The 121,896-nt window shown below is 39.4% G+C and overlaps 4 protein-coding genes across 8 annotated transcripts; 2 read left to right on the top strand and 2 right to left on the bottom strand.

Annotated features, from left to right (window-relative positions):
- The first annotated feature begins 20,939 nt into the window (after positions 1–20,939).
- On the top strand, positions 20,940–40,819 carry LOC308668397 (ovocalyxin-32-like). Its single transcript, XM_081328274.1, has 6 exons — positions 20,940–21,244; positions 29,745–29,807; positions 32,532–32,670; positions 34,182–34,303; positions 38,624–38,683; positions 40,231–40,819. Exons 1-6 carry the CDS (start codon positions 21,011–21,013, stop codon positions 40,372–40,374), a joined length of 762 nt encoding a protein of 253 aa, XP_081184400.1. The 5' UTR covers positions 20,940–21,010; the 3' UTR covers positions 40,375–40,819.
- A 4,199-nt stretch (positions 40,820–45,018) lies between these two features.
- On the bottom strand, positions 45,019–96,373 carry GFM1 (G elongation factor mitochondrial 1). 2 transcript variants are annotated; one of them, XM_081329006.1, is made up of 18 exons: positions 96,260–96,373; positions 92,012–92,164; positions 89,849–89,981; positions 88,309–88,513; positions 87,230–87,346; positions 85,014–85,164; positions 78,466–78,620; positions 76,155–76,239; positions 75,857–75,994; positions 68,142–68,243; positions 65,340–65,396; positions 63,483–63,617; positions 62,948–63,030; positions 50,946–51,108; positions 50,276–50,420; positions 48,909–49,069; positions 47,223–47,276; positions 45,019–45,386 (listed from the first exon to the last, which is right to left on the bottom strand). In XM_081329006.1, exons 1-18 carry the CDS (start codon positions 96,305–96,307, stop codon positions 45,255–45,257), a joined length of 2,217 nt encoding a protein of 738 aa, XP_081185132.1. In that variant the 5' UTR covers positions 96,308–96,373; the 3' UTR covers positions 45,019–45,254. The 2 variants fall into 2 exon arrangements, with proteins under 2 accessions (XP_081185132.1, XP_081185133.1); XM_081329007.1 differs by lacking the exon at positions 45,019–45,386 and adding an exon at positions 46,303–46,478.
- On the top strand, positions 52,362–62,906 carry LOC308668811 (latexin-like). Its single transcript, XM_081329008.1, has 6 exons — positions 52,362–52,752; positions 54,439–54,501; positions 55,501–55,678; positions 57,760–57,896; positions 59,072–59,134; positions 62,689–62,906. Exons 1-6 carry the CDS (start codon positions 52,450–52,452, stop codon positions 62,770–62,772), a joined length of 828 nt encoding a protein of 275 aa, XP_081185134.1. The 5' UTR covers positions 52,362–52,449; the 3' UTR covers positions 62,773–62,906.
- A 2,596-nt stretch (positions 96,374–98,969) lies between the features above and the next one.
- Positions 98,970–120,661, bottom strand: MLF1 (myeloid leukemia factor 1). 4 transcript variants are annotated; one of them, XM_081329193.1, is made up of 10 exons: positions 120,514–120,661; positions 114,467–114,617; positions 108,432–108,476; positions 108,260–108,304; positions 107,541–107,585; positions 104,502–104,588; positions 103,263–103,391; positions 102,205–102,364; positions 101,832–101,964; positions 98,970–101,251 (listed from the first exon to the last, which is right to left on the bottom strand). In XM_081329193.1, exons 1-10 carry the CDS (start codon positions 120,555–120,557, stop codon positions 101,140–101,142), a joined length of 951 nt encoding a protein of 316 aa, XP_081185319.1. In that variant the 5' UTR covers positions 120,558–120,661; the 3' UTR covers positions 98,970–101,139. The 4 variants fall into 4 exon arrangements, with proteins under 4 accessions (XP_081185319.1, XP_081185320.1, XP_081185321.1 ...); XM_081329194.1 differs by lacking the exon at positions 108,260–108,304; XM_081329195.1 differs by lacking the exons at positions 114,467–114,617; positions 120,514–120,661 and adding an exon at positions 113,445–113,481.
- Between the last annotated feature and the right edge of the window lie 1,235 nt (positions 120,662–121,896).

A 121,896-nucleotide genomic window follows, 5' to 3' on the forward strand; every position in this document is an offset into this window, starting at 1 on the left:
CTCTCCCCCTGGGGGTCGCCAATCGGCATTCTTTGATCGGCGGCACCCTGAGGAGGCCCTCTCTGTGGGAGCGCACTGGACGGAGGGACGTTGACGCCGGTCGCAGGTGTTGCCGTAGGTAATCCGGACCCATGCCATGAAGGGCTTTGTACGTCATAACTAACACCTTGAACCTCACCCGGAGAGCAACCGGTAGCCAATGCAGCTCGCGGAGCAGAGGTGTAACATGGGAGTATCGGGAAACTCCCAAGACAACTCGCGCGGCTGCATTCTGCACCAGCTGGAGTCTCCGGGTGGACCTCAAGGGCAGCCCCATGTAGAGAGCATTACAGTAGTCTAGACGAGAGGTCACGAGCGCATGAGTGACTGTGCGCAAGGCATCCCGGTCTAGATAGGGCCGCAACTGGTGCACCAGGCGAACCTGGGCAAAGGCCCCCCTAGTCACAGCTCCAATATGCTCTTCCAAAGAGAGCTGTGAATCTAGAAGGACCCCCAAGTTGCGAGCCCTATCTACGGGGGGTAATAGCTCACCCCCCATGGCCAATGATGGGATAATCGGAATTTCCCGGGATGCCGGCACGAACAGCCACTCAGTCTTGTCAGGGTTGAGTCGAAGCCTGTTCCTCCCCATCCAGACCCGGACCGCCTCCAGGCAACGGGACATCACGTCGAGGGCATCGCTGGGGTGGTTTGGGGTGGAAATAAAAAGTTGGGTATCATCAGCATATTGGTGATACCCAACTCCAAAACCACGAATGATCTCACCCAGCGGCTTCATATAGATGTTGAACAGGAGAGGCGAGAGAACCGATCCCTGAGGAACTCCACAAATGAGAGGTCTCAGGGTCGATCTCTGCCCCCCTGCCAACACCGACTGCGAACGTCCCAGGAGGTAAGAGGAGAACCACTGGAGAACCGTGCCTCCCACTCCTAACCCCCTGAGACGTCGCAGCAGGATACCATGGTCGATGGTATCAAAAGCCGCTGAGAGGTCTAAAAGGACTAGGACAGAGGAACAACCCCTGTCCCGAGCCCGCCAGAGATCATTCACCAGCGCGACCAATGCCGTCTCCGTGCTGTACCCGGGCCTGAAACCCGATTGGAACGGGTCTAGGTAGTCAACTTCCTCCAAGAACAAAGGGAGCTGATGCGCCACCACGCTCTCAACAACCTTCGCCAAAAACCGAAGGTTGGAGACCGGACGATAGTTGTTTAAAATTGCTGGGTCCAAGGCCGGCTTCTTGAGGAGGGGTCTCACCACCGCCTCCTTCAAGGCGGCGGGAAAACTACCCTGACTCAAAGAAGCAGTAATCACTGCCTGGAGCCAGCCTCGTGTCCCATCCCGGGCTGCATAAGTCAGCCAGGAGGGGCACGGGTCCAACAAACACGTGGTGGAGCTCAGCTTCCCCATGATCTTGTCCACTTCTAAACAAAGAATTATTTTCACTTAAATGCATTTAACTTCAAGCTTTCATTGTGGTTACCCAATTTAAATTTCCCTGTGGAATCTCCCCATGTTCCCAGGTTCTTCCAGTTCCCCAACTTTTCTATTCCAATAATCAATAGGGTTCTCTCTTTTGACGTTGCATTTTTCTTTTTTTGCAATTTGCTAGAAAATCTATCATTGCTTTCCTTCTTTGAGTCTATAGTAGATCTAAACACTAATAGCTTTGATGTTTACTGGATACTCATCCATCCATCCTCATATCCATTCTAATAGATATGATCCTATTGTTTATTGAATTAGAACTCAGCATATATATGTATATATATATATATATATATATATATATATATATATATATATATATATATATATATGTATGTATGTATGTATGTATGTATGTATGTATATATGTATATATGTATATATGTATATATGTATATATGTATATGTATGTATATGTATATGTATATGTATATACATATTTTTCTTTTTTTGCAATTTGCTAGAAAATCTATCATTGCTTTCCTTCTTTGAGTCTATAGTAGATCTAAACACTAATAGCTTTGATGTTTACTGGATACTCATCCATCCATCCTCATATCCATTCTAATAGATATGATCCTATTGTTTATTGAATTAGAACTCAGCATATATATATATATATATATATATATATATATATATATATATATATATATATATATATATGTATGTATGTATGTATGTATGTATATATGTATATATGTATATATGTATATATGTATATATGTATATATGTATATGTATGTATATGTATATGTATATGTATATATGTATGTATGTATATGTTGTTGTTAGTTGCGAAGTCGTGTCCGACCCATTGCGACCCTATGGACAACGTTTCTCCAGGCCTTCCTGTCCTCTACCATCTTCTGGAATCCATTTAAGCTCACGCCTACTGCTTCAGCGACTCCATCCAGCCACCTCATTCTCTGTCGTCCCCTTCTTCTATTGCCCTCAATCTTTCCCAGCATTAGGCTCTTCTCCAGTGAGTCCTTCCTTCTCATTAGGTGGCCAAAGTATTTGAGTTTTAGCTTCAGGATCTGGCCTTCTAAAGAGCAGTCAGGGTTGATCTCCTCTAGGACTGATTAGTTTGATCACCTTGCAGTCCAAGGGACTCGCAGGAGTCTTCTCCAGCACCATAGTTCAAAGGTTTCAATTCTTTGGCACTCAGCCTTTCTTATGGTCCAGTATGTATGTATGTATATATATATATATATTGCTCAAAAAAATAAAGGGAACACTTAAACAACACAATGTACTGTATTTAATAGTAGGATGTCTTATCTTGTGTTCCCTTTATTATAAAGGGAACACAAGATAAGACATCCTACTATTAAATACAGTACATTGTGTTGTTTAAGTGTTCCCTTTATTTTTTTGAGCAGTATATAATGGATATGGATGAATGAATACATATATATATATGTATGTTATATTTGTATGTATATATTACGTATATAACGCTCCATTCCTTTATATGAACTCATTTAATGAATAGTATATCATTTGCTCTCTTAAACTAGAGGTTCATCTCAGAGCACCCAGTGATAGGGGAAGCAAGAAAGGGGCCAAAATGATGAAACACTGCTGTGGTAAATTGTGATATTTCCTTTGGTAGATATGTTGTAATACCATATGCACATACAAGTGATGGAGCTTGTGTCTTGACAGCACAATGCTGCTTTATTGTTTAAATTAAAGTAGGAAGTTCCTTAAGATGCCCTTGGGTATATCTATATTGTCTTATTAATATTTAAATTTTATTCATTTATGCTTTGACTAATTCATTTTTTCCTATATTCCTGCTTTTGACATTCCATGTAGAATGTTCCCATTGAGTGTGTGTCCCTATAAACTAAAGGACTTATTTTTCAATACTGGCAACATCACTCAACAAATAGATCCTATGGCTTTCACACTGTCAATTCCAGATTTATTTGTGAAAATTCTATATTCTTCCAGTTGATTAGAGGAATGTCTTCTGAGCTAAGATCATGCATACAAAATATTACAACTATATACATAAGGTTAAAAAAAATACAGAAATAGTTTGCTATTGCCCTTCTTCCAGGTTTGATTTTGTGGTTCCTTGTAGGTGAATTGACTTCCCAATGCTTCCAGAATCCTCAATGTCTCTTATTTTCTCCTTCTCCTTTCAACCTTACACCTACCTTGTCAATCTTGGATTTGTAGAAGCTACTGTGAAGATGGTATAGAACAGGGGTGTCAAACTCGCCATGTCACGTGATGTGTCATGACGTATCACGACTTTTTCCCCATTGCCGGAGCTGGGTTGGGTGCGGTTTCGGCATGATGCATCTGGCCCGCAGGCCGGCAGTTTGACACCCTTGGTATAGAAAGTCAATTAATCAAGTGGAAATGATTTGAAGAAAAACAAATTTGCCTAGCTATTTGAACAATGGGAATTCTTTGTTAGGAAAAGTTGGACAGTCATCTGTTGGGGGTTCTTATAGCAGTAGAGTTCTTATTTTGTTGAGATTGAACTACATGATCTAAAAAGTCCCTTTTATCTACTGTATATCGTGCCTGCCTTCACATGAACGTGTCTCACACATTTCCTTAGTACAGTAATATATGAACAGTTGTGAAAAGTAGGAGATGTCATAAGGAAAGAAAAAATAGTCACAAGATGCAATCATCAATCTCCAGTTTCTTCAGTTCTAGTATTGTCTGAAGAGTTGATTGCCTCAAGCTAACAACCTTGGTAATAAATTGAAGAATTTATTATACAGTATGATTATTATTTATGAAACTTTAACCAGATCAGGCTTGAAGTTGTTTAGATGATAGAATGTAACAATTTGTATATTTGTGCTTTATGCATCACAATAAACACCTTTTCAGATTCAACATTTATCATAGATCTGAAAAAATCTACAATATATTCCTCACTGGGCAGACAAAATGTACAAGTATGCTTTTAGCATATAAAATAATATTTTGGAATTCTAGGGCCAGTTGTGGCTAAGCAATGAAAATCCCAATTCCTGATCAAAAGCAATTGCTGAAAGTAGTGTATTCCAAGTAGATAGATAAATTTAAAGATGAAGAGCTTTCTGTAGCTCTGAGGTCCATTTCTTTTGTGTGCCTCCTAGAATATCTGAATGTAGAGCCTGTACACTGTCCCTGATTGACTGTCTACTACATCTTAACTAAAGACATAGCTAGCACACACTAGTAAAGTTATGCTTAAAATCCTACAAGCTAGACTCCAGCAGTATGTGGACCGAGAACTACCAGAAGTACAGGCAGGATTTCGAAGAGGCAGAAGAACTAGAGATCAAATTGCCAACATACGTTGGACCATGGAGAAAGCTAGGGAGTTCCAGAAAAACATCTACTTCTGCTTCATTGACTATGCTAAAGCCTTTGATTGTGTGGATCATAACAAACTGTGGCAAGTTCTTAAAGAGATGGGCGTACCAGACCATCTTATTTGTCTCTTGAGAAACCTATATGTGGGCCAAGAAGCAACAGTGAGAACGGGACAGGGAACCACTGATTGGTTCAAAACTGGGAAAGGAGTCCGGCAAGGCTATATACTATCACCCTGCCTATTTAACTTACATGTAGAGCACATCATGAGAAAGGCAGGGTTGTTGTTGTTGTTGTTAGCTGCGAAGTCGTGTCCGACCCATCGCGACCCTATGGACAACATTCCTCCAGGCCTTCCTGTCCTCTACCATCTTCTGGAGTCCATGTAAGCTCACGACTACTGCTTCAGTGACTCCATCCAGCCACCTCATTCTCTGTCGTCCCCTTCTTCTATTGCCCTCGATCTTTCCCAGCATTAGGCTCTTCTCCAGTGAATCCTTCCTTCTCATTAGGTGGCCAAAGTATTTGAGTTTTAGCTTCAGGATCTGGCCTTCTAAAGAGCAGTCAGGATTGATCTCCTCTAGGACTGACCGGTTTGATCGCCTTGCAGTCCAAGGGACTCACAGGAGTCTTCTCCAGCACCACAGTTCAAAGGCCTCAATTCTTTGGCGCTCAGCCTTTCTTATGGTCCAACTTTCACTGCCATACATTGCAACTGGGAAGACCATAGCCTTGACTATACGCACTTTTGTTGACAGGGTGATGTCTCTGCTTTTTAGTGTGCTGTCTAGATTTGCCATGGCTTTCCTCCCCAGGATCAAGCGTCTTTTCTTTTAATTTCTTGGCTACAGTCCCCATCTGCAGTGATCTTGGAGCCCAGGAAAATAAAATCTGTCACTACCTCCATTTCTTCCCCATCTATTTGCCAGGAATTGAGAGGGCCAGATGCCATGATCTTGGTTTTCTTAATGTTAAGTTTCAACCCAAGTTTTGCACTCTCCTTCTTCACCTGCAACAAGAGGCTCTTTAGTTCTTCTTCACTTTCTGCCATTAGAGTGGTATCATCTGCGTATCTTAGGTTGTTGATATTTCTTCCGGCAATCTTAATTCCAACTTTTGATTCATTTCTCATGATGTGCTCTGCATATAAGTTAAATAGGCAGGGCGACAGTATACAGCCTTGCCGGACTCCTTTTCCAATTTTGAACCAATCAGTGGTTCCGTGTCCAGTTCTCACTGTTGCTTCTTGACCCGCATATAGGTTTCTCAAGAGACAAATAAGATGGTCTGGTACTCCCATCTCTTTAAGAACTTGCCACAGTTTGTTATGATCCACACAATCAAAGGCTTTAGCATAGTCAATGAAGCAGAAGTAGATGTTTTTCTGGAACTCCCTAGCTTTCTCCATGATCCAGCGTATGTTGGCAATTTGATCTGTAGTTCCTCTGCCTCTTCGAAATCCTGCCTGTACTTCTGGTAGTTCTCGATCCACATACTGCTGAAGTCTAGCTTGTAGGATTTTAAGCATGACTTTACTAGCGTGAGAAATGAGTGCAATGGTGCGATAGTTTGAACATTCTTTGGCACTGCCTTTCTTTGGAATTGGAATGTAAACTGATCTTTTCCAATCCTGTGGCCACTGTTGAGTTTTCCAAATTTGCTGGCAAATTGAGTGTAGCACTTTTACTGCATCGTCTTTTAAGATTTTGAATAGCTCAGCTGGAATACTGTCACCTCCACTAGCTTTGTTGTTGCTCAGCTTTTCTAAGGCCCACTTCACTTCACATTCTAGGATGTCTGGCTCGAGCTCAGTGACCACCTCATTGTGATTATCAGGGACGTTAAGCTTTCTTGTATAGTTCTTCTGTGTAATTTTGCCACCTCTTCTTAATCTCTTCTGCTTCTGTTAGGTCCCTGCCATTTTGGTCCTTTATCATGCCCATTTTTGCATTAAACGTTCCCTTCATTTCTCCAATTTTCTTGAAAAGATCTCTGGTCCTCCCTATTCTATTGTTTTCTTCTATTTCTTTGCACTGTTCATTTAAGAAGGCATTCTTATCTCTTCTAGCTATTCTCTGGAATTCTGCATTCAATTGGGCATATCTTTCTTTTTCTCCCTTGCCTTTCGCTTCCCTCCTTTCCTCAGCTATTTGCAAAGCTTCCTCAGACAGCCATTTTGCTTTCTTGCATTTCTTTTTCTTTGGGATGGTTTTGGTTGCTACCTGTTGTACAATGTCGCAAACCTCTGTCCATAGTTCTTCAGGCACTCTGTCTATCAGATCTAATTCCTTAAATCTATTTGTCACCTCTACTGTATATTCAACAGGGATATGATTTAATTCATACCTGAGTGGCCTAGTGCTTTTCCCTACTTTCTTCAGTTTAAGCCTAAACTTTGCAAGGAGAAGCTCATGGTCTGAGCCACAGTCAGCTCCTGGTCTTGTTTTTACTGACTGTATAGAGCTTCTCCATCTTTGGCTGCAGAGCATATAATCAATCTGATTTCTGTGTTGACCGTCTGGTGATGTCCATGTGTAGAGCCGTCTCTTGGGTTATTGGAAAAGAGTGTTTGTTATGACCATCGTATTCTCTTGACAAAATTCTATCAGCCTGTGCCCTGCTTCATTTTGCACTCCAAGGCCAAACTTGCCTGTTATTCCAGTTATCTTTTGGCTTCCTACTTTAGCATTCCAATCCCCCATGATGATAAGAACATCATTTTTTGGTGTTAGTTCTATAAGGTGCTGTAGGGCTTCATAGAACCGGTCAATTTCATCCTCTTCAGCACTGGTGGTTGGGGCATAGACTTGGACTACTGTGATATTGAATGGTTTGCCTTGGATTCGAACTGAGATCATTCTGTCATTTTGAGGATTGTATCCCAGTATTGCTTTTCCTACTCTTTTATTGACTATGAAGGCTACTCCATTTCTTCTGAGGGATTCTTGTCCGCAGTAGTATACCTGATGGTCATCTGAATTAAATTCACCCATTCCTGTCCATTTTAGTTCGCTGATACCTAAGATGTCAATGTTCAGTCTTGTCATCTCTTGTTTGACCACGTCCAGCTTGCCTTGATTCATGGATCTTACATTCCAGGTTCCTATGGAGACAAAATCTTTACAGCATTGGAGTTTCCTTTCACCACCAGACACATCCACAGCTGAGCGTCCTTTCGGCTTTGGCCCAGTCGCTTCATTCTTTCTGGCGCTACTAGTACTAGCCCTCTGCTCTTCCCCAGTAGCATATTGGACGCCTTCCAACCTGAGGGGCTCATCTTCCAGCGTCATATCGTTTTGCCTTTTGGTACTGTCCATGGGGTTTTCATGGCAAAGATACTGGAGTGGGTTGCCATTTCCTTCTCCAGTGGATCACGTTTTGTCAGAACTCTCTGCTATGACCTGTCCGTCTTGGGTGGCCCTGCACGGCATAGCTCATAGCTTCATTGAATTACGCAAGCCTCTTCGCCACGACAAGGCAGTAATCCATGAAGGGGAAGGCAGGGTTAGAGGAATCAAAAGTTGGAATTAAGATTGCCGGAAGAAATATCAACAACCTAAGATATGCAGATGATACCACTCTAATGGCAGAAAGTGAAGAAGAACTAAAGAGCCTCTTGTTGCGGGTGAAGAAGGAGAGTGCAAAACTTGGGTTGAAACTTAACATTAAGAAAACCAAGATCATGGCATCTGGCCCTCTCAATTCCTGGCAAATAGATGGGGAAGAAATGGAGGTAGTGACAGATTTTATTTTCCTGGGCTCCAAGATCACTGCAGATGGGGACTGTAGCCAAGAAATTAAAAGATGCTTGCTCCTGGGGAGGAAAGCAATGGCAAATCTAGACAGCACACTAAAAAGCAGAGATATCACCCTGCCAACAAAAGTGTGTATAGTCAAAGCTATGGTCTTCCCAGTTGCAATGTATGGCAGTGAAAGTTGGACCATAAGAAAGGCTGAGCGCCAAAGAATTGAGGCCTTTGAACTCTGGTGCTGGAGAAGACTCCTGCGAGTCCCTTGGACTGCAAGGTGATCAAACCGGTCAGTCCTAGAGGAGATCAACCCTGACTGCTCTTTAGAAGGCCAGATCCTGAAGCTAAAACTCAAATACTTTGGCCACCTAATGAGAAGGAAGGATTCACTGGAGAAGAGCCTAATGCTGGGAAAGATTGAGGGCAATAGTAGAAGGGGACGACAGAGAATGAGGTGGCTGGATGGAGTCACTGAAGCAGTAGGCATGAGCTTAAATGGACTCCAGAAGATGGTAGAGGACAGGAAGGCTTGGAGGAACGTTGTCCATAGGGTCGCGATGGGTTGGACACGACTTCGCAGCTAACAACAACAACAAAGCACACTATAAACTAGAGTATTAATTGGTAACTCACAAACATCAATGCTGGTCCCTAGTGCCAGACTCCTCAGTGACGTCACAGGAATAGATGACAGCTTTAAAAGAAATGGCATACTAAAAAGGAAAAGTGGGGAAAAAAACCAGTTAAAACCATTAATCTTTGTAAATAAATATTTTTCACTCTTATTTTGCTCAATTCAGTAATTTCCTGACAGGGCTGGGAAGAGGCTGATGTGATGGGTGCTTTTTACCATTGACTAGTATAGTTGCCAAAAAGCTGTTCAGAAAAAAACAACTCAGAAAAACAAACAAAGTTCTGGCTGGACATGCCTTTGTCTCAATCTAAGAGGAAAGGTGGAGGTTTCCTTGGCAGGGAGCAAAGAATTCTCTTTACCCAATAAAGAATGTTGTTTCAGCTGCAAATAGTTCTTTGAAATGTAGCATGCCCCTCAGAGGCCACATGCAACCCTCTGCACCTCTAATATGAAGGCCTAGTGGCCATCTGCTCCCATGATGGAAAGGTGCAAAAGGCAATGCAGTGGAAACAGCCTTAGTTCTTCATTAGATCTTCAATGGGATAGGAAAGATCTTCCCCATCTGACCCAAAGGTGCTTTTCAAAAGGCAATTGGACTTTCTATGTTTTTCCTTCAAATCGTTTCTCTTCTCATCCGAAAAGTTACTTCAGTTCTGAAGAAGCTTCTTGAATAAGAGGTGAAATATCTTCAAGGAAAAACAAAGAAACTCCAGTTCCCTTTTGAAAAAGCACCTTTGGACCTGGATGACTGAGAATCTACATAGACATTTCCCATCTGACAAATGTTTGGATCTTGTAGAATTAAAAAAAAATTCATCTGAACATATACTGGGATTGCACCTCTATAAGAAAAGGCAGTAGCTCACGCAGCCCACTCCATCTATCTGGGATTAGAAATGCCATATTAGAGGACACCTTACTGAGACAGAGTTAAGCTCTTGTGGATGTTCACATAACAATCAGAGACATCATAAAAATATATATAGCGTTATAAAAAAATCCCTCTAACAGTAGAGATGCAATGCATCCTATAGGTCTGACATGTACATCTGTCATTACAAATGCTCATTCAACTTCTTTTATACATTTTCACATTTTAACCACTGTTAGGATGAATGGAGCATCTTCAATATCAAATGACAATGTTAAAACATTGTGGTCAACTTTCTATAATATACTAGAAATTAAAGCATTGCAGTGCACATTTAAAACAATCACTGCCACAATGCAAAACAAACAAATGAAAACAAAACATGGAAGTTTTTTTTAATTAATCAAGGTATTTTTTAAATCATTTCTGTACTTGAGATAGCTCAATTTTAACATCTTCAGGTTCTGAAAGTAAACTGGAGTTCTGAATTATTATTTTTCTTACGCTGTATGTAACTTTTGGATGTTGCAATTCTGTCTCTGCCTCTAAATGGTTGCTTTAATTTAATATTATTTCACAAGGCTTGCTTATTTCTTAAGAAAATTGTGTCCAAACTGAGTTGTCCTAAAGTAGTAGTGAGTAAAAAGGTTTCACAATGTCATTAGAATGGTTAGTCACTGTTTTCAGGAAACATCATTAGAAAACAAAATGGAAAATACAAATAAGCAGAAATTGTGCTCTAGTCATTCATAAGGAGCCTAAGCTGCTATTTCAATTTTACTGGAAATCTATTAATTTTTGGCTTTGCAGAAATGAACACATTTATTTTAGGGGGAAAAAAGCCAGTGCTATAATCCTTTCTTAGAATAGACTGTCCCAGTTTGTACTATTCTTCATGTACTGTATGTTTTGAGTATCCTGCAACACTGGAGAACACAGTTTGGGAAATTCTGTTGTAAAGAGTGAGAGGGGCAAGGGGGTGTGTGAATGGAAGATCTGTAACCATTTTCCAGCCTATTTTGTACTCCCGGATTGCACTGCCAACTGAACCCACCTCACCCAAACCTTCAAAACATAAGATGCAAAGGGAAAGAAATCTACCCTTATCCACTTTTGTCATATACCAATAAATCCTTGATTTACAAACTGACAGCTCATAGTAACAGGACTGTAAAAAGTGACTTATGACCAGTCTTCACATTACAACTATCTCAGCATCCCCCTAGTCATGTGATCAAAATTCAGATGCTTGGCAACCAGCTTGTATTAACTGAATGATGGTTGCAGCATCCTGGGTCATGTAATCATCACCATTTGCAACCTCCCTAGCTAACTTCTGACAAGCAAAGTCAACGGGGGACATTCAAATTCAACTGGAAGGACACCTTGTTTACTTGTTCGTCAATTTATATTAGTCATCTGAGTTTTGTTATTTCACTATTAGACTTTCTTAACTAGCACTCACTGGAAGAAGGGACAGTTTGCTTTTTAAACTAAACATGCATACATACTTGTGAGTGTTGTAAGAGCAAAATAATACATCAGTAGCTGCTGTCTCCTCTCTTGACACCCTCATGCTGAGCAAACTGCTTACTAATCCATGCATACTTATTCAAATATGCAATGAGCCAGGTTGGTGTAGTTGTTAAGGTGCTGGCCTAGAAAGCAGGAGACTGTTTAGACACGAAAACTGGCAAGGTGACTTGGAGCCAGTCAGTCTCTCTCAGCCCAATCCACCTCACAGGGTTGTTGTTCTGGGGAAACTAAGAGGAGGAAAGAATATTATGCATACAGTATATGTTCACCATCTTGTTACATATAAAATAATAAAGATGGGAGAAAAATCAAATCAATATAGAAATGATAAATAGCTTTGTATTGGTATATGTAATTTGACTGTGGGGGAGAGAGCAGAAATGTATTTGAAGACACCCTCTGAGGTAGATTGTGGTGTTTAATAAAATGCCTGACATCTAGAGCAGGGGTCCTCAACCTTGGCAACTTTAAGACTTGTGGACTTCAACTCCCAGAATTCTAATTCTGGGAGTTGAAGTCCACAAGTCTTAAAGTTGCCAAGGTTGAGGACCCCTGATCTAGAGAACCATAAATTAAAATGAAACATCTTCTCTGGCAATTCTCAACCTGTTGCTAAGAGAGAGGCCTTGTTTATGCCAAACCTCAAAGTCAATCGCAATGTTCCTAGCCTTCTTCTCTATTGCTGTCTCAATGGATACATCACCACAAAAACTGCTGACAGTTGCAACACTGTGCCTCACAAACTGTGTATGTGTTGTCACCAGGTTCTTCTTTCACTCTGCAGAACCTTTTCTGCATTTGGCCCTTCCAAAATTTCATTTGTCTTATCAACAGCACAACACAACCCGTTCATCAGACAAATGTTTTTCACAACTGACTACGATGGCTCATGACAGATTGTTGCTGCCATGTCTGTAAATAAATTGAAATGTCAGAGGCTCAGGTTTGCTACCAGCCAGTTTTTAAATAAAAAAGAACATGCCAAGAAGAGCCAAATTAATATTTAGGAGGGCAGAGATGCAAATTTGATGTTGGGAATTGGCAGATTTTTGCTTCCCAGGCAAATGTGAATGTGCATTGTGTTTTTGATTGGAAAATTTGCCAACCCATCTTTATTTGCAATGCGAGTCACTGAAATCCTCTTGGGGATGTTTAACAACATTTCATACTAATCCCCTTTCTGCTCCTTTTCAACATGTTTCTGTGTTGGTGGAAATGAACTTTAGTTGTGCATAGCTTTTTAAAGGTATTTAAAATAACAATTCTTATTTTTATTCAGCGTCTTCTCCATAACGGGAGGCTGAGAAGGAAACTTCTATTGTTCCACTATTGTGTCTCATCTGTCAAATGAGTTGTTATCAGGTTTCCTCCTGCACCAAACTGGACTTCAGCTTTAGTTGGGGGAGTTTAAAGTCTAACACATCTAAAGGACATCAAGTTGGAAAAAGCAGTCTTAGACTCATCTTTCCTCTAAGTAGCACATATCTAGCCACCTTAATTCTGTCAGATAGGTTAGACTGATTGTTTATGTCTGCCTCAAGATCATCCCAGTATTCTAGAAATATGAAGAAGAGATAGTGGACATAATTTGGTCCAGTAAGATTTCTAACTGAAATTGTCTGTCTGTCTGTCTCTCTATCATATATCGATATATCTATATCTACAGCTACATCTATTTATCTACATATATCATCTACATCTCTCTATCTTTATCTCTTTATCTACATATATCTATATACCTATATATATCATCTATCTACAATATGGTAAGATAAAGGAGAAAGTCAGCTAAATCTGGGTTGAGAAGAGACAAAGAAGTTCACAGCTCATCAATGTATAACTTTGCAATTGGGTAAAATAAGCAACTATTAGGAATGGAATTGTGATGGCTTATACCAAAGTAACCAAAATGAGTAACCAAAAACTATAATAAAAAGGAAAGAAAGGATGATAAATTACAGTAACACCTCGATAAAATAGATATTGGGGGGGAGAAGAAGAGGGAGAAAGAAGAGACATCTATTTAAACCAGGATGTCATTAAATCAGAAAGAATCTTTTGAACTTGCATAACAAATTTTCCATTTTACACTTCTGTAAAAAATATGCAGCCTAAAATGCCGCACTCTCTAAGGAGATCCTTTTCACTCTAGTCGTTTTGCTGGTTTGATGACTCCCCAATCTTCCCAGCCTTTTTCAGAAAAAAACCTGGTTAAATAAACCTTGTCTTTTATTTGCGGAGGATACCTGTGGCATCCAAAAACTGTTCAATAGAATTGTCCATTAAATCAATATTTTAGTGCAATAGACTGTAAAACCTATAATCCCCCCTCAGTTATGCTGGATCACAATTCCAAGAACCTTCATACAGCATATACAACAGATCTGAAATAAGGTAACAAAGACATTTTTTATTACAGCTGTGTTCCTCTATATATTCAAACTGCAACTGTGGGTTTTCTTTCTTTTTGGTTATATCATAACCCTGCGAGTTAAAGAGAGGCCTGGTATTACTTTAAAACCCACAGTTTTAGTTTTAGATATATGGTTAAGTTCGGATTTTGCACATGCAAACATAAATGTAACCCCTACTGTAAATAAACTGTAAATAAACTACTTCCCAAATACAAAATTAATGTACATAGAGTTAGTTATATCTGCATCTGTAAATCAGTTTTACATTAAAACTTCTTTACCCACTTTCTAGTCATGTGCACTTTAACAGACTTACTTAATGGCTGTTCATCTTTGTCTTAAACTGTCCTAACACCCCAACAGGGGAGATGGACAGCATAAAAATTCAATAAATAAATAAAACAAATTTTAAAAATCCAATACTGGATTGAACATGTTTCACTTCTCATCCAAGAAGCTTGTTTGGGAAAGAAGTGAAACTTTTTCTAGAAAAAAAACTAAGAAAGTCCAGTTGTGTCTTGAAAGGTCCCTTTTCAAAAGTGCCCTTGAATTACTCTTGTAAATGTCTTCAATAATTTCAGAGAGAAGGCATATAAGTCTTAAACATCATGTAGATCTGTGTTTCTCAAATTGGTCACTTAAAGATGTATGGATATCCACTCCCAAAATTTCCAGTCAGTGCTCACTAAACTACCCTGACCCTTCTCATCCAAGCAATTCTAAGATAATGTCTGTTAACTATGGAGTTAAAATATCATGTGCTGTCCTTGAGCCAGTACAAAATAATGCTGGCATAAAATTTGCTATTTCCATTGCAGATCTCTAACATGGCCCCTGTAGCATCTGTTGCAAGTCAGAAGGTGAATGGTGTTCTCCTGATTTGTGTACTATGTCAAATATAACAAGTAGATTATTGGCTTTCTCTTCTGCTGTTTCCTTTCATCCTGTCACTACCAGCAGGGAAAACATTCATCAATCAGGGCACTGCAGAACAAATGGAAAGGAGTCTGTTTCAGAATCTGAAATGGGTTTCTCTTACCTACGGCAACACCTGCGGCCGGCGTCAACTTCCCTCCGTCCAGTGCGCTCCCACAGAGAGGGCCTCCTCAGGGTGCCTCCGATCAAAGAATGTTGATTGGTGGCCCCCAGGGGGAGAGCGTTTTCTGTGGGCGCGCCAGACCTGTGGAACCGCTTGCCGGTTGAGCTCCGGACGGCCCCCGACCTTCGCTCCTTCTGGCGTGATCTCAAAACCTTCCTTTTTGAACAATCCGGCCTGGCCTGATGGGATGGGGTTGGGTTTTATAAATCGGTCTTAACTTTTAATGTGTATTAATTTATTTACGGGCATTGCTGTTTACTTTTTAATTTTTGTATCCTGTTTTTATTATGTATTGCCCTGTTCACCGCCCTGAGTCCTTCGGGAGAAGGGCGGTATACAAATTAAATTAATAATAATAATAATAATAATAATAATAATAATAATAATAATAATAATAATAATAAGCCATTTTGTTTGCCCTCCTCCCTCACCCCCTTTGATCACCTCCCAAGTTCAAATTCTGTGAAATAAGGTAGTTGGGGGGCGGGAGGGGGGAGACGCCAGGACAAAAATAGATGGAGAAAGAGAAGAGGCAGATCTGCCTTGATTGTGCAACCGGTGAAGTTGTACAAAGGAAGAACTGAAACTGGTTATTTCCTAAGCAATCAGCCACCTCCCTTACGTAAGAAACAAAACTTGACTGAAAATGGTGAATTACAAGGAAATTGGCAAATAAGCAGAAGCACATCTCTTTTCTTTCTCAAATAAAATAGCGGAACTCTGCTGTTTTCTCCTCTTCCTTGGTCTCTAAAAGAATAAAATAGGTGATGGGTACAAAACTCATGAAACAAACTGCTGATGGAGAGGGCAAAAGTTGACAGAGGAATGACTACATTGAAGCTGGTTAGTGAGGAGAGGGAAAGGCTACATCAAATACACCTCTGACCATCCAACTGGTCATCAGAGTCAAAATTAAATAGGAAATGCAATGTTTACTTAAACTATTAAAACTTATAAAGAAAATAAGCCAATCTCTTTCATGAGTTGAGAATCAGATGAAAGGCTCAGTTGGAGAAAATAAAAAATAAAAAAATAGTTCTGGGGCTAGCTAGATTGTCCCATGTCAAGCGGGTGTTCATAGAGATGGTGTTAGACTTCCGGAGAAAAAAGGAGGAACCTGCCCCACTTTACATCGGGGAGGACTGTGTGGAGAGAGTTTCCTCCTTTAAATTTCTGGGAGTCTACCTCTGTGAAGATCTGACCTGGAAAGTTAACACAACCCAGGTGGCTAGAAAGGCCCAACAGAGGCTTCACTTTCTTAGGGTCTTGCGGAAGAACAGGTAGAACAACAGCTAATGACCCTCTTTTACCGGTCTACTAAAGAGAGCGTCCTCTCGTATGGTATTGTGGTTTGGTATGCTGGTCTGACAGCCACGGATAGGAAAGTATTACAGAGGGTGGTGAGCACAGCACAAGACATTGTGGGCTGTTCCCTGACACAACTGGATGACATCGCCAGGGCTCGTTGCCTTGGAAGAGTGAGGAAGATTCTCAGGGATGACTCACACCCTGGATGGTATCTCTTTACTCTCCTACCATCTGGTAGGAGATATAGGAATATAGCCAGCCGTACCAACAGGCTGAAAAATAGCTTTTATCCATGGGCTGTTAGGCTTTTGAATGGGACATAATCTTATGCAGAATTGACTTGGGAGGCCGGTGTGTGGTGTAGTTGGTTCACATAGTGTGGTGGGATGGAGGGTTTGTTGTCACTGTGTGTTGGGGGGAGAGAGCACAGGGGGAGGCTCAGCTAATCTCAATGTACACATGTACTTTGACAATAAAGGTTTATTATTATTATATATGGTTAAAAGGAAAGTCTTCATACCAGCTTGAGAAAAACACAGGAGAAGCTCCTTTGTTACTGAATTCAGACAAGACAAACCTCAAGCGAAGGAGGGGGGGAAAGTGAGCGTTATTGTCTCTTGCAATAGTTCCATCTTCTCTATTGCTTACACAAGGGGAACAGAGACACCCAGTTTGGTGTTGGGCTTAAGGTATCAGCCTAGAAGATTGTGAGTTCTAGTCCCATTTTAGGCATGAACCCAGCTGGGTGATCTTGGGACAGTCTCTCTTAGCCCTAGGAAGGAAGCAATGGAAAACCACTTTCATAATCTTGTCAAGAAAACTGCAGGGACTTGTCCAGACAATTGCCAAGAGTTAAGAGTCAACAGTGACTTGGTAATCACCAAGTGCTCTGTGTGCTGGAAGGATAAGTTATCAGTTAATTATGCTGCACAGATGTGTATACACAACACAACTAATCTTTCCTGATTCTTCCGGTACTGAATTTGAAAGAATCTTGACACACCAGAATTTTTTTGACTTCTGAAAGTCTAGTTTATCTGATCACTGCAGTAAAGAGGATAATCTTTGTGACTTCCTGTCTCTCACTGATCTTTTATGTTAAAAGATCCTTTGGTCCTTCCCCTTTTCTTTAGTTTCCCCTTATCTTCTTTGTGACTGATACCTTTTTTTAGGGATTTCAAAATCTTAATGAGTCATCCTGAACGTGCTTTTCTTTTAACTTATGAAATTATATAATGACAACATTTTAAAATGTGGTAGGGCTATCAGATTTTCTTTAAATTCTTATGGCTCAACATTATACAATCCTGAATATGTATCTGCTCCAATTATGTACCAATGGATTGTGCCTAATTTTAGATAAATAGGTGTAGTTTGCAAAGTCTGCCCATACTCAGCTAGGTGAAAGCTCCCTATTTAAAAAATGTTTTCAAAATATTCTCTGACACACTATGGAAGCAAAATGTGAACTTCAAAAAAAAAAATAGGAAGAGCATTGGCACCTTTGAACTTTGGTTTGGGAGGACATTCCTAAGAATACTGTAGAAAACAAACCAATGGATCATTGAATAAATCAGTCCAGAGTTCTCATCTGAGGCACATTACTTAAAATAGTAAATGCTATTTTAAAGCTGATTCATCCAATTTAAAGAGATCTTCCTGGAACTCGTGGTAATATATATATATATATATATATATATATATATATATATATATATATATATATATATATATATATATATATATATATATATATATATATATATATATATATATATATATATATATATATTCTGATCAAAATCTTCCTTTTTAAATGTAACAATCCAAATATAGTTGGAATTTCCACAAACATATGTAACACCATTGCTCTGTTTATTTCCAGCATTTGCTATTCAAAAGTGTAGTCAAAATGAAAGGTCTCTTTAGTTACACCTTATTTTATATTTAAAATATGTCAGCTATCCTACAAAGATGGATTGAATAATGTCTGTTCTTCTTTAGCAAATTAGATTTTTTTTTATTGTGTTTGAAATCAGTAGAAAGAAAAGCAGGCATCTTGAAAAGAAGTTATGAATGACTTTAAAAGCAGTGAAGAAGACTTTGAAAAAACTTTATTCCACAAAATGTAGTTATGCAATGACAAAGAAGGTATAAAAATGTTGGATTTTGTCTGAATAATTTCTGCAGAATTAGAAAAACATATGTTAGCCATTATGAGGTAAGCTACTTGTCATAATATTGCTAAATATTTTTCTGAGAAGGAAAGAAAGGGAATGAAAAAACAGAATCAAAACTTTCAAGTCTGAGTTAAACTTAATTAAATCATGTAAACATAAGAGACCATGTGCAAAAATAATCATAAAATACCATAAAATAATTTCCAGAAGCCCAAGCTGCTGATCTTGCATAGGCATTTGTTGATCTATGGAATAGGAAACTATTAAGTGGTCCATTGACCTGATTCATCTTGTTGGTCACATGAAGCTTGAGATTTCTCCTTGGTTCTCTGGAGATCTCTGTTTTGGCAGGAAACAACCAGAGGGCAAATATGGAAGATCTTCGAGACACATCTGTATCTCTTGCATGGAGTCAATAAAGATTGTCAGTCATCCAGGTAAAGTTGTCATGTCAATTGGACTTCTTTTTTTGTTGGTTCAAAACATTTCACTGCTTATCAAGACTGAAGAAGCTACTTCAGAACCAACAAAAAAAGAAGTCCAGTTGTCATGACTAAACGTCCAGATTCTTGCATGAAGGTAATTGTATCTTCATCCAAGAGGACCCTGCGGACATGTCAAATTTGCAACGTCATGTGACATTGCGCAATGTATCAGAGCTTTTTCTCCATTGCCGGCAATGGGGTGGGTGCGGTTTCCTGATGATGCATCCGGCCTGCGGGCCGGCATTTTGACACCATTGTCAAGTGCCCCAGAAAAGTAATTGTTGAAGTGTTCAAAGACCAGCTGTGATGAGACTGTGAGGAAAAAATAGTTACGATGTTTGGCCAAACAGAAAACAGCTTTTGATACAACATATATAATATATACAATACACTATCTAGTCCAATTGTATAGAATCAGTTTCAGTTTAAGAGGCATAGAAATGATGCCATGTCACTTGCTGCTATCCGGATGGAGCTTATTCCGTGATATGGGAATAATGCACAAGTGTCTTGGTACAAAAGGCTCCTAACTTTGCTTCTACACTAATCACTCTGAGCTCCCAATAACTAATCAGGCAAAACATGTTCATGAAAAGGGATAATAGGGTGCAACTCAATTAGGATGTAGCCTCAGTGTAAAATGGCTGTCAATAAGGCAGATTTCATGCTCAAGGTACTTAGTAAAGCAATTGAAAATAAACTGCACAAACAGTAATCTTCTATAAATTTATAGTACATTAGATACACTAGAGAACTTCAGCTGGGTTTTATTTCAAACTGAATTTTAAATCATCATCATCGTCATCCTTGGGAAGGACTGAATAGGTGCATAAAAATGCCAAATCTAATCTAAATGGTTAGGGGACTAGAGGCTAAAACATATGAAGAACAGTTACAGGAACTGTGCATGACTAGTCTAGTGAAGAGAAGGACCGGGGGAGACATGATACCAGTGTTCCAATATTTGAGGGGCTGTTACAGAGGAGGGGATCAACCTAATTTCCAAAGCACCTGAAGGCCAGACAAGGAATAACAGATGGAAACTGATCAGGGAGAGATTCAACCTAGAAATAAGGAGAATTTTTCTGACAGTGAGAACAATCAACCAAGGGAACAGATTGCCTTCAGAAATTGTGGGAGCTTCATCACTGGAAGCTTTCAAGAAGAGACTGGACTGCCATCTGTCAGAAATGGTGTAGGGTCTCCTGCTTGGGGGGGTTGGACTAGATGACCTACAAGGTCCCTCCCAACTCTTCTATTCTATTCTATTCTATTCTATTCTATTCTATTCTATTCTATTCTATTCTATTCTATTCTATTCTATTCTATTCTAAATATTTTGTTGGCTGTGCAACACAAATCATAACAATAAACCTAGAGGGAAATAGAAAAGATGAGAGAAAAAAGGAAGGCATATTTGAAGTTCTAAAGTTTTCCTTGGGGGGGGAAATGAAAAGATCGGCACCAGAACCAGGCAGGTGAGCCTCTAACACCGAGCTAGTGGCCCTTTCAAGCAGGGGCGAGGGATAAATGGCGCCTGCTTTACCGGGCTACAAAGAAGAACCCTGGATGTACAAATCGCACACGTGTGGAGAGCAATCTGGCCGGGGAAAGTCTGCTGGACAGCCGGTCTTCTCCATTCCTGGTGGTGGGGGGGAGGGAAGAGATGGGGATGATCGCCCGTGGGTGGAGAGCCGCCCTCGGTTTGGCTCGGGGTAAGTAAGACAGCGGCGAAAGGACAGCGAAGGCCGAGAGAGGAAGGAGGGGGCGCTGCCCAGAAGGGCGCCTCCTCGGCGGGGCTGGAGGCTGGCCAGGGAGGGGGCCGGGCCTCTGGGGCGCTACTTTAATCTGGGTGGCGTCCGCGCCGGTCCAGCTCCGCGCCTGCCCTTCACCCGGTCTCGTCTCTAGGATGTCTCGGATGGCGACGGTCGTTCTCCTGCTGCTGCCCGTGTTCTGCTCGGCTCGAGCGAGCGCCGGCCGCGACCCGGGGCAGCAGCTGCTGCTTCTTCCCCAGGCGAAGTTCGAGGTCTCCCCGTCGCAGTTTATGCGGGTCGCCCAGACGGCCACCCACTATCTCAACTACCACCAGGGCTCGCCCAGCTATCTCCGGAGCGTCGTGTTCCTCGACAAGACCTCGGTCAGGGTAGGTAAGGGAGGAAAAAAAAAAGAGTCCAAGATCCCGCCTTGGAGCTAACGGCGGCGGGGAAGGAAATCCTCTCGGCACGTGTTTCCCACTGGCCCTCTCCAGTTTCCTTACGCACAGCCCTCCCCCTCCCCACCCCGCCAAAATTGCGAGAGGGGGCTGAGAAAAGGGGCCTTAGGCATCTCTTTGTTGTTGTTAGTTGCGAAGTCGTGTCCGACCCATCGCGACCCTATGGACAATGTTCCTCCAGGCCTTCCTCCAGGCATCTCTTAAAGACTGGCTTTTGTCCGGAATGGGATCAGTTCTGCTTGAGCAGGGGGTTGGACTAGAAGACCTCAAAAGGTCCCTTCCAGTTCTGTTGTTCTGTTTTCTGCTTCGAGGAATTTGCAAGGAAAAGAAAGTTACCAGCTTTCCTCAACAACCAACGTCCTGTATATTTCCTTAGGAAAATTGGTCTCTTTAAACCTCTCTCCCTCCTCACTCCCCCAAACGAACTTCGATTTCTCGATTTTGGTGGAATTTTGGTGGAATTCTGTGTAATGTTTGACTGCCTGAAAAAGACAAAACACATCTGACTAGCCTGGCATAAACTTCTCTTTGGGGAAGACAGATCTGACAATCTGATGCCCTGAGGAACTAAGGATTGGGAAGGGGAGATCACTTTGGGGAGTATGGCTGAGGTTGAACTAGTGACAGCAAGCCCCCCCCCCCCAACACCAACCCAATAGGAAGGAAGAATGACTTCATTCTTTGCTCCTTGTTAAAGAAGAAGGGTTTTCCAGTTATGTGATTGGTTATGTGTGGTCAAGTTGGTGTTGAATCCTACTTACCATGCAGATGAAGATTTTCTCCAGGATGATCTGTCCCTAACCTGGTTTTTCAACAGTGCGCTGTATTGTTGCTGGTTGTCTTTCTTTTCACTCTTCCAAGCATTTAATCCTTTCCTAGAGAACTAGATCTTCACATATTGTCTCTGAAGTGAGCCAGGTCACTGATGCCTCTAATGACAATTCTGGGCTGATAATCCATTTGTTTTATTAGCTGTCCAAGTATTCTCAAGAATCTTCTTCCAACACCAAAGTTCAAAAGGGCCAATACTCATCTTCAAAGTCCCAATTTTTGCTTCCACATGGACTTCCATTTGCATCTGTGAGCGTCACAGAAAATACCATCACTTGCATGATTCTGATCTTTGTAGGTAAAGTTTTGGTACATCATGGCATCTAGACATCTTTTCCAAGGCTTTATGGCTGGTTTACCAAGTGTTAGTCTGTGGCATATTTCTTGACAATATTTCTTGTTCTTTTTCTGTTGATGGTTGATCCTAAAAGACAGAAACTACCAACCACTTTGATATCTCCATTTCAATTCTAAGGCTGGTTGTGCTATCTGTTGCCATTGGCTCAGAATTTTTTTTTACTTTTTTACTGTGCTCCTTGACTTTTATTACTAGAGCTTGCAGATTCTCTGCATTTACAGCTATCCAGAAAGTCTCTTCAACATACCACAGGTTGTTTCTTCCTTCAGTTTTAAAATTAGGTTTATCTTCTTCCAATCCAATTTATTTTAATATGTAAGATAATCATGGGGTGACTGCCTTGCTGAATCCACTACTGAGAAAATGCAGAGTGCCCTTGATAAGAATTCTACCCACTGATCAGTTGTGGGGCTTAAATGTCCTTGTTTGACTTTTCATTTGCAAGTCTTAGGCAACATGGTAAGTGGAGAATAAGCATGGAGATCGGGGAGAGGGTAGCACATCTGCTTATTCAAATAACGGAGTTCTTACACGAAGAACATTGTGATGTCCTTTCATTAACCTCCCTTTTGCAAACAATATGCTTAGAAATGAATGTGGCTAAGGCAGAAAAGAGTACTTTGTGAGACTTAGAGACTTTGTCACCGGATGAAAATCATGCTTAAATCTGAGCCCCATGTTTGGCTTTTAAGTGGCTAATATTGTTAACAAAACATTAGAATAAACATGCTAGCAGCAGTGATTGCAATAATTTACTGCATAAATTACCATCAACATGTAGAGTGATATTAACAACTATATTATTTTGAAGTGTTTTCCCTAATTTTGCATCCCACCTACAACCCACTAGAGTTAGGTGACCAATACATTTAAATAAAATAATTACATTGATACTCTTATAAATAACATACACACCCCAATTTAACTGGAAAAGAGAAGTCTTTTTCTTGAAGGTATTTAATCTTAAAATCTTAGTCCTATCTGTCTTTCAGCAGATTAGAGGTAAGAAGGCAGGTGAGGTGATTATTTTTTGCTGACTCCACACCAAACAGTCTGGAGGCTCAGATAAAATCTTAGGACAATCAAAACCAGCCAGCATCCTTTACTGGCCCATAATGGGATGAGCCTTCATGAATAGAATAAAATAGAATAGAGCTGGAAGCAATAAACCCAATGTGATGGCATTTCCTTCATTCTGTGCTTCATCTCTGAGAACTCCACTCTTCCTAAGCACTGGTAATACTACTGACCTATAAAGGATCCTTTATTTTATTTTAATCCTGAATGGGTGGACATTACCATAGATTTTAGGTGAGTCACCACAATCTCTAGACAAGTCACCTTAGGACCAGTTCCCACAGCTTATTAAAAGCTGCTAGATCACCTAGTTCTTAAACCTGGGTTCATACCTGGTTGGTCACATTATTTGAACTTTTTCCACCCATTAGAACTCCAGAACTCCCAGCGACCCTGGCCAAAAGGAGTTGTAATCTAATTAACACAGTTGGCCTAACACATTCTAATAGAAATGCTGGCTAGGGAATTTTGAGAGTCCACACATCTTAAAATTGCTGAGGTTGAGAAACAGTGATCTAAAAGGAATTAGTTAAGGGAAGGCTGAATAGTGTGACTAGCCTTTCAGCCAGTAAGTCACTTTTTTTTTCTTCTTTGCTGATTAAACAATAGTTGGAACACAGGGAAAAATTAAACTTAGTTTGGGAATGTATTTAATGTAATTATGTCTCCATCCTGTGCAGAAAAAAAGGTTTTTCTAGAAGCAGAATAAACCAACACTCTACCTTCTTAGGATTCCAGAAACATATATCCCTACCAGTAAGAGACAGCAAATCAGTACCACATATGAAAGTGTCATCTAAGTTTATACTTTGTCTTTATTCAGCAAACTATAGTAAAGCGATATTGTGATGTCAGCATGAAGTAAACTGTCCCGTGTTTATTAAATCTTCCAAAAATGTTGTAATTTGAAAGTAGGAGGGTGGAAAGATGGGTTGTCACATAGTGCTAAGCTATGGTTTGTTTAATCATGGTTTAAACTGCTGTTGCTTGGATTCAAAAATATACCAACCCCAACCAAGTGGGTTAATGGGTTAATGCAATATGACCATAATCAGAAAAATAATTGTGAATTTTAGTCATATCTCCATCCTTCATATCTAGCTTCATAAAAATATCAGAGTCTAAGTGTCAACCTTATCCGAGTGGTTAAGAAATGCTGCACTTAAAATCACTTTCAGGTTGTAATCTCTGCCTGTGTATCTTTTTTATTTTGCAATAACCTACACAATATTATATAAACTCTCTTTAGAAACATTTTGAAGCAAGCAGCAAAGACTTTGAGATATTTTGTTTTTATCTCTTATGTTTACAGAAGAAGAAAAGATAAAAGTAAGCAATCTCTGAAATGTTTTACAAAACAAACCTACTGCCTGGCCAAAACTGAAAAAGAATATTTGTTAAAATTTCCTTCTCATCAGATGTTTGTTTTTGAAGGCAATGTGCACTGAAGTTATTCTTCTGAGGAAAATGCCATTCCTTGATTTAAAACAAAAAAGTAAATGCACCACAGTTTTATGCGTTCAAAATACTTGTTGTCTGGACCCACCCCAATCGACGTCTTAGGAAAACAAAAACTCTTGGAGTCAGTTCTAGTCCAAAAGGAATTTTTACTAGGACATAGTTGGTTGTGGAAATACAAGACAGGACTTAGTATTGTTTTACAAATTGAAACTTTATAAAGGGTTCCCGGTTCAACCCCCCTTCCCTCAACCCCATTTGGTCAGCCCCCATCATTTTACTTCATGTCATCCAGTAGAGAAAATAATTCAGACCCGGGTCGATAGAGATGCTCTGAACCAGCCAGGCAGCCTCGTCTCACCAAAAAACCTCCTGAGCAACTGCCCGCTGAACTTTTATTCCCCTCCTCTTTCTGAATACCAAATACAACATTACATAAACCCCATCAATCTCAAAAAATAGGATACATAGTGATAATAGGATACATAGTGAGAACTACTCAGGTGCCTATGAGATCATTACAAAAACAAGATACTAAAAGATATATGTGAAAGCTTTATCATAGCGTTTCCCAAACCTCCCACATGCCATCCTGTGCGAACCAGGAGAGTGTGCTCATCACTGTAATTCACGTAGAGGCCGATAAGAAACATTTGGGAAAGCTGAAGGTTGAGAGGCCAAAAAATGGCCGTTCCCACACATCTCTTTCATGGGAAAAAAGGAACTTCGAATCTTTATGGTTATTGCCTTCTTCCTCTATGGAATTAAATGAAGACACAGGCCAGACACCTTCTTTTCTAACCCTCCCTTTTGTTCCCCCAGTTCAAAAGATTTCCCTTGGTCTTTGAAATAACCTAAGGCAGGCTGAATCCACATGCGCTCCTCCTTCCTCGGGAGATGGCAGAATCCATGGGGGGGATAATGTTTTAAACATACATTTATGAATGTGATATAAATGGATTCTGACACTTGTTGAGTTTCAGCTGCTTTTTTGATGCATGTTCTGCAAAAATTGTTGGGAAATATAAAAATTCTGTATCTTTTATATTTGCTTGGCCTAGAAAAACTTGGTGGACATGAGCCTTGCTTTATTATTTTATGTTTCTTGGCTAACCACGAAAGAATTTTGATCTCTCCAAAATATTCTTCACAATACTATTCAGCTCATTTCATGTGTTTGAAAAAAGTTGTTTTTTGGTTACTATTAGGGTTTATTTTGGTGCATTTACTGAAATCAAACAAGGAGCAGAGTAGCTCATGTAGTTAGGAGATTGGATTGACATGCAGCAGGCCTTTGTTCAAGACCAGAGTGCTGTCATGGGATGGGGTGAGCACCCATCCTTCACACCAGCTCCTGCCAGGGACATGAAAGCATCCCCCAACTGGGCATCCCCCAGGCAACGGTGATGTCATCGCCTAATTCTTTCAACCCAGAAGCACCTCGATACAAACCCCACAAGACCGTAAACTTTTAGCATTATGTGATTGTTAGCGATATTTATATACATTAATTATATTACATATTTTATATGCGGCCCAAGACAATTCCTCTTCACTCATTGCAGCCCCAGCAAGCCAAACATAGGACAGCCATAGATATGCTCATGTTTGATTCAAGGCCTTGGACTGATTTTGCTGCAATAGATTAAATCTGCTGCTTGTATGACTGTTCTTGGGCTGAATCTGGGCAGGGTTTCCCTTTATTGTTTCCACTGTGAGGAAATCTGATTGCATAAGGCAAATCCACTGAACTGCCACTAACAGTTTCCTTCACTTTTCTCTGGAGTTAAGCAGGGACATATCTGAGTATACTTAGATAGGAAACCATATAGAAGTTCCAGGGCTTAGATGAGATTGACAAGTTGAAAAACAAAACAAAAGAAAGCTTGGAGTGATGCCATCGGGAAAACTTCATGGATGTGATCACCAGGAGATAAGCTTGACTTGAGAGTGTCTTCACATTTTTAATTTTCAAAAGCAGCTCTTGCAATTGTGGGTGCTGTTTTGGAATGCACATGACAGGACTGTCACATAAAAGCGGGGGGGGGGGAGCCTAAAATTGTGATTAGCTGTATGAAAAGGCAGGACTGAATATTTGACAAATACCATTTTCATTTCAATAAATGAAATATTGCAGTGATCAATCTTGAGCCCACTCCTCATTATTTTCAATTTTACGCTATGTTAACTGAAGTTTAATAACGAGAAGTAATAATTCTGCTTTGGTCATCATGATATGTGAAATACCATGCCCAGATTTAGTACTGCACTTTAGGAAGAATTCAGGGAAATTTGGATCAGATTAGGAAAAGAGTACTGAAGATGATTAGGGCACAAGAATATAAACCATCTGAACAGAGATTGAAGAAATGGTTTACCCTTGAGAAAAGACAGTTGAGGGAGGGCTGTTTATTTAAAATGTTTATATACTCTTTCACATAAAAAGAAACTCTTTAAATAAAAATTGCACTTGTGATTTAAAACAGTAGGTTAAAACAATTAATATTAAGATGTTACAAATCAAATGCACCATCCAAAATAAAAGCAGCGTTTTGAACAATAACATAAAAGAAAAGCAGCAATAAAATGTTTTAAGATCACAGTCAGATTAACATTATTAAAAGGCCTAGGAGAATAAACGCATCTTTGGCTGGCTCCAGAGAACATGTAAGGACAGTACCGGGAATACTTTGCTGGAGATAATACTCCAAAATTGCTCTGAAATAGACACTTGTTGTAATTCAGCATAAGGGAGGCAGGATTATACTCAGATATCTGACAGGCTGACCCATAGATGGCTGTTCTTCAGTTCCAGAGTACAGGGCATAGAAGAGTGGTTTTAAGTTACAGGAAAGCAGGGTCTGATGCAATCTTTGAAAAAAACTTTCTGACAGAGCAATTTGACAGTGGGATTGAGATAGTCATAGGCTTTCCTTCTACATGCTCAAGATTGCTAGACAGCCACACTCTGGCTTCCTGCACTGAGTAAAGGAGGTAGATTCAGTCACTTGACTACTTTCTTCCAGATGTATGTCTCCAAGAAAGCAATAGCAATAGCACCTAGACTTATATAGCACCCTATAGTGCTTTAGAGCAGGGGTCCTCAACCTTGGCCACTTTAAGACTTGTGGACAGAAGTCCACAAGTCTTAAAGTGGCCAAGGTTGAGGATCCCTGCTTTACAGCACTCTGTTTGGTTTTACAGTGTCAGCATATTGCCTCCATCAATCTGGAGTCCTAAAATGTCATGCCACACAAAGAGCCCCCAAGTACTCAAATGTACATGACTGTACTTGGATATTTGGCATCTAGTTCATCTTTACAACCCAATCCCACAGTCACGTGACTGGAATTGACGGCAATTTGCTGTGTTTTTTTCTTGTTTCTGGCAAAAAAAGGCCATTCAGAAGAACAGCTTTGCATTTATGACTGCCATCATTCACTTAAGAACTACCACAAAAAATGACATAAAATCAGATCTGGTCACATGGATGTTTGACTTATGACCATAATGACATATGGCCAGAAATTGGGTCCAGTTGTGGTGGTAAGTCAAGGACTATCTGTACTGTAATGCTGAAGCAACCCTAAGTATTACACAAGTCTGTAAAAATGAGATCACTTCCTTGAATACAAAGTTCCAGGAATTTTTCAGAAGGTAAAACTGGTAGGGAACAAATACATGATGGATCTTCATTACATAGATTTAGAGATCAAACCGGTCAGTCCTAGAGGAGATCAACCCTGACTGCTCTTTAGAAGGCCAGATCCTGAAGTTGAAACTCAAATACTTTGGCCACCTAATGAGAAGAAAGGACTCACTGGAGAAGAGCCTAATGCTGGGAAAGGTTGAGGGCAAGAGAAGAAGGGGTCAACAGAGAATAAGGTGGCTGGATGGATTCACTGAAGCAGTAGGCATGAGCCTAAATGGACTCCAGAAGATGGTAGAGGACAGGAAGGCCTGGAGGAACGTTGTCCATGGGGTTGCGATGGGTCGGACATGACTTTGCAACTAACAACAACAACAAAATGCTTACATTAGCTATTCATCATTCTAATTTTATTACAAAATTAATGCAGGACCTGTTTGAGAATACTGAAATATCTTTTTTTCTTAGAATGACAGGCACAGAACACAAAAGACTCATATTATTATTATTGTTGTTATTGTTGTTGTTGTTGTTGTTGTTGTTGTTATTATTATTATTATTATTATTATTATTATTATTATTATTATTATTATTATTATTATTATTATTATTAGGATTTATATACCGCCCCTCTCCCGAAAGACTCAGGGCGGTGTACAGGGCAATTAAAACACTATATACAACACATAATATACAAAAATTAAAATAAATTAAACCAAGTAGCCCTAAACAATAAAACATGTTCTAAAATGTAAAATTTAAAATCTAAAAACCCAGTCCCTCAGTCCAGGCTGGCAAGTTCAAATAGCCAAGTCTTCAGGTCGTGGCGGAAAGAGCGAAGGTCGGGAGCCATCCAGAGCTCAACAGGGAGCTGATTCCAGAGGGCAACAACATACAGTTTTGCTAAGATTCCTGAAATGATAGAAAAGCCATACCCAACAGGAGTATAGCATAGATCCTATATAGGTTTTTTTTTAATGATCTGCCACTTTAAAGGGTGTTTGTGCTGTGTGTGCCACACATATGTGAAGTGTAACTCTACTTTATATGTCTTGCAGAATATCCCAGGAGTTGGACATCAGTACTCTGTGCGCTTTTATACAAAACACATTCAAACTGGGGTAAGTGGATTGCTCTCCTTAGCTATTTCTGCAATAGAATTTTTTTTCTGGCATCAATGTACCAAAAACCAGCTATGATATCTGCTTTGTTCAGTATCATATCTTAGCAAATGCCATTGAGTGCTTGGATAGAGTGGCTCCTTATTGTATAGCTGAGCAATATCCATCCATCCATCTATCCATCCATCCGATTTACATAGCCACACATCTCATATAGCAACTCTGGGCAGCTTACAGTATATAAAAACAATGCAAAACATGGGCTTTAAAAAGCCCTTTAGGACATGGGTCCAGGCTATCTGAGAAATCGCCTCATCCCAGTGGGATTAGCCTGCCCCACTCATGTTGGCAGAAGGGACATGCTGCAGACCCCTTCATCCATGGAATTTCAGCTGGCAGGATCCAGAAGAAGAGCCTTTTCTGCTGTGGCTTTTGCCCTCTGCAACATCTTGCCTCCTGGGTGAGATTTGCTGACACCCTTTTGGCCTTCCGAAAGGGCCTGAAGACCTTGTTCTGCCAATTGGCCTGTGGCCCTAATAGGGATGTGGCATGTTGGAGGTGGCTAATGGAGTAGAGAACACCCCATCTCCTCTCTGTGCGCACTTTGTGCCCTCCCTCTCCATACTGCTTAGTTTGATTTTAATTCGATTTTTAAATTTAAGATCTTTATTTATTGTTTTATTTTGCATTTTATCCAACGTCTGTAAGCTGCCTAGAGTTGCCTCTGGTGAGATGGGTGACATACAAGCTTGATAAATAAAGCACAACAATACATGCAGCAGCTGAGAAACTAAATCTAAACAGTATAGTACAACCCAAGTTTCCCACCCCCACCCCCACTCCAATCCCATGTTTGGGAATATAACTATGTCTTAAGGGCCGTGTGAAAATCTGACAAGGTTGAGGAAATCTAATCTTGGGAGGAATGGCGTTCCACATGATAGAATCCCAAAGGTTGACGTTCTTCAGTGACAGGACCTGCAGAATGCTTTTTCTGTTGGATCTAATTGGGTAGGAAGAAACAAGTGGGGGAGATAACCTAACTCTGTACCACGAAAGGCTTTGTTTATGACAACCGGCACATATGGAACAAGAAAAAAGCAATGTAGCTCACAGAGCAGAGCTTTAACATGTTCACCCAGAGGCATTTTCATAGTTGTCAACATCAAAGCATCTGCACTAACTGCAGCAGCGCCATGTGGAGTGCATTGAAGTCATCCACTTGAGAGATGATTTTGAGCAGAAACTCTGAGGCTAGGAAAGAAAATATAAGATGAAGTTGTGCAAAAACCTTCCTGGCCATGGCTGCCAGCTAGTCCTTGAATGGGAGCTGCCAGTCCAGGAGGATACCCAGAATGTGCATCAGTTCTAGCTTAGGGCAGTAGAACCTCATCCAGAACAAGAGATGGCAAATCCTTGGCTGCTTGGGACTTTAATATCCACAGTCTTGCTAGGATTAAGCTGAACCTGTCATTTCCCATCCAGACTCCCATAGTCTGTAGACACTAAGGCAGGACCTCCGGTGAATCATTTGGTCAGCCAAGGGCACTCCGCTGGGCCCCGAGACACCCAGCAAAGCGGGAGCTGTGAGATAGATAAAGACCATGGAATCACTTCATATTGCCCCCTTCCACTCCCAATCCAAGGGGCAGAAGACATCCTTACCCACATTCTGTGCCACTGCTGATCAGAAGAGTGCAGTCCATGCCTGTCCAAGCGGCAGTGATTGATTCCTAGTTAGATGCCTCCATTAAATGACTGTGGGGATACTGTTGTAGCAATATTTGCTGCCCTGAAATATGGGATAGCGAGTGGAGAAGTTGTATGATTTAATTCCATGAAAGCTTACCTTCCTTTCCATGTATCTATCTCTGACAAAGCTACATTTTTCTTACTACATTATGCTTGAATTTCCCTCCATCTTTTGGCATCTTTTTGGAAGAAGTAGTGCAAATAGAACCCTGGTTACTCTGGCAGGAGCTTCTATACCTATAGCAGAGTGTCCTGGTCTCATCAGAGCCCGGTTCAGAAGAGGAAGGGGAGGAGGAGGAGGAGGAGGAGGAGGAGGAGGAGGAGGAGGAGGAGGAGGAGGAGGAGGAGGAAGAAGAATCAGGACCATCTGACAGAGATGGCACGACTCTCTTGCCATGTCTGGAGAGGCCAGGGGCTGAGGATGCTGCTGTCCCAGGACCCTCAGGCATTGGGGGAGGTGGTCAATCAGACGGAGAGCTGCCTGCCTTCACAGACACAGGGGAGGATTGGCTGCTGACAGGCAGAGGTGCTGATAGGCAGCAGATCCCTCTGAATCCCCAATGCCTTCCCCACTGGATCCAAGGACACAGAGAATGTAGTGTAGGCAAGCTAAGAAGGGTGCAAGACTACTCAGGAAAAGGTTGCCCCACTCTTCCTTACAAGGAACACCTGGAGTAGAGTGACTTAAAGAGAAGCCATGGGGAGTTAGTCTATGCCAGGAACAATTGTTTTGGCTTACACTCCCCCAGCTTTGATTTGTGCCTTTTGCCTTGCCTTGCCTTGCCTTGAGGGCTGCCTTCTGCCTTTTGCTTTGCCTAGCCTTGAGATCTGCCTTTTGCCTTGTACCTTGTCTTTGCCCTGAGGACTGCTTTTTGTCTTTTTCACAATCTGCTGCTGGATCTGGACAGAAGGAGAACATAGCAAGGAAGTTTGGAAGAAAATAACCCCACTTTTTTTTTGTTTGTTTTAAAGCAAAACCTAGGGAAATGCAGTGCAACTATACTCTACCGGAAGAAAACATCTAAGCCAGTGATTGAAATCAGTTGCACAGACAACAAAGATAGAGATCAAATCAAGGAGGAGGACTACAGCCTATATAAAAAACTTCAAGGTACATCCTGGGCAGGGAATTTTTCATAAGCACTCAGGACTGCATGCTTCTCCCCTAATTAATCAATTTCTAGATTCACACAATACATTAAGCAATGAATTGACCAAATGATCTGATTTTACAGAATGCGCTAAGCTGTAAAAATTTTTGTGAGATTAAAACTAACCAAAATTAGCATGTTATATCTTTAATTTACTAAAACCAGGCAACAGGTTCTCGATCTAAGATGCTCCCTTACTTTCAGTGTTGATCTGGCAGATGTAAATATCCAAAAGCTGACTACAGGTAGTCCTTCAGTTATGGAACTTGTCCATTATGGTTGAAAGTCAGGAAGGCCGTTAAGTGAAGTGTCTCACTTAACAACACCCCCCCCTTGAACCTGGGGTGACTCAGGTGGGGAAGACTCTGGGAAGCCTAATTCTGGCACAAGCCCACCTGCCTGTGGTTTCCCAAGCCCATTCCCTGCCCTTTGATGTACTCCCTGCTTCACTTCCCACCCCTTGGGGTCCTTACAACCATTTGGGCCTCCTCCCCGTCAGCTGTCACCAATCACTGTTACTTTTTGAAGGTCTCCAGAGCTCAGAAGATCGGGCCGTGTGGCACAATCCCACAAGCAATCATTTTTTTCTGAGTGAAAAATAGTGCTGGTGAAGCTCTTGGTTTCCTTCACTAAAGCTAGCCTTAGCTTTGCCAGCCTCACTCAGAAAAACACATCACTTGTGGGATTGTGCCATGTGGCTGAGCAATGGAGTGGCCTGTCTTCCTCTTAGCTTTGGAGATCTTCAAAAGCTGAGTGATCAGTGATAGGAGATGGGGACCAGTACCAACGGGGTGGCAAAACATGCGTAATGCTTTTAGGGACCCGGCTGGCCAGGATGGGGGAGTGAAATAAGCAAAGAGGCATGCTGCATCTCTGCAGTTGGTCATAAAGGTGAACAACCACACGATGCTGCAATAAACGTAACTTTGGGCCTGGGTCATAAGTACCTTTTGGGGAGGGTCTGTCGTAAGACAGAACAGTCAATAAGTGACTGGTTGTAAGTCAGGCATTCCCTGTACTGGATTATTAATTTGATTAGCATTCTAGCCTTTTAAAAACAACACACATATATACTGATGCAACCACATCCATGTGTATAGTACTTTGACTCTGTTCCCAAATAATGAACAGTTCTGACTTTGTTTTGTAAATCACACTTTTCCATTGGAGTTTTGCAAAGGTGACACTTATTGGAGATGATATAAATGCTAACCAAGATGTATCTCCAACTTCATCCAAGAGGTGAGTGGGTGTTTGCAACTCATTTGCAGCATCTCTGCCTCTTAATAAAATATAATAATATTTGCTGATAAAATTATCTTTTGACTCTGCGTGAGACAATCTTGAGCTTGCAAGATACAGGTGACAAGCCCCTCAAATGTAGCTCGCCTCCTAATAAGGTGGGCCTCCTTATAGTAATATTACTTCCTTTATTCCTTTCTCTCCGTTTTGTTCCTCTCATCTCCTGCAGCCACATCATCAGCAGATGAATTAAAATATTTCGCCAACATTGGCAGCAGTTACATTGCATGGAAGGAATCAACTGAAAATGTGGGTTATGTCATGAGGGAAATCAAAGATGCAAAGAAATGGGTAAGTGACAAGAAAAGCTATACATAAAACCACAGGCCTATGAAATTAATCAGTAGTTGCACTGAACAACAATCCATTTTAGATAAGAGATAATCTATATTGTCATTTTTTACTGTGGGCACAACGGCACACATCAAAAAGTGAAATTTAGTTGCCTGCTCTCAAAGTGAAACACATACATAACACACATTTAAACATACTATATACAACATGTGTATAGACCCACACCCCTACATATACATAACAATAAAATATTAAATACTGTCCAACTTGAATATATAACGGAAGGAGAAAGCTTGAGAGTTCACAAGGTTAATGCTGTATGGAATGAAACTATGGCTGAATCTGGATGTTCTGCTTTGGATACCACGAAGCCTCCTCCCAGAAGGTAACAAGGAAAACAGGTTGTGAAGAGGATGAGTAGTGTCCCAGATAATCTTACAGACCCTGCTCAAGCAACACTTCTGTGCTATGTCCTGGATGGAAGGGAGGGAGCTGCCAATGATCTTTTTGGCCATCCTCACCACTCTCTGCACCGCCTTCCTGTTTGAAGCAGTGATGCTTCCAAACCAGACTGTGATGCTGTATGACAGGATGCTCTCGATCGTCCCCCTGTAGAAAGCGGTCAGAACAGGGGAAGGAAGTTGAGCTTTTCTCATGCGACGCAGAAAGTGCAGGCGCTGCTGTGCCTGCTTCACCAGTTTCTCACTGTTGAGCGACCAAAGCAGCCTACTCGTTAGCTGCACACCCAAGAATTTGATGCTGGTAACCATCTCCACAGGTGAATCATTAATGCACAGAGAAGTGTGGCTGTGCCTGCCTTTTCTGAAATCGACAATGATCTTTTTGGTTTTTCCGGTATTTAAAACTAGGCTGTTTTCCTTTTACCAGTTCACCAGCCCCTCAACTTCCTTGAGGTAAGCTTTCACATTGTCATCATGAATAAGGCCCACTACTGTTGTATCATCTGCAAACTTCACAATATGGTTGGTGGCAAACCTAGCGCAACAGTCATGGGTCAACAGGGTGAACAGCAGCGGACTTAGGATGCAGCCCTGAGGAGAACTTGTGCTCAAGAAAATGGTATTAGAGGTATTTGTTCCAACTCGCACATATTGGGGCCTGTTGGTAAGAAAATCAAGAATCCAGTTGCACAAAGGGGTGTTTAAGCCTAAAAGGCCCAGTTTGTCTACTAGATGCTGGGGAATGATTGTGTTAAACGCTGAACTGAAGTCAACAAACACATGAGTATTTCTTTCCTCTAAGTGCTTCAAGCTCAGATGGAGAACGGAAGAGATAGCATCCTCCATAGAGCGATTTGGTCGGTAGGCAAACTGAAGCGGGTCAAATGCTGGCGGGAGGCTAGATACAATAAAGTCCTTTATCAGCTTCTCAAAGCATTTCATAATGGTGGATGTCAGTGCAACCGGACAATAATCATTGAGGCCTTGTAATTGTGGACTTTTTTAACACTGGCAAGATGATGGCTGTCTTAAAACATGATGGGACCACTGCCTGCCGCAATGAGAGATTGAAAATATCTGTGAGAACAAGCCAGTTCATCTGCACAATCTCTAAGGACACGTCCAGGGATGTTATCTGGGCCTGCTGCTTTCCGAATGTTAACTTCAGTGTTTTCCAGACAGAGGTGACTTCAAAGCTTAGCACTTGCTCATCAGGATGGGGCACAGGTTTCCTAGGAGTGCTATTTGATGTCTCAAATCTACCAAAAAATGCATTCAGTTTGTTTAGGAAGTCTGTGTCATCCTTGCATCTCGGTGGATTCACCTTGTAATCCGTAATGGTCTGGATTTCTTTCCACATATGCCTTGTGTTTGTAGGGTCTTGAAAAAAGTTCTGAATTTTCTGGCAATGGGCTTGCTTTGCACCTTTTATGGCACTTTTCAGATTTGCTCTGGCTGTTCTAAGTGTCCGCATGTCGCCAGATTTAAAAGCCACATCCTGTGCTTTCAGCATCTTGCGGACCTCATAAGTCATCCATGGTTTATCATTCGCCCTTACTACAATGCTTTTCAGGACACAGACATCATTGATGCAGACTCCTCAACATTTGTATGTTGGTTATCAGTAGCTGCTTCCTTAAACATGCCCCAATCTGTGCACTCAAAGCAGTCTTGTATTGCTTCTATAGCTCCTTCTGTCCAAACCCTCACCTCCTTTACTGTAGGTTTCACTCTGACTATATGCTGGAATAAGCAGCACTGAGAGATGGTCAGAGGAGTGCAGGTGAGGGCGGGGGATAGCTTTGAAAGCCTTCTTGATGTTGGAATAAGCAAGATCCAGTGTATTGTCCCCTCTGGTTGCAAAGTCCACATATTGATGGAAATGTGGCAGGGTAGCTTTCAAATCCACTTGGTTAAAAGTCTCCCACTGCAATAAATGTACCCTCTGGGTGAGTAGTTTGTAAGTCACTGATGGTATGACAGCGAGCTGTGATAATGGTAACAGAATTCTCTGGGCAGATAGAAGGGTCTCCATTTGATGGTCAGAAGCTCCACATCTGGGGAGCACAGACTTGAAACCACCTTGGCCTTATTACACCATCTGTCATTTATATAAAAACAGACACCCCCTCCCCAGGATTTGCCACTAAAACTCCTGTCCAGCCGAAATGTTGAAAATCCCATCAAGCTAACAGCACTATCTGGCACAGAGGGCTTTAACCAAGTTTCTGTTGCAATGATGACACAGCAATTTCTCACCTCCTGGTTTGTTGTTAAATCCAGCCTCAAGTAATCCATTTTTGGTTCTAAGGAGCAAGCATTTGCAAACAAAATAGATGGAAGAAACACTCTGTAAGGGCTAGCTTTTAGCCTAGATGTTAGGCCTCCATTCTTGCCATGCTTCCTTTTACGGTCACACCACTTCTTCTTACAAGGATGGTCAGCAACGGAGGGAAACTTCCCAGCTGAAATGGCTGCTCCTCCCCTCTGCCTCTGCAGCCTGAAATGCTGAGCTGCTCAAAACCCTGAGCAGGCTGCTTTTTCCACATCCAGCAATTTCCTTTCTTCCTCTCCGCTCCTCCAGACAACGCAGCTGATCTCTCACGTCTTACTCCTCCAAAGTAATCCGAGGCCATGCAGGCTCTCCTGAACAGTTTTCTCCACCGTTCCTTTCACGCTGAATTTCTTCAACTCCAGTGTGGTTTGACATTCATATGGAAGTTTAGCAGTCCAACTCTGCTTAGTTGTCCCTATTTCCCAAAAGTAATTTAGTCCAGATCGTTCTTTTCCCTCACTAACCCCCACACTTTTGAGAGCCGAAGCAGCCGCAGCCAAGCAAGGCGCCATCTTGGAAGGAAAAAAAAAAGCCTACCATGTTTAAGCTGAACCGTTATGTTTAGTTTTGGGTTCAGTGTGTTTCAGGGAGAGCCCCTGTTAAATAAATGCCTAAAGGAAAAATGTGTATAATACGTTGTATGAGACTAAGACCTAGTCAGATATTAGAAGTTCACTTTCTAAGACACTGGTGGCCTATTAAGTACAATGGCTCCATAATTTTAATCTCTGACTTGGTTCAGATTTAACACCAAGAGTTTCAAGAATAGATTGGACAACCATGTGACCAGGAGGGTATAAGGTCTCCTGCCTTGAGCAGGGAGTTGGAATAGAAGATTTCTGAGGTCCATTCTAGGCCGATGACTCTATGTTCTATGAAACACATATTTTATAGAGTAGAGAAAGCCAAGGACATTGACAGTGAGCAGGAGGTAAGGTAAGGAAAGGAAAAGAAGACACTGGGAAGTTTTGTGAGCTGGTGATGGGCCAGTTAGATAGCTACTGTTAACTTCCTTGGCTTCAAGCATAGCATGCCATACCCCTACATATTCCCCAAGCTCTCCAGGGCAACCTTTCTTAGCTGCCAATGTTTGTAGTTTGAAGCACAACATAGAGACAGAACTAAAAAGACATGAAGATAATGCTGATCAAGTTCACAGAGCCTGTGGAAAAAGAGGAAAGTTACCAGCCCTACTTGCCCCTTGACACTCTGGATTTTGTTCTGGCCCCAAACTGGAAAAACCAAAACATTCCAGGGTTCAAGTACTACCAAACCACAGCCCACTTTGGATGGTTTGGGAGAACTTTTGGAGTACAACTTAGTGGTATGGGATATTGTAAAGAAAGATGGTTTTACTAAAATGTCAGGAAACATCCAAAGAGCATAAGCCATTTCTGCACACTCAATACAATATTGATCTCAGCATGCACACAGTACCCGAATGCTAACAAGATGCTCTTTAAATATAATTATTTTCTCCAACCTTCTTTATTCCAACTTTTTTTTCCCCTTCCTGCCCAGGTACGTGACAACACACTTGAATTTGACTACACCATTTTGATTGATAGTGATGTCTCAAAGGTATGGAAGCTTCATTTTTATAAAATAAGTGAGCTTTTTATTTTAGCAGTATTGTTTCACTAGGTGAATTAAGTCCAGTGACCCTATAATAATCATTCCAATCCATTTTGTAAGAACATTATGAATGAATGAACCTTTATTGTCAGAGTACAACCATGTATACATTGAGATTGGCTGAGCCTCCCTTCGTGCCCCCACCCCCAACTTACAGTGACACAAACCCTCCATCTTATTTCACCATGTTAGCTAATTGCACAACACACCGGCCTCGCAAGTCAATCATGCATAAAGTTTATAAAATTATATGCTGTTCAAAAACCTAATAGCCCGTGGATAAAAGCTGTTCTTCAGCCTGTTGGTACGGCTGGCTATACTCCCACAGTATATCTCCTACCCAATGGTAGGAGAGTAAAGAGGTACCGTCCAGGGTGTGAGTCTTCCCTGAGAATTTTCCTCACTCTTCCAAGGCAGCGAGCCCTGGCGGTGTCATCCAGTGGTGTCAGGGGACAGCCCACAATGTCTTGTGCTGTGCTCACCACCCTCTGTAATGCTTTCCTATCCGTGGCTGTCAGACCAGCATACCAAACCACAATACCATACGAGAGGACGCTCTCTTTAGTAGACCGGTAAAAGAGGGTCATTAGCTGTTGTTCTACCTGTTCTTCCGCAAGACCCTGAGAAAGTGAAGTCTCTGTTGGGCCTTTCTGGCCACCTGGGTTTTATTAACTTTCCAGGTAAGATCTTCGCAGAGGTAGACTCCCAGAAATTTAAAGGAGGAAACTCTCTCCACACAGCCCCCCCCCAATGTAAAGTGGAGCAGGTTCCTCCTTTTTCCTCCATCTCTTTCGTCTTGCCGATGCTCAGGTGCAAGTTGTTGTTACAACACCATATGGATAGTTTTTGTACCCCCGCCCTGTATGCTGTCTCATCCCCACCTGTAATAAGACCTACCACGGTAGTATCATCTGCGAACTTAATTATCGCAGTAGATGGGTCAGATGATACACAGTCATATGTGTACAAAGAGTACAGGTAGGGGCTAAGCACACAGCCCTATGGCAAGCCGGTGCAAAGCTTCAGGGGGGTGGACAAAGCAGACCCGACCCTCACTGTTTGTAACTAGTCCCTGAGAAAGTCTTGAATCCAATCACAAATGGAGGGGGGAAATTTCAAGTCAGTCAGCTTCTCGATGAGTGCTCGGCAAAATGGTGTTGAAAGCCGAGCTATAATCAACAAAAAGCATGCTGACATAGCTTCCAGGTTTCTCAAGATGACTTGCTACAGAGTGTAAAGCAGTAGCTATGGCATCGTCTCTCGACCTGTTCCCACTGTAGGAAAATTGATGTTTATTGAAATCAGTGAAGAAATGTATAAAAATAGTTTATTTGATAATTTTATATATGCTTATTCTAAAACAAAATCCTGCTAAATGCAGTAAGGTTCATACTCAAGGAATTAGGTTTAGGACTATAGCCACTCTGAAATGCTACTGGAATCAGTGGATTTATTCCAAGCAGACTTACTCCTGTCATTTATTATTTTTACAGAATCTTTCTTGTCATGTGCATATTACCTGGAACCTGGAGCAGCCAATAAAAGTGAAATATGAGTGCATGTCAGAAGACACTTCTGCATCTGGCTCTGGGGAAGAATCAGGTTCTTCTGATTATTTCCTCAAAAGTAACTTTTAAGTAGGGAGGGAAAATCCTTCCATTTAATGCAGTTGTAAACATTTTTACAAAGGTATAGCACATCTTTTGTTAATATTCCAAATTCAGTATTGGGAATCTTCTATCTAAATCAATGCAATCTGTCTGGAAGCTTTGCACTAGTCACTTCTGATCTATCATAAATAACTCTTTGCTGGTTAATTTCATAGAAATATCCATTTTTACAGATATTTTTATTACCGTATGTGGAAAAACTGCTGATGTGTCACTAAGTTTTTGGTATTAGAAGTAACTCACTATAAGGCATTTTTAAAAATATGTATGAACAAAGATCTTTTGAAATTTTAAAAACTGCCATTTTAAATAAATATTTGATAAAATATTTTTACATTTTGGAAAATATTGGATGTTGAAATTTAACTTATCTTCAATAAACGGGCAAAATTACATTTCATCTGTGTCACTTCATGTTGTACCAGTTGAACTACAATATTTCAAAATTTCCTTTCAATGTTTTATATAAGGATGTTTAAACAGGGTAGAAAATGAAGATTGATTACTTCAACTTTTTCTGAGATATACAAGTCCAAAGTCTGCCAGCAGCCTTCTAATTATGTAATTTTAGGTAGAGTAAACTAAAATTTACCATAAATGCTCCATCTAATTATTTCAAAATGTACAGGAAAAAGAACTTACGGGTAAATTTAGCAGAGCTGACTAGAAGATAGAAACAAGGTTATATTGTTTTTTGAAAGACAAATTACATCTGAATTTTTGTGTAAGCAGTAAGGGGTTTTAACACAGTCCAGGCTCTAATCTGCTGCTTCTACGTGCATTATTTTTATTTTTTTATTTTTTTATTTTGATTTATATACCGCCCTATTCCCATAGGACTCAGGGCGGTTTACAGGGCAATTAAAACCATACAATACAAAAGTTAAAATAAATTTAAAACAATTAATTAAATTTAAAGCCCAAAAGTTAAAACTTTAAAACCCAATTAAAAACCCCTCAGTCTAGGCCAGACAGCTCAAAGAGCCAAGTTTTTAGGTCCCGGCGAAATGAACGGAGGTCGGAGGCAGTCCTAAGTTCCATAGGAAGTTGGTTCCAAAGGGCAGGCGCACCCACAGAGAAGGCCCTCCCTCTGGGAGTCACCCGCCGGCATTAGAATTAAGGTGTCTGATTGCAAGTGACACTTGCTTCAGAAGCAAACTGCAGTTGCAGTTTGCATGGAACAAAGATGTAGAGCCTTTTTAAACATACAATTCAAATCTTTAGGTCTAAGGCTGGTTAATTTTTAAAAACCACACATTTAAGTGTTAATTGCAGAAAGTGTACTTTTATATGGACTGAAAACAATCTAATTCCCCTTAATTGCAATGAGGATCTGTGTATAAATAGATCAGCTCTAATACCTGGTTTTAATACCTTAATTTCCATTGAGTGTACTTTTGTGAGCTATGATGACAAGGCCAACAAGGGAAAAAATTATCTGAAGGCAATGTCAAATATTATTCCAGGTTTTGCAACATTTCACATTTGCTTGTCCATAGAGTCAAGAATCATGACACTCAAATTGAAATGCACAAGGTAGTGTTTTAAATGCAAAATGTAGCATGGAATTAATGCAGGGAGTCTAATCTAATGTGTAGATTTATAGGTAGTCCTAGATGCATGACTGATCACTTAGTGACTGTTCAGTTATGACAGTCTCCGCCCCGCCCCAAAGATGCTTCCAACACAATTTCAAAATTACAATAGACCACTTCCATCCCACAGTCATGTGATTATATTTTAGATGCTTTGCAACAGGCTTACCATTACAGACGTTTGCTGTGTCCTGCGGTCACATGACCACAATTTTCAATGTTTTTTGCAAGTTTCCGGGGTTTACTTCTGGTTTCTTTTTAAAAAAAAACCCTTTGGGTAAAATGGATTCACTTGACCACCACGTCCTCTTAACAACTACCACGTTCACATAATGACCACCATGTTCATTTAACAATCGTCACAAAAGTGGCTGTAAACTTGAGTCCAGTCACATAGTGATTAACAACTGCAACAATCTATGACTGTAATTCTAGGCTCAATTACACTCATAAGTCAAGGATGATCTGTACTCATGTGAATTATACCAATGGCAGTATTTTTAACCTTCTTGCCCACTAGCTATTTGTGAACAAGGAGCCTCCGTGAGGGCCCTGTGTTGCTTCTCTGGTTCTCCCTCAATGGTTCCATATAGATACTAAATAAAATAGGGCAGGGGTGTCCAACTGCCAGTCCGCAAGCTGGATGCATCATGGCGAAACCGCATCCTCCCTATTGCTGGCAATGGAAAAAAAGTCACGATACGTCATGGCACGTCACGTGACGTTGCGAGTTTGACACCCCTGAAATTGGGGGAAACCACCAAGCCCTGTGCACATACCTCTTCCCCCCGGAACAATACCTGACCACTGCTTTCCCTTGATTACCAGTAGCTTCTACTCTCCGGTAGAAGCAGAACACTCCTCCTCTTTATAATGTGCTCAATGGCATCAAATACCATCAAAGCAATCAGTGCCATTTCCATCTCATTCATAGTATCAAGGGATACAGGGATATGTGCCTCTTAGAGATTCAGACAATACATTTTTTTCCTACAATTTGATATAGCTGGATACTTAGCATCAGTTTCAACAATATTACCCAGAAATAGACTGGGTAAATGGTCAAAAACAGTTGGCTTCAGAGAGGGCTTTTTAAGAAAGGGTAGACTGCCACTTTCTTCCCAGCAGGCAAGTGGTATAAATTCTTTTTTGACCATTTCATTGATCCAGACACACTCAGCTCACATAATTACCCAAAGGAGATAGAAGGATCCTGGATCTAACCCGCAGGTGGCCAGGTTCATATTGTAGACCAGCAGTCCCCAACCTTTCTGGCTTGGCTTGGGGGGGGGGGCGGGGAGAGGGGAAACAATCCACGCAAGTGGTGGACCAGTGTCTGCGCAGCTTGATTTGCATGACTGGTGGGATGATGCGCCCCGTGTGCGCTGGATGCCGCTCACACAAGTTGAGCTGCCTGTGTGTGCGTCAGCCTGCAGCCCAGTTGCAAATGGCCACAGCCCAATAGTGGACTGTGGGTTGGAGACCTGGGGGTTGGAGACCCCTATCTTAGACAATCCTATTCATTTTGAAAAAAAGTTTGCTCTACTTTAGCAATAGCATCTAGACTTATATACCGCTTCATAGTGCTTTATAGCCTTCTCTAAGTGGTTTATAGACTCATCCCAATGCCCCCAACAATCTGGGTCCTCATTTTAGCGACTTTGGAAGGGTGGAAGGCTGAATTAACCTTGAGCCACTGAGAATCGAACTCCTCGAGTGAGCAGTGAGTTAGCCTGCAGTACTGTATTCTAGCCCCTGTGCCACCATGCTCTGTTGAAAGAAGAGTTGAAAGAAGAATCAGGAAAATTGAAAAATTAAAATTAAAAAGGAAAAAAATAACTCATTCAGTACAACCAGCTCAAAATTTATTGCTATAGTGGCAAAAACAAAAATCCAGAACTGCACCTATGGTAGTTTTTGTAGCAGATGTGAGATGGGGTTCCCATCAATCGGCTAACTGCAGATCCATAAATGATGTGCATTTATTTATTTGTTTATAGCCCACCTTTATTATTTTCACAAATAAAGTTGCAAGCATATCCAACACACCTTCCTCCTCTTATTCTCCCTACTACAACAACCCTGTGAGGTACCATGTTCAAACTGAAATCAGATCCTAGAAAGTAGTGCTGGCAAATCACCTCTACTATTACCAGGAAAATGACATAGATATCTCCTTATGGATACCAGTTATGTCATATGAAAGCCAAAATTATTCATTCTCCTTGCCATCACATTAGGACAGTTATGAGAAAGCTTCTTGCTCTTAAGACTTTAAAGGAGACAAATAAAATGTCATTTGGCCCACTTAATTTATTTAGATAGCCCTACAGGCATGTAAAGTGCAACACTCCCAATAATACACAAGTAGATGTAGAAATTGCAATGCGGTCTTCACATGGAAGGTCTTGGGGAGGGACAAAATTCCATTCGTACAAGTAGGTTGCATTTTTGGGTGGGTGTTCCTCTGAAAGATCAGACATATTTCTTTGAAGGAAATAGACATTTTAATAATATCCAATGTCTGGCAACTGAAACAACATAACACTGCCTTGAGCTAATTTCAGTCAGTAACTGATGTGTCAGGCTCTCTAGAACCACTTCTCAATTTTTTTTTCAGGCATTAAAATATCATTTTTTTTTACTGGAAGTGAATTCCAAGGTATGGAAAAATTGTCAATAACATTAAAATATATTCTTTGCTTCTAGAAGAATGGAAAAGGGAAAAATCACTTTGACCCGCAATCTATCTTCAGGTATTATTAGAAAGTTAAACTTACTAGATAATCCTCAAATGTTCATTTTACATTACAGTCTGCCTTGTGTACTCAAGTTCAGAGTAAGGTTATTTAGTCTTCTTGTTCAGACTTGGTAGCGATTATCAAAAAACTCAGGCAGAGATCTGCTGATTCTCCTGCATTTGATTGTTTGATTAATTAAGGGAAGGCTTCAAACACCGAACAGAGGTATGCAGAGAGCATTATGGTGAGGTGTAAAGAAACAGAAAGATAACAAGAACATTGACAGCTTCATTTAATATCAAGCCCCTAAAACAAAACATTTTAATATAAATTAAGATGGTGATTCATTCATGGAATTTCTGTACAAACAACAGTCTTTTCACGACTTAATAAAGTCAAAACTTTGATTCAGGATGAAATTGGTCTGAATTTTCTTCATTTGTTCAATTGTAAATCTTTAACAAATATAGCTTGTGGGCAGTTTCTTGTATAGGACTGATCTGAAGGTGCATTAACCTTTGACCTTGCCCTTTTTCCCAGGAAGTTGTCCTGTTGCTTCAAGGTATTGGTTAATTAATTCTTCCTGTGTATTCGATGAACAGGGTTGGTATTTTGTGTATTCCATTGTGTATTCCCCTTTTCCCTGAAGAGAAAATATTCTCATATTATGAATAATTTAAACAATTTATCAATTACTGAATGGTAAAGAGCTAGCTTTCATATATTATATGGTAGAAGAGAAATTTATAAGCATAGTATCTGATAACTGGACTAGCAACTGAGTTTACAATTCCAAAAAGCATTGCAGTTCTTTGAAATACATACACTCCTAGAGATAAAAGGTGCTGGTAATGACCTACAAAGCCCTACATGGCATGGGTCCGGATTACCTACGGCAGCACCTGCTGCCGGCATCAACCTCCCTCCGTCCAGTGCGCTCCCACAGAGAGGGCCTCCTCAGGGTGCCTCCGATCAGAGAATGTCGATTGGTGGCCCCCAGGGGGAGGGCGTTCTCTGTGGGCGCGCCAGACCTGTGGAACCGCTTGCCGGTTGAGCTCCGGATGGCCCCCGACCTTCGCTCCTTCCGGCGTGATTTAAAAACTTATTTATTTGAACAATCTGGCCTGGTCTGATGGGTTTGGGGTTGGATTTAGTTTTAACACAGTTTTATTATTGTATTATATTGGGCATAATTATTTAATTCTTTTTAACTCTTTTTAACTTTTGTATTTATATTTTGATATTTATTGCCCTGTACACCACCCTGAGTCCTTCGGGAGAAGGGCGGTATAAAAATTTAATAAATAAATAAATAAAATAAATAAAAAGCTAGCTTTTCAAATCAGCTCCCAAACTTCCTATATTCACATCTTGGTCTCTGAAGCGCTCTTTTTCCCTTCACTTTCTCTTCTCATTCCTTTTAACCAAGGGCAATATAAAAGGTTTGAACCAAAAGGCAGAATCCAGTCATTTGTTTATTTATTTACTGTATGTGCTCCCCATCTTGTCTAGAGGCCACCTTGGGTGGTTTACAAACATTTACCTGTCCCTGTGGATCATCGGGCACAGGTAGTTGTGATTCAAATGAACCAATCAAAGCCATCCAACTAGCACTCACTGTTCTTCACCAGGAGTCAACACAAAGGGGGAAAAATAGGTGTGGGCAAACAAGAGCTTCTGCACAAACGTTAAGATCTGTTTATGCTATTTTTGCCCAAATCCATATTTTTTTTCCCTTGAAGGGGAAACGAGGCAAAAGAAAAAAAATATATGAGCCTTGATGCTCGCTGAGCTTGCTTGTTTTCTTACAGACATTTCATTACCCAAACTTGATAACATCATCAGTGCAAGTAAGGAGTGCAGTTTGCTGTCAGTTTATATTCTAGTGCAGAGGTAGCTGGCTCAGGAATTCTGGGAGTTGAAGTCCACGAGTCATAAAAGAGCCAAGGTTGCCTACCCCTGTTCTAGTGGCTTGCCTCTCAGTGTTGGTGGGGGTGGTCTTAGAGTCTTAGAAAAATGGGCTTGGAGTGGCTAACCATGCCAGAAATGTGAAGCCCTATTACTCAAATGGGTAACAGACCAGATGAAAATCTGAGGCGGCCAGGGTAAAGACTCATCATCTCTTCTCTAAATTATTCAGTCTCATTTCCTAGATATTCCTTCTTTTTTCTGCTAGGTTCCTTTCTACATATTTCTTTAGCTTCTCTTTCCTTCCTGGATCTCTCTTCCTACTTTGTGACTTTAGGTAAAGGTAAAGGTTCCCCCGCACATGCGTGCTAGTCGTTTCCGACTCTAGGGGCCGGTGCTCATCTTTGTGACTTTAAACACAATTAATTACTCAGTTTCAGAAGCGGCCTCTATACCAAAACTTTAAAAAAAAAGTGTATCCTACGGTAAAAATGATCTGAATGAGATAATCATAAATGCTGGAAAACTGTAACATTTCTTTAACAAATCCAGAAAGTATCCGCTCACTTACCTCTGTACATGACCTTAGTTCTGTAGCATATCCAAACATATTGTTCAATGCCACCTAAGGAAAAAGAGAGAATTGGTAATAACCGCTTCTCTTAATTACAACTTGGGGTTTACAAGTTACTTAACGCACCTACCACTAACTGCACGGTAAAGTTTAGCTTCTTGGGATAGGTTCAAGGCATGATATGCAGCTCCCTCATTCTCTGTTTGTAACTTGATTAATAACAAAGAATCTCATGACACTTTAAACATAAAAGTTATTGATAATAACTGCATCTGCTGTATGAACTGTAAGATTAAACACCCAGGTTTCCTCTTCTGAGGATTCTGGCTCAGAGATTGTGTGAACCAAGCCAAGTAATCCGAATTTCTTGTGTCATAAAAATACAACCCGGATGGTCTCTTCCACACATCATTCATCTGAGAGCATTAGCAAATGAACTTTAAATAACAAAAGTACCAAAATGAACAGTTATACCTACTTTTATTGAAGTTATTTATTTATTATGGCCATACACAGAAAGCCGAGTGTCTACTGCATTGGCTGTAGGTATTTGGCAGCTGACAAGACCCAGAAGCAGCCACCATGGGGCTTCCCAGCCAAGATGAATTAGCCCGTGACATCATCATTGCCCAAGGAATGGCCAATGGGAGCTCACCTCTTCTATCCCTGCAGGTTCCCACCAAAATGATAACTATTTATCTACCTGCATTTTTCAAACTTTCAAACTGCTAGGTGGGCAGGAGCTGGAGCCTGGGGTGGGAGTTCACCTCACCATGCAGTACCCAGATCTCAAACTTGGGCTTGATGATTGTCAAACCTTCATGCTAACCATAGAGCCACCATGCCCCTTTTATTAAAATTCTTAATAAACATAGTAAAAAAAACTAATACAAACTAAACTAGAAGGAAAAAAAGGAAAAGAAAAAAAATAGGAAAGATGACAGCAACAAACATAAAAATAAACATGTGGCTTCCAATCTTCATTACACTGAGCATAAACTAACAACTTTTCATCCACTTTTTAAAAGTACAAACAATAAAGAACACTTCTCCTATTCTAATTTTTATCTATTATGAAATCCAGAAATCATTATCTTTTCAGTATCAGTCTTGATTCAGAAAAAAAATAATCCACTAGGAGTTACCGGAAATATCAAACAAATAATTTATCTGATTAAACAGTCCAACTTTATATTCCTTCGTTTCGCTCTTCACAAATCTTAACCTTTAAGGTCTCTAATATGGATAAGGTGATTAAACTGAACATTTCTAAATGTGATTAGAAAGTGAGTTGGTACGGCTTAATGTCCTTATGTAAAAGCCGTGCTACTAATGAAAGTAAAGACGTTGCCTTCCTTGGTTCTTGGCACTCAAATCCACAAGAGACTGTTTATGGTTTTCTCACAAGAAGCTGCTGCCAGGCGTACTCATGACTGATCTCCTTATTCTCTGGAGAGCTTCAAAAGACCAGCCTACTCACTGGGGTCTCATTCTTCACAGCAATTGTTGTTTCTGCTTATTTATGGAGATGTCTTCTGTTGGCCATGTCTCACAGCAGAAGCCCACGGCAGGTATTTCAATGACTTAACTGTTCAGATTTGTTACAGAAAGTGTTTTGATAAATAGATACGAATGAAGTAATTATTTGAACAGTAACTTTAGATGACACTCAGTAGTACATACCTCAGCAGTGAGAGCAAAATAGTCTTCAGCTGCCTCCTGCCCTGTGATAACACCATGACGGCGATTAATTCCAGCCATGACTGGTCCTTGGAATTCAGCTGGAGCTACGACTTCCACATCCATAATGGGTTCAAGGATACATGTTGCTGCCTCTTTCAGAGCTGAGTTAAAAAGGAAGGGACGATACACCGCCTATACAGCCACATGCCTTTTTATATTTACTATTTAACACACATACTCACCTTGTGGTGAGATGGGCGGCAAGTAAATTTAATATATTTATAATATATATAAATGAATGAATGAATGAATGATATATCTACATAGATCTGCAGCATGTAAAGACTTGTTTTCAGTTCAGGCTGAGTAATAATAAAAGACATTATTTGTAAAGAACAGTTGCATGAAATACCTCAAGACAGGCAGTTTTATGGCCATGCCTATTAGAGGAAGCAGAATATAAATAGTGAACAGTCCATCTAGAACACGGGTGTCAAACTCACCACGTATCGTGACTTTTTTCACATTGCCGGAGCTGGGGTGGGTGCAACCGGCCCGTGGGCCAGCAGTTTGACACCCCTGATCTAGAATCAAGAGGGATTTCCCTTGCTGAAGATTTTGAAATGAGCATCAGGTGACAGTTTGTTAAACACTGCTTAGTGGATTCCTGTTTCAATAGAGAGCTGCATTAGATGATCTACAAACTCTTCTAACACCTACATTCAATCATTTTATGAAATTTACATCCACATATTAATATAAAACCCAAATATGTTTGTTTCAAAGTCAAACAACAAGATGAGAGAAATCATGACAAGCAGGTCTAAATAGGAAAGAAATGAAATTCTTCAGAACATAAAGACAAATCTAAAGTCATAAGAAAGGTAAAGTGGTAGATAGCAATAAAATGAAAGAACTAGACGCATGATCTGTGGGTTGGTTGGCTAGAAAGAACTGTCTTTAAGTATTTATATAAATATATAAATTGGGATTGTAACTGTTGTTGCTAAGCAATGGGGTTATTAAATAACCACATCCAATTTTATGACCTTTTCAGTCATTAAGAGAAACACTATGGTCATTAAATGAATCATACAATCATTAAGCAAATCAGACTTCCAAGATTGGCCTTGCATGTTGGAAATCACCTGGGAAATTGCAAATGGCAATTTTGATCACACGATGGTAGAGATACTGTAATGGTCATAAGTGTAAGGACCAGATGCTTTTTCAGCACACTTGTATCTTCGAACAATCATTAAGTGAATGGTCATTAAGTTGAAGACTACCTGTATAAGTATTGTGGATAAATTATAAAGAATAGTACACGCAAGAGAGAAAGGGTTTGAAAGAAAATTTCTTCATACCTTGTCTCATGGCACCTTCAGCAGCTCGGATGAAAGAAATTTCATTAGAATCCACCATGTGAGAAGCTCCATCCTCCAAGACGAATCGGATCCCTGAAATCTTGTAACCTGTTAATGGGCCTTTCTCACATGCATCACGGAAACCCTATAAAACATAAGATAGCCCTTTACTGCTATATTTTTTACTATAAGAAACTGGCCCACATTAAAAATTATATTCTATTGCCAGCTCTCAAAAGAAAGCATACATCTACATCTCTCTCTCTCTCTCTCTCTCTCTCTCTCTCTCTCTCTCTCTCTCTCTCTCTCACTCACACACACACACACACACACACACACACTGCTGACTCTTAGAGACCACATAAATATTGTAAAATCAGGTTATTGCAAAAAAGAAATGAGCCATTTGCATGGTTTAAAATCCTAAGTGAGGGATGAACTCAAGCCCTATAATGGTCTCCCCATATATCTACAACTTCCAAAAACTGCTGGTGTTTGCTTAAAATTTGGGATCTAATTTTTATCATTCTGACTTGAAAAGAAATCTCACCATCCACTAGAATTGTAACTCAAGGCAATTATACTCTGAAAGAAAAATTATAACAGTACTAGTCTACAATACTGTCTGGTTCATAGTTAATATAACAAAACTGAAATAAGTATATATTACCTTTTCAATAGCAGGCAGAAACTGTTTTGGAACATTTGTCCCAATTGTTTTGTCACAAAATTCCAGTTTTGTATAATTCTCTGGATCTAGAGGCTCCAGATACCCTATAACTTTTCCATACTGGCCTGCCCCACCAGACTGCTTTTTATGAGTATAATCAAACCTGCAAAAAATGCAAACATTATGTTGCAGTCAAATCACATCTGTTCTGGTTATTTAATACTATGTGTAATGGTTATGTTGGCAAGCAGCTTTTCTCTGTGTGATCAGCACTGATCTTCAGACGTGCAGGCAATTATCAAATGCAATTTTTTTTACACAAGTCAACAGTCCAGGGTCCCTTTCCGGTTGTGATATGTAATAATAATAAATAATAATAAACCTTTATTGTCAAAGTACAACATGTGTACATTGAGATTAGCTGAGCCTCCCCCCCCAGTGCTCTCTCCCCCCAACACACAGTGACAACAAACCCTCCATCCTACCACACCATGTGAACCAACTACACCACACACGGGCCTCCCAAGTCAATTCTGCATAAGTTCACAGAGATTATGTCCCATTCAAAAGCCTAAAAGCCCATGGATAAAAGCTGTTTTTCAGACTGTTGGTACTGCTGGCTATACTCCTATATCTCCTACCGGATGGTAGGAGAGTAAAGAGATACCGTCCAGGGTGTGAGTCATCCCTGAGAATCTTCCTCACTCTTACTACTCTTAGTACTCCTGTATTTTTATATTAAGACATTTCATTTTAAAAAAACATTGGTTTTGGAGGAGGGGGCACCAGGAAGATGTTATGTTTATATATACTGCAGGTTATTATCACCTATAAATAACGAGGGAAGAAAACAGATTTACAGTGCCTTTGGTTTGAGTGAGAAGCTAATAAGAGAATTAAGCAGAATTTCTCTCTTTGGGCAGAACTGAATGGAAGGATGATTAAATGAACGTGTTGACAGCGTGATTGCACTTTGGGGAAAGCTTGGGTAGAAAGCAAATCCTGCTTGTTCGGAGGCCTCAAGCGACAAGCCCAATATTTGCTTTTCTCAGGGCAGAGTCCACAGCCCTCCCCGTCCGCTCATCACTTCCCACAACAGCTCGGCGATGTGGGCCTGGCTAAGAGGGAGCACAGCCCGAAGCCGTTGGACGAGCTCGGCTTGCTCCGCCCGGGAAAACGCAGCTGCAGCGCCGACGGGGAGGGCAGGAGCACCCGGGGGCCAAGCGACCTCTGGTCCTAAGCAAACATTCTCCGGGATGGGCTGTCATTCTTTGCCCTCTGGCTGCAAATCCCTTTGGAGAGTATTTAATGGCCAGGAAGAAGCAATTAAGCCCCCAAAGCCGGAAAGGATCGTCTCGTTATTCTTTCTAGAGCCGACGCCGCCCAAGAGGAGTTTGGCAAAGGAATCTGACCTAAATGGTCTCCGAACCGCCGCCTCTTTCCTAAGCTGGGACCGATTCGGGGCTCCTGCAGCGAAGCCGCGGTCGGATCCAAGCCCGCAGAGATGCGGACCCTTCGCGGCCCAGGAGCCGCCGCTCGGCTCCTCCAGCTGCTGCTTCCGGCTTCCCTGGTGCTCGCCCACCCGGAATGGCCGCTGTGCGCCGCAGCCGGCTCCGCCCAGGCGCTCCTCGGGAAGCCTTCTCGCGGCGGCGGCGGCGAAAAACTCTCCCCGAGCGCCATGGAGATCCCGCCGTCCCATTACCCGGCCAACAGAGCCGCCAGCGTGGTGCTCCACTACATCGCCTATCAGCGCGGCAGCCCGCACAGGCTCTTCGAAATGGGGCAAGTGAGTCAAGCCAGCCTGGAGGTGAGCCCGGAAGGCAGGCAGGCAGGGAAGGAGGAAAAGGCGCGGGCTCAGGCCGGCAGCACCGCGCCCGGCTAACTTACAGCCGGCACCAAAAACCGGCAGTCACGGCAGAGTTAACAGACCTGCCACGAGCAGGCGGGAGAGAGTCCCGAGAGGGCAGACCTGACAGGGGAGGCTTTGGCCTTTGAGCCGGAGGCGACTCCCTTCCTGGGGAAAAACAAAACAAAATGAACCTTTCCCCCTCGTCCCAACTTCTCTCCTCGCCCACCATACGAATCCAATTTTCAATTTTTAAGCCCCTTCAACTCAGTACATTTATTATTTATTTTATTTTATTTTAATTCCATTTATATCCCGCCCTTCTCCGAAGACTCAGGGCGGCTTTACAAACTTAGCAGGAGCCTTCATTCTATGTATATGCCTGCTTATTAGGGCTTTCACACACACCCCTCCCAAGCGGCATTATTACAAAGTCAGCTTATTGCCCCCAACAATCTGGGTCCTCATTTTACCTACCTCGGAAGGATGGAAGGCTGAGTCAACCTTGAGCCTGGTGGGACTCGAACCTGCACTAATTGCAGGCAGCTGGTGTTACTTAAGGAGGCATTAGCCCACTGCTCCACCAAGGTTCTTATATCATACATCATCCCTTAATGCAGGGGTGTCAAACTCAATTTCATTGAGGGCCGCATCAGCACTGCAGTTGCCCTCAGGGGGCCGGGTGGGTGTGGCCTACTGGGTGGGCGTGGGTAGAGTGCGTATGGCCTACCGGGTGGGCATGGCCAGCTCTACAAGGGTGTCTGTGGGGGCCTGGGCAGGAGTGGGACAGATCTCTGGCAGAAGGAGGGTCTCTGGGCCAGGGCCAAGGCAGCGGGGGCCGTTCCCTCACTGTTTCCAGGATGGCTTCGCGGTCCACATGAAACCACTTCGCGGGCCGGATCCGCCCCCCCCCCAGGCCTTGTGTTTGACATGTCTGCCTTAATGGGATTTCAACAGCTACAATCATTGCATTTCCCAGAGCCCGGTAAATAGCAGTAGCGCTTAAAACATATGTAGGGGCTTTACAGGCCTTTCGAAGTAGTTTGCAGAGTCACCCTATTGCCCCTCCCCCCCAACAATCTGGGTCCTCATTTTCCCCGACCTTGGAAGGATGGAAGTCTTGAGTCAACCTTGAGCAGGTGAGACTTGAAATGCCAAACTGCTTGGCAGTCGGCAGAATTAGTCTGCAATACTGCATTCTAACCACTGCCCTACCATGGCTCTTCAAATTGAAAATATCAATGGGAAACATTTTTTTTTTTTTAAAAACCAAACATTGTTACAGTTGTTTGCGTTCAATAAATAACGATACTGATCTGGGACTATACCCTCACAGCCCAATCATACTTATTGAGGTTATGGGGTTTGTAGTCCTCAAAACACATTAAAACACAAGCTGGAAAGGATGGAATAAGTGTACCATGTGCTTATCCTTGCAAGGTTGCCACACTATGAATTTCATAAACACAACAGAATTCTAAAGAATCACTTTTATGACAGTTCACTTTGTTTTTCAGTAAACGGCTTAACTTAAGGCTTTACACCTTTCCCTTCCTGTTTTCAGTAATAAACCCATACAGATAAAGAATAGCAAGCTCTACCAACATATTCAAGGTAAGCAATGTAATAATTCTCTTTTTATTTTAGGACATTCCAGGTACTGGGCATAAATACCACCTTAGGTTTGAAGTGAAAGAAAGTATTCAGAATGTAAGTTTGTGTCTTATATTGTCTTTAGTATAAACTGGATGACCTTTAAGGACTGACATAGATGCTGGAGCCCTAACCTGCCTCCCCACCCCAAATAAACATACATAATGTGGGCAGCCCTGCCCCAAATCACTATTTTGAAGCTACTATTAGGAATGAGGGAAGCTATTTTGAGAAAGGCAAAGGGGAAGGCTTCTGGGGTGTGTGTTTATGGATGCATGTCTGTAGGGGTTGAGGTTAAAATCTTTCCTCTTTTCTAAGCCAACTTCCTCATAATCATAGGTTGGAAGTGTCTTCTAATCTAATCTACTACCTATTTAGAGCAGGAATCCTCAAATCACCCACCCTCTCGTGGTTGCCGATAGCAATACTGGTGGTGAAAAACTGTCTGTGTGAGGGAGAGCAAATTCAAAGCTGTTGTAATTTATTAGTCATGTTTTATGGCCTAAGCTCACATATGTGGTTTATTATATAATGGCAATTAAAACAAAAACAAAGGTCCTTGTTCTTCTCAATCTAGAAGTGAAGGCCTAAAGCCACTCCACCCTTCCCAAATCTCTATTCTCATCTAATGCAAAACGACTTTAAAAAACTAGGACTTGGTGTGATGTGATCTCATTTAATTTTTTGTTTAATGGATGCCTTACATATACCATCAGGTTCTTGCTAATGAATCATCCCACAACATAAGGTGGAGGATAAATATGAAATGACATCTTATCTTTTTTACATAAATGGTTCTAGTGACATGACAGAGCAGAAAGGAATAGCAGAACAGAATCCAACATAGAAGGCTATTGTAAACCTTTCAGCCTTTTATTATTACCCACAAACCTTAAAATTACCAAGGTTGAGCAACATTGCTGTAAAGTAAGATTTGATCTATCTCAATCAGATGGCATCAGGTTTACTGTGAATTAAAATAAAGCCAAATGGCAATTCCATGCTGCTAGCAATACCTACAGAAGTTTTAAACTGGTCTAATTATTTCTGCAACAGGGCAGCTCCCTGAATTGCACAGCTGAGATACTTTATCGTCATGGTGAGACACCTGTTGCTCCTGAAATACATTATGCTATGGAAGGGGAGTTTGAGACACATTCAAAGGAAGCAGACAGCATATTCTACAACAGAATTCAGAACCTGTCCGAGCCATTAGAGACCAAAAATATACCAGGTAAACTCAATGTTGCCATTTCAAATGTTGCATTCTGAAGTTAAATAACATCTGCAAATGTTTTCAAATAACCAATGAGGGAGGACCTTAAACACATAACTATTACAGTGTATAAGGTAAAGGTAAAGGTTCCCCCACAAGTCGTTTCCAACTCTAGGTGCCGGTGCTCATCAAAGCCGAAGAGCCAGCGTTTGTCCGAGGACGTCTCCGTGGTCATGTGGCCGGCATGACTAGACGCCAAAGGCACACGGAACACTGTTACCTTCCCACCGTAGCGGTCCATATTTTTCTACTTGCATTTTTACATGCTTTCGAACTGCTAGGTTGGCAGAAGCTGGGATGAGTAACAGGTGCTCACTCTGTCACACGGCACTCGGGATTCGACCCGCCAAACTGCCGACCTTCTGATCGACAAGCTCAGCGTCCTAACCCACTGAGCCACCGCGTCATTATTACAGTGTATCTTCCTACCTAAAAGCTGATAGGGAGCTCCAGAGATTCTTTCCTTTCTCTTTAATGGAAGGTTTTGTATTTTTCTTTTCCAACAGACAAAGTTCTATAGTCCTGACCATATTCCTGTTCACTGGGATGTGTGGCCATTTCCTGCATGCGCACGCATATTTTTATGAGATCTTTGCATCTATTGACACTTTTCCTTTTAAAAAATATTGTTCTGTTTTATTTCATTTCTGCTGTCTGTCTAAATATGGTGAGAATGAGATCTGACTTTTGTTTGAACCAGTCGGAGTTATCATGATACAGTCCCTTTGAAAACTGTGTTTTGATATATGGAAATACATAAACAGTAAGGTTTGCATTGTGATATCTTAGCCTTTTCTTAAAATCCATAAATGAGCAACAATATATAAATGTATTACTTGCATTTCTGACTACAGTGTTTTTGTTTTTTTTCTTAGTAACAAACCAGGAGTCTTAAAAAGTGAATCCTGGTCCCTGCATACTTATGTCATGGTAAATCTATTGCTTTAGTAAAAAAATACCAGATTTTTTTTTAAAATTCCAGAAGATTAACATGGCCATATAGACTATATTGCCCAGATTTGTCAGATGTTTCATTTTTAAGGGAGTAGCACTCCTCCAGACAAAATTGGTGGGCTATCTGGGAGCACTCCTCTAAAAGCAAATGGCAACCTTGACCAGATGGGCTATTGCAAGGATTTGTCTTGTGTGCCAATTGAATCCACTTCCTGGACCAGGGTGGGGTGGACTGGGTTCTGCTCATGTCTTAATCATTTCTCAATTGGATTACTGCATTGTGCTCTATGTTGAGTTGCCTTTGAAGCCATACTTGATAGGGGGGTGAGATTACTTGCTGCATCGTCTGGTCTCTAATGTTTCTAGCTGTTCCAGATCCAACAGAATGGGAATGATTGAAATCCCTTCCATTAAACCCTATAATCTTACAGGACCTTCTTTGTCATGATTGCTGCCCTACAGAACAACTTTACCCTTGAGATCTGGAGAGTCCTGACTCTCTCAGTCTTTCAGAAGGCTGAGAAGTCCTGGGTTTTTTTCCCTCATGCATCAGGTCAGGATATGTGTATATGTGGGGAGGTATCCGTTATATGTTTTGTGAAATTGCTATTACGAAAACTTAGGATATCTTTTTTCTCTCCACTGGATTTTTAAAAAACTTATAGTGGATTTTTAGTAAGGTGTTCAACACCCAGTATTATACATTTCAGTTAGGCAGCCATATAAATTTTCTAAACAAATAAACAGAAATTATTTATGGTCTTAGCAGTGATGCAAAACAATAATCATATTTGGCTGTAGCATGTCTGTAGCTATTAGAATTATAAGTACCTCCAATATGGATCTTAAGATTAATACATGTCCACATAGTTCTGGCCATCCAGACTTAGTTTTTTCTTTTTTCAATAGTTATTTCAGCTACATGGCTATTAGATCAAAGTCCAAGTTCCAGATACACAAGAAAGAATGCATGTTGCATACCCAGATAAATTTTACTAATGCGTGCATATTCACAATACTGCGCCTAGCTCTGCATTTTTTCTGTTTCAAGATTTATTTAGTACAACTTTTTCTTATATTTCCAGATAACGATGGAAACATGACAGCAGAAATGAAGCCTCTTTTCAACTTAGGCAAGGTTGCCGCAGGATATATAATGTGGCAGAATTCAACAGAAAACACTTGGTACAATATGATTCAAATTCAAAACGTCAAACAAATCGTAAGTCAAAGTCTTAACCGATTTCAATTAGTTTCTTCCCCCCCAAAAAAAACCCCTGCTTCTCACTTATACGTTATGACTGTTTTAAGAATACCAACCTCACTATTTATGACTCAAAAATTGCTAACTCATTTCCCCAGAGCAAAAATAATGCAATTGTCCAGAGTCTCACTTGACAGTGAGACGGGCAGCATAATAAATTTAATAAAAAAAATAAACTTTAAAAAAATACGGAGCCAAAAAATAACAAAGTCATGATATTTTACACTCCCCTCTAGAGAAATCAGGGACTCACAAATTACAAGATCCATCAGCTCAGGAAAGACTAACAAAATGCCAGAGAGGAAAAGGTGAAAAGGTGAGCAGAGGTTTACAGGTTAGTTGCAGAAATCTTGAAGACCAAAACTAGGCCACAGGCCAGACATTTTCACCCCAGCTTAAAAAGAACATTTCTGAGTACTCTGCTCCATTTTACCTTTAATTTTGTTTTGTTCTTTTATAATAGGGCTGTACAAATTTTCTGGACTGATTGTTGCACATTTATTTTCAATTTGGTAACAGGTTACTTGAGGTTGGGAATAATACCAAAAGCAAACAGGAGACTGTAGCACAGTGCTACCTTTTTAAAAAAACAAAACAAAACAAAACAAAAATGTTCTGTTTTCCCCTGAAACTATAAGGAATATGAGGTCACAAAAATCCAGTAAACCAAGGAGTCAGTCCCTAATGATTTAATATTATGACAAAATAAAGGGTCATAAAATAATAAGCAAAAATAACCAATTTGCTGGGATAAGACTAGAATGTTTCTCAATAAAAGACTCTGGGTTTTTTAAATTTGCAAACCATAGTTCAGGGGTGTCAAACTGCTGCCCCACGGGCCGGACGCGTCGCCAGGAAACTGCGCCCACCCCATTGCCGGCAATGGGAAAAAAGCTCCGATACGTCGCACGACGTCATGAGTTTTGACATGTCTGCCATAGTTGCTTGAGCCAGTAGAAATTTTTTTTAAACGTGGGGGCTTTGCACCTAACCTTGCATGACTAAAATAAAGGAAAACTAAATCTCTTCTGATTATTCAGTTCCCAAATATACATTCTGTGTATTATATATAATTATCTCCATTTAACTGAGAACTGTAGTTGCTGAACTCATTTTCTCTTTTATGGTTTCAGAAAAGAAATGATGACTATCTTGAATTTTCCTATGAGGTTTTATTCCATGATATTGCCTCCCAGGTAAGTAATATTTTGAAAAAGTTTTTTTTTTAAAAAGGCACAGTGGAAGTTATACATCTTATTTTCATATAACAACAACACTGGAGTATCCAGACAATAGTCAAGGACACTAAACTGGACAGAAATGGTTCCAAAATAGGAAGCAATGATGTACAGAATAGTCCTCAACTTACAATAGCAGTAAGACTTATATACTGCTTCACAGTGCTTTACAACACTCTCTAAGCCAGAGGCCCCAACCCCCGGTCCATAGACCAGTACTGGGCCACAGCATGCCCACAACCGGTCCGCACAAACAAGCAAAGTCCCATCTGTGGGATGCAGGCAGCACACAAAATCACGCACTCTGGTCCACAGTAAATCCTTTCTCCACAGAACCAGTCCCTGGTGCCCAAAAGGTTGGGGACCTTGCACTAAGCGGTTTACGGAGTCATCATATTACCCCCAACAATCTGGGTCCTAATTTTACCAACCTCGGAAGGGTGGAAGGCTTGAATCCACCTTGAGCTGGTTGGACTCAAACTTGAACTCCTGGCAGTGAAGAGTGATTTAGCCTGCAATACTGCATTCTACAAGAAATTAAAAGACGCTTGCTCCTGGGGAGGAAAGCTATGACAAATCTAGACAGCATACTAAAAAGCAGAGACATCACCCTGCCAACAAAAGTGCGTAAGGTCAAGGCTGTGGTTTTCCCAGTTGCAATGTATAGCTGTGAAAGTTGGACCATAAGAAAGGCTGAGCGCCAAAAAAATTGAGACCTTTGAACTATGGTGCTGGAGAAGACTCCTGCGAGTCCCTTGGACTGCAAGGTGATCAAACCGGTCAGTACTAGACAAGATCAACCCTGACTGCTCTTTAGAAGGCCAGATCCTGAAGCTGAAACTCAAATACTTTGGCCACCTAATGAGAAGGAAGGACTCACTGGAGAAGAGCCTAATGCTGGGAAAGATTGAGGGCAATAGAAGAAGGGGACGACAGAGAATGAGGTGGCTGGATGGAGTCACTGAAGCAGTAGGTGTGAGCTTAAATGGACTCCAGAAGGTGGTAGAGGACAGGAAGGCCTGGAGGAACGTTGTCCATGGGGTCTCGATGGGTCAGACATGACCTCGCAACTAACAACAACAACAACAACTGCATTCTAACTGCTGTGCCACCAGGACTCCTACAACCTCAACTGGAAGCAGAATTTCTGTTGTTAAGTGAGTCATGCTCAATTTTAAGGTTTGATTGCCATGGTTGTTGAGTGAATCACTGCAGTTATTAAGAGACTCACACAGGTGTTAAACCAAATCCAGCTTCCTCCCATTGACTTTGCTTGTTGGAAGCGAATTGGGAAGGTCCCAAATGGTTACCAGATGACCCTGGGAAGCTGCTAACATTGAAAACACATCCCAGTTGCCAAGCACCCAAATTTTGATCATGTGACCATGGGGAAGGTGCAACGGTCATAAGTATGAGAATTGCTCATTAGTCACTTTTTCAGAGCTGCTATAACTTTGAATGGTTGTAAATCGAGGACTTCCTGTAGCCTGTACTCTAAGTGCAGTATGATCTGATCCATGCCCAGCAACAAGTAAGAGCAAGATAGCCCGAAGAACAAGATAACACTCTTACTCTAGTCAAAAGCAGATCCCAGCATTTGTTTGCAGAATGGGAATGGGGCTTAATGCTAGCATTCAATGAGAGGGCAAAAAAAGCATGGAATATTTTGGCTTTTAAACCATCTGTATTATCCAAACAAAGCCCCACAAGACCAGAGCTGTGAGTTCTATTGTAACAAATCTAAACTTGACAGGGAACTCATGGCAATTATTGGGAAGAACAGCAGGGATTGAATAAGATGCCCAAGTCCAGAGAACAGTCAAACTGAATGTATTAACATCAGTTTCAAAATTCATGTTGCACTGATCAAAGATGTCTTGGTAGGGAATCTAAATGCTTGTAAGGATTCCATTTTTCAAACTAGCAGTTACAGGACTGAGTTGAGGACCAAAAAGGACCTCAGCTGAGTTGAAGACCGAAATTTAACCAAAGATGAATATTGTTTATTTTCCTGAACTGAATCTTGGAAACTAGAAATTCTATTTTTTTTAAATCCCATTTATATCCCGCCCTTCTCCGAAGACTCAGGGCGGCTCACAATCTAAGAAGCATAAATCAATGTGCTTAGCAATAGCCTTCATTCTATGTATATGCCTGCTTATTATGGCTTTCATCCCCGCCCCCAAGTGGCATTTTTACAAAGTCAGCTTATTGCCCCCAACAATCTGGGTCCTCATTTTACCTACCTCGGAAGGATGGAAGGCTGAGTCAACCTTGAGCCTGGTGGGACTCGAACCTGCACTAATTGCAGGCAGCTGGTGTTACTTAAGGAGGCATTAGCCCACTGCTCCACCAATGCTCTTGGTGTGCATTCGAAGTTTTTTCCCCTAGCTAGTCACAGGAATTCACTGTTGAGTATTCCCAATGTCAGGCCTGGTATAGCAAACAGAAAAGTGTGATCTCTTCCCTGTTAGGGAAGTAGGCTTCCAAGACCTGGCTATTTCAAAGGGCCTTTATAATAGTGGTGAATACTTGACTGCCTCCTCAAGATATAGCAACAGTTGTGGCTGGGTTATGTTAGTTACAAATCCTGCTGACTGGATATGCTCATATATTTTATCTAAGTATTACTACATGCCCCTAGTACTTTAAAAAAACTGAACTCTAGAATAAGTGCTGCTGCTCAGAGTTGAACATATCTGAGTGGCACATAAGCCAGAGTAATCAATCATCCTGCTGGGTTTAGCCCAATGTTCAATCCTGTCAAGGACATTTTGAAATATGACTTTGCTCTCTAAAGCTTTAGCCACTCGTTCCCTTTTAGTGTCATATGCAGGCGGAGCCCTTTGGTAAGATGTGAGTTAATTGCAAGGTTAGAGCAAAGTCCACCTCCTATGCTTTTCCTAAAAACATCATAGCATTACAAGATAATGCCAGCCAGGGAACTCACTTTCATGCAATCATGAAATATGGGAAGACTCAGCAGTGGTACTGCATATTGTTCAGAAAAGGCAGTGGGAACTGAAATAGCAGATGTACAAAGGACAAGAGTGGATACACACATACACACACGCAAGCACACAAACAGAAAAAACATACACATTTTCATTCAATTTTCATTATCCGCACAAAGTTTAACTATTTTGCATCCTGGAACAAACTAGAGCAGCCTTGCAAACTTTTTGTTTCACAATTCAAAAGCCTAAGAGCACATTTGCATTACAGATCTGAAAATATAGCCTTCAAATAAAAGTGTATCAGACATTGTTTTAGGATGTTTTTTTCTGTGAACCTCATTCTGAATTATCCTGGTCTACAGCTCAATAATTTTTATGAATAGGAAAAAAGAGGTAGGAAAATCGGAAAGAAATGGAACATGGCATAAAGTACCCCCCCCAAAAAAACAAAAAAACCCAGAACCTTGTTTTGGTTCCATGCTCAGAAATAAAATACACTTCCCAGATTTCCCTAAAACTTGGATAGTTCTAATATTTCATGTTCTCTATTTGCAGGAAATTATTCCTTGGCACATGCAAGTTCTATGGCATCCACAGCATGGAGTGAAAGTAGCAGAGAATAGTCGCCAGTCAAAGTGATTTTAATTAATTCTTGCAGGTTATTGAACTAATGAGGTGAAAACAGCTACAAATAGCCAATAAAATTACTTCTTGGAGGTTTCTGACACCCTTCCAATTCTGCATATCCTCCAAGAACCTAAGTAAATACCCTCGGACCCTGGTCTGGCAGCACTTATTAAGACTGAATACTTACGGTACAGTGGCCTCAATGCTCTCTCTGAATGCTACTTTAGGCTTTCCAGTCACACAAGGACAACCGTATTCTCTTTCCAGCCTCTAAACAGAAAGGACACAAAGTTTTTATTGATTTAAATGCACAGCCAAATAGATATATCTTGGCTAAACAGCCTAACTTAACACTCTATTAAACAGTAGAATTCCAACAATGCTATCAGTGAAACAAATGCAAGCTAAAATTGGAAAGGCAAAAGATACTTTGATTTCTCCCTAAACAGAGTATCTTATCTATGTAACAGATGCAACGCTGCCTCCTAATGTGTAAGTATATATATCTTTCTTTAGTAAAAATACATTCCTTCAAATGCTCTAAAAATGGAAACCTGATCTTCAAATACCATAATACAAGAAACTGATAGCAGGAGATATTGATTTATTTGGTGAGATATGGAACCCGTAACTGTACTAGGTTCCAACAGGCCAGATTAAAGAAATGTTTTTGTCAGTGACAGTAGAACGGCATACTTCCCAGTGTAAAGTTTAATACTCACCTGAGCATAGATTTCCAGGTGTAGTTCTCCCATTCCTGAAACAATCGTCTCTTTGCTCTCAGTGTCAAAATGGACTCGGAAAGTGGGATCTTCTCTTACAAAACGGTTAATGCCTTTGGCAAACTTGTCATCATTCTAAAAAGAGAGAGAATATTTATTCAGTTTATATGGCTACCTAATCAAAGTGACTCAAAGTACTAAACAGTGGATTAAAAACATGATTTAAGATGTCCCAAATTCAAATAGGAAACAATCAGCCGATTCACAATTGCTCTGCTGAGAAAACATTAAAACTGATCATGCTTTTCTGAAGGTCAGCAGGGTCAGGGCCAAACAAGCCTCAGAGGGAATGCTGTTCCAAACTTAGGAGCAGCACTAAAGAAGCCACACCCAAGGAGTCCCACAACATGACACTGTATCAGCCTTTGAGGTAGGTCAAATCAGTAAATAGGCAAAGAGCTGTCCAATTCAGGGCCATCATTACCTGCTTATTCCAAATCATGACAACAAAACAATCTAGTATGTCACAATCTTGAAGGCCTGGGGAAAGTTCATAGTTGTCATGCTGGCCACGAAGAGCCAAGCTGCTTCAAACTCTGGACCAACATGGGGCAAGTTAAAGTCTCCCGACTCCACACATATATGGGAAATTTAATCAACAGCCTTAAGGGGTTCAGGCAGAGAAGCCACTGCACAGTAGGAAAGCCAACACAGCAACAACAAATCTCAACTGATAGAGAATCTGATTATATGTGAGGCACTACAATACAAAATCCGAAAGAATAAATCCACATTTTTCCATTCACTGAATAATTTAACAGTTCAAAAAGCTGAGTTTCAATCGAGGCTTATTCTGGAGGAGAACATAAACATACTTGCTACAAATGGAGAATTTCTCACTTGGGGTCATGTTAACTTATCTGGGAACACAATTAGGAATGTAAAAAAAAATCATACCGACATTTTAAGACATCAAGCCTATCAAATGTTTATAGAGGGTACTCAAAATGACCACTTATCACTGAAATTATGGCACTGAGCGAGTGGTAGTTTTGATTGATCCTCCAAGTTCTGGACACAGCACCCCTGTGGTCCACATGATCACGATGTGGGTGATTGGTAACTGGCTCACACTTGAGACTGTTGCAGCATCCTGTGGTCACGTGATTGCCATTTGTGACTTTCCCTACTGACTTCCCACAAGCAAAATCAATAGGGAAGCCAGTAGTAAAGGTTGCAAGTTGCTCCCATAAGTCACTCCGGCTGCTTTTTCTATTGAGGAGCTCTGCTATGGAGTACATGAGCCCAGGGATCTCAGTCTGTAATGCAGCTCGCCACATCTCACCTGCCTGCTCAGTGTCTGCTGCAACCCCTCCACCACCCACCATGCTCACACCTCGTTGCAGCATCCTTTTGCAATTTATAGCATTCACCTGCCCCCTGGTCTGCTTGCAAGCCACCAAAGGAAAGACTTTGTGACCAGGATTTTCAGCCTCCTGCTTGGCTTCCCCACTGTTTGTCCTAGTCCTAGTCACATGAGGTCCTCAAGTTAGAGAACTGGAATCCTCACGTAATGACAGCAACAGGGGCTACCAGGATTGATGTTGCTAAGCAATGCGGTCACATAATGTTGAGCTTTGTGACTGCACTGCTTAGCAATGGAAATTCCACTTGCAGTTACCATTGTTAAGCAAGGAGAATCTGTAGCAGAAAAACAGCTTCTGTACTGAAATGTTTCAATTACATTTTAATGGCAGAAATGCCACCATACTCTTGCCCACTACTATCAAAAAGCCCCAATCAGATCACACATAATTTATTCCACCAGTTGTTGGTTTTTTTACTTCAGATCCCTACCTTGTTGACTGGCTTCATTGTTACGGAAACAACAGGATCAGGTACATGAATGGGTTCCTATAAAGAGAGTCCATAGAAACAATTTCACAATATAAACTTTCTAGAAATCATCGCTGCTGGTAGACAAGGTCTTCCAAAGATTAAAAACAAATCAATGAAGGCATGTGTTTCATACCCATTATATTATTCAAACAGGCTATAGTTATTAGAATATCACTGTACTGTCTTCCTGCATCACCTATAATTCAAAATGTCCAGTGTTAGATCCTTACTATTGCAGGACTATATAATATTTGAAAAGTTGGGGGCCATTTCATGATTCTATATTGTTACTGGAAACAATAAAGCTAATTATTTTTATCTGTGATTTGGGGAAGTTCAGGTGAAAGGCTTCTAGGATACAAACTGTTCCTACTCCAAACATTACATAACTCCTGAAAACATGAAATCAAGCTGCTGAAATTCATCTATTTTGGTGGGTGTGACTTGGGGTACTACCATCTTGCATTATAGGATCAAATCTGTAGACTTCATGGAGGGGAAATGGGAAAATCTAATTAAATAGGTTGACTCAGCCTTCCATCCTTCCAAGGTGGGTAAAATGAGGACCCAGATTGTTGGGGGCAATAAGCTGACTTTGTAATAATGCCACTTGGGGGGGGGGGCGAAAGCCCTAATAAGCAGGCATGTACATAGAATGAAGGCTATTGCTAAGCACATTGATTTGTGCTTTAGATTGTAAGCCGCCCTGAGTCTTCGGAGAAGGGCGGGATATAAATGGGATTAAAAAAAAATAGACACCAAGAGCTTTGAATTATAGCATGCATGAAGAGAATGGATCCTTTTAGGTTACTAGTTTATTGCTGGCCATGGAGGCTTGCTTGCAGCATGTATTCACCAACAACCAACCAAATTTAAAACTAGCCCCAAAAAATAATATTTCAGGACTGTCTCATTAACAAGGACAAAAGTTATATCATAAAACAAGTTCTGCAGCAGCCATTGGAGAAATAACTAGGACACAGCAATTTGCAGAATCTGGGACATTCATGACTAACCATAAGTTTTGTTACAAATCTGCAGCATATATGAGTTAATGAGGGAATTATTGTTATATTCAAGAACTAAATATAGAACAATGCTTGCAACTAGGAAACAATATTCTCCCTTTTGCCTCCACCCTCAGTTGTAATTACAGCTGTGCAACTTATTGATTAGTTTTGCTACTACCTATCAATGAAAAAGCTGTCAATCTTTTTCACACTTGATTAAAATGTATCAATTAAATCACATATATAAAAGTTCAGAGATTTCATTTTTTTCATTCTATAAAAGTATATCTACAAAATGCCACACCTTTCATATTACTCTTATCTATTGCAATCGTATGAATATGTTTAGTTTAATAAAAAAGACCTCTTCAAATAAAAGCTGAAATACAAGAACTTCATATACCACATTGTGAGACATAATACAAATAAAAGACCTGAGAGAAACACATATGTAATTGAAGTTTGTTTATTAGGCTCATGGAGTGGCATTACCTGGCCAACCTGGTTGACAACAGTATGTCAAGAGAAGCTGAGCAGGGTAGGACTTGGCCATATTCAGACATGAGATTATTAAGAAAAAAATCCCGACTACAGGGGAGACCTGAAGGTTAAACAAAATTACTGGAAGAAGACAATGGCAAACCACTAGTGTCGCTATGAAAGCTACACGAACATATGTAGTCAGGAAAACAACAGGAATTAAACTTGACTTAAAGGTTCATTTTTATGCTTTTGAGGGAGTTGGGATTAACTGAATGTGGGCTGATAACATTGCAAACTTAACTGGTTTAAGATCTTCAAAAACTATCTCAACTGCTATGAGATATGAATTAATTCCTCCAGGAACTGTGTCGGTGATGTTTATTTATTGGAATTTATTTAAGGCCTGGGAAGAGGGAGAAATGAGACACTGGAAGCATGCCCCAGGCTTTTACTTCCCAACTTATTACATTATTATTTATTATAATAATGATAATGATGATGATAATAACAACAGTAATAAACAAAACAACTTTCTTCACTGTACAGGGAAAGCTAAAAACAGACTAACAATAGAATAAGCAGAATGTGTGATTTCCCTTGTTTACTCACACCAATTTTCACAAGGAGCTCAGAGAAAACACTCATGCCTCTTTCCGAATCTTAGGAATGTTTTCCAAAGCAGGTTATCCAAACACTTTCCTCTTAGAGAAAGTCATATTACCTTATATATAAAGAATGGTTTATGTTCATCTATATATCTACCTAATTGAGTTGTACCCTACTTTTCTTCCAGGAACTCAATAAGGAACTTCCTCCTTGTCTTACAACAACTCTATGAGTGGTTGTTCCAAAGACATCCAGTGAGTTTCCTTGTGTGAAGGTGGATTTGAACTTGGGTCTCTTTGGTCCTAATCCAATACATCCCCACACCCTGACTGTTTTTAAGACAAAACATAAGAAAGATTCACTACATGATTTGTTTCTTCTTATTCCTACTCTATCAGAGTGCAGAACTTCTGTTTCTATAAGGTTAATATATTTATGTCTTGTGTTTTCAAAAGCTGGTATAAAGCAGGCTAATATATTGATAGATAAATGCACATACACAAATGTATGTTTTGGACTAGGAAAGGGAAGACACACACACACACACATGCACACAATTTGAAATGTTCAAAATCTCCTTTGAAAAATTCACATTTATAGATAGGGAAAACTGGAACCAAATTTTTAAGACTTAAACAAAAAAAAAGCTGCAACAACTTACCATAGAAAGGTCAGTATGGTCTTTCTCTGTGAATGTATCTCCACTAGCACAATCAATGCCAAAAAATGCACAGATATCCCCTGCATAAACCTCGTCCACATCCTAGCAAAATAAAACAATATTTTAGATACTTATTATATTACGTATGTGGCATGAGTGAACAGTGGAACATGTCTTGGAGAGTGATGAACTCCCTTTGAAAAAAGAGGACGATCAGTGATGAAGCATCAACTGATCTTCTAGAGCAGCAGGAAGCTATGTTAAATGAATAAACTCGAAGTTCTTGCCAACTGTCTGATGAATCATCATCCCCTCTTCTTCTTCCTCCTCCTCTATTCAGCTGAGAAACAATTCCTCTCCATGGAGAAGAACCAAGGCACCAAAAAAGCAGATAGGCAAATTAGAGCAAAATACTTTTACACCCCACACATTATACATAATATAGCTTCCTTTGTGTTTTTACATTTTGGAATCTCTTTCGCCTACAACAGGGGTCCCCAACCTTTCTTGGTTGGCGGCCCAGTGTTCTGTTCCAGCCTACGACTGGCCCTATTTTAATGTCAGGGACAACCCCTTTTTATAGTCAACAGTCTGGAAAAAACCAACCAAATTTATTTACAAAGAAATCAAAAGTGCAAACAAGAGTTAAACCAAAAGTTCAAACAAGAGTTAAACAGGAATAACAGACCAGGACTCTAGCAGAAGATCTTCAAACGGTTGCCTTCAGCAACCAGCACCTCCCACACCTTCCCCTTTTATCAGCAGTCCCAAGGCGTGGCTTCTCATTGCCTTCTCCTCCTCTCACCAAGTTGCCTCATTGCCTTTCTCTGTTCTACTCTGCTGGATTGCCTCCTGCTCCTAGCGTCCCTGAACAGATCCAGCTGTGAATCATCTACGTCTAATACCTCGTGCTCACACGGCTGAGTCTGATGAAGAACATGATGGGAGGGGCCAGGCTGAGAGTCCTGCAGTGCATCAGAGCCTCCCTCTGATACCAAAGGCTCTCCAAACCCCCCCTCCTCCTCCTCTTCAGAATCATCAGACTCAGCTGCTGGTATCACAGGCTGATGCTGAATCACAACACCCGGTGAGAAAGGAAGGGGCAGGCACCTTTATGTGTGCATGTGCGCACACACAAATCTGGCTGCGTGTGCGTGCAAACAGGGCTGCGAGCATGCACGCTCCACAAATGGGGCTGCTAGCGCTGGTGTGAGGCTCGTGGTGAGGCTAGTGCCAGTGCAAGGGAGTTTCATTCCATACAGCATTATTCCATAGTTTCAGTCCATATGGCATTAACCTTGTGAATTCTCAAGCTTCCTCCTTCCGTTATATATTCAAGATGGACAGTATTTCATAATTATTTGTTATGAATATATAGGGGTGTGGGTCTGTACATATGTTGTATATAGTATGTTTAGGTGTGTGTCATGTATGTGTTTCACTTTGAGAGCGGGCAACTAAATTTCATTTTTGATGTGTGCTGTTGTGCCCACAGTAAAAAAATGACAATAAAGGTTATCTTATCTTATAAGCACATGTACACGTCTGTGCGCACTGGCTAGCCACTCATGCGGCCCGGTGGCCAAGAGGCCACAGTCAGGCAGTGGGCTGCAGCCCATAGGTTGGGAACCTCTGGCCCACAATATACATGTAAAATGATGTATTATTTAAAGAGGAGGTGTCCTTCCTTTTTTTTTTTAATTGAAAAGTTTTAACATACAATTTTCCTTTAAAACCCCCCCTCCCCCTCCCTTCTCCCTCCCCCCCTACCTCTCCCCCCTCCCCCCCTCCCCCCCCCGACTTCCCAGAGCTAAATACAAGGTATATAAAAAAAACAATCATAAACAACCATATACTAACAACTATAAACTCTAAAATCCATCACTCTCTAGCTTATATAGGATAAAACAAACCTTAGTAATATTGAATATATATAAAAAAAACTAAAAGAAAAAAAGAAAAAAAGAAGGAAGACTCATTCAAATGCTACATAAAACTTCTTAACCCTATACTTGTTCTGGATAAACTCAATCCATTTTCTCCATTCCATAATATAGCGTTCTTGCGAGTGATCTTTCAAATAGGCCGAAATCTTCGCCATTTCTGCCAGGTCGGAAACCTTTAAAGTCCACTCTTCTATGGTCGGCAGTTCCTCTTTCTTCCAATACTGACCTATCAAAAGTCTTGCTGCCGTAATAAAATTCAACATCAACTTAGTGTCCACAACTGTAGCATCTGTAATTATTCCCAACAAAAAAAGTTGCGGACAAAACTTTATCCTCTGTTTAAAAATCTTCTGCATGTTCCACCAGACTTTTATCCAAAAAGCCTTAACCTTTTTACAAGTCCACCATATGTGAAAATATGTTGCGTCTTCATCACCGCACCTCCAACATTTAGGCTGATAATTCGGATACATACTTGCAAGCTTTTTAGGATCTAGATGCCATCTATAAAACATTTTGTAAAAGTTCTCTCTTAGATTTTGAGCTTGTGTGAATTTTACGTTCCTCACCCAAATCTTTTCCCACGTGTCCATTTTGATAACTTCCTGGATGTTTTGGGCCCATTTTATCATACAATCCTTAACAAGTTCTGTTTCCGAATCAATCTCTATCAGCGCAAGATATATCCGTTTAATATGTGCGGATCCCTGATTTCTAATTTGCTTTATCAAATTTTCATCAGTCATTGTAAAACCATTTTTCTGGTCTTCTTTCCACCTGGCCCGTAACTGAGTATATTGAAACCAGTTTTGAACAACCTTCTCTTCTCGCAAGAGGCTATATGATTTCAAACACCAGACATTTCTTTCCAAACTTAGGATCTCCTTGTACGTAGTCACATCATGTTTGAAACCAGCATGTATATTTTCTATTGCGTGTTTTGGAATTGCCCATAGTGGTATCTTGCAATCTAACTTATGTCTATACTTCTTCCAGACTCTCAGCAATGCCTGTCTTAAAATATGCACTCTAAACACATTGTCTACCTTCTTATCATACAACAAATATGCATGCCAGCCAAACAACAAGTCATGGCCCTCAAGATTTAATAATCTCTCTTGTGTCAAATTAATCCAATCACTTATTCCTACTAATGCAGCAGCTTCATAATATAATTTAAAATTGGGCATTTTAAGCCCACCTCTCTCACGAGTATCCTGCATAATCTTAAGTTTAACTCGTGGCTTTTTCCCTGCCCACACAAATTTATTGATACCTCGCTGCCATTCCTCCAAATTAGAATCTTTCTTAAGAATCGGTATCATTTGAAATAAAAATAAAAATTTAGGCAGGACATTCATTTTCACTGCTGCAATCCGTCCCAACAAAGACAATTGCAATTTTTCCCAACTCTCCAATTCTTTTTGAATTCTCCCCCATAGTTTTTCATAATTATTTTTATATAACTTTGTATTAGAGGGCGACAAAAGCACCCCCAAATATTTAACCCTTTTAACAATCTCAAATCCAGTTAGTCCTTCTAAGAGAGCCTTTTGCGAAACTGTCATATTTCTGGCCAAAATTTTGGTTTTCTGTGTATTAACTTTAAATCCAGAAACCTTCCCATATTGTGTTATTATCTCCATCAGGTCCACAACAGAGTTCTCTGGCTGAGTCACTGTAACAACCAGATCATCTGCGAATGCTCTCAATCTATAATCCTGATCTCTAATTTGTATCCCCTTAATTTTTTCCGAATTCCGTATTTTAGTCAATAATATCTCTAATGTTAACACAAATAACAAGGGCGATAACGGACACCCTTGCCTTGTGCCCTTCTCAATATTACATGCTTCTGTCAAACTATTATTAACTATAATTCGGGCAGTTTGTTTTTGATATAATGCCCTGATCGGTTGCACAAAATTTTCCCCAAAATCCATTTTATCTAAAACTTTCAACAAAAATTGCCAATTCAATTGACCAAAAGCTTTTTCAGCATCTAAAAAAATTAGCGCCGCAGATATCTGGTTGTTCCTTTCCAAAAACTCTAACACATCAACTATATGCCTCACATTATTTTTCATTTGCCTACCACTAATAAATCCTGTTTGGTCCCCATGAATCACCTGTTGCAGAACCCTCATCAGTCTACTAGCCAAAACCTTAGCAAATATCTTGTAATCTGTATTTAAAAGCGATATCGGTCTGTAATTTTTAACTTGAGTAGCATCTTGGTCTTCCTTCGGAATCAAGGAAATAAAAGCTGTTCTCCAAGACGGTGGCACCTTTCCCCCCCTCTGGATTGTCTGGAACAGTTCCTTTAACGGTTTTATCATCTCTAATTGTAAATTTTTGTGATAGGCTGCAGTCAAACCATCCGTACCTGGTGCTTTATCCACCTTCAGTTCCTTAATTGCTGTAAAAATTTCTTCTTCTGTAATCAATTGATTAATCCCCTCTTTTTGTACTTGCGTAAGAACCGGGATGCTAGCATTCTCCAAATATATATCAATGTCTTTTTCATTAATTTTCTCCTTAGCATATAGTTTAGAATAAAAATCCACAAAAGCGTCCTTGATAAGATCCTGTTGAAACACAACCCTTCCTTTATGCTCAATCTTATCTATATTAGAAGCCCTTTGTTTTTTCCTCAATCTATAAGCTAACCATCTACCTGGTTTATTAGCGTTACAAAAAGTATTATGCCTGGCAAACCGCAGATTGGTTGCCACTTGGTCAGCCATTAATTTATCAAATTGTCCTCTTAACAGTTTAATAGCCTCCTTAGTCTTCACATCCTCTGAGTTCAAAATCAAAGCCTTTTCTTTTTCCTTTATTTCATTCTCCAGTTCTTTCCTCCTAGCTTCCACAGCACGTCTATGTTTATTTTTCATATATATCAACACCCCTCTCATGTAGGCCTTGCTAGCATCCCAGACCATATCCATAGAGGTACCCTTGTTCATATTAATTTCAAAAAAATCCTTCATCCGCTGTTTGCATTCCTCCACATTTCTCTGATTTCTAAACAAATTCTCATTGACGCGCCACGAGCGCCTATCCCTTTTCTCCTTATCAATCTCTAACCAAACTGGACTATGATCAGAGATAGTTCTTGCACAAATCTTCACCTTTTTAGTCCTCAAAAAAAAATCATTAGTCAACAAAATAAAATCAATCCTCGAAAAAGATTGATGTCTATCAGAATAAAAAGTGTAATCCTTTTCCTGCAAGTGTCTCTCACGCCAAATATCTCGCAATTCCAAGTCATCCTTCATTTCAAAAAAAGATTTAGGCAGTCTAGCATGACTTGGAATGCGCTTAAAAGCTCCAGCCTTGTCCATCTGTACATCCAAAACACCATTCCAATCCCCCATAAAAATAAAAGATTTATAATCCAACTGGGTAAGCTTTGTGTGAAGCAAACTAAAAAAGTCAGCTTGTTGTTGATTAGGTGCATATAGTCCAACTAAAAGCGTCTTTTTACCTTCTAACAGCAGCTCTATCATAACGTATCTTCCAAGCTTATCTGCTTCAATTAAGTCTGCTGTTAAGGCACTTTTAACATAAACAACCACTCCATTTTTCTTATTCATTGCAGAAGCGACAAATTGCGTACCCAACCTTGAATTCGATAAATACTTTTGATCCAAAACTCTAATATGCGTTTCTTGCAAACATATAACATCTATCTTGAATTGTTTTAAATATTGAAAAACTTTCTTCCTCTTCTGTGGTGAATTTAGTCCATTAACGTTCCAAGTTAAAAATTTAGTTGCCATGCATATCCTCCCAAAGCTCTTGGAGCACTACTTTGACAGGACTATCTTCTTTAGGCCGTGCTCCTCCCACTGCTTGGCTGTAAGTACGTTGTGAAAGTTCCAAAAACTTTTGCTGGTCTTGTTCTTTTATTTTCTTTGCTCGTTTTAAAGCAGCACGCGTTACCCTTTGCTCTCTAGGATCATCCAAAGAAGTTATAGCTTGATCTCCTCCAGCACCGTTTTCCTCTATTTCAACCTCCTGATGTTCTCCTTCTCCAGATCCCTTTGCAGCTTCCAGAAGTGTTAATGGGGTTGCTTTTAAAACGTTATTGTAGAAGTCACGCGCTTGCTTCACAGTAATCAGCCGATACCTTTTACCTTCATACATCACCATCAGCCCCTCTGGAATCTCCCATCTGAACCTTATATCTCGTTGCTTGAGCTCTTGCACAAGAAATGTAAAATCCTTCCTTCTCCTTAAAATCTTTGGAGGAATTTCTTTTAAAACCAAGACTTCTTGATCAGCAATCACAACTTTAGCATCATAGGCAGCTTGTATAACTTCATCTCTAATTTCTCTTTTAGCAAAGTAAACCACCACATCTCTAGGCAACTTTCTCTGTCTAGCAATCCATGAGTTCACACGAAACACTTTATCCATACCTTCTCTTATTTCAGATGCTGGCTGATTCAGTACCACTTCAAGAGCCTCAGAAACCAGCTGCTTTAAATCTTCCTTAGTATTCTCTTTTAAGCCTCTAATTCTAACAGCAAACTGCATCTGGTGATATTGAGCAAGACTTAATTCTCTTTCCATTTTATCTCTTAAATCTTCATTCTCCCGTACTTTTGTTTCTAATATGGCATTCTTTTGAATCAAATCATCCACTTTTTCATCCAAATCTTCCACACATTCCGCCACTTTATGCACTTTGGACAAAATGTCTACCTTCATCACGCTGCACTTCTGCTCCATCCTCTCTTCTATTCTCTCCTCCAGTTTCTCCAATTTCTCCTCCATCTGTGCAAATTTATCACCCATTGATTGGTTAATTGATTCCAAAAGTACCTGAGCATGTTTATCCAAAGCATCTCGTAAATCCTTCGGTGTCAATACATCAGGAGGATGCAACGCCTGTAACGATGATTGTTGCACCGGAGAAGATCCACCACTCCGAAGAGTTTTAGGGGGAGGTTTAGTCGCCATCTTTAACTTTCAATTGTGACGCACTTTCACTTAAAGTTTAAAAAGTCCATCAAGCTCGAGAGTAAAATAAAATAATCCTCTTCACCTTTTCCTCTTGTACCGCTCTGCCTGCTCCTTTTAATCCATAGTCCTTTCTTCAGGCAGGGGTGGTCGCAGACGGCTGGCTCTGCTCCAAGAAATCCGGAGCAGAGACGCTGGCCAGCTGGGAGCAACCCAGGCTTCGGGGGAGTTCAATCCTTCAGCCGCCCAAGCTCCAAGCTCAGGCGGCCCCGGAGAACTCAACCCCTACCTGGGGCCTCACCCCCTCCTCTTCTCCCGAGGAGGGGGCTTCAAATTCGCCCGAACAGCTGATCGGCGCTGTTTCGGGCGAAAAAACACTCAGCTGAGCCGCGGGCAGCCCGGGAAGGCTGTCTCCGTCGCCGCGGAGCCACCGGAAGTCCGAGGTGTCCTTCCTTTTGAGCAGAGCCAGAACAAGGGTGCAGGAGACAACCAATGAGAAGCCAAGTTGTTCTCATCTTTCAGGGCTCTTGCTGTTCATTATTCTATGAAAGATGTCACCAGAGGAAAAACCGAGAACAGAACATTCCACTATAGTTAGAAAAGAAAATGTAAGGTGTGTGTTATAAGAACGGAGTCCCCATTGTGCAGATAAGGGACTCTTCTCTTCAGTATCCTTGCTTTGATACAGACTCAGTGCCACCGCATCCTGAGTTACTTCTGCTTATTAAGGAGGAGAATTCACTTGCTGAAAAAAAGGCTGCATAAATTGGAAATAGCATGTCTTAACACCTCACTCACCTCCAGCTTGTCTGCGTGCATGCGGGCGAATCGTTGTACTCGTATCTTTTTCTGAGTCCTGGTGTTATAGATATAGCTACTTTTCTTTAGCATCCCTTGATAAACACGAACATATGTCAGCTGCCCAAAACGTCCAGCCTGGAAGTAGCAAAGGGGGTTAAAAAAAAAGTAAGACTTTCCCTCAAAACAACATAATATATCCTTAAACATCTACTCAGTTTAGCAGCCATACTGATTTTCATAGAGGAAATACCTTTCTAATAATTGGAAATATTTTATTTAAAAAATATAAACTTACCTCAAGTTTAAATGCCAGGCCCAAAAATGGCAGGGAGTCATCTCTGGCAGAACCTAGCAAAATCCTGGATTTGTCCGGATTATCCCTTCAACAAAATAAAATTTAGTTTAAATGCCAATATTTTAAAGGTAGTTATCAATCTGTTATTGTTGTGGAGCTTTAATGTACAGAGTAACTTAATGCACATTATCACAAGCTATGAAGACCTATGTAAGATGAAGAATTAGTATTTGAGCACTATGCAGCTTGTACAACCATATCAGGTTCTGTGGAGTTGGACAATAGTAGTGTAAGAGAGCTGGAGATGGTATGGAAACAGCATTGTCTATAGATAATAGTACCAGTTATTTTGGTGTCTGACAGATCCTGCGTATGAAAGAACTGAAAAACTATAAAGCCAGTACTCTGGAGATGCCCTCCCAAAACAATGTCTTCATACGATATTGTATGCACATCTACAAATGCTTTATGTTGTAACTCATAGAATAAACATCAACACAGGAAGGTATAAATATAATCTACTCTCTTGGCCAATGATCAACTACTATAAAAAGCTTCATCTATACTAGCTACCATTGCAACAGCAGATGACGTGGCTGTTTGAATGGGTTGTGCAATGCTTCCGATCTGAATCAGAAAAGCTGCTTCAAATCATACAGGAGTATAAATACAGCACCTGCTTGTCACTCATTAAAGCAGCTGCATCTGTTTCCAGGAGGGTATGGCTTCAGCAGAAGTCACAATGTGTTGCTTTAATGAATCAGAGAGGTGTTGCATTTCTCTTCCTGCACATTCTGAATCAAATCAAATCAAATCTGAAGCTCTATACAGCCCTCTTCACTAATGTATCAATAAGCTCAATAGCCAGCAGCTATTCAGTTTTTTAATGATCTCCCATCTGTAAGCTACACTGATGTATCTATTATCTCAGGAGATGATTTTATACATATACTCAACATGAGGCATAAGGGTCTATGACAATTCAACGCGGCCAACTCGCCATGGCCAACTTGCCACATGACAGCTCGCTGTGGGACAAGAATCATTAAAGAAAGGATGCAAAAGCAGGGAAAGAATGAAATGTGAATGATTAAAATTAAAATATTTTATTTTAAATAATTAAATTAAATTGTTAAATTGTCCTGCAGCGAGTTGTCCCATGGTGAGTTGGCTGCGGCAAGTTGGCCATGGAGAATTGGCCGGAGTGATTTGGCTGCAGCAGGCTGTCCCATTCCATACTTCACAACTGGCTGGGCTTTCCAGGTTTTGGTAGTAGCCACTTGAGTTTTAAATTGGGGTGGGCCACTTTGAAGTATCTGTCAACACCATGCTTTAAATCTGGATCTGCCACAAAGCTAACGGATCTCAAATTTACTTTTTAAACAACATTGTGAGAAATACAGCCTTTCCAGGAATTCTGGGAGTTGGAGTCCACGAGTCATAAAAGAGCCAAGGTTGCCTACCCCTGTGCTAAACTATCCAAGTCATATCTTCTATCTATAGGCAAGAAATTCTGCAGTACTGCAAATCTAAGGATATCTCTCATGCGTGATTTAGTTTTATGTTTAACAGAAGCAAAGAGGAGGACAATAGGTACTGAAGTACCTGTCTGAAATGTCAGACTCTTAAGTTTTTTTTCTTAGTCTTTGAGCAGCTCGTAGAGTCAAGGCCATGCCATGCTGTCAATCTGCAGGCATTTCCCAGGGTAGGATGTTCTATAAAGATGCCTTGGATATCACAAAACAACTATATCTCTATGCCAAGGAAAATTATTTTGTGAAACAAAGAATTGCAATAAGTGATTCTGTGACGTGGACTTCTCACAGCCTGAGAAAACAGACAGCGTTTTATAAAACCTGGCTCCAAACATCTGCATGTTTCTTCATTATTAGGAAAATGGTTAACCCCTTCCCCTATCCACCAAATGCCCTAACACTGATTTAAAATTTAATGCAGTTTGCCCCAAAACAGAGTAAGAAAACAGTTTTATATGTTTATTATGAGTTTCAATGATAACTGGAATCATATATTTCAATTTAAGCAATATTAATAGTCAAAATCCTGGAAGAAAGCAAACTGCATTGCCCAGTTTCTATCATCTCCAAGGTGAAGTGGTATTTAGTCATTGGGGTGATGTTTGTTTGTTTGTTTAGGAAAAGGTCTATAAAAACTAGATCGGCTTTTCATAGTCTGGTGCTCTTTCAAATGAGCTAGAATTACAAGTTCCCAGATTCCCAACCATACAATCCCATCTAAAGGGGAACCATATCATAAGTATGCGTTTTCTCCTCCACTCACTCTTAGTACTTACTTCTGGTTCAATAATGCATAATTCTGCACTTCTGATGGATTTGGGAGATACTCCAGAACAGCATCCAAGAGAGGTTGCACCCCTTTATTCTTCAGAGCACTTCCAAGCAGTACAGGGGTGAAGGCCTTACTGAGGGTTGCTCTTCTTACTGCAAGCTAGGAAGTTGTCACAACATTTACAGTTCATTATTAACAATTACTTGCATCCACTTGTCCTACCAAATCAAAAACCTGAATCTTGGCCTATATAGCGGAAACGTTGCTTCATTCACCATGGTGGCAATACGTTCTTTTAACTTTTAAACTGAGCATATGTTCATTTTAAAAATAAAAAAAAAACTTCCCTGGTTTTTTTTTTTCATTTCTCAAGATGTGGCTAAGTCTATTCAGAACACACTTATTACCCTTTTCTTCTTCTTCTTGATGGAATTGCCTGTGGGTTGTACAGTAATAGAACCATCTGATTAAAGACTGTGTGAAGGAGTAGAAAAAACATATTAAACAAAAAACTGTACAGGAGCTCTGGGCTTCAATAAGCTGAACAGAGGACCGAGAGGACAATAAAAGTTGAAGAATGAGCTTAACTTCAGCTGAGAACATTGCTGGAGCCATGAATGTTATCAACTGAGGCTCTGTGGGTTTTAGAGCAAGATACCCTATCTTAATATGATATAAAGGAGGCTGAAATGAAGCAAAAGAACCAATTCAGAAACTCAAAATGCTACCCACTGAATCTAGGCTTGCTTAGCCCTATGATCTGATACTGTTTATCAATCATAGGAGCCAATGATTCATATCTGAAATTGGTGAATGAAGATTCTGAATTCCTGTTAGTTTACTAAAGTTAGCATACTTAAACCCTCAGAATATAAAACCTTGTCACGCTTCTCCTGGCAGATTAGGTGGGAACCAATTAAACAGGAACAAAAGAAATTAGGAGGTTTGGGTAGACATTTCATTTGTTGAAAGGGTAAGAAGTTGCTGTAAAAATTCCAATGACTCCAGTATATTGAATTCAAGACCTATTTATGGTGAAATCAATGTTCAGATTCTTGCATCTCTTTCTCCTGCGTGAACTCTGCAGGCCTCTCTTTCAAATGGGAAGGCTGATTTTCCACCGGTCTCTTTTTCTGATAACAGATATCAGTTGTTCTCCTCTTACCGGGAGAGCTAACTTTCAACATGTCCAGGTTAAGTTCTTAAATTTCAAATCTCTTTTTGTACCCTTCATACGATATCTGCGAGAGAGACAGAGTTCTATAAAAATTGGTTCCTATTCCAGCACTTTCAACTTCCTCCCCATCCTTGCCCTTAAAGGTAAAGGTAAAGGTTCCCCCGCACATGCGTGCTAGTCGTTTCTGACTCTAGGGGCCGGTGGCCGGTGCTCATCTCCGTTTCAAAGCCGAAGAGCCAGCACTTGTCCGAGGACGTCTCCGTGGTCATGTGGCCGGCATGACTAGATGCCAAAGGCACACGGAACGCTGTTACCTTCCCACCGTAGTGATCCCTATTTTTCTACTTCTTTTATTTATTTATTTATTATGGGACTTATTTCTACGTGCTTTCGAACTGCTAGGTTGGCCTTACACTTTGACAAATTACTTTTGTTACCTGCTTTCTCAGGGTGTAACACAATAGCCAGACTTTCATTTCAGCAACAAATTATTTAATATGAAAAAAATCCAGTAATTTAAGCATTTGACCTTTAATAAACAAGGAGAATTTGGTTCTTGATGACTCAGTGGCCATGTTAGTTTCCTGGCAATAATGCAAAATTGTTTCTACTGCCTTCATCTCATATTCTTTATTTTCTAATTTGGTCTATAGCTGTGAAAATTCCTGCTCAGCTTTCTGAGATCAACCAAAATTGTTTTAGTGTTGCCACCTCCCATGAGACTTGCTAAAAATAAATGTCCAGCAAGTTTCTCCATATAAATAATCTAGATAATCACCTGGCTGCCTGCCACAGTGTAAACATTAATCACTGTGGACAAATTAGCTCAAACAAGCCCAATCTTTGGTCTTCTCACATCTATTAAACAATGTAAAATCAGCTAGCTATGGTATATGCTCTGCTGGGGGAGACCCAAGTATTTTTCATCTCACTAAGCAGAAAAGCATAGATTACTATAGTGCTTCAAAACTCAGGCTAAAATAATTTACAACTTTTATTGTAATAAACTGGTCTCAAAGAAATAGCTGCATGAAATAAGAAATGCTCCTGTTCTAAACAGCAGTCTTAGGTTATCTTCCTATATCTACAGTTGCTGCAATTTATAAATACAGCACAAAGGCTATAATTTTGCTTTGATTTTGTTGAAGCTTTGTAAGACATGTGAATGTAGGTGGTTTATTACAGCACTCAGGAAACAGGAGTAGACAGAGGCCATAGCAAAATGCTTGTTATCTTTAGCCGCCAAGAGGAACAATTTTGCTAAAGGTTTCATCTAGAAAGATAGATGAGACATATGGTCATATTTAGGCCATAGCTGTGCTAAAAGTAGCAAGCATCAGTTGATGAAAAAAACTATTCAAATAAGGGAGAGCAATTACTGGTCAGAGCTGAAAATAGACTAGATAAGAAGTTTTAATTATATAATGTAACAGCCTAATGTCAAGTTTCAAGTTTATGATTACCGCCACCTAATCAGCAATGATGACTCTGAAAAGTAGGAAACAGAAAATGGTATCCTTTTTTCTTTCTTTTCTTCTGAAAAATGCCTACATGCTGAAGAATGGTAGAGCATTTTATTTTAAATCAATACAGGACAATTTATTTCTTTTTTTTTTGCATTCTTGCATCTTCTTGGTATTTTCCTATTTAATTATTTCATTCTCAACTGGCAGTTCAACATTCTTTGACAGGCATTTATTGACCCCATGCTTAGAACTGAAATGATATATTTGACAAATTTATATAATCCTGAGAATTTACACAATTACCTAAGTCTGTAGAAACTGATATTTGAGTGAACTCCTTTTCCTTTTAAATTCACATTTGTCTCCATAAAATTATTTAAAGTTTTTTTTAATGTAACTTAAGCAAAACATCCATATCTGTCTTTGTGGTAAGAGATTCTACAAGCTAATTAACTCTGCTTTACATGAAGAAACAAAGCATGTTTAGGACTGAAATAGGTTGAAGATGCTTCATTCTACTTTGCATTAGTTTGCATAGATGAAAAGGCACAAGTAATTTAGTGAGCGGGGTGAACATGTGGACATTTTCCAAATTAAGACAAAAGACTTCAGTCCATTGAAGGTTTTACAGAATTTAAGTAGTTACTTTTACCCTAAAATATTTAAGATCAACCTGTACATATTTCTGCTGGATTTTCAAAGTATACAAATACTGAGGTACTCAAAGCAGTTTAGTAACTCTCAACTGAGGTGGAGATTCCAAATTAATTCTCCAACTGAAATCCTAGAGTAATACGACCTTAGGAACCAAATGATTATATAAGAGCACCTAACATGGAACTTAATCTTTTAATTGTCATGTAAGAGACAGGATCAAGCAACAAATTGAATAACCACCAGCATGCAGCAGTTTCCCAAACTATAAGTCATCAAATTCTAAGAAGGATAAAAGGCTCATCAAGTCTTCAAGCCAAACTCAGTCCTAAACTAAGCAAGTTCAGCTGTGGTGACATAGTTTCTATTTACACTCCTCAATTTATACATTAGAGGAAGCAATTAAGTAAACGGTCAAGGATAAAACTGCAATAAAATAGTCTTTCAGCAGAACAGTATGTATTTTCTGGGAAACAATTATCAATATTTAAGTCCCAACATCACATGTATTCTCAGGAAAGCAAGACCTACAAGATCTGTCACAACCTTGTCTACCACACTAAACAGCTGGTTTCCTTCAGGCAGCTTCCTTACCCTCCAGTCACTTGTAGCTATTAATGACTGGTTTCAAAAGCTTAAATGCTTCCCTGGATAGCAGCAAAGTGCTATGAGAAAGATATTGCAGATACGTATACTTTCTAATGCTGCAATTTAGTTCAGCTCTTAAAAGTAATAAAATACAATACTTCTATATTCAAAGCAGTAACAAACGAATGCTGGCTGTATCAACCCCCTACAGTAGTATCACATGAAGTGTTAATACCACTTTATAATGCTTTGGTAAGACCTCTCTTGGAATACTGCATCCAGTTTTGGCCTTCACAATGTAAAAAAGATGTTGAGACTCTAGAAAGAATGCAGGGAAGAGTAGCAAAGATGAGTAGGGGACTAGAGGCTAAAACATATAAAGAACGGTTGCAGGAATTGAGTATGTCTAGCTTAATGAAGAGAAGGACGAGGGGTGACATGATAGCAGCGTCAGGGGTTGCCACAAAGAAGAGGGGATCAAGCTATTCTCCAAAGCACCTGAAGGCAGGACAAGAAGTAACGGATGGAAACTGATCAAGAAGAGAAGCAATCTGGAACTAAGGAGAAACTTCCTGACAGTTAGAACAAGTGGAGCAACTTGCCTCCAGAAGTTGTGAATGCTCCAACACTGAAAGTTTTTAAGAAGAGATTAGACAAGCATTTATCTGAAATGGTATAGGGTTTCTGCCTGAGAAGGGGCTTGGGCTAGACGACCTCCAAGGTCCCTTCCAAGTCGGTTATTCTGTTCTGTTATTTATCGCAGTATTAAGTCAGTAGTCATAATCTTCTGCTAAAATTTTCCAGAATTTTAAATTCTCAAATATATTCCCTTACAATTAATCTGCAAGAAAAGTGTTAAAAGTTGAAAGCTTAATTTTCAAACATCAATCCAATCATGTTTCCACTTGCTGGTTGGGGAATTCATGGTCCAACTTGGCAACTTAATTTATAGCTGAAATTAAGTCAGATAATTATTTACTCAGTATAAACAAGTTAAGCAGTTTAAATTGCAAATGGCAGGTAGAGCATGCCAACAGATTATAGAAATAATCACTGAGTATCACCAGCATTAATGCAACAACTTATTATCACCATATTGCATTAATATCTTTGTCTCTGAGTGGAATTTCAGGATGGTGTATGCAGTTGGAAAGAATGATATCCATCTGAAATTGTAACTGGTAATCAAGAGACATGCCTGGATTCCACCAAAACAACACTGGCAGCTTTTGCTCTAAATACTATACATTCTCACATATTTTTAGGCTGCCACAAAAAAAAACACCCGCCGTTCAAGTTTCGGGAATTTAAAAGAATATTTTAAAAATTCTTATGTTTTTATGAACACTCTAGGCTTTATTCCAAAGCAAATGAATTTCTCAAGCCTGATCATTGATATACAAATCTTATTGTTCTCTATTCAAATACGCATTTGGTCCGTCTAATCTAGTAATGCCAACAGAAATCCAAGAACCAAAACTGTGGTTCTTATCAGCCTTAACATTCTGAAGATACTTAAACTGAATCTGGGGCTAGCTGCAGGCAATCCATGATCTCTGACCAATCCAATCCAATCCAATCCAATCCAATCTGATTCTTTATTTACAGAGATCAGCAATACATAAAATGGATAAAACCAGACAAAATCGAACAGTACAAGGAAAGATTATCCCACTATATTTAATATTACTTGCCCCATTTTTAACTATTTTGTTATTGTTTAGGTGGTTTACGTCAGACAGTAAAAGATGGGTGTAAAATAGTTCCTTCCCTCAGATACACAGAGTAAAAGGTTTTGATGTCCTTTGAAGATCCTTCTAAAAGTTCCAATAAAAAAGGACACGTTAATTTTTCTTGATCTCACCAGTGTCATAAGGGCAATAGTGCTGAGTTATACTTGCCAAATAATAGCAAGGATTGAAGGATGCTATGCCTGGTCCTGAATGCATCCAATTTCAAAGTCCCTGGTGTAATTCAATACCGCCCCTGTACATAGATAGTATGCTGGCTCTCCACTCTATGTAAAAATATAACCTAGTCCAGACATAGCTCAAACAAACCCATGTTTTCCCTCCTCCTCCTCCTGTCAATTTTGCTTCATAATAATTTGCTTTTGCCTGGAGAGGAGTGCTTAGAAACACAACTATCTTGTAAATTTTCAGATATCTTTATATGAATGATTACCATCTCTATTCTTATGTTTCAAGGTCAAGAAAACTGCCACTGTTTTAAGTTTTTGTTTTGCTTTGTTTTAAGAAAGGAGCCTTTTTTCTATAATGGCAACAGAATGGCTGAAATCACCAACAGCAGAGACCCAGGAAAAGTTAACTGTCAAAGTATATCAGAATTCCCCAAAACTTTATCACTAGTTATTTGAGTGCCTGTGTATTGATTCAAATATTATTGAGATTAAGAAAATAAAAAATACTTCAAATACTCAAATTGCTCTGTTATCACTGTTTTAGAAAGCATTAAATTTGTGTAAATTGTAGAGTATGAAATCATTTTTACCCTTATTCTTCAAGAATTCCTATGAAAGTACCCATTTTGTTTTGCCTTTTTTGTCTATGCATAATGCAGCTCTGCACTAATTGTAGAAATACTTATTCCAAAGGCCTTTAGCAAGTTTTCAAAAAAAAAAAAAAAGAACGAATTAAATTCTCTTACTTTCAAATCAGTCACTGTTGGGATTTTCTCTTCAAGAAAAAGCTCTCCAAGTTTTTCATCACTGTTTGCGACACATTCAATCAGTTCCTGGCGGCGATCTGAGGACTCTGCTCTGAACTCAGGAGGGATATCATCATATTTAACAATCTCGCTACAGAAACAGGTAAAATAAAAAGTTCATCAATATTCAGCCTCAACTATACAATCTAGTATTTTGGACAGCTGATTTGAAAAGATTTACGGTCCTTAGCAGCACACATACTGATAGGTTTTAATTTTCATCTTCATTTAATTTTTCCATTTTAGGAAACCCCAGCACTAATGAATGTGATTTTAAAAATTATCAACTATTCAACTCTACATCTATACAGCCTTTGGTGATTTTATCTAAAGGAAATTAATAGGAAGCTTTAGATCTACAAACTAATTTCTGCATGCTGCAGCTGCTCTGCTCTTCTTTATTCCCCACAGCTTTTTTGTTAGCCAATAAAGAGAAATCATGACTGAATACCCAAACCCAGTATTTAATTAGTAAGACATCACAGATCTTGAAGCCAACGTGGATGCAATGCACCGATCTATTAGAATTAAGACATCTACAACATGGGATAATCTGTTTTTCCCTCCAATTTATCTTTTCCAAAGATAAATGGCATTAAGGAGGCTCCAACTGGTGCAGAATGCAGCCGCGCGAGTTGTGCTGGGAGTCTCCCGATACTCCCATGTTACACCTTTGCTCCGCGAGCTGCATTGGCTGCCGGTTGTCCTCCGGGTGAGATTCAAGGTGTTGGTAATGACTTACAAAGCCCTACATGGCATGGGTCCGGATTACCTACGGCAACACCTGTGGCCGGCGTCAACTTCCCTCCGTCCAGTGCGCTCCCACAGAGAGGGCCTCCTCAGGGTGCCTCCGATCAAAGAATGTTGATTGGTGGCCCCCAGGGGGAGGGCGTTCTCTGTGGGCGCGCCAGACCTGTGGAACCGCTTGCCGGTTGAGCTCTGGATGGCCCCTGACCTTCGCTCCTTCCGGCGCGAACTAAAAACGTATTTATTTGAGCAATCTGACCTGGTTTGATGGGTTAGGGTTGGGGTTTTAATATGTTTTTAATTACTGTTTTAAACTTGGGCATTATATTTAATAGTTTTTTAACTTTTGTATTCTGTTTTTATATTTATTGCCCTGTACACCGCCCTGAGTCCTTCGGGAGAAGGGCGGTATAAAAATATAATAAATATAAATATAAATATTAACAGGCATAAAACTATATAATGAGCCATGACTAGGTCCATACCCCTCTTTCAAGAATGAAGAATCTGGAATTATTTGTTTTTGGTTATTTGCTTTACTGCATTGTTGAGATCTTTATATTAATTTTGATTTAAAACTAGCCATAGTTAATCAATTAGGTAAAGGTAAAGGTTCCCCTGCACATGTGTGCTAGTCATTTCTGACTCTAGGGGCCGGTGCTCATCTCCGTTTCAAAGCCGAAGAGCCAGCGCTTGTCCGAGGACGTCTCCGTGGTCATGTGGCCGGCATGACTAGACGCCAAAGGCGCACGGAACGCTGCTACCTTCCCACCGTAGTAGTCCCTATTTTTCTACTTGCATTTTTACGTGCTTTCAAACTGCTAGGTTGGCAGAAGCTGGGACGAGTAACAGGCGCTTACTCTGTTACGCGGCACTTGGGATTCAACCCGCCAAACTGCCGACCTTCTGATCGACAAGCTCAGCGTCCTAACCCACTGAGCCACCGCGTCCCTCAGTTAATCAATTAGTCAGCATTAAAAATGTAATAAGGTAACAAAAATATTTTAAATCCTCTTTCCCAAAGGGAAAAGAAATGGGGAAGCACATCACTATGTCTGAAGATTGAATCATTAAAAGTAGATTTTTTTCTTATTAATTTGCTGCTCATCCAAGCAGCTTCATAAGTCAGAGCAAGTTAGGCAAAGATCCATTAGAATGTACCAACTCCTCCCACACCAACCTCAGAGGTTTCCTTTCCAAAGTAACTTGCTCTGACTGGTGAAACTGCTTGGATGACCAGTGAAACATCTCAAACTAATGCGAAAAATAAGAGATAAGAAATGTTATGCTGCACTATTCCTAGCTTATCTTTCCTGAATAATCAAGATTACTGAAGTTTACTTCTAGAAGTAACACTCTACCTTAAGAACATGTAACGTCTTTGCATTGGGAAACTTTTAGCACCTTACCCAAAGTCACCATCGAAGTATATAGCCTTTTCTTCAATTAAATCAATAACTCCTCTTAACTGCCCTTCCAGTCCCATGGGAATCTGAATAAAAGCAGCATTCTGCTTCAGCTTGGTTCTGTAAAAATTAAAAATATATACAATTTCTATACAAACCACGTATCTAAAATAGTCCTGAAGTCTATTTCTCCCATTATAAGTCCATTGAGCCTGGAAGAATGATTGTGGATTTCTGTAAAAATTATAAAGTTGAATATGAAAACGGTTGAGATAATCTCTGACCTCTCCATCATGACTTGTTCTCTAGCTTTTGACTGCAGCTAAGGAATCTCTTTGGTACAATTTCTGCATATTTGGCATGAATTAAGAACCTGAGCTATCATATCTAGGAAGAGACATGCACAAATGATAATGGGCTTTAATTTTAAAACTGAAACAAGACATATTTACATTCTTCAGTATCTGCAAAATTCTTGACTGATAGAACATTCTCAATGTTTACACATGTTATTCAGAAAAACAATCACCTGTTAGTGGAATTTAAGAGTCAGATGAGCAAATACTACTATTACTATTAAATTTGCACACTGTCCAATTCGCAACAAGTTTCAAACAATTTAACCATCACATGCTGAGAAATTTAGGATATTTTCATTCTGATTTTGTGGTATTTTTATCAGGTGACCATCAGCAATCTTACTTCACATAGCCTTGGCAAAACTAGAGAAACTGTATATTTATATTCATTGACAAATTCTGGTCTCAGAGACACAATTTTGACCAGCTGACTTCATAAAAGGAACAAATTACTGCATTTAGTGATCATTAATTCAGAATGCTTATCTAAATTACAAGTTTTAAACAGTGAAATTAAGCAGCTAGCTTTAAGGGTATTTTCATATTTTACAGTGAAATTATTTGTATGCAATAATGAGAAAATCTTTTCTGTATCAACTTACAATGGCCTTAATACAAATGGGCAGTGATAACTAATCATTTTACCTACTAGAGTTTTGAGAAGGTAGCTCACAAGTCAAGGTGACAAGTAGATGGGACGCATTTAAATTTAGAAGTTCCTACCTTAATTGTTGTAAGGCTCGGTTTGGATTTGAGCCCATGCGATCCAATTTATTGATAAAGGTCAAGAATGGAACCCCATATCGCTTCATTTGTTTGTTCACTGTCATGGTCTGGCACTGAACCCCTCCGACAGCACACAACACGAGAATGGCCCCGTCAAGAACCCTCAGGGACCTTTCCACTTCAATTGTGAAATCAACATGCCCTGAAAGTGACATAATTATATAAAAGTTTTAAACTACCTAAAGATTCACAAAACCATACTCTGTTAACAGCAAATTTTAATCTCCCAACTGGCTGCGAGACTTGAACACCATCACATTGGCAAAACCATCAATCAAATGCAAAAGCAGCTTTTCCTGGCATAGCTTATATCCTGCAATTATACCTTTAACACCGATAGAGAATCTTTGTAGCACAGGCTGGAAATGAGAGGTCCTTGGTGCTCCCTGAACTTGGCTGTTTTCTTGCAGACATTTCATTTTATCAAACAAGTAACATCAGCACTAGCAACCAAGCTCAGACAGCACCAAGTATCCCTCACCTTTAACACCATCACATCTGCCTATCCTAGGTCCTTAAGGACTCCATGGGTGGATATAAAAACACCAAACCCAGTCTAAATGCTTGGACGGCTATGAAACCAACCATAATAATAGATTTCTATAGGAAGTATTGTGTGCATGCTACCAATGAATTCTGATATCTAATTTTCAATGTAATAAGTGCCTTAGTGCTGCCTGGGAAAGGGGAGCACAGATACACTGAGTAAAAGTGAGAATGACCTAAATCTAAGCACATAGTTGCAGGCCAGCATGTGCTCATTCATACCCACTAAAATTAAGAAGAATTTCGGCCGATACATTCAAATGAATCCCTTTCACAAATATCTTATGACATAATCAACTCCGAACTGATGCTCTTTAAATGTAAGCATTTATTAGACTTTTATTCCACCTTTCATTTGAGACTTCAGAAAAAAATATATAGCATTTCTTCCTCTTATTTTTCCCCCACAATAACTTTGTGGGTAGGTTGGACCGAGTGTCTGACTGACCCTAAGTCACCCAGTGAACTTCTGGGTCTAAGAATGGATTAGAACTTGGCCCTGACTGCTCCTAGAACAATGCCTTAATCATTACATCACATTGTCTAGACCCACAACTCTTAAATTCTCAGCCAGCAGTCTGAATGAATCCAATATACTTGGAGGACATCAGATTGGGAAAGGTTGCTGAAAGCCATGATGGCCAGTTAAGTCTATCACAATCAGACTTTCACAATGTGACTGGTGAGCCAGCAATACAAAACTGAAATGAATATGAGCATGGCTAGTCCAAATTCCACTTTATATATTCATTTAGAAGAATTCTGCTTATAAACAGTCTAGTGTGAAGCCTTCTGCTGCCAATCCTATTTGCTAATCCATTGGAAAAAAATCCCAAACTAGATATGGAAGCATCAAATAGGTATTCTTTTTTACAGCAAATAGAAATGAAACATGTGGAAAACTAAATATGGTATGCAAGGACAACACTACCTGGGGTATCAATTATGTTTATATTTGTGCCTTTCCACATGGTGTACGTAGCGGCAGACTGAATGGTGATCCCTCGTTGTCGTTCCAATTCCATGGAATCCATCACAGCACCTATCCCATCTTTCCCCTTTACCTAATATGAAAGAAAGCAAACCAATATATCTGCATATGCACTGCTGTCCTTTTATATAAAACAGAGCTTTTTAAAGTCACTTAATTTAGCCCTACTTGGATTTTCCAGATCAAAATCTAATACTAAATATAAGAGAAAGGGAAGGCGGTAAGGAACATATATTTTTAAAAAATCACAAGAGAATTTTTAAATGATTATTTAAATGTCACAAACTAATGAAGAGTTCATGTCTGTTTTTCAGCTAACAAGAAAATGTGGTGCAAGGATTATATGAGCTTATCCCAAAAATATGTTACGTCTAAATGGGGAGTATGCCAATTAAGCCTGAAACCTTCACACATTTATTCATAATGGCCAGATTATTAATAGGGAATGGAAATATAACTCAGGCCACTTCAGATTTAATAGACTGAATTGCACTTGCAAATAAAGTGGTCATTAGTGTTACTATTTCTAGACAGACATGATAGGCTTGTTTGAAGTTCAGGTGCCCTCAAAACATTTCCCCCCCCTGCAAACTCAATCTTTTCAATTCATTCGAAAGAAAGAAAGAAAGAAAGAAAGAAAGAAAGAAAGAAAGAAAGAAAGAAAGAAAGAAAGAAAGAAAGAAAGAAAGAAAGGAAGGAAGGAGGAAGGCAGGCTTTGTCATTTTTTACTGTGGGCAGAATGACACACATTAAAAATGAAATTTAGTTGCTTGCTCTCAAAGTGTACACATACATAACACACATTTAAACATAATATATACAACCTATGTATAGACCTAGACCCTTACATATAAAGTTGGGCATAAACTTCAATTTAAATGAAACAAGAATACCCAAAGACAATCAATCCACTCCATTCTCCTATTTTCAGATAGGACTAAACAATTTTTCTATAATATTATAAAACATATTCACTCTCTCTTGGATTTTTAGAAATTTTGCTTTTGTCACTGAATTCAAATTTTTATGAGTCCCACTGACATATGAAAGGAGTCTATGTGAACAGCAGGATCAAAAATTTCATTTATTTCATAAGCAGCCATCCAAAATGTAATCTGCAAATCACCCCTCTACATTCAGTGAGCAGTCTATCCAATACTGTCTGTTCCCCCATGGTGAAATGCTTCAATTCAATAGCAATTTAAAATTTTCTAACACAAAGTACAGTATATGTTGATGTCTTGCTGCAGTTCTATAAAATTTTGATCTTGGCCTTTCAAAAGATAAAAAGGAATTTGTACTTTTTTCATCCATTTTTTTATAAATGTATCTGTATGTTTGAACCCACCTATGCTTCAGTTTTAGCCGGTGGAAAAGCAGGCTAAGTCTTCTATAAAATTATCTGGTTAAAGAGCTGAACCTATGATTTATTCAACTATCACCCACTGAAGTAGCACAGTTCCCCAATAGCATATTAATGCTGTTCTCCATATTTGACACTTGGTAAGAGATCATGAGTGCAATGTTTGGTTTCTGCCAGACATAACAACATCCCATGTGGCTTCTCCTCTCTCAAATTCCACTTCTGATTCATTTGTCCAGAGAAAAATTTAGAGGGCCATAGGTGCATTCTGAAAAAAAGCACCAAACCTCATAAACCATGGTTTTCACACCTACAGTAGGTGTTAGTTTCACCCAGCACTTTCAGAAGATGGATACTGACACTAACCAAAGAGACAGAGACTCCTGGATGTTGCTGTGGGGTTCTGACTTCTTGGATAGCCTTATATTATATCCCTAGAATGAGGCAACCATGCTTGGAAAGATTATTGTTCAAAATCTTGCCCATTTAAGACTATAGCCCTGCCTCAATAGAACCCCAGAGCTTTAGATATTATTTATTATCCACCTTTATTAATTTGTTATATTTTTAACAATATAGATTCAACTATTGCCTCCAACATTCCTCTATGTTGTTTATTTCATGCCCCCTGCATGCATACATTTTAGACAGTGTTCCCGAAAGTTAACAATAAAACAGAAACAATGAAATTACAGAATAATGCCAATCCTCTCCATTGGTACCAATGTATTCATAAATACCTCATGCATTTCTGCTATCTTTCCTGTGTAAAATAGAATACGTTCAGTTAATGTAGTCTTTCCTGAATCAATATGTGCAGAAATGCCTATGTTCCGAATTTTTTCATTGGGAAAAATTCCTGAAGAACACCATCTGCAGCTATATAGCATGAGCTGGAAAAAAAAGCATGAGTTGTGACAATAATGCAATATATATATTAAATACAAAATAGGATTCATATACATTTTCAATGTAATAGTTTATTCAGGGGTTCTGGTATGACAGCCCCCACCCCTACCATGAACAAAAATAATAGTTTCATTGGGGTTAGGGTTGGGCAAAAAATTAATATATCATTCATTCAATTTCTATTGCTGCCCATCTCAGTCAATGACTCTGAAAGGCTTACAATTTTTAAAAAAACCATTACAATTAAAAATACTAAAAATATTTTAAAACCATAAAAACACTAAAAATATCCAGATTAAATATACATAAAAGCAAGATACTTGGCCTGTTAGCAATCCAGCCAGGAATTATTTTGAATAATTATAATCAATGTAAATATCAAGTAAAACTTATTTTATACATATTTTATCATTTTTTTCATTGAAAATAAAAAAACAATAAATTTAAAATCTGCATTTTAGTGGGAAAGGTGAGATTGCTGAATTTTGTGCTATTACTAACTCTGTATTTTTGAAGACTGCTTCTCTCATTTCCCTCCCCCCCCCACACACACACATTTCTTGTCTATCAATATTTGCTCTTTGTAGTGGCCACTATGGAAAATCCTGCTGGCTTGTTCAGCCTGAAAAGGAGCATGTTTTGATAGCAAGCAGGTTTTGTCTACACAATCTATCAGGTTATTCATATAAAGAACGGGCCCTATCTGAGCAGACTCCAGGCAAAGCAGGAGTAATTCTGGCAATGATCGTGTTTTGCATGCCCAAGTCCCAAAGTATTTGTGACCACGTTCAAATTTGCTCACAACATCCTGGAGGGTCTGTAATCCACAGTTTGAGAATTTAGCTAAAGTGTAATAGTTATTTTAGAAAGCATTTTGTAATTTACTGAATTACAAGATGGCTGGTCTCAGTTACAGTATCAATGGATACACTACTGAAAGACCTGAAGCTCTTGAAAATGAATCATGAAAAACATCAATGTGGTTGCTAATATTTGACCCCAGCTTGACAGACATAGTCAATCAAACAATATACTGTACTGAATTAGAACTTAGTTCCACTGAAATCAATGGAACAAATTAATCATGACTTACCACAGATATCACCTTAGGAACTATGCAGTTATATCTTTTTTTAATAAAACATTTAAACAGCTGTATTGAACAATAGTATTTTGATACTTTTTTTAAACCTAAGGCCTGCTTCAAAGTTGTACCACAAAAAGAAGATATATTCTTACATGAGGTAAGAATAACCTGATTTTTTACTGGATAAAGCATTTGGATAATATTTAACATAAGCCTAAGAAGGGAACATTTTTAACCACTTTTCAAAATATAAACTGGGAATATTATTAGATCAAAACAACCTTGTTCTCCGATCAAATGGACATGACAATATAGTAGGCTAACATGTACTTATTCAGTACACAAACGCAAGATAGATTTTTAAAAAACATTTTTTTAGAGAGAAGCAAATTTTCTAGATTTTGACAATACAAAGTTCACACCTTCTCTATAGCTATGTATTACTACATCTGTCCAAACAGGAACACATTAACAGCATGAGAATAATTGCAAAATATCATCTGTGTTAAAAGCTAAAAAGCATTAGACAATGAAGATGTTCCTGCACGGGTTAAAATATACCTACTCCATCTGCAATGAAGCATGTTCAATGTGCTTTTAATGGGAAAAGATAATAAAGAACTCACTGAAGAAATCCTATATATATTTATTTATACATTTAGTAAACAGAAAACAAATTATATTAGAATAGAATAGAAAACAAATTATAAGATTAAGAGAATCTTAATAAAAGAATTAACTCATAATAAAAGCTTTCATGGAATTGTATCCTATTTATTAGATTCATCCAATAACGGGTTATATACAATGGATAAAAAAAGATTAATCGCCACCATATAGAAGAAAAATTCCTGTTGAGCAACATGTGCTATTAAGAAAATATGACTATCGGTAAAATAGAAATTTGAAATTTAAACCCCATAATTACAAGTATGATTCTACGTTACATTTGGGTTAAAAAAATTAGGCACACAAGAGATTTAGATTTATTTTAAAAATCTGAAGTATCATCTCAGCCATTTCAAGCAATACTGTAACAATCATTCCTTACAAATCAAATACTGTGTGTTGCAAGAATTGTATGTTGCAACATGAAGAGCAAATGTTAGCAAATAAGTGTAAAGTAAAATTTAAGTTGCAAGCTCAAAGTTACCCAGTACATTGAAAACAAGTGAATATCATAATTTAAGATCTCAGCTATGATCAATTTTAGAAAGTGAAATGGGAATGGTTAAAAATATTTTATCAAACCAAGTGACCAACTCATTGGTAAATTTGGAACAATTCTTGCTATAGAATGGAGGGGGGGGCTTTCTAATACTGTATAGCTAGGCCTTTAGAGTTATATAGTTTTTTTTTCTTGCTTTAATCTCTTAGGCAATATCTGCCAAATAACAATAGCATTCCTGAAATATTTGAATACTTTTAAAGGGTGTTATCAGAGTGGCATATCCTTTATACTAATTGTTATTAACCATGATCAAATGCTGGCTGCCTTCTCTGGAATAACTCAAACTGCCTCTTCCTTAATTAAGCTTTCGAAGAAGTGTTAAAATAAGACTCCTCCGAAAAGCATTTAGGGATGACATGGAAGGCTATGGATGCTATGGTCTATTTTTGTAGGGCCAGGGATTCTATTGTATTTTAACTGTTCTATGTTATTAGCTGTATAAGGCAGTGAGATAGTCCTTGTTTGGAACGGCTTGTCATTGGGCACAAACATTTAACTTTAAATCTTGTATCCTGTATTCTTATTTTTATTGCCCTGTACACCGCCCTGAGTCCTTCGGGAGAAGGGCGGTATATAAATCAAATAAATAAATAAATAAATAAATAAATAAATAAATAAATAAGTGTAGTAAACATAATTTTGAATGACAAGCTGTAAGAAACAGTCATCAGCACTAACAAATTATTTTCTGTGCTGTAGTGTATTTATTTAGTCATGTAAGAATTAATGGCATATTTCATAAATATTCTCATACTATTTACTTCATCTGGCACGAATAAATGCCAGACTAAACGCCAGAAGAGTTACAAAATTTATGAAAGAGTATATTTTCAATTTTTCTCAGTTTTGTACTTAATTCTTTGTTTGCATTCATAATTTCTTGAAGAATCCAAAATGATAACAGAACTTAGCTATAATTTGCTCAGTTAGGTTTCCAAAGTTTATCCTAACGGAATAGCATCATGAATTTTTAGCATTCTGAATTTGCACAACGGTTGGCTAGACTTCATAGGATTTAGAATAATTAAATATAACATGTAGGTTTCCATTCAGAATTGATAACGATCTTTTCCGAAAGAAGCACATTCGCCTAGCTTCTTTAAAGCTTAATAAAAGTTTGCTAAAAACTTAAAACCTTTCAATCAACTTGCAGGAAGCTTTGAAAGCAGATCGCTCACACTTTTAATGCTCCCCCCCCAATAGAGGTGAATGAATGAATGAACCTTTATTGTCAAAGTACACTTTGTATACTTTGAGATTGGCTGAGCCTCCCTTCGTGCCGCCACCCCCCCAAACCCTCCATCTTATTACACCACGTGAACTAATTGCACAACACACCGGCCTCGCAAGTCAATTATGCATAAAGTTTATAAAAATTATTTCCCGTTCAAAAGCCTAACAGCCCATGGATAAAAGCTGTTTTTCAGCCTGTTGGTGCGGCTAGCTATACTCCTGTATATCCTACCGGATGGTAGGAGAGTAAAGAGACACTTTAATATTGATCCAGTCTGACCCATCTTCTCTCAAATATCCCGTTTCATTTCAAGAGACGTACAGCAGGCTGATAAGTATGCAGCTGTCGGGTTTTTTTAATCTATCAAGCAGCTCCCCGAAGCAATGAGATTCTGCATTTAATGACAAATCAAGCCTTTTAAAAATTACCCCCAACCAGGGGCAGAAATGTAGGAACGTCTCTCCTTCCCACTCAACCTGCCGCCTGGCTGAGGCTGCTCTGACCCCGGCTAAGCTCCCCGCTCGTACCTGTTGCCGAGGCAACACCAAACCCACGAGTCGCCGACACCTCAACATCGTGAACACGCCACCGCCTCTGCTTCCAGAAGTCACGCCGGGCACGACTCTTGCAACCCCATTTCCGGTCTGAGCCGGGTAAATGCTTCCGGAGCAGGGGAGCGGATCATCGAGTCACCTCGGTAGTTCCCCCGTCCCGGAAGCCAGCTTCTACAGCGCCCCCAACACTTGGGAGGAAAGAAGCGCTTGGAAAGAGCTGATCATTTCTGCTACCCCCCCCCCCCGCCCGACTTCAGGTTGTGCGGAAGAAGGACCGTTTGTGATCTCCTTCTAAAATAGCGCGGAGCTGATTTACTTGCTTTAATCCCGAAACTGTTTTCAGTATCTCGGGAATCCTGCCTTACAGATGCATCGGTCGAGTTGATGAAGCTTCCTTACAGACCGCCCTTACTAGATTTTAGATTTTGTTAGATTTATATACCACCCTTTCCCGAAGGACTCAGGGCGGTTTACAGGGCATTTTGAAATCATACCAATACAAAATACAAAGTTAAAAGACAAATAAAAGATTAAATTATCCCTGAAAATAAAACCCAGTTAAAATTCTCAGCCTGGGTCAGAGAGCTCAAAGAGCCAAGTCTTCAGGTCCCGGCGGAATGAGCATAGGTCAGGGGCAGTCCTGAGCTCCACGGGCAGCTGGTTCCAGATGGTAGGTGCACCCACAGAAAAGGCCCTCCCCCTGGGTGTTATCCACCGGCAATCTTTTACCAGCGGCACCCTGAAAAGACCCTCTCTCTGCGAGCGCACTGGACGAAGGGAGCTTGATGCTTGATTACTTGAGGTCCTCTAGGAACACAGCCATAAATAGGGTCGAAATCTTGAGACGCAATGAGCTGCAACCACTCAATGTTACTTATGCCCTAGTAATTTTGGCTGATCTAAAAACAAGCTGAGCAGGAGCAGACCTGATTAGACCCTGATTGCCATACCTCCAAGTAATCTCCAAGTAATCTTTCCAGTTTGGGGGGAAAAAATCACATGTTTAAAATGAGTGGCAAGTATGTGTAAAAACTTGTCAGTCTTGGAAAAAAAAGTGATGGGAAATTACACCACTGCCAGGAAAACTACTAGACTGCATCCACAAACTCGCAGGAACTGAATTTGACTTGACTCGGTCCTTGCTTATATATCAAATCACTACTACAACTCCAAGGATCCTGCTACTGTGTTTTATCTATCCAACAACCATGTGCGTGTAATTAAAGTTAAAAGTGGGTGAATAGCCCAAGGTCATCCAGGTGCAACTAACGATACAGTACAAATGAGCCAGCCACATTGTAAATTCAGAAAATGGGATTAACTCAGCAATCATGCTTGATGATGGATTGAAAGATCATAATTTTAATGAAATTTTCCAAACATTTCCCATCAATGACTCCATTACAAAACTAGCCATGAGAACTGTCTTGAATTAGGAAGAGTTCTGATTTTATTTCAAGGTAGATATTTTCTTCTTTAAAATAATGACAAAAGACACTGTGATTTAGAGTCACATAGATGTAGACTACGATGCGTTTATTGGCTTTGAAGAAAGTGTTATATTTTGATATTTGAATTCTTTTTAACTTGGGGAGAACAGTGTAGCTAGGTAACATGAGCCAAATATTTTTTTTTCAGGCAGAGAATCATCAGCCACACCAGTCTATGTTTGGAACTTCTAAACTGAGAAAGTGGAATGCCACCAGCACACACACAACTGATAGAGCTTTTGAGCATCTTTCATATCTAACTGCTGCCAAAGATACAGAAATGTAACTATAACTTTTGTCAACAATTTACTTCCTGCTATGCATTAGAATATTTCTCAAGTCAGACAACTTTAAACATTTTTTTCCCAAATGACCATACAAATATCTGGCAAGCACTCCTGATATTGGTATACTATTCAGCTAATTGCTTAAAAGGCACTAGTTAAGATACTGTACACTTGTAAAATGAATTGCTATTTTTCTTACTGAAATACAGAACCACAAAAATGAAACAAGCATAGAACATCTGTTGTCTTACAAACATACTTAAGTCTTACTGAGTTCCATAGTAACAGCAGGGAACTATGAAATAAGTGGCAATCTCATTATGTATGTCTCTTGCAATTCTTGGCTTGGCCACAGGATATAAAGTAGTCCTTAACTTACTACCACAATTGTGCCCAAAATTTCTGTTGCTAAGCGAAACATTTGCTAAGTGAGCTTTGCCCCACTTTACAACCTTTCTTGCCACAGTTGTTAGGTGAATCACTGCAGTTATTAAGTTAGTAACATGGCTGTTAAGTGAATCTGGCTTCCCTATTGACTTTGCTTGTCAGGTCGTAAAAGGTGATAACATGAACCAGGAGATTGCAACTGTCATAAATATGAACCAGTTGCCAAGTGTCTGAATTCTGTTCATGTGATCATGGGGATGCTGCAGCGGTATGTGAAAAACGGTCATAAATCACTTTTTTCAGTGCTGTTACTTCAAATCATCACTAAGCAGTCTTTAAGGACTACCTTTTTCAGGACTACCTGCACATAATCTTAAAGCCAGTGAATAAAGTGAATAAATCTGTGCTACAATACTGAATATTCCCCAACCATAGAAAAGATGGTTTATGGCAACAGCGATTACATCTGAAAAGCTAAAGTACCTTGAATAATTTATTAATATATTTACTATTTTGTTCTTTTGTATTTTGTACTCTGGCCAGAGATACTTGAGATTAGAAAGGGTTAACAAGTTTATAAATGCTACTTTACGGAAGAAAGTAGGTTATAGACTATAATTTCAGCACTGCATTATAGCATCTTTTTTTGTTGTTGTTTATAAGCTTTTTTTTTAATAAGGGACGTTGGTGGCTCAGTGGGTTAGGACGCTGAGCTTGTCGATCAGAAGGTCAGCAGTTTGGTGGGTCGAATCCCGAGTGCCACGTAACAGAGTGAGCACCTGTTACTCGTCCCAGCTTCTGCCAACCTAGCAGTTCGAAAGCATGTAAAAATGCAAGTAGAAAAATAGGGACCACTACGGTGGGAAGGTAACAGCATTCCGTGCGCCTTTGGCGTCTAGTCATGCCGGCCACATGACCACGGAGACGTCCTCGGACAAGCGCTGGCTCTTCGGAAACGACTAGCACGCATGTGCGGGGGAACCTTTACCTTTACCTTTATAAGCTTTTTATTTTTATTTTTTTCTCTACATACATATGTTAGTTTTTCAAACAGTGTGTGATCTGGGTTTATAAAACGCTAATACATAATCAAGTCCTACTCTTTGGTTCTCTCTTCTAGCCATTTGTAGAATAAATTCCAGCTTTGGTAGTATTCTGTTTCTTCTCATTATAGCATTTCTTCTGTAACACAGACACACACATTTTGTTGATCAGCTCTTTATTATCAAAAAAGTGCCAAGTGTTAATGAAGAAGTCTCTTATGAAATTTGAAAGATTGATTTAAGTTAAAATTGTCAATCTAGCATAGCATAGTATTTATTCAGTATGAAGAATGGCATACATATACATATCTAAGTTACATACCTTGAAAGAGCAGAGCTACATATATTTTACTTAGTAAATATTTAATAAGATATCACAATATTAGAACTTTTAACACAGAAACTCAGATACGTTTCCCAGTTATCCCTACAGAACAGCAATATCTAAACTGACAAGCCTTGATAATCTATCAAAATATTCAGGTGTTTAAAATGCTTTACATTAAAAGATTATCAATTTGAATTGCTTAAAATGGGAGGTCTGGGAATCATTATGTTGACAACTACATTCAGTAAATCTGTATTTTTGATTTTTTTTTCTACTGCAAAACTCTAAACCTACATGTGTTCAGCCACTTGCATCTCTAGCTTACCCTTCAGCATCATGAAACAAAATAATTATGAACAAGAGGAAAATATCTTCAAGAAAAAGGAGAGTGGCACTAAAAACAGTCTTAAAATGGATTGATAATTCAGAAATTCTCCATCACCTGATGTCAGCTGTGCACCTTTTTGCTCCAGGATGGAATATTGAAACTGAAATGAGCTTGTTACCATTTTCTCTGATGAATTTTTGTCTGCCCTATGAACGTTACATTGCTATTGATCTGACCCAATGCTAAAACAACCCTTTTCCAATTATAAATCACTGTTTGTAAAAATTAGTACTTTTTCTATCAGAATAATAATTAGAATGTGGAATTAATTTAGAACAAAACTTTCAATCAAAACAGAACATGGGGTTTTTTTTACAAATCTGAATAAATTTGCAATGAGTTGGGTTAATTTTTTTATGCAAAGATGGCAGAATCCCCCTTAGTGAAATGCTTTAGTGCAGATTCATGTTTTTGTTTTGTTTTGTTGTCTATCCAAAATATAACTAGGTACTGATTCTGTCAATGTACAGTATATTGGGAAAACTAATTCTGGGTAGATTTCAGTGATAATAAGAAAATTGACATTTTGTAATGGCTAATGACTTTGCAGTTCAACTGTAATCTAGACTTCGAAAGATTGGCCTTTTGCCAAAAGCATACCAGTGCATTTATTTAAAGTCCTTGAAACCTGGTACTATCTTTGTAGTGCTAACTTTGTCATACTAGTTAGAGCAGTTGGTATTAATAGTTGTAAAATTCCACATTTTCTTTTAAAAAGCCATAAAGTACTTTTCAGTCTCAGTGTTTTTCAATTACTGTTCACAGCCGAGTGTTACCAAGGAGCTGAAACTGACACAAACATTCAGTAGTCGAAGAAAAGAAAAAAAAAGAGTCACTAATGCTAGGAACAGAGAGCTTGGTCTTATTTGTTGATCCAGAATTATTGTGTCCTCTCCCAAGACATCCATATTAACATGAAAAGCAACACAACTATTTTCTGCTGGGTTTCAGAGGAACATGTGATCCCTTCACATTGAGTTTTTCAATAGAAGATGCAGATCTCCTTGGTCCTTCTACTGCTGTTCTTGGATGCATCTTCTCCCTGAAAAAACAAGGATAACCAAAAGGGAACACTTGATGTTTATTTTATACGTGATGTTTATTTTATAATATTAGCTAAGGACAGAATATACAGAGAAAAATCTTTAACTATCCAGACACTGTTTTTCAGATTTTATGGCTTGCAGAACTAAAGTGCAACGTCCCAACTCAATTTGTGCCCCCTGTAATCTAATGAAGATGGAGTCATTCAGATCTGGGGGAAAAAAACATGCAGGCGAATGGGACGGCACCAATAAAGGAGTGGAGAACTTGTGATACCCAGGGCTGTAATTTATCAGGGTTTAGAGGACATGTTTCTTATCCCAGTATTGGGCAAAACTGTTTTCTCACACATTTTCTGTTTTGATATTTTTCTTTTGTAGGTTTTAAATGAACTAGCCAGCAGACAATTAGTGCCAATATTTTTATATTAGGATGCTTCAGGTTCACAGTAGTTGAATGCATCCTTGAAAAATATCAATTACATAACAGAATCCTTACGCACATATGACATCTTAAAGAATTCTGACTGTCTCTCTTAAAATAATGTAAGGCAAAACAGGAAAGATTATACTGTATACCTCCTTGGAGCATCCTCCTTGCTTACATGATGAATACTTCTATGTTTTGGAGAATCTATATTGTGTCTTCCTCCAGAGGGCTTAAATTTCAGAATCTCCTTCTGCCATTGTTCATCAAATCCATGAGCTTCTCCTGGCAAACAATTGCAATATTAAATTATAAATTTCTTCATCTGAAGGTATGTATATATTTGTATGTATATTTTGATGTTTTGCACTAATAAAAACATAATTATCTACAAAAAGCACAATACACCATTTTATATGTATGTAGGTCTATGAGTCATCTATACAGCATTGACAGTTGATAGAGAGACAGAGAAAGAGAGAGATAGACAGAGAAAAGGAAATAGATCCTAACAGAGCTATTTACCTTCATCTAAATTAATGAATTCTTGATTCAATTCTTCATCACCAGTTTTGTTGTTCTTTGCTTTCTGAATTACATGAGCACGATCATGAATGTGATGACCAACGGCCATTTTTTCCAACCCGCTTTCAGAATCTCTAACAGCTTTTCTGGTTTCTTTAATCTGAATTAAAGCAAAAACAAATAAATAAAAAAAGCTAAGAAGAAGAAAATACCCTATTTAGCTTTCTGGATTTATCCTTTCAAGTAAACTTTTTACAAATCATGGAAATAGTATATGAAGCCTAAATTAATCACAATATAAACATGCCAAGTGCAGAAGGCTACACTATGAGCACATGTGTAAAACTTCACTCACTATACTGCGGAAATTATACTCGCGGGCGGAGGTGGAAGAGAGCAGCTGCAGCAGCAAAAACCACACATAAAACAATTCAGTTGCATGCACAATCATGTCTCTGCATTATGCCATAGCATGCATGTTGATTCACATATAGAAGAAACCAGGCACGAATTCCGGTATTTTAAGGTTTCAACTCTGTTTCATGAGAATGGTTCAAAAACCATCATAACCTCATCTAAATATAGCCAGCAATGGAACTTTTCAGCTACAGAGATAAGAGTGTTCTGTGATTTGCCACATGAAAGGCACAGTAACTATCTTGACAATCTTGGCTACTACTTATCAGCATGCCCGTTAAGTATATTATTAGAAGCTTTTTGATAAAGAAGTACTAGCTGAGTTCTGGAGAGATTTACTGTGGGCTATTTTCAACGGTTTTATCTTCCATGCATACTACATTTCATGAACTTGACGTTAAGGTTCAAATTCAAGCTTCTTAAGCCAAATTAGATGGCAACACCTATGAGCAAACAACGAAGGGAATTTTTAAACATTATACTCTCACTTTAAAGTCCAGTTTTAGTTTCAAACATTTATACTAATTTTTCAATATTTTGTGCTATTGCATAATAATACATTTATTATGAGTTAGAAGCACATACCAAATTAGATTAATGCTATTATTAGTTAGGAGAGGATTCCCAAAATATTGTCATACCCCTCCTGGAGCAGTCCGTGTCTGAGCTGAAGCTTGGAAAACTTTTGGCGGTTCATCACCCTTCTTAGAATAGGTCATCACTGAGGAAGAACTGTATGAATGAGCATTTGGATCAAGTGCCATTTTATCCTGAAGTTTAGAAACAAGTCAAAACCACAATTTCAGTACAGAAGGGAGGCCAAAATTTAATGGATATTTGCAGTCCTGTATCACAAGGCTATAGATTACACTGGAGGAAACAATCCTGTAAAAATTCTAAGGCAACCCATTTTTCTGCAACTGCCAACATGGATGTGTCTATGCACATCTAACTAAATGTGAGGAATACTTGACTTCATTAATGCTTCGCTTAGACAATGAAAAATGAATCTTAGGAAATGCAACCATATCTATAGAATTAACTTAATATCCTGGGCCTGCAAAATGTTCCGAACCATTAGGCAAACTTACCCACTCGCTTGGCCAACAAGTTTAATTTAACGGAAGAGCTGATTTGGGAATTGTCACACGCTGGAAATAAGTAAAACTCTTACTCTAGTACAATCTGAAAGAAAGCTTTTCAGAACTAATTTCTGGCTTTCTGGCAAACAGTTAAAAGCTAAAATACAAATATGCATCAATCAGTTAGGCGCACTTAAAGACATACCTTCATGGCAGGATAGGCATTTCTATTCATTTTATATGCATCATTTAGCTCTATTTAAGGCCAGCAGGGGGGTGGTGGGGGGAGATGAAACCAAAGACAGAACCACACTGCGTTATAAAAATGACTCTAGCAGGGAATATAAATAAGCTCTATAGTTCCTTCATTACAGAACACGCAACTTAGATTGAAATTAAAAACTATCAATTGATAATAATGCACTGCTAACCTCTTTCTCTAAGGCAGCATTCCCCAACCTTTCTGGCTTGGCCAGGGGTAGGCAACCTTGGCTCTTTTATGACTCGTGGACTTCAACCCCCAGAATTCTGGGAGTTGAAGTCCACGGGTCATAAAAGAGCCAAGGTTGCCTACCCCTGGGCTTGGCGGACTAGTGGAGGAGGCAGTGGCAGGAGCGGGGGAGAGGGGGGGAATGGTTGTGTGCGTATATGCACTCTCACCCCTTCCACAGCCTGGTTTAGAAAGGGCTGAGGCCCAGCACCGGAGGTTGGGGACCCCTATTCTAAGGAAATATATTTTTCCCTATTATTTTAATGAATAATATTCATGAAACAAATTAACATAAAAACTTAACTTACAAAATTTCTTTGCAAATCCATCATACCGTTTCTCATGTTTGACATCATTCTGTCCATTGCAAAGAATGGATTTCTGAAATTCATGTTCTGCTTCAACAGAGAGGAAGAAATAGAAAAAATAAAACGCTTCAAAACTCAGAACTTTTATTACAATTCATTCATGTGCACATGGAGAGAAGCTTACTTTTGCAGACTACATCAAAAATATAGCAAATTATGAGGAACAGTTAAAAAATATAGAAAATCAGAGTAATGCTTGGTCTTTTATGAAACACTTCTCTTTTGCTATTGTACTCTTCTAAATTCAAAGTGTAGTCACACAAGACAAACCACCGGAAATTTCTCTAAGCTAATACAAGGTAGTGTGTAAGAATAGATTGCCAGAATATATTAAGCCACATGTTCTAAAGTGTCACTTCCAAGTTTTGTCAGGTGAAATTCCAAACTGTGGGACAGCCAACATCACATCTAGTTTGGCCCTTAGTCAAATATGTTCCTAGAGAAGATTGTTGGATCAGGCATACAAATGCAAATCTACACAGGTATCAGAAAGGCTTTCCTTATCAACTCAGTAAAATTTAATCAAAATACAATTTCATAGATTCTTAACTCATTTCCCAGCTATTAAGTTTTCAGTGAAGTAACAATTTATCACAACAATAACTATTTCACAAACATATGATAAAACAAGTTTATATCATTGGGTGAATTGAAATATCACTATAATCTGTCTTACCAAAAGGAAAATTTAGAATACAGTGGCAAAGCCTTGTATCACTGGTGATTATGCTTGTTACTATCAAGCTAAAGAACACAAAATATCCACTAGGCTATAATTAATCATATGCAGAACAAATGTTCCTTTTTGTGTGGACAACTTGAATAACTAAGCTTGGGTCAATTTGTGAGCCGATTAATCAATCCATAAACCAGTATGCCATTTAGGAATACAATTATACTGGAAAGAAAATACAGACTAATGAAAGAGCCTAACACTTATTTGACACACGGCTGTCTCGGGCTGTCTCGGTTCCATCGTCTAAAATGGAAATGCAGTAACCATGACTTCTGTTTATACTGCAATCACTTATTACTAACATTCCAGCTAAAGCATTAACACCTTTACAGACCACAGGGAATGCTACAGAAGCAGGCAAAATGTTATAGGAATCCCAGTAAACTCACTGAAAATATTAGCATGTAAATGTATGGCCCACATACAAAATGAAACAAGCAAGAAAGCAAGAATGGAGAAAACTGCATGAAACCAAAGAACATCCAACTCATTGAAATATCTGCCATGCACACACTCAATCTTTCTCTCTTCCTCTCATTCTCTCTCTTACTATATTTTCCCCAGTGCTAGAGTGTCACAGAATCTGGAAGTTATCAAAATTGGATGAGAGGAAGTAACAGAAGGTAACAAAGGGTTGAAATTTAAAAACCAGGACTACAGCATTTGTGCCATTTTTAAAAGTTTGATTTGAACAAAAGTGGTGTCTCCCATTCCTAATACAGGTATACAATAGCTCGGTTGGCCGAATTATTCCAGTACCTCGGAAGAAAAGTTACAAAGTAAAAAATATAAAAACAGTAATTTTGATTTATAACTGACTTCCCAACTTTCATTAGGTAATAAAGTCTCTATCTTTTAAATTATCATCCACAATTATGAAAGTTAAGCAATATTTAGGAATCCACTGATGGAATTACATCTAATGATGTCTCTCTGACAGGAGAATGGTTTTGCTGACACAATAGATTGGCCCTTCTCCTAAACCTGCTCTGAAATTTGAGAAACTTTAGTATATAGCTAGAGGGAAAATCCAATTAATGAACAAAGCATTAATTCTTTCAGAACGTTAGTTGTGGCTAAGTGCTATATTTCTTGTATTCCCAATTAGCAAGCCCCATAGGATACTACATAAAGGTCATATAATAATTTCTATATGAATGGTATGCCCAAGTAAAAACAGTGATAGAAACTGAAGCAAAATGTTTGTATTGGAAAAAGAATTAAGAATTAAAGATGGAAGCAAAAGGCTAGCAGAGATATTCAAAAGATCTCTTGGCCACATTTAGTTAGATTTCCCCGTCTCCATTAAAAAGTATAGGCTAATATACGGTGTATATAGTACATTATGGAAGAAGAAATTAAAATTTCGATATTCTTCAATGGAGGAAAATACAGACTAATATGCTGTTTTTCACTGAAAAAAAGACCAAAGTATTTAAAGAAAGAAACTACAGTAATGTATATGTCAGAAATGGTCACAGCAATTAGAGTATTGTTACGAAATGCAGGAGAACTTTGCAGATTTTCACTGCTTTTTTTCAAACAATATGAGTCCTATTGGACTCCATGCTAAAAGCCGCTGAACAGGTCCACAAGAAAGAGGCACAAAGATCTTTCTCATCAATTAATATATTTCAAACACCATCATGGTATACAGCATCTTTCACACATTCCTTATAATGGTCTTGAACAGAAAAAGTTGGGGCTTACGTTGATTCAAAAAGGACAAATAAAAGCATATTTTTCCTGCAGCAAATATGCTTGCTTAAATTGTTTTGTGACAAAAGAGCCAAAATATGTCCAAAGAGCCCATGACCTCAATAATCATTTGTTGAAATGATTTAGGAAGTTATGGCTGAATGACACAAATAACTATATTATAAATATATTAATAATATATATAATTTCACTATATAATATAGAATAATGCAAGAAAGTAATTGGAAATTGAGTTTTTATTCCTGTCATAGCTTTATTATATATAAAAGGAAAATAAAAGATAATAAAAGAGATGCCTTTGGAAATTATAGCATGATTTTAATCTCCAATTATACTTAATAGGTATTTTAACAATGATTTCCCCAAATGGAAAAAAAATACACAAAAACAGTTTCACAAAATGAAACAAGTATGCTAAAATGCACTTATAAAGCAAAATGCAAGATGCTTAGTTTTGGAGCAAGTGAAACAGACAAATCCACATCACCAAAAAAAATATGAATATGTGTGTGCAATATACTAACCATGCCACCAAAACAGTCAAAAGGCATAAGTGGAAAACTCATGGCCTAAAAGAGAAATTGTAGATTGTATAAATTGCAGCATTAATATTACGGCCTTAAAATATGACTGGGAGTGCATCTGGACTCAACTTTCTTGAAATCTGCTACTATTAGCAAAGTAAGAAGCCTGCATATTTTCTATCACCAATTTTACTTCCTATTTTTTCCTTTAACATCTCCACTGTATTTAGAAAAAAAACCCAAAACTTTTATATTATTAATCTGGATAAGAATATTGCACAGTCCCCATTTCTATCATCCTGCATTTTTTTTTACTGAAACCTTAACATTCCTGTCCACATTTTTTTTTAAAAAAATCACCTATTCACTTCAAATATTCATAAATTTCCACCTTCAGATATATTTAGCATAAATTAAATTTCAACTTGTTCACTACTTCATTATCCCAATGCACTCCATGAAGTTTTCTTAAGATCCCTTGAGGGGAAAAAATAGCACAACTGGAACTGTACATATCTTATTTTTGATATATAGCATTTTTTTTAAAAAAAGTATTCATTCAGCAAAGAGAATAAAATATATGTAATGAAAAATTAAGTTAAATTTAAGGCTTATTTCTGGATAAAAAGCCAAAAAAACAACCCCTAAAATGAAAAGTAATAAGAATGCTAATGCATATATCACCAAATCTTAGTAATCTTTGTCATTAGTATACTGACCATACCACCAAATGTGCCAAAAGGTATAAATGGAAAACTTGATCCCTGAAAGAGAAGCACCATTTCATTTAAAATTGTTGCACTAGTATGGTTTAGAAATAGTTATGGTTTAGAAAATTAAAGGGAAAAAAGGCATGCTCAGATTAAATTCATGTTGTATTTGTATACTAACCATGCCACCAAAACTGTTAAAAGGCATAAGGGAACAGCTCATCGCCTGTAAAAAAAAATTAACTTATGTAAATTGCTGCAATATTACTGTTGGTGAAGGATACACATTTCGTAGATTAAAATCAAGAAACGCTCCAAATCAATCTTAAACATGAAAAAATCCAAGGGCAAATCGATCAACCATACAACTTATTTAAATAAAAGGGCCAATAGGGAACAATTTAACAACTGGGATAGGAGAATTATGAATCCATTAACGTTTTATGGCATATGGTTACAAGGTAACTTCAGAGAACCCTGGATGAGGCGGATTATCTAGACCTGTTTCAGTTGGGGTTCAGATCAGGGTTTGGGACTGAGATGGTGGGATTGTTCTTCTTGACCTCTCAGTAGCATTTGATACCATTGATCAAATGCTTTCTGGGCCAGCTCTGGGAATTGGGGACAGGTAATGATTGTGCTGGCTGTCCAGGACCAGTTCTACTACCAGTTCTGTGTTGACAGAATGAAAGAGATCTAGCCCATGGTCCCTACTTTGTGGGATGCCTCAGTGCTCTGCTCTTTCTCTCATTCTATTCAACATTTAAATAAGGCTGCTTGGTGAGGTTATCCATTGGTTTGGGGTGAGATATCATCTATGCAGATGACACCCAGCTTTATAGCTCTACCCCACGTCTCTTGAGTGATTCCATGGACATCCTATTCCAGTGTCTGGAGGCTATTGGGGACTGGATGGATGAAATGGGCTCCAATTCAACCCTAGCAAGATATAGTGGCTGTGGGAATTTCGACACACTCCCCCCCAAACAAGGTTCTTCTATCTCTGGTTCTGGATGGGGTTGAGCTATCCTAGACAGACCTGGTGCATAATCTGGGGGTCCTCCAGGACTTGTGGCTCCTGCTTGAAGACAGGTGGCAATGTGGCTAGGAGGGATTTTGGACACCTTCAGATGATGCACCAGTTGCTCCCATAACTGGACTGGAAGACCCTGCTTACAGTAACTCACACCCTTGTAACCTCCAAGTTAAATTACAGTAACATGCTTTACCTAATGCTACCCCAAAGACCATTTAGAAACTCCAACTGGTGCAGAATGCAACTGAACGGGTAATAAATGGTGCCAGATACACTGGTACTGATGTGTTTCTTGGTGCAATTCAAGGTGCTTTTAAAGCCCAATATGGCTTGTGTCCAGGGTGCCTGAGGGATCATGTTTTTTCAAGGGTGTCTACCCATCCAACCAGGTTGAGCAGAATGGATATACCGGATATCCTGTCAGCCAAAGAATGATGACTGGTGGAGACCAGAAGCTGAGGTTTTTCTGCAGTAGCCCCTCTCTATGGAACATCCTCCTTTCAAAGATCAGGATGGGCCCAAGCCTGTTAGCCTTCTGTAAGGCCCTAAAAAGCTGGCTATGTTCCTGGGCTTGGATGCTGAAATGTGTCATGGGACCAGTTTATTGGCTATATTGCTAACCCACCTAGTATCCTGCTCCTATATATATTTAATTTGGATATTTTTAGTTTTTTATTGGTTTTTACTGTTTTTATTGAGTTAAAATATTTTAAATACTTTTAACAGTATGAATTGTAAGCCACCCAGAGTTGGGTGACCACAGAAATTGAACAAACAAACCAACAAATAGATAAATTTCCAGCCTTCTTATAATCCAGGGACCAAGTTATATCTTTGTTTTCATCTGAATTCTTTCACTCTGGGACAGAACTCCTCCTGAGGCATTCATGAAGGCAGTCTGTTATGTCCCACATGAGAAGGAAGGGAAAGTTATCACCTCTCCTCAATGTGTTTCTTTTCAAACTATAGTTACAACTTGCACTTCACTTTCACCTGGTATGAACAAACACTGCAGCTTCTGCCACATCTAATCTGAAACTCAGACGTGCTTAATGAATGATTATACTTTAAGCATCTAAATCTATCTTAAAAAACTTTTAACTACCTTTGAAGTATCAAGTTAAACACATTATACATCACTCATGTTTCCAAATATTCAATTCCATGTAGATTCAGTGGAGATTAGCCAGTTCAAAAAGGAACTTTGAAAACATCAACATACTTGCTCCTCCTCAAGACATAAATTTTAATTAATAAATTATAGTGAGCTGAGAAAAACTGCAGATCATAACAATTAAAATAAATAAGGGAAATAGTCTGCATGCAAGCAAATTATGTTGTAAGATCAAAGATTATGCAAAATACTAAAATAGTCATAGAATCCTAACAATGTCAGCAGATTTAAAGGTCATTGAAAAGACATACTGAGTAAATCTATCACAATATACAGAATACTTTGGCTTATAAAATCACCGTGAATAAGTTACTTGCCAGAACACATATAAATATATAAATAGATGAAGCTATAAATACTACTGAATGGAGGTATTGTACTTTCAGAACACAGAAAAACAGACTTAACTATGTCTGGATGGCAAAACTGTCAGTTATACTAAATGACTTGAGAGACTGAGGCTTCAGAAGAAGTTAGAAGGAGTTGTGGAAAGTTGGATAGAGATAGCTCAGCCAATCTTTAGTTTGAAGCAACATATACTGTATTATGAAAGGAGAATGCTATGTGCCACTTAGAGTTAGACAATTCAAGCAGTCTACAAATCCTTCAGAAAATAAATTAGCAGTACACCAGAATGTCCAGAAGCATGGGTGAAGGAGATAATTATACTAAAACATCACATGAAAATCATGTTTATACTAGTCATTCTGCATGTATTCAGCAAATTCACAGTACTTTATACAATGCACCAACAAGATCCCTGTTCACAAGTAGAATCACTCAACAATTCTATTCATTTATAGCTTATTCTTTCTGTCTCATGACTCATTTATCTCCTCCTATTCCCGTACAAAGCCTACACTTCTTAAGTCTGTGTACTTTCATGTTATATTCTCCTCATCCCACACACAAAAAATCTCATTTTATTCAGCACAACTAACTTGTACAATTAAAATTTGAAGAAATACAAATTTTAGTCATACAACTGAAAAATTTTCCTTATACACAATCAAACTGGAGAATTTATATGGTGCATGTACTGAGGCATAGGTGCCTATGAAATGGTGGGGTATCTTAGTTTTCTATTAATACCTGGGCTAGGACAGGGCTGGCTGAGGAATGCTGGGAGTTGAAGTCCACAAGTCATAAAAGGGCCAAGTTTGAAGACCCTTGGGCTAAGAACTTAGCAGTGGCAATAATCTGCTGCCAAAGCATAAGCACTTTCCAGCAACTCTAATGATAGCTAAAAGAACATATGGAATCTGAATTCCAAAATGTCTGAAGGCAATTAAATTGCCAACTCCAATATATACTTTTCGGGAGAATATTAATACCCAATTTCTTAATGAAAGGGTATTTTAAACACTATTGTGATTAAGGCCAATGAGGATATTATTCCAACAAATATGGAGAAAGGATTGTTCCATGGGTCTAGGACAACTCACTGCAGTCAGCTACTGCTACTGCCAAGTTGCCTCTGCCAACGTATAGCAGCCAAGTTGTCACAGGACAAATCCACATGGCCAACTCACTGCAGGGACAACTCACCACAGACGGCCAAAGAGAGAGCCAAGTGGGTGGGTGAGCAAGCGGGTGGGCAGAGCAGAGCACTTCGGGGAGGGCAGCAATGCTGGGGGCTTCCCATTTTCACACCTCCCAACACCACTGTCATGCCAGTGTGGCTCTGAGCCCGGCACTGATTGGCACCTGGATCAGCACCTGCACCGGGCTCAGAGCCACCACCACCACACCAGGCATGAAACTCAGTGTGGCGGCAATGGTAGAGGGGTATGAAAATGTTGAGCTGATTTAAGGAAAAGAAATGTAGCAAACCAAATAATCCACAAAAGGACCATAATGCTTTGTTCAAAAATGGAGGAAAACAAAGAATTAATTGTATAGCAACCTAGAACACTGTAATTTTCTAGTGAAATGAATGCAGTAATACAAAGACTGTGCAAATGCAAAGCAATAGTAGATTTAGAGCCTAGGAAGAATTCTACTTCCTATAACAGATAATCCTTTGGCTGCATAATGGCTGCATAATCCTATCTATTATTCAGCTTCTGAATAACTACATACACCAAACATACTTGGATACTTAGTTCCTGAGAAAGAATAGCATTCTTAATATAGCCACATTCATGTTCGCATTCTGTAATAATTTTATGAAAGGTTGAAATGCTCTTCTGTGCCCTTATCATAACACAAAATATCACAAAAATTAAGCCCACATGGATTTGTTTAGGAGCATTAATTAATATGTATAGTAGTCAAAATGCCAAGATACTTAAAACAAATAACATGCATTTTAAATGTAATATGATAAATACTCCACTAATCATTCCGATAGAATCTATAGGCATATGCGTAATGTTTTTCTTATGCTAGCTCTATGATCTATGACAGGGGTGTCAAACTCAATTTCATTGAGGGCCGCATCAGCATTGCAGTTGCCCTTGGCGGGCCGGGTGGGTGTGGCCAGAGTGGGCGTGGCCTACTGGGTAGGCGTGGCCAGTTCTACATCATTCGCATCAAGGGTGCCAATGGGGGCCTGGGCAGGAGTGGGACAGATCTGAGGGTCTCTGGCAGAAGGAGATGGGACCGGGGCAAGTGCCAAGGCATGGTCCACTGGAGGAGCCTCACTGTTCCTCTCTGGCCTTGGGGGGGGGGGGGTTGGATGCATGTTACAGTTTAGGCAAGACTGTCCAAAACTGCCTGTTCCATGTTGGTGACAGTTTGGCCTATTTTGCCAATTCCCCCAAATCTTAAACTAACATAATATTTACAGGAACGTGCTATCAAGACTTTGACTATAACATGTTTTGAGCTGATGTAATAATAATTGATGTATACTTTTTAAAGCCTTACCAAAATTAAGTTTAATTATAGAGGAAACTTAGTTGTCTTTTGAAAACATATAAAGTGTGTGTCATTTTGAACTGAAAGGGCAGGTAAAGAAATGTTACAACGATAACATGTACCAACAATATTCTTCTCTTGCTTCTGTGCACTTTTCTCCATTCCTCAAATCTCCTCCAGAGGTTGGAGCATCCCTCTGGAACAGACATTGAAGATGAGCACATGGTTTCAGGAAGAAGTTGCCTCTCTGCTAAACTGATCAAAGTCAATCTGTCAGCAGACAGGATTAATCAGAAATAACTCATAGAAGCAACTCTGTGCTCCTAGCAACTGAGTTACAGTCAATTCGTACTAAGAGCAATTCAATATGGATGTTATTATTGTATTGTCTTAGTGAGATTAAAATGCTCTAACAGATCTACAGAAAATAATAATTTCTGTTTCATTCATTCCCCAGAGAGTGATGCATATGTAATAATATTATCTATGTGTATGCCAGCAAAGACATTTGGATTTTTCATATTGTCATTTAATGACAACCAAGAGCCAGACGTTTATATTTATTTATATATCACTTTATAGTATTACAGTAATTTCTGGAATTAAACAGATATTTAATATTATATAAAGAAACAAAGTTGAATAATCATCACATGTATTTTATTTACTTTTCTTACAGGTACACAATCCCATAATTATAATTAGAGCAAGACAGCAAAAGGCCAAAGGCATAGTGACCTTTCTATATCTAGGGAAAAAGGAGTAACTCTAGCTAATGGGGTATTTCTATTTCAAAGGATGTCCCTAAGTACAAATGTGAGAATAAAAAAAAAATCTGGCAGTTACCCTTCTGACTTACAAGTGACAGTTTCTGCTGCTGTAAGCTATATCAGTTTCCAGTGCATAGATTACAGAACTTGGCACTGTCCCTCAACCCCTGTAGTATTAAACTAGAACATAAATCCCAAAGATTCAGTTATCTCAACTGAATGATTCAGCATTAGAATAATTGTTTAAATAAATGCACTCCTTCAGAACTAAAAATAATGTAGTTTTGTAATCTCCATATTCTCCATCAAAACACAATTTTTCCCCCTACAGGAGTAGTAAAGTTGAAATTGACATTATCTGAAAGAAGACATACCTTATCATTCTCTCTCAAAGCCATCTGAGAATTGGGATGTCCTCTGTGATGTAGACCTCCTTGTCTATCTTCAATTGAAAGAAATGGATCTCGCCCAAAAGGTTCAGAAAATACATGTCGTAGGTGTTCATTATGGGCAGTAAATGAATCCCTGAAAATAAAATAGGATTGCTAGAGGAGAGAATATCTATCTCTGCATTAGAGAGCAGGTGAAGTTCTCAAATACAACATATAACAAAAGCCACTACATACAAAGAATTTACATAGTTTTCACTGATTGCATTTTTTCCAAAGTTAACTGTTATTGTAATTATGATACCCAAGAAAGATTAAAAGATAGAACATTTAAAACAAGCAAATCAGTAAAACAGGGAGAGTGCATGATCTGAATATCCACTGTGGTAGGTTCAATCACAGAGACAGATGATTTGACTTATTGTCAAGGTCAATAGAATGAAAGGCATTTCTGAGTATATTTTTCTTGCAATATACTAATACCATACAAGTTACATCAGTGTATTCCAATATGTTATTTAAATATAATTGAAGTGCAGAACATTGTTTTCATGTGGCACTTATACATTTATTAGAAACAGCTGCCATTTTGTTATGTTAATTTTATATTATAGTGTTTTCTACAAAAGATTTATTAGAACATTAGTTTGGTACAACATACCGCCCCAATAGTGAACTATACAAAAATAGTTTCACATGGCAGCCTTTTTGCAAAAGGGAAATTGCTTCTGCACCTGTCTACACTATTCAGGAAAAAAGTTGGCAGGACCAGAAAACAGTCTGAGATCTAGTAAAGCTTCCCAGGAACAGCTGTGTAATCAAGGAGACATTTATAAAACCAATTTTATCCTAGACAGTATTGCTGGACTGTCAATTCCCGTTTTCTCCTTGTGAGGCAAAGGAAGCTTTTATATTAGTTTACCATTTTAGAAGTTACTCCCATAGTGAAGCAGTGCTAGCAATTTGCATGATGTACAGAATGTAACATAGTACTTCCCAAAAATGAGAATTAGTATTTAGTTAATACTTTAAACACTTTCTAAGCAAGAAAACTGACAGTCTTCATCACTAATGTCATGCAAACCCACTATATTTTGTTTTTTTTTAAATTATATATCCACTACTAGTGGGTTAGGACGCTGACCTTGATTAGAAGGTCGGCAGTTTGGTGGGTCAAATCCCGAGTGCCGTGTAACAGAGTGAGCGCCTGTTACTCGTCCCAGCTTCTGCCAACCTAGCAGTTCAAAAGTACGTAAAAATGCAAGTAGAAAAATAGGGACCACTACGGTGGGAAGGTAACAGCGTTCTGTGCGCCTTTGGCGTTTAGTCATGCTGGCCAAATGACCAAGGAGACGTCCTCGGACAAGCGCTGGCTCTTCGGCTTTGAAACGGAGATGAGCACCGGCCCCTAGAGTTGGAAACGACTAGCACGCATGTGCGGGGGAACCTTTACCTTACTACCTATTATAACAATATCTAAATCTTGGTTATTTTTAACCAAATTTGAAGCAAATTCATTTACAGGAGCATAAAACACTTGCTTTGCTTCTCCACTCCATGCTTTTATTTTCCCCAAAATGCTCTAGGGAGTGCTTGCTATGCATTTTTAAACTCAAAGTAAATAAGGACAAGAATGGGATTATAATTATACTACAAGAAAACCAGATGTAGTATAATTAGAGGTTTAGAACTTTGGGGACACAATCCAGAAGGGCTACTCTAGTGTGGTAGAGAAAATAAATCTAACAAACAAAATGGAGGTTGTACTCCTTTCCTCTTGTTCTTTAGATGTGATCAGGGTCAAACTCAGTTTATTGCTGCCTAATCCTGTCAGACCCAAATTGAACCTTCCTGCCCTCAGATAAAGCTCCCTGAACCAAAGAATAGAAGCCTCCTCATCAGTTCACATTGTAGCCCATACAAGAGAATTGCAACATAAAGGAACCCCAATGTTTTATCCCCAATCAGATTCCACCTCCTTCTATAAGGAGTGATGCTGCTCTTTTGAAAGGTCATTTTATCTAACAATTGAACTCACCCCAAGTAAACTGACAAGGACCTTAGTAGTTTGCCCAAACTGGCTAGCAAATCAGATTCCTAGGATTTCAAACCTCAAACTCTTACGAAAACCTTTGCTTCTCCATTGTTTGGGGTTCCTATCTCTTTTAAAGGAGGTGCACAATGATAGTTCCAATAAAAATGGTTCTTCTTCTCTTCAGTGTTGTGCTCCTTATTCACAATGAATCCACAACAATAGGCTTAATTCAATATTGTGTATGAAGGCAACCATTTGTCCAGTGGAATTTCCCTCTCTTCTCCTTTATACGTTTTCCATGGCCTCTTGGAACTGAGTTTAGCGGATTCTCCAACTTTCGGAGCAGATCTTTAAGGTGCATGGAGAACACCAAGAATTACAGGAAATCACCCTTCTTTTCAATATCACTGGACAAAGGGATTTGATCAGCACTATGGATAAACCCAATGACCTACATTTCTTTAATATGGAATCACCTGTGCTTTTGCTCATTTTCAGTCTACTAATCTTTTTAAAGAAAGAGTCAAGTTACTTTCTGACTTCCACATGTTGTCCAAACAAAATTTTGTTTCAAAGGAAAACTAAATGCCAAGGAAACAGCCTGTCTGGGCATGCAAGTCTCTGGATTAATGCCACTGATTTTATTACATTAGACGTTGGCAACAAAACTGACATAAAGTCTTAACACCCTGTCAGAGCCACCAAAACAGCTGCTGACAACGAATAAAATTGTTCTCTGGTTTCAAAAGTTGTATAACTACTGTATAATTGTAGCTTACGTGTGATCTGTAAATTATGTACAATTGTACCCTAAGCAGAGAAATTACAGCACTGCAAAATTAGTAGCCCAACAATACTACTTCTAGGGGAAAGTTAGAAATGAGCCAGATTAATATTCAAGCCTGATTTTGGTATAGATGTTAAGTTAATCCACAAAATTATGTGTGTGTATGCATGTATGTATTATTTCTCTGATATACATGTCAACTCAATTCATCATAACTTTTGGCAGCTTACAAAAGAACAATAAAAATACAAAGGTACAAAACTAAAAAAAAAGACTTTGGAGAAACTAGTCAACCAAAACCATCATTTAAAGTCAGCATCTACTCTAATCCAAGATCTGGGGGAATAGCTGATCTTGAAGGCATATTGAAAAAGGTCAAGGTTGGGAGGGGGGGTCATAAGGATGTCAGGGGAATGTTGTTCCGAAGAGTAGGTATTAGGACAGAGAAGGCCCAATTTTTGAGTTCCACAAATGACACTGACCGATGGGACTCACAGCAGGACAACTGCAGGAAACTACAGTGGACAAGCAGTTTCTCAAATAACTAGAAACTATTTTCTGACTGAGTACCCAGCTAAATCAAAAACGGCATCTGAAAATTATCTTTGGCTAAAGCAAGTCATACAGATAAAAAGTTTTATCACCATACAATTCCAAGTATAGTAAAAGCCCTCAGGACTGTTTATAAATATCCAATTTAAGAATATTTGTAAACAATTAGTAACCTGTACTCAGAAATACAACAATGGATTTTCATTAATGCTACGATTTGTTGTGAAAGCAAAAAGCTTACATGAACACAAATTATTGGAATCTAGTTTTGAACAGATTTATATGCAGTTTAGATATTAAATTACTTTTATACCCTGATACTAAACAAAGTCTCATTAAAGTTTCTAACGGGATTCAGACTTACAGTAGGTCTGTATATAGTAAGCATTTAGCAGAATAGAACATTGCAGAACTTCAGAAACACTCACAATGGCTAACTCTCTTATTAAGAATCAGTGATTATTGTTACAGGGTAAAAATTTAAAGTCTGGACTAAAAACAGACCTTTAAAAACAGATCATCCAACATATATGAAAAAACAGCAAAAAAATTGAAATATTTTATCAAAAGCAGTTATTTTAAGATATAACAAAAACCTTGCCTCTTTTTTGCACAACATATGAGAATTCAGTTTTATCTTTGAATTTTCAGAATGTATTAATCAAAATCTAAGCCACAAGGGGCTTATTTAAAACAAATGTTTTTATCGGTATTTGTCTATCGGTATTTCCAAAACAGCTTTAATATGAATGAAACCAAAATCTTGGAAGCAAAGGTAAGCCACTGTCTATAAAAATGCCATTTTCACCTTCAAAAATCCCTACAGTGAACACCTTTTATTTTGGCAGTGTTTCAGAACATTGCTCACCAAAATATAAGCTGGAAACCTAAACGTGAGAGTAAAACATCTGCAAGGGAAGTCCAACATGCTGCAGCAAGAGCAGCTTTCTCTCATTCCGTTTTAAGAAGGTCACTGGCAATTTCATAATGCTGGGAAGGTTGCAGAAGAGCAAACCAAATTATATTCTACACACAATAATATGTAAATAAGCACTATGTACCTCAGAGACGCTTACTTCAAAACAGACAAAAGGAGGCATCTAAAAAGTTAATAGACTCTTCATTGCCTAAAGCCCTTTCTGAGTTACACCAAAGGTGCAAAAAGTATGCTTTGCACTTGGCCTGCCATCATTCAATTTGCAACCTCATGGGATCCTGAGGAATTTGGCCCAGAGTTTTGCTTGCCTTGGAGGGTCAGCAGTTGGATTTTAAAACCCAAAATGTCTACCTTAAACACAGAGGCTTCAAATACCCATTGCAGCCTATGTAAATTCCACCATCCTCCAAAACCGAACCAAAATCTCTGTGGAGATTTTCAGTCATTCAGGTCACAGTTGTCTCAAAGGTGCTTTTTCAAAAGAAACTGCATTGTTTTTTTCCTTGAGGAAGAAGAAGAAAATGTTTTGATTCTCATCCAAGAAGCTTCATCAGTTCTGATAGTGGGAAACAGAACAAAAACCACTCTGAATTCTAATCCTCTCTATTTTGGGAGTAGGCCTATGGACCAAGGGGAAGCGTCCACCTTTTACTAGTATACCTTTATCTGCAAGTAAATAATAATAATAATAATAATAATAATAATAATAATAATAATAATAATAATAATAATAAGAAGAAGAAGAAGAAGAAGAAGAAGAAGAAGAAGAAGAAGAAGAAGAAGAAGAAGAAGAAGAAGAAGAAGAAGAAGAAGAAGAAGAAGAAGAAGAAGAAGTTGGAAGGGACCTTCGAGGTCATCTAGTCCAACCCCCTGCTCAGGCAGGAAACCCATTTCAGGCAAATGGCTGTCCAGTCTCTTCTTAAAAACTTCCAGTGTTGGAGCATGCACTCTGAAGCCCAAAAAGTCACCAAGTGAAGGAAAGGCCAGGAGGGTTGCACCTTCATTTAAAGGGAGACTGGAGGTGACATGATAGCAGTATTCCAGTATTTGAGGGGCTGCCCCAAAGAAGAGGGGGGGTCAACTTATTTTCCAAAGCACCAGAAGGCAGGAGAAGAAACAATGGATGAAAACTAACAGTGAGGACAATTTAACCAGAGGAATGGCTTGCCTTCAGAAGCTGTGCTTCATCACCGGAGGTTTGTAAGAAGAGACTGGACAGTCACCTGTCTGAAATGGTATAGGGTCCCCTGCTTGTGCAAGGGGTTGGTCACTAGAAGATCTCCAAGGTCCCTTCCAGCTCTACTCTATTCTATTCTATTCAGATCCTGCTAGCATGATCACGCATTCACACGAGTTTTAACTTGGGGGCATCAGGGGCAAAGCGGCTGCATTTTCGCCGGCGCATTGAGCAAGGCGGTCCCTCCTCCTCCTCCTCCTCCTCCACGGCCGCCCTGCAAGCCCATCCTCCGCACGCCGCATCCCAGATCTACGGATACACAGGTCGACGCGCCTGGCTCTTAAAAGGCCAGGAAGGGGGGGCGGGGGGAGGCAGCCTCTTTGTCCACGCAGACCGCTACGGCTCCCCCGCATCCGCTGAAAGCCGAACGGCTTCATTCGGGGGAAAAATTATCCGCCGCTCACCTTCGCCGCCCGCCTTCCCCGCTCAGCCCCAACGCCGCCGCCTCCTCGGCCGCAGCTCAACCCAGGCCGCGCCTGCTCACCGAAAGAAGGGATCGTCTTCGAAGACCCTGGAGAGCCCGAACATGATTTCTGCTCCGGAGACGCCTGCCCTCCTTCCGCCTTCAGCGCCGCTGGAACGCCTGATCTTTCCGTTGGGGCCGCCAGACGACGAACCTCCTGTCCCCTCTCGCCCCGCCCCCTTCTCCTTGGAATCCCCGCCTCCCCTGTCCCATTGGCTTCGGCGAGCACGCAGTATGGCGACGGACGATAATAGAACAGAGCTGCTGCTGCTGCCATGGCAACTGGCTCCAAGGCAATACCTCTGGCTTGGATGAGCTTTTGGGGAAGGGGAGGTGGGCTTGTGCGCGGGCAGCTGTTCCCGGCCCGTGTTGCTCCTGATACTCGTCCCCCTTTGTTATTTCTTATTTTTATCCTTCTCTCCCCCCCCCCCGCCAAAAAAAAGTCATGCTGTACAATCTCTAAAGAAAGACACCGAAACAACTGCGGCTAGAAAATCATCAGCCGCAAAGGCGCAGTGAAACGGAAGTCATTGAGGCGCTCGTGTCCCTCTGTGAAAATAAGGGAACGTTTTGATTTGATTTGATTTTTTTATTCCACCGTCCAGTCGTTTGAATGGGTTTTAGTCATGCTCAGAGCAGACATCTTAAAAGCAATTAGTCTATATTCTTTTCTGGGTACATTCTACTGCAAAACTATCTTACTGTTTCTAATACTTAATTTTATAAGCTTTTAATTTTTATTAAATAGGTTAAATTTGATTCAAAATTCAAAACAGTTGGGCGAGAAACATAGAAGCAGATGAAACATAAGAGAAGAATGGACGGAGTTATAACTTTTGGGCATTATTTGTTTGAGCATGTGCGTGCGCTATTGGTATTTGACTGGAAGTTTTAAATGGCAAACGGCAAATGCTTAATGAGAGGGAAGTCATTGAGGTGCTCATGTCCCTCTGTGAAAATAAGGGAACGTTTCGATTTGATTTGATATTTGATGGGCTCTATTTAAGAGTACGATTAAATTAGGAAATGGCAGTGAATATGAAGACAATGATCTGGAGCACTGTATGGTGCAAAAACAAGCATCTGAGACCTAGAGGTTTGAGGTGGGCTCCAATTGTCAAATTACAGATTGACTGTGCTGCTATAACCATTATAGCGCTGACATCCTGGAGTAAAAATGTAAAAAATGTAGACAAATTCATGACTGGAATGCACGTTTTGGCAGCATGATGTTTGATTTGGTAGTTGTTTCAGGAGGATCCCACCTAAAAATCTAGATCATTTGTATTTTCATTCAAAGCCTTTCTCCAATTACAGAACTTAAAGCGATTTTCATGTGTTTAAAACCAATAATAAAAACAAAAAATATGTAACTTATAATATTGGTAACAAAAACACTGCCAA

The sequence above is a fragment of the Vipera berus genome (genome assembly GCF_964194415.1).
Source record: "Vipera berus genome assembly, chromosome: 5".
NCBI classification, from domain to species: Eukaryota; Metazoa; Chordata; class Lepidosauria; order Squamata; family Viperidae; genus Vipera; species Vipera berus.

Bases quoted from the DNA above. Each gene is read 5' to 3' on its own strand.
- LOC308668811 (XM_081329008.1), top strand. From the start codon at position 52,450: ATGCGGACCCTTCGCGGCCCAGGAGCCGCCGCTCGGCTCCTCCAGCTG. The intron at 57,897-59,071 runs GTAAGTCAAAGT...TTATGGTTTCAG, and splicing joins TTCAAAACGTCAAACAAATC to AAAAGAAATGATGACTATCT. The intron at 59,135-62,688 runs GTAAGTAATATT...CTCTATTTGCAG, and splicing joins TCCATGATATTGCCTCCCAG to GAAATTATTCCTTGGCACAT.
- GFM1 (XM_081329006.1), bottom strand. From the start codon at position 96,307: ATGTTGAGGTGTCGGCGACTCGTGGGTTTGGTGTTGCCTCGGCAACAG. The intron at 75,995-76,154 runs GTAAGTTTATAT...TGCTACTTCCAG, and splicing joins GCCTGGCATTTAAACTTGAG to GCTGGACGTTTTGGGCAGCT. The intron at 65,397-68,141 runs GTAAGTTGTTGC...CTCTCTTTATAG, and splicing joins ACCATACTGACCTTTCTATG to GAACCCATTCATGTACCTGA.
- MLF1 (XM_081329193.1), bottom strand. From the start codon at position 120,557: ATGTTCGGGCTCTCCAGGGTCTTCGAAGACGATCCCTTCTTTCG. The intron at 108,477-114,466 runs GTATGTCTTCTT...TTTTTTTTACAG, and splicing joins CTTTGAGAGAGAATGATAAG to GCGATGAGCTGTTCCCTTAT. The intron at 108,305-108,431 runs GTTAGTATACAA...CTTCTCTTTCAG, and splicing joins TTAACAGTTTTGGTGGCATG to GGATCAAGTTTTCCATTTAT.
- LOC308668397 (XM_081328274.1), top strand. From the start codon at position 21,011: ATGTCTCGGATGGCGACGGTCGTTCTCCTGCTGCTGCCCGTGTTCTGC. The intron at 21,245-29,744 runs GTAGGTAAGGGA...TATGTCTTGCAG, and splicing joins TCGACAAGACCTCGGTCAGG to AATATCCCAGGAGTTGGACA. The intron at 29,808-32,531 runs GTAAGTGGATTG...TTTGTTTTAAAG, and splicing joins CAAAACACATTCAAACTGGG to CAAAACCTAGGGAAATGCAG.